Genomic DNA, 144,179 nt, shown 5'->3' on the forward strand with positions numbered 1-144,179 from the left:
GTTTGCTACCCGTGTTCTGCAAGAATTTCTAAATTCTAGTTAAAGTGTAATTTACCTGGAAGACTGGCTATGAATTATGACACAGAGGATGAATTATAGAATGGGTAGTGTTTTATTCAGACCTTTCTGGATTAGTAGAGAGCCTTTTGTCTGACGTTTGGCACCACATTTCCAACAGTCTCTGGTCTGACTTTATACCCTGGATGAGCATGTCCTACAGAGCACTGCCATGGGGTTGACAAGCCTGTTTGTGATTCTTCAGCTAGGTCTGGGCAATTTTTACCTGGTGGTGCTTCAACAAGGGTGTTCTAAGTGGCCAGGAACTTCCAGACTATCCAAAAAGAAATCCACTCTCTAGACTCAGCTCTGAGGCTGAAAAGGGGAGATGTGCATGGAATCTCAGGCTGCAGAGAGACGCAGGGTCTGAATTGGGCTCTTCCAGAAGCAATGACTCACTGTCTATAAAGGACACTTTGGGGCTCATTTGCAAACATAACATCAACCAATTTTTGCAGGGTCGCGTAGCTTACCTGCCAGTAATCATTTTCACAAATGATGTTATTTCATTGCCTGAAGATTAGTACTTAGCCTACTGGCTGTCGTGGCAACGGGAGCAACGGAATAGCCACCATTCTGATCCCCAGGTGGATGGCATCGGCTGCTGCATGAAAGCAATGTGGTGAGAGACTGCCTGGACCAATTTGAGGGACTTATGAATAAAATATAATAGCCTAGGAGACGGAAGCAAGGGTGGGGGAAGCACAGCGCTCCCTCAGACCCAGGCAACGCATGCCCTGGAAACTCAAGCATTCTCTTTCTATGCTTGCTCTGCTAATGACATGGTGACACCAAGCTGTCATGTCTGTTTACTCCCCTGTAAATGCAGATGGTGTGATGATCGTCAGCACGGCGGACTGAAGTAATGTATGGAAGAGTGCCTGAAATCTGGCAGGCGTTCTATAAACCATTAACGGGATCTGAGAAGAGCTCCGTGAGTCCAATTTGGCTCATGCCGAACACCAGTAGAGCGTTCTCTGTTTTACAAAATCATTTCTAAGTCCTGATTATGGCAACAGTTTTCAACGGAACAATTTCTGTACAACCCATCCTTGAGAGAGACCCATGAATGTCACTAGATGATGATATGTAGAGGACGGTCGGTTCAAATCCATGTGGTACTAGGGATACAGAGTAAACAACGCAGACACAATTCCTGTTCTCTAGAAGCTTCTAGTCTCATGGGAGGTCAGTGTTACCCCTACTATGTATGAGTTCTGGGCAAATATTTTTTTGCAAGTCCCCTGTCTATATAAACAATTTGATTGAAAGAATGTCTTTAAAAATTGAGGGACCCACCTCAGGTACAGTGATTTGTTAATAAAAAATTAGAATAATGGTTAGGGAGGAGATATGGAAGCATGTGTTCATCGTCCAATCAGTGCATGTAAAGATTCTTCTTGGTGTTCAAGCACCGTCTCTTTTTGTTCATGCCCACGAATCATCTCTTTGTGTTCTTTATCGTAGATGCCCCGTTCCTGACTACACTGACTTCTCCCATCATGAGAACAGGTAGCAGTGCTGCCTACACGTGCAAAGCCATGGCTCGTCAGACCTTGTGTGTGTATTGAAACAACGTAGATCTTGTCTCTGCAATTCCCCACGTCATTTATTTAATGCTGGTTGCATCGTTATTCACGACGCTGTATCATTCACCTGGCTGCCCACAAACACTGGCTTCCAGGGACTCAAAGGTTGGTACCATGCTTCCTTGACCATGGCTGCAACTGCAAGTCTTCCACAAAGTATGCAGGAAAAATGTGAACAATAATTTCTTTTCTGGTCAGGTAAGCTTTTCTATTTGGAATGTTATGACTTAAACACAGAACAACACATCCTCCAACTATGTCTTGTCTTCATTCTTTAGACCGCAATCCCTGCACCGTTAGAATGTGATCTCTTTGAATGTTGTCGCACCCTTATCTTCTAAGCAACAACCAGGGTGAGAGGTAGAGCCGAGGTACACTGGGCCAAGGATGCCTGCACCATCCCCAGTGGTCCTTGGGTGCTGCTGATGGGACGTGGCACCCCACTGGGACACGGGCAAGGGCAAGTGAAAGCCCGGGCCGGCTTCCCGAGCTTGTGACTTGGTTTCATAGGAGTGAAATCACATGACGAGTGGTCTTTCGTGACTGGTTTCTTTCATGTAGCATGGGTGGTTTCACGCTCTGCTGTCTCCATCTTGAAATTCTTCATCATTTTATTTGTGAATTTGTGTCTCGTAAGTGAAGTCCTATGGGACAACGGAGTATGCATGTGAGCAGCAGAAATATGCCAGGGCCCAGGTGCTGAGCTTTGATGTGATGGCCAGGTACACACACCTGTGTGCCTTGGGGACAGTCAGGGCGCTGTGGGGGGTGCTCCGGGGGGGGCCAGGCCCTGTGCCTTGATCGGTAGTGATAATACTAGTAGCAGCTGCAGTCACAGGAGAAGAGTGTCTCCGTGTGGGGGTCGGGCCAGGCCCCCTGTCTCAAGCCCATCCTTGCAGTGGGTGCACAAATATTAACTCTCCAGCCTGAGCACCAGGACAGGAACTGCGGGTGCTTGGGCAGTAAAGTATGCCGGTAAATTACTACCAAAGAAAAGCATAAACATGGGAATTGCAATAAAGCCTATCAGGAAGTTACTAGAATTCTCAAAGAGTTTCGGATCTCCCATTTATAAAACTGCTGGAACACGGCAAAGCAGAGCAAATATCTGCAGGCTTGGAAATTAAATTTAAAGGTCATTGCTTTCAACTGAAAAGAACACTACTTTCATAAGAAGCTTCAAAAGAACGAATTATTAATGAGGAAGAAAATTTTTAAATTAAATTTTCCTTGTAATTGGAGATACAATTATTGAGTGCATAAACAAGTGTTTTCGGTTGTATAAAAATCATGAAGTCAATTTCAAACACCTCCACAAGTTAGAGGAAATGCCAGAGAAAACCTTTAAATGCCAGTGTGTAAATTTAATATTTAAAACTGAATTCAGATTTATACAAAATAGATTTGTATGAAGAATTAAGTCTTTTTTAGAAAAAATATTCCATGAGAATCATCTCTAGATGTGCTAAACTTTGTATGTCAAAATAATTTATCGGAAAGTTATCCCAACATTGTTTACAGACTGTAAATGCTCTTAAGAGCTCTCAAAATTAAAAATTACCAAAAACTATGTGTGATCTTGCGTTTGCCAAGAGCGCCTGATGCTGCTTTTTCGATTAATACCGATTGAAAATAAAATTGCTACAAGTATAATTTCTGATGACCCAATCAGAGGATATACAGAAAAGCAAGTGAGAAAAATCTTACGTTATGTCAAGATTTGGCATATTACATAAAATTACGTCAGACAATGCAATGTTACTCAGCACTGAAAATAAATGAGCCATTAAGCCATGAAAAGACATTGAGGAAACTTGAATGCATATTTACTAAGTGAAAGAGGCCAATCTGAGAGGCTGCGTACATCCTGTGAAGCTGAAACTGCCTAAAAAATAAAGTATCTTTGTAAAAGAGGGGAAAATGGGCAGGGACACCTGGGTGGCTCAGTGGGTTAAGCGTCTGCCTTCAGCTCAGGTCATGATCCCAGGGTCCTGGGATGGAGCCCCGCATTGGGCCCCCTGATCTGCGGGGAGCCTGCTTCTCCCTCCCCCTCTCCCCACCCCCCTGCTTGTTCTCTCTCTCTCTCTCTCTCTAATAAATAAATAGACAATCTTTAAAAAAATATAAAAGAGGGGAAAATGGGCAAAAGATCTGAACACTTCACAGAAGACCTACAGATGGTGAATAAGGAAAAGGTACCCCTCATCAGGGCACCTGCCTCATCAGGGAGACACAAAATAAAACAGCGCTGAGATCCCGGCGCTGGCCCATCAGAACGGTGACAGCCCAGATCGCTGGCAAGACCAGAAGCCAGCAGGGACGTGGGGCACCAGGACTTCTCAGTCACTGCTGGTCCTGGGGCAAAATGGTGCAGCCACTCTGGAGACACTTTGGCAGCTTCTCACAAAGCCGAACATCCTTTTACCCCAGGATCCAGCAATCATGTTCCTTGGGATGTACTCCAAGGACCTGAAGACTTCCGTCCACCCACAGATCTGCACTCGGATGTGTATGCAGCTTTATTCGTAATTATTCAGAGTCACCCATGGTCCTCTAGGTTTTCTCTCATAAGATGTTCTAGAAGTTTATAGTTGTACGTTTTACATGTAGGTCTTGCTCCATTTTGAATTTTTTGCGAAGGGTGTAAGGTCTGTGTCTAGAATCGTTTTTTGGGATGTGGGTGTCTCCTTGAGACCTGAAATCATTTTCAGAGGTCCCACTTTGTTGTCTTTCTGAGGTCACCCACCCCCGTAAAGAAGCACTGCTTTAGACATCATCATATTCGCCCCTCGTTCATGTTCATGTCAATGGTTTTAACATTTTGCATTAAGACCGTTCTGCTTTCCGGAAGCTTCCGATGAGACCTCAAGCCCTGTGCCTCTGGCAACGCAGCTCAACACACTTGCCACACGCATCTGTGAGCAAGATCTTCGGGTGTCTTTTGGAATCGTAGTTCTCAGTGCCATAAAGCATCTTGGGGACAGCAGTCTGTCTTTAAGGGACCAAACCGAATCAATAAAAAAGCAAAATGATCTCTCAGCAGCTTTAATTAATTTTGTTTCATTAGTTCTGCACTGTTCATGCTCCTTCCTGTCATGTAATTATTTGTAAATTATAGTCATAACAGCTTCTTAATTTGTAGTAATTTTATCACTCAGAGGATAATTGTTAATTATTTTCCCTATGATTATCAAGGAAGAAAAACAAGACTTCTAAAAACTGTGAAATTAAATTGGTTGAGAATTTCAAACAGGCACATTCCCCTTTGCTCTGACATCCCAGATGGTGTCTGTGGTTTGTATTCATGGTTATGCAAAATGACAGATGTCGGGAGCAAATATTTTCAGCATATTAATAAGTGCAATGCACTGGCCCCTTCTGTATTAGCAGGTATGGCACTAATGAAGAATGCAGAGGGGCACCTGGGTGGCTCAATCGGTTAAGCATCTGACTCTTGATCTCAACTCAGGTCTTGATCTCAAGGTCGTGAGTTTAGGCCCCGCACTGGGCTTCACGCTGGGCTTGGAGCCTACTTAAAAAAAAAGAAAGAAAGAAAAAAGTGCGCGGAGAACTCTCAGATACAGCAGGGAAAAAAAGCCTCATGCACCGTCTTTAACTTAGTGCCTGGATCAGTAAATGGACAATCAAAAAATTGAGGCAATGACCTCTACTCCCCAAATATTTCCTGTGTGACTCTGGCTATGTTTCTTTTGGAATGAGAGAAGGTTTTGAATTAATAAGTGGACCAGTAAGTCTAATAATAAGCAGATAGTAACAACTTGTTGTTACATTCAGCATTATAATCAGGGAATGAGATAGTGCATGTACTTTCCCAAATAACTGAAGTTTATTTCTTTAAGTTCTGAAATGTTGATTGTATCAGTTTTTAAGGAAATTCCAGGAAGGCTTATGGTGCAGGTGAGGTCTGAAGGCAGTTTGCTGGATAATTCTCTTACTCGGGAGAAGGTTGATCTTTTTGTTCTATCCAGACCTTCAAGTGATTGGACAAGGCCCACCCACATTGTGGGGGCAATCTGCTTTATTCTATCAATTAATATGTTACTGTCATCCAGAAACACCCTTGCCGAAACACCCAGAATAATGTTTGACCCAATATCTGGGTACCCCATGGCCCAGCCAACTGACATAAAATGAACCATCGCAAAAATATATGAAACAGATGGGACAAATAGAAAGGTAGATTTAACCCCCAATATATCAGGAATTACATTACCCATAAATGGAGTCTATGTTGTAGTGAAAGGAGATCCAGGTGGTCTGGAACTCCCTTCCTCACCCGACCACTTCCGAGGTGGCCTGCAAATGTTGGAGGTGGTGTACATGCACAGAGCCCTCCAGCCCCTTTGTCTCCCCCAGGATGGGATTCAGTAGGAAGAGTCGGAGTGCTGTTCCCACAGTCTCTTCCAGAAGGCGCTGTTGCATGAGTTAGGCTCTCTCAACACACAAAAGCGATGCTTCAGCTCCAGCATCTTGTTTTAACTACTGCGACTCCCCTGCTCCTGTTTCTGGTAGAATGGAAAACTAACATGATTGGTTTTCATGTATTTTGTGCCTCGGAAGAATTGGACAATAGCATCAATCTCAAGTTTGTTCAGTTTAGCTCCCTCTGCTGTTTCAGCAACATAAATCATTAAAAAAAATAACATAAAAAAAATAACACACACACACACACACACACACACACACCCCATATACACACACACAAAACCTAAGAACTCTTATGGAGAGGAAAGGAACAGAAATGGATTTGGTCTGAATGTGCCCTCCCCTCACATCCATATGTTTGAATCCAAACCCCCAAGGTGTTGATACGCAGAGGTGGGCCTTTGAGAGTGGTCAGGTCATGCGGGCAGGTGACCTCTGTTCTCATGATGGGATTAGCGCCTTTATAAAAGAGGCCCGAGAGAGACCCCTCACCCCTTCCACCAGGTGAAGACACAGCAGATCCTCACCAGATACCCAGATTGGCTGGAACCATGATCTTGGACTTGCAGCCTCCAGAACTATGAGAAAGTAAATTTCTGTCGTCTATAAGCCCCTCAGCCTACAGGATTTTTTTTTTATAGCCATCCGGACAGACAAAGACAGGGATGGTAAGGAATATCCCTTAGATTTCGATTTTATTTTATTTTTTATTTTTATTTTTTTAAAGATTTTATTTATTTCTTTGACAGAGAGAGACACAGTGAGAGAGGGAACACAAGCAGGGGGAGTGGGAGAGGGAGAAGCAGGCTTCCCACCGAGCAGGGAGCCCGACGTGGGACTCGATCCCAGGACCCTGGGACCATGACCTGAGCCGAAAGCAGATGCTTAACGACTGAGCCACCCAGGAGGCCCCCTTAGAGTTAGATTTTTAAAAAGAAGCAATCTTCATGTGAAAAGGTTAACAAGAAGTTACAGAATGTACTTTTTTTTTCCTTTCCTAATAATTGTTTTTATTTGTCCCATATTTTCCTCAAAAGAAAATAAAGGCAAATGGGTTGTAAAAATAGATAGTTGGCTCTGTTAAGGTAGAAACTATTGTTTTTTTTAATTTAATTTAATTTTATTATGTTATGTTAGTCACCATACATTACATCATTAGTTTTTGATGTAGTGTTCCATGATTCATTGTTTGCGTAATGTACTTTTTAAAAATAGCTACTTTTTTCTCCCACTACTTCTTCCTTTTCAACATAACTAAAAATTTTGTTGGGAGCAATCAATATTGCCAATTTGATCATCTTAATTTGTGGCTTGGAGTTATTTATTCTTCAACAAATATCACTGGAATTCCCATTAGGCACGTGGTGCTGGCTGCCGAGGAAACAGTGGTGAGGAAGAGAGTTGTTTGTATCATGCTCTTTTATCTTCTAAATCTTCAAGGCTTTGTTCCTAATACCTCTCATGGTTATACCCATTCCCTGGATAATACAGAAAATCATTAATGAATATTAATGCCATTTACTGGACTTAGTTTTAAAGCTCAGGCCCTCTAAAAGTCTTGTCTCCATCTGATCTTCAAGCCCATCATTATGGGCAGTAGTGAGCAGCTTAAGAGCCCAGTTTTGGGCAAGGGACTTAAACTTTCTTTGCCTCAGTTTCCCCACAGCGTACTGAGATGATGATAAGCGTTAACACTACTTCAAATAGGATTGTTGGAAATAATAAATGAGTTCATATAAATAAAGTGCTTAGCATAGTGCCTGGTGTATAGAAAACACAAAATAAATGTGGGCTATTATTTTCATTTGTGTGCAAGTTACCTGAGCACCTACCATGTCTTTGTTTCCCTATGAGCAAACATACAAACAAAGGCCTTATACTTTGCTGATAACTTATTATTTCCAACCTGTAGGAGTGCTGACTCCATCTTTGGCCTGCCATCTTGATCCTGTCTGCGAGGTGACCCCCCTCAGGGCTACAATATGTTGCGCGCCCCTTGGGGGTTAATGCATGCCCTGACAGGAATGTGGGAAGGCCTGTTCTGATCTTTCCCAAAGTTGTTTACATAACGAATAGAGATAACATCTTCTCTACGCCCACCACTGCGGGGCACACACGGCGCCATGAGGTCTGTTAAATATTAGACCCTTTGTCCTCACCACAGTGACCTCTGCTCATCCCCTCACTCTGTAAAATCTGTGGACGAAGGTCCTGCTCTGTCTTTTGGTCTCAAAGTGCCTTCTCAGTTTGGAGGATACTTTACTGCGGTCCCTATTCTACCTTTTAACACTATACCCCTTTCTCATTCTTTTCCACAGCAAACCATCTGAAAGACAAGTCTTCCCATCATTGCCATCTCTATTCCGCCACGGCTGGTCACACCTGAATCCTCTGCACTGTGGATCTTGACTCTGGTTCTCCTCAGATTTGTACTTCTGAAAGTCACTAATATCCCTGAAGTCCAGTAAAAAGTTTCCATGGAGCTTCTTCTTCTTGAAGTCTCGGAGGCATCTGGCCCCTGCCGTGTGTTGTTCCTGTTGTTTCTCTGACCCTGTGGTGCAGAGTTCTCCAATCTCTTTGACCTTTTCTCTGTCTCCTTCGCCCTCTGTTTAGTCCCAACTATGAAGATTCTTCAGAGTTCTGTAGTTAACTAACTTCTCTTCTTCTTTATCTCTTCCTTGGGAGATGTCGGCCATTTTCCCAGGCTCAACCATGACCGCTGGGAGAGGGTAAGAGAAGCTGAGAGCACCAACAACCCATTCTCTAGACACCAACCGGGAATCCAAAAATTCAATTCAAGCTGGACACTAACTACCTGGAGTTAGTACCAGATTCACAGATTTAAGGATTCAGTCCCACAAGACTGCTCTCACCTTAGTTGCCAGTCATAGCTCCCGGCTACCCACACTTCTGACCAACCACTATAAACCAGGGGTTCCTGTGACTCCCTTTTTGGGTTCAACAATTTGTTATAACAGTTCACAGAACTCAGAAAAACACCTCACTTAGGTCTACTGCTTTATTATAAAGGATATAACTCAAAACAGCCGACGAAAGACATGCAGAAGGCAAGGTATGGGGGTTGGGGGCCCAGAGTTTCTGGGCCGCCTCTGGGCCACCACCCTCCAAGCACCAACCAGGAAGCATAACAAACCTTGTTATTTAAGAGTTTTTATAGAGCTTAGTCTCTAGCCACCCTTCCCTTCCTAGAGAGGTGGATGGATGGGACCCAAAGTTCCAACTTTCTATTTACTTGTTCTTTCTGGTGATCGGCCCCACCTGAGGCTCTGTAGGGGCTCTCTCCCAAGTCGCCTCATTAGCATAAACTCAGATGTGGTCAAAAGAGGTTCATGACAAGTAACAAAAGACATCCCTATCACTCCGGAAATTCCAAGGGTTTTAGGAGCTCTGTGCCAGGAACCAGGGACAAAGGCCAAATATATTTCTTATGACACCACATCTTTAGAGCCAGACTGCCTGGGTTGAACCCAGGCACCATGATTTGTGAGCTATGTGACTTGGATGCATTAAGTAATCTCTATGTACTCCACTTTGTTCATTTGTTTTGTGGGGATAATCATAATAGAACCTAGCTCATGGATTCGTTGTGAGGTTTAAATGAATTAACAAAAGCACTTAGAACAGTAGCTGATGCCCAGGAAGCAATCTGAAAGTGTTCAACCGCTATTCACTCCCAGGCTCACACTATGGTAAGATCAGATTCTAAGTCCTCTGTTACCTACAGGTTAAATTCCAAAGGGCATTCAAGGCTACCTATTTTGTAAAAGCATCAATGCTGTATTGTCCACAGCACGTAGTGTTAGTAAGTGTTAGACAGCGGTGAGTTTGGTTAGCAGTGTCCTTTATTCTAAATGGGGACCTTGGGGAGTGTTGCCTCTCCGCGCGCACGCATGTGTGTGTGTGTGTGTTTATGCAAGTGCACGAGTGACATTTAGAGAACGCCACCCTCTGGAATGCAAATATTTAGAAAAAGTACATCCAAGATTTCAGTTACAACTATCAGATAAGTTTCAAACCACTGCTCTTGATAAGAATGAAGCCAAAATATCTTTTGGTGAGGAGTGATTTTTGACTAAGATATTTTTAAAAAATTATGGCAGAATGTCAGTTATTTCTGTTATAAAATGTTGATTCAAATCCAGGTACTACAGGGTGGCGTTCACTGTATTGCATTAAGACCTTTGAATTCAAGGGTGCACGTGCCCAGATTCCTCCCAGGGATATTACACAATTTTCACTGAAACATGGATGAAAGGGGTTGATTCACTAAACCGATCATGAAATGACAGCATACAATAAATTCAATGACAAATCCATATGGCAAAGTCAGGTTGCAAAGCCAACTTACTCACCCATTTATCTTTCCTTTGCAGCTATTTCTGGGTGCACACTGCAGTTTAATCTATGAGGACTCATAGAATCTTTAAAAATCTGCTTGGAATTCACTCTTTTGTGCCAACAAAATTGTATGCCTGCTCCAAGACCAGTTCAAATCACACCTATGACAAATCTTCTCCAACAACTTTATTTAGCATGGCCCCACTATTCCTACTGGCTCATCACCATAATCACCTAATGACTTTTTTGGGGAAAAAAAGTCCCAGGCCATACTTGTTGAGATTCCCATTGTGTAAATTTGGGGTGGGACCCAGCAATCTACAATTTTATAAGTTTCCTAGGGGATTATGATGATCAGACGGAATTAGAAGCCACGAGTCTATCTCAATGACCTGCTACTTGACCGAAGCGCAGTAGATGAGATTTGGAATATCCAGGCTCCCTGAGACCGCCCTTTTGTGAGAACTTTCCCCTTTCCACAAGGGGTGGGTCCGCACAGTGCCTGGCTTTCTCCTAAACCATAGTGATTTGACCAAGGGAAGGCATCTGGCATCAACTGGCCAGATTGTTTTTCTCTCACTTTATTTCAACTGAGAGACACGGAGACTGCCAGAGATGAGGCTGCAGGACACAGAGGAGCATGACGTTGAAGGTCCACACACTTGCAGCCAGGTCCCTGGGGCTTCCTTAGTTCCCACCTTTCCTGAGGCCAACAGTGTTTGTTCAACTTCTTGAATTCTGCAGAACACTCTGTATTCGTTTCCTAGGACTGCCATCATAAACTACCACCAACGAGGGGGCTTTGAAGGAGAGAAATCTATTCTCTCACAGTTCTGAAGTCCAGAAGTCGAAAATCAGGTGTCAGCAGGGTTGGTGTCTTCTGGAGGCTCTGAGGGAGAAACCATCCCTGGCGTCTCCTCGCTTCTGGTGGTTGCTGGCGATCCTTGATGCTCCCTGGCACATAGATGTGTTGTTCCGGGGGGATTTCATCTCAAGATTTTTAACCAGTTGTACCTGCAAAGACCCTACTTCCAATTAAGGTTGCATTCTGACGTTCCAGGTGGACATGAATTTGGGGGTAGAGGGGACACTGTTCCACTCATGGCACAACTCATTTGCTAAGAAGCCAATGACAATATGCTCACAGTCCCAAAGAAGAGAGAGGACCTGTCTTCCTCAGCATTTATATCAACGCCGTAGAAGCGCTCAGGAGTCAGGTTAGGTCACATGACCTCCCCTGGACGAGTCACTGGGTCAAGGAAGGTGGGCGTTCTGATTGGCCAGCCTGGGCCACACACCCGCCTGCACAGGAGAAAGAGGGTCCACGTGATTGACAGCCTCACACTCGGGTGGAGTCCACACACTCGGAATGGAAGGAAAGTTCCCAACAGGGAGAGATGCTGGATAGATTATATATCTGCCATGTAACTCCAGTCCCTCAACATCACTACTGTTCTTTCTGGTTCCAAATTTGAAGGAAAAATAAAAATTTAAATCAACATTTCCATAGTTCATAAAATTTATAGCCGAATGGCTCCAAACGCTATCTCTTTCCAGAGGCTTAGCAAGTTTTACTTAGAGTTTCCACTACCTATTAATTAAAGATAAAAAATGATCAGGTAGGTGACATAAACCTTAGTTTCCCAATTGCAATGTTATTTTATTCATGGAACAACTGTCTCCATCCAAAGAAACGACAGTTATTTGCATTTACATGGCACTTTGCACATTTATATATATTATCAAAATTAATAAGCAGAATCATTCTGGGATGTAGGCGTGTATTATTAACTCCATCTCAAGGATTTGGAAAACTGAGGGGAAGAACTCTGAAGCAATTTGCCTGAGGTCACATGATCAGTCAGTGGCAGAACCAGAATTAGAATCCAGATGTACCTGATTAATGATCCGGTGGTTTCTTTACTTATTATAATGGCCCAATTCTGGTTTCTTTACTTATTATAATGGCCCAATTCCCCTTGAAAGCTAGGACAGTGCTCTGGCAAACATTACACCTTCCCTTCAACCAGCCTCTCCATGATATATAATTACTTTTCTGCTGGGACGCTCTCTATTACACACTTTTAAGCTCACAAATGCATTTTTTTTCTTCCCCAGAGGCACGTATTTTCATTCAGAAGAAATGTAAAGCTCAGAGGTTGGTGGAGAGATCAATCTTTGCTCTCTCCTCCGGAAAAGGAAAAATAGAAAGCTTTGATATTTTCTTTTCTTCTTTTTAAAAAAAGATTTATTTATTTGAGAGAGAGAGAGAGAGTGCAGGGGGAGGGGCAGAAGGAGAGGGTGAGAGAGAATCTCAAGCAGACTCCACACTGAGTGCGGAGCCCGATGTGAGGCTGGATCTCACGAGCCTGAGAACAAGACCTGAGCTGAAATCAAGAGTCAGATGCTTAACCAACTGAGCCAGCCAGGCGCCCCTCTTTTCTTCTTGTAATAAGAACAACCACAACAAAATAAAGAATGGCCCCTCTCTCTTTTGGAAGAGTGGGAACTGAGGCTTGAGGGTGACGGAGGGATTTGTCAGGAATCTGAACAACATCTGAGCGTAGACTACCCTACTGGGCATATGGAATGAGGTAATAATGTTAATTTTTTCACAACATGATGGGTTCCCAATGCTTATTCTAATGCAGGTTTTCCTCAGACCCAGGCAATGATGACCAAAACCAAATGGCATTTCTTCACTGCCTTTGGAACCACAGGAAATCCAGCCCTCCTCATCATCCCGGATCTCCTGACCAGCTGAGGAAGAACTCAGGAGAAAGCTGGATATGATGGTTGGTTTTATGTGTCAACTTCGCTGGGCCACGGTATTCGGATATTCAAACACTGGTCTAGATTTCACTGTGAAGGTATTTTTTAGATGACATTAACATTTAACTCAATAGGGGCTCCTGAGTGGTTCAGTTGGTTAAGTGTCTGACTCTTGATCTCAGCTCGGGTCTTGATTCTAGGGTCTTGGGAGCTCACATCAGGCTCCACGCTGGGTGTGGAGCCTACTTAAAAACAAAACAAAAGAAAAAACATTTAACTCAGCAGATTTTGAGTAAAGCACATTAATTATCTCCACAGTGTGGTGGGCCTCGTCCAATCAGTTGAAGGCTTTAAGAGTAAACAGACTGAGATCCCCTAAAGAAGAAAGAATTCTGCCAGCAGTCTGCCTACCTCTGGACTGGAGCTGCAACATCAACTCTACTCTGGGTCTCCAGACTGCTGGCCTATCCTTGATTCTCCACAATAGGGTGAATCAAGTCCTGAAGTAAATCTCTTTGTATCCACTTCTGCACATGCCGGTGGTTCGGTGTTCCGGAGAGCCTGAGGAATGCAGTGAGGGTGGGGTGGCCTCAGTTTCCTACTGCAGGCGCTTGCACACAGTCTTCTGGTAGCTCCCCCACCCTGCTCCTCACGACTGCTTCTGCTTCTGCTTCTCCTGCCCTCCAGCCAAGATGAGTGGGGCCTGCAATGCTTCTCGATCCCCATGTGGGCTGAGCCTGTGGGACATACAGGTTACTCTTGCATTTCTCTCTGTCCCCTGCTCTGATATGCTCTGCCCTTGGACCTGCATCCCTTGTCCTGACCACCACCCAGCAGTGCTGACTTACCTTAGTCTTTTAGGGACTTTGGCATCATAGCCCCATCGGGGTTCCCGTCTCCTCTTCCAGGGCTTTGGAACACATTTCTAGGGGAAGCTGCTGTTTCTAATTACTTTCAGAGGTATCAGAAAGATCTCCTTTTGGAAAAAAAAATAGTGCATTTATATATTCAAATAAATTCAGACGCAGATATGAAGATTCCATGGTGTAAATTCTCCTCAAGTCATTTCCTGAACACCTGGCTTTCAGTCATGTGCCTTAGTTTTAATTTTTGATATTCTAATCCCGATGTCAAATTCAACATCATTTGTAAATTTAAGTAGTGAATCCTCTATCAGCAGCCCAGGGATGTTTGCATTTAATTAAAAACGACTGGGGAAGACATTTCTTTAATAACTTATTAGTCTATTATTAGCCACTTAAACATACAGGAGCTCTAGCTTCAGGAATAAATGACTTTTATCTTCCCTCTTTTCTGAAAAATCCACAAATTTTCATTAGCTCTTCTTGGTATTTGAACTACTCTCCTTTGGTGGAGGGTGGAGGACATTCTATTCTTTTACTCCTCGACTTGAAAGCTTACTCTTGACAATGACCCCAGAGACCTGTGGGAAATGCAGAACGAGCTTCCTCTGCAGAGGACACAGTTACTACTTGTCTTTATCTCCCCTCCCTCTCTCCTAAAATCCAGTTGAAATGATACATAATATATTTCTTAAAAGAATAAATCTATAACTGGGCTGGAAAAGAATCAGAATGTTTGGGGGGGAGGGGTTCTGGAATATTGAAAGCAAAGGGCATCAGATTTAGGAAGAAGGCAGAGATACACCACTCAACCCAGGTGCACGAGAGGACTGTTGGCAAGGAAGCTGTTCTCCGAAGGGAGCCCCGGAGAAACTCTAAGCTTAGGATCCACGGTAACAAATGCAGACATCAGCTTAAAGACTGCAGGATAGAAAGGCTGTAGATTGTCCTGACTGTCTGCCCCTTAACATATAAAAACCTCCTGCACAGGGGTGCTTGGTGGCTCGGTTGGTTAAGCATCTGCCTTTGGCTCAGGTCAGGGTCGGGGGTCGGGGGGACGGGGGGGAGGGGGGAGGGTCCTTGGATCGAGCCCCGCATCTGGCTCCCTGCTCAGAGAGGAGCCTGCTTTTCCCTCTGCCCCTCCCCGCTGCTTGTGCTCTCTCTCAAATAAATAAATAAATAAAATCTTAAAAAAAAAAAAAACCCACCTCCTGCATATCAATAGGAAGAAGATACAAATTAAGTAAAAATATGTGCAAAAGGATACTAATAGTCAAAAGAAATACAAATGGCCTTGAACTACATGAAGAGGTGCTCAAATTCACTAGGAGTCTGGCAAATGCAGACACATTTAAAATTACTCATTTAAAAGCTGACACTATTCTGCTTATGTAAGTGCGTGGGTGAATGGGTTCTGAACTCTATTGGAAGGACTTTGAAGGTACAGTCTTGGGATAGCAATTTGTCAGCATCTAACAAAATGCACCCCCCCCCCCGCCCCGCACACAGTACAGCAATTCCTCTTCTAGGGCTCTCTTACAGAAATATTGACGCATGCGGGAAGATATACTATGAGATTATACCACGCAATATCACTTGCAAGGGCTAATAATTAGAAACGATCAATAGGGGAGTGGATCAGTTGTGATTTCTTCATACTCTGAAATACTGTGTTTACCAGAACTGACATGGAAAGATCCTTAAGACATATTATTAAATAAAAAATTTAAAAAAGCAATATGCAAAACAATATGCATACTATGATCCATTTATCTTTTTAAAACCCACATGTGTATAAATACATATATAAATGCATAGGAATGCCTCAGCTGCAAATAACTAGAAACTTGGCCACAGGGGCTGAAACAGAAAGGGGCTTACAGTTCTCACATGGCAAGCACACAGAGGCGGGTGGTCCAGAGCTGGTGGGGCCTTTCAGTGTGGCCATCGGGAGGGACCCACAGTTCTCCTCTGTCACCCTGGAGTGTTGGCTTTCATCCTTATTGCCTCATCATCACAAGATGAAGTCTACTCTACCAACCTCATTTCTACCTCTCAGGCTGGAAGAAAGGTAAGGGTAACAGTTGGAGGTGTCACTTGCTTGTATCAAGAAAGCAAAAGCTTTCCCACAAACCGTCAGCTTCCATCTCATTGCCCAGAACGGAGTGCCCCGCCGCAAAGGAGCCTGGGCTAGATAAACACAGCCAGGGTTCTATTGGGAAGAAAGAGTGGGAAACAAACACTTGGGGGGGGGGACACAAACACGTCTCCTGTAGGCGTGTCACCAGGGAGCGTGTTATCTCCGGAGAAGGGAGTCCATTGCCCTCTTATTTGACGTACTTCTTTTGTTGTTGATTTTGAAATAATTTCAAACATATGGAAACGTTTCAAGAATAGAAGAAACTGTCCTGAACCATTTGAGAGTAAATTGCTGATAGAATGCTCCATCATCCCTGAGCTCTTCAGTTTGTAATTCCTACAAATGAGGACGTTCTCCTACCTAAGCAAAACGAGCACCGTCAAAATCAGGAAATTAACAATGAAATCTTCTTACCATGTAATCCACAGTGATCTCAAAAGTGATTCTTTTCTTTATGATAAATACACTGAGTTCTCATGGATGATTTTCCTTGATGTCAGCTATCTGGGGGAAAATCTAGATTGTTTTTATTAAAACTGTGTCCTTCGAAGGGCTTGAGCAAACAATGGTGAGAGTCAGGGCAGGCTAGCACAGAAAAGCAGAGGTTGAAGAGATGCCCGGTGTCCGACCTCAGCACCGTGTGGGTGGACACGGGGCGAGGCCGCTGGGACTAATGTGGATCCAGACTCCAAAAGGACTCAGTCCCCCACCCCCACTCAGCTGCTTTCCCTTTTTAAAGAGTAAGCATGACAGTGGCCTTGCCAACTGGGACACGATGTCTGCTTGGGCATCAGGCAGTCTGAGGTTGGATGGAAGCTGTACAGGGTGTCAGTTGTCGCTAGCACCTGTTGGCCTTGCAGGAAGTTGCCTTTGGGCACAGCCCCTCCTGCTGGGAGAGGAGGCTCTGGGCTCATCAGATTGTTGCCAGGCAACTGAAGTCTTCAGGGTCAGGCAACCCTGTTTGTCTTTCCACCAAGTATATAACCAATTCATAAATAAAGCATACTTAAGGAAAATTAAGACTGTTGAGGAAACAGAAAATAAGACTTTTTTTTTTTACCTCCCTCCTTCCATCGCTACCCCCCGCCCCCCAGATACTACTGTTTTGAAATAACTTTTTGATGATGTGGATGCAGGGTCTCTATACGAAAGAACACGGGGACAAATATCCCATAGGCTGATGCTTTGATGATTTGTCACAAATCAGGAGTTGCCTCAGTAGAGCATTGTGATTTTGCAATCTACAATTTAAATAATGCAGAAATACAACTGTTCTCGAGTTCTGAGTTCAATACCTCCAGAAAATTCTTTAATTGTTTAATCATTTACTGCTGTGTTTTATCATTCTCCTCTAGTATATATATGTGTATATTTATGTGTATGCGTGTTATATATAGTTTAAAGATTTTATTTATTTATTTGAGAGAGAGACACAGAGAGAGCGCAAGCATGAGCAAAGGGTGGGGGGAGGAGAGGAGCAGAGGGAGAGGGCAAAGCAGACTCCCCGCTGAGCAGGGAGCACAACATGGGGCTGGATCCCAGGACTCCAGGATCCTGACCTGAGCCGAAGGCAGATGCTTAACCGACTGAGCCACCCAGGCGCCCCTCTCCTCTAGTATATTTAAATCCATCCTCTATCAATGCCATAGGAAACCTTCCCTCTAGACTTGTGTCCAGTATGGCAGCCACTAGCCACATGTGTTTATATAAATTAAAATTATAATGAACTGATTTATTTTTTTATTTTAAAAGATTTATTTTTTATTTTGCTTTTTATTTATTTTCTATACGTATTTTATTTTATTTTTTATTTAAATTCAATTAATTAACATACAGTGTATTATTAATTTCAGAGGTAGAGGTCAGTGATTCATCAGTCTTAAATAATACTCAGTGCTCATTCCGTCACGTGCCCTCCTTAATGTCCATCACCCAGTTACCCCATCCCCCCACCCCCTCCCCTCCAGCAACCCTGTTTTTTCCCTATGCTTAAGAGACTCTTATGGTTTGTCTCTCCTCTGATTTTGTCTTGTTTTATTTTTTCCTCTCTTCCCCTATGATCCTCTGTTTTGTTTCTTAAATTCCACATATGAGTGGAGATCATATGATAATTGTCTCTCTGACTTATTTTGCTTAGCATAATACCCTCTAGTTCCATTCACGTCGTTGCAAATGGCAAGATTTCATTTTTTTGATGGTTGAGTTGTATCCCATTGTGTATATATATATATATATATACACACGATATCTTCTTCATCCATTCATCTGTCGATGGACATCTGGGCTCTTCCCATAGTTTGGTTATTGTGGACATACACAATGAACAGATTTAAATGAAGAATTTAGTTTCTCGGTCACACTAGCCACATTTCAAGTGCTCAAAAGCCACACGTGGCTAGTGGCTACCTTCTTGGATAATGCAGTTATGGAACATTTCCATCATTGCAGAAAGTTATATTGGACAGTGCTGCTGACCTTTGCCAGAAAACAAAATCTTGGATTGTCTGATGTCCGAATCTTATCAAAAGTCAGTTTAGAAGAAGCAGTATTTATAGGAGATGGCTGGTGGAGTGCCTGTTCCTCTGGGTTCTTTGAGTTTTAGCCTGGAATCAAGCAAGACCATCAATAGCGTTTTTGGATCATAGCAGCTTGGCTCTCTACAGAACTGCTTTCACTGGGCCACATTTTGGGATTTTGTCCAAGAACTCATTAAGAAATAACCTCGTGAATATCGCTGTGCCAGAAAATGAAGAATTGCTGGAGAATAATGGGGACCTGTCAAAAGGAGATAGGTGCCAGTTTGGTGGGGTGTTCCCTGGGCAAATCTGAGAGTAATTGAGTAGTACAATAAATAACGATAAAATGGATTACAGAATAAATCCAGTATGGAAATGAGTTGGTGCTGATGTAAGTTAATGTGTGCAGGAGAATGCCGGGCCGTTAGAATGCCAACACAGAAATGCAGAAGGCGTGATAGAATTAGAACATCACCACTGGGACTTCTCCACAGTCAGTTATTTCAAGCAAGAATCAGCAATAGGATCTCCGGGTAAAACCTGGATATGGGACAAACCACTTGCACAATATCAAAGTATCTCCTTACAAAATATTTGTGAATTATAAAGGTAAAAAAAGTCATAACTTCACAGTGGAGAAACCTGGCAGACACTACCTTTGCCCAGTGTTCATAGTTGACGTCACAAGGCACAAGGAGAGTAGCTAACATGTGCCTCCTGACGGGACACACTGAGGCCACAATATTACTCCTGAGACATTCTTGCCAAAACACGTGACCCGAGGCTAATCATGAGGAAACTCTGGACAACCCCAGGTTGAGAGACATCATACAAATCTCTGGGCCATACTGTTATAAAAAATGTCAAGGTCTCGCAAGGAAAAAAAAAAAAAGACTACGGAAGTGTTCCAGATTAAAGAGCAAAGAGACAGGATAACAAAGTGCAAGTGTAATTCTAGACTGGATCCTGGAAGAGAAAAAAAGGTTTTTGTTTTGGTTTGTTTTTTTTGTTTTGGATTGGTTTGGTTTTGCTTTAAAGGACATTTGAGAAAAATGATAAAATCTGAAAGGACATTAATTAGCATGTAGAAATATATAAGAAGAAAGAGAGTATTTTAGCAAATTTTAGCAAAATAAAGGGTATTTCTCCTGAAATTTTTATAGAAATAGTTCAGACTGGAATGCCTGGGTGGCTCAGTTGGTTAAACTGCCTTTTGGGTCAGGTCATGATCCTGGGGTCCTGGGACTGAGTTCTGCATCAGGCTCCTTGCTCAGAAGGGAGTCGGCTCCTTCCTCTGCCTGCCGCTCCCCCTGCTTGGGGTCTCTCTCTCTCTGTGTCTCTGTCTCTGACAAATAAATAAAATCTTTAAAAAAAAAAAGAAAAATATTTCAGACCAATTAAATTCATTTTTTTAAAAAAAGGTTTTATTTACTTGAGAGAGAGAGAGCGCAGAGAGGGAGGAAGAAGCAAAGCCCCGCTGAGCAGGGAGTCTGAGGCAGGGCTTGATCCCAGGAGCCTAGGATCATGACCTGAGCTACACAGGGGCCCCGCCAATTACATTCATTGATGATACTTTCCTGTATGATGTTAGAGAAGAACTAGAAGGCTAGAAAAAAATTGCTACAGAGTCACCAATATGGCAATATATGTCACCGTGGGAGAATGGGTGGTCTGAAATTTTTAGCCCTTATGGTTGTTTGGGGCGAAAAACGACCGATGACTTAAAACTCTCTATCTGTAAGGCGAGAGGCTGAGGAGAGAAATGTGGTCTTTGGGCCAACCATTAGTACCTGCCAATGATAATTGAAAATGCAGATGCATTTACCAGCCCCAGGCTAACCTACCGAGGAAGCTGCCTTCCCAGAACAAGGGTGGGTTGGGTGATCCAAGGGCTGCCTAAATGTACCTGGTTCTCTCTTCCAGGAATGCAGTTTCCCCACTGGCTGTCACCAAACTAGAGTGGGTCCCCCAAGGTCAACCTATCTCATAAAACCCTGTTTTTTTTCCCCTTCATAAGATTTACTGTAAAAGTACTTCCATGTAACTTTCAACGTAAAAGTTGCACGGATGTAAACCAAGCTATGCTCAGAACCCCAGAAAATAACACCCCGAGCAGAGACTGGGTACCATCACATAGATGGTCACCAACGTGTGACTCTTGGGTTCTACTGCCGAAGGTCCCGCACAGGGAGGCCCTGCGGCAGCTTTACCATGATGCTGTTCATCTCGGTTGCATGTTCCCTACTGGGACAAAGGGGCACTTCATGCAAATTAGGAAAGGGCACTCTTCCTTTAGGCAGATCAAGCAGAGAAGGGTTTGCTTTCTTCCCAATGAGGCGGTCCCCTGCCTGGGCATGCAGCTTGGCGAGACATGTGTGACACGGATTTTAGTCTATACTCGAGGCCCCTGTGCAAGGCACAAACACACATGATGGCCATACTTTGCTGGGGGCACAAACTCATGACCCAGGGGCCTAGTCCACGGCTAGGTTTATTTGACCTATTGTGTTTTTTTTTTTTTAAGTTTTTATTCATTTATTAGATTGAGAGAGAGAGAGAGAGCACAAGCAGGGGGAGAAGCTGAGGGAGAGGGAGAAGCAGGCTCCCCACTGAGCAGAAAGCCAGACATGGGGCTCGATCCCAGGACCCTGGGATCGTGACCTGAGCTGAAGGCAGACGCTTAACCGACTGAGCCACCCAGGTGCCCCTGAAGAGAGGCATTTAATCAGAGGCCTGAACATGAATTTTCATGGGGGCAGGGGACATGGAACTTGGATATGATCGAGAGGGCCACTGGGGAAGAGGTTGGGGCCAGGAAGCGGCCACCTTGGGATTTCACGACAGCATGTGGACTCCGTGTCTGTGGAACAGAAGAGCGGAGAACAGGAGAGAGGAACACCAGCAGGGAGGTGGGAAATGCAGTTCTCACTCTGGTGGTCTCACTTAGGCTGTCTACGGCAGGGCTCCACGGTTTCAGCTAATGAAGGTTCACCAGGATCTTTCCCCTAAGTGCCAACAAATTGCCTCTTCCTGATAGAAATTAGAAATCCTTGCAGCTACCAAGTTCTGTCGAGTTAATGAAGGAAGATCCAAAAAGTGTAGTACTCCAAAGAGACACCCAGATGGCCAGCAGGTACATGAAAAGTGCTCAAGATCACTCCTTATCAGGGAAATGCAAGTTAAAACAACACGGAGCTATCACCTCTCCCCCATGAGCCTGGCTTTCATCCAGGAGACAAGAGATAAGAGTCATCAAGGGTGTGGGAAAGGGAAGCCTGTGCACTGTGGGTGAGAATGTCCATTGGCGGAGCCGCTGTAGGAAACAGTACAAAAGTTCCTCAGAAATTAAAAAATTAAACTACCATAAGATCCAGCAATCCCACTTCTGGGGGTGTATCCAAAGGAAATTCAAATAGGATGTCAAGGATCGGGTACCTGTCCTCCCATGTCTATTGGAGCATTATTCACAATAGCCAGGATATGGAAACAACATAAACGTCTGTCAATGGGTAAGTGGATAAAGAAGATGGTGTGTGGGGGGGTGCATATATATATATATATATATGAATATTATTCAGCCATGAGAAAGAGAGAGATCCTATCTTGCCGTTGTGACAACATGAACGGATATTGAAGACATTATGCTTAGTGAGATAAGCCAGACAGAGAAAAACAAATAGTGTATGATATTACTTACATATGGAGTCTAAAAAAAGCCAGGGGCACCTGGGTGGCTCAGTCGTTAAGCGCCTGCCTTCGGCTCAGGTCATGATCCCAGGGTCCTGGGACCAAGCCCCACATCGGGCTCCCTGCTCAGTGGGGAGTCTGCTTCTCTCTCTCTCACTCCCCCTGCTTGTGTTCCCTCTCTCACTATGTCTCTGTCAGATAAATAAATAAAAATAAAATTAAAAAAAATTAAAAAATGCCAAACTGGTAGAAACAGAGTAGAGCGGTGGTTACCAGGGGCTGGGGGAAATGGGGAGATGCTGTTAAAGGGTGCAAACTTGCAACCAAAAAATGAATGCGTTTTGGAAATCTAACACACGGCACAGTGATTATAGTCAACCACACTGCATTCTATACTTCAAAACTGCTAATAAGAGACTAGACCTTAATTGTTCTCACTACAAAAAAAGAAGTGATAGGGGCGCCTGGGTGGCTCAGTCGGTTAAGCGTCTGCCTTAGGCCCAGGTCATGATCCCGGGGTCCTGGGATTGAGACCTGCATCCGGCTCCCTGCTTAGTGGGGAGTCTGCTTCTCCCTCTGCCCTTCCCCCTGCTTGTGCTCTCTGGCTCTCTCTCTCTCTCTCTCAAGTAAATAAAATCTTAGAAAGAGAGAGAGAGAAACGGTAATTGTATGGCAATGATGGAAGTGTTGGCTGACACGACGGTGGTAATCATTCCCATATATAAATTTGTCAAATCGGCACTTTAAAACCTGTGCAATGTTATATGTCAATTATATCTCAATAAACATTTTTTTAAAGCTCTAATAATTTTTTAAAAAGAAGAAAAGTAGAGTACTCACCAGGGAGAGCGGTAAGGAAAGTGCTAGGGAAGGTGACTTGGCCCAGTGGCCTCAGGAAGGGGCGGGCGGAAGTCTGTGGGGCCAGATGCTGACACAGGTTCAAGTGCTTTGCAGCCAGACCCGGGCCCACCGTCTACGTGGAGACACCTGACAGGTCTTTCCTACTAAGACACTGTCACTCAAGGAAGAAAAGGGGAGTATGTCAGAGGGGGAGACGAACCATGAGAGATGATGGACTCTGAAAAACAAACTGAGGGTTCTAGAGGGGAGGGGGTGGGGGGATGAGTTAGCCTGGTGACGGGTATTAAAGAGGGCACGTTCTGCACGGAGCACTGGGTGTTATGAACAAACAATGAATCATGGAACACTGCATCAAAAACTAATGATGTAATATATGGTGATTAACATAACAATAAAAAATTAAAAAAGACACTGTCACTCAGCATTTCTTTCAAGAATAAATAGAGTCACTGAATATGGAAAAGGGAACTTAGGTAAGGACGAAGTGGAGAAAGATGGAGAAATAACTTTTAAGCTAATTATCAATCACTTCAGAGGGATATTCTCCTTGTGCTGAAAGAATCACAACGTGGGTGTCAAAATTCGAGTATTTTTCCATTTTAAATCACTGACTCAGCACAGTAGTAAAGTAGAAGTCTTGCCATAAAGCATAATGTGTTAGCATGACTCACAGGTACAACTCAGGTGGGAAATAAACTAGTTCTGCAGCTTATAAAAAAAAATGGGAGGTTTAAGGAAAATGCATGATTCTGTTCTAAATTAGAAGAAAACTAAAATTTTTAAAGCAAGAATTCATTTGCTGACGATAAATGTGTAGATTTTGTTTCTTGCAGTCTCTCCAAGTGAACTCCGGAGGGCTCTGTTAGATGGGCTGGTGTCAGGGACAATCCGTTCTGGACGCTCTCTGGTTGACTGGCTTGTAGAATTCACTCCTACCGACTTCCTGGCATCTTTGGTCCCATCGAAGGGCTTGTTCTGGTTACACACAAGATCATTTGATCCGATTCCACTGAAACCCTCACAAATGTTCAAGCCAAGCAGCAGTTTAGAATTTAGAAAAGGAGTTTTCAATTTTCTAAAAAAAAAAAATAAAAAAAGGAACACACAGTCCCTTTGATACCTCACCTGCGTATGTAAACACACTGGTTCTAACAAACAAGCTGAAAATGTTTCACAGGATGGTATCTACTCTGGAACTTATATTTTATTCTGATCTCTTATTCTACTCTGTTCATTTTTTCAAAAATGTCACTAAAAGCCCACTAAATTGAATTTATATCCACTAATAGGTTACGAACCAGTTTGAAAAACACAGGTTTAGAAAATGTATTTTTCTCTAGTTATTTACAGTGGAATGATAGATAGCCAGGATTATAAACTAAAAAGCAGTTGCTGTTTGATATTCAGGGACATCTGATTTGAGGAACAAAGGTGACAAAGAAATTTATTAAAAAAATAGTCACTACTGGGCGCCTGGGTGGCCCAGTTGGTTGAGCAACTGCCTTCGGCTCAGGTCATGATCCTGGAGTCCCAGGATCGAGTCCCACATTGGGCTCCCTGCTCAGCGGGGAGTCTGCTTCTCCCTCTGACCCTCCCCCCTCTCATGCTCTTTCTCTTTCATTCTCTTTCTCAAATAAATAAATAAAATCTTTTAAAAAATAGTCACTACCACTTACTTCCTGCTCTGTACCCATTATAGCATTTCCTAACGACCTGGTGATTCAAGGTACTACTATTCTTTTTAAAAAATATTTTTTTTATTTAGAGAGTGAGCGAGTGCAGTGGGGGGAGGGGCAGAGGGAGAGGGAGAGAGAATCTCGAGCAGACTCCGCACTGAGCAATGAGCCCTACATGGGGCTCGATCTCACGACCCTGAGATCATGACCTGAGCTGAAATCAACAGTCAGATGCTTCACTGACTGAGCCACCCAGGCACCCCTCAAGGTACTGTCATTCTTGCCAAGGGAAGAGCCCCAACCTCACAGAGGATGGCAAGAAGTAACAACACGCTGGAAGAGATGACCGTGCAAGAGAGTTAATCAACCTGCCATGTTCTGTTGTTGCAGGAAGTAACTAAGACTGAATGAAATGGGCCACAGTGACACCATTTGTTCCTCTCAGAGCCGCAAATGGAAGCAGCTCAGCTTTCCCTGAGCCCACGTCCCATGCGCTGGGCTGGATGGCCCCTGGGTCCATGCTGGGTTGTGCGGTAGCTGAGGAACCCAGGCCAAGGGCTCAGCGCCCTTCATTGCAGGAGTCTTCTGCTGGGGACACAGCAGTCCTTACGTGTTGAATTTCCTTAAATTCACACAAACAACGCTGAAGGGTGTACATTCTTTTCTTTTCTTTTCTTTTTTAAGATTTTATTTATTTATTTGACAGAGAGAGACACAGCGAGAGAGGGAACACAAGCAGGGGGAGTGGGAGAGGGAGAAGCAGGCTTCCCGCGGAGCAGGGAGCCCGATGCGGGGCTCGATCCCAGGACCCTGGGATCACGACCTGAGCCGAAGGCAGACGCTTAACGACTGAGCCACCCAGGCGCCCCCATTCTTTTATTTTTAACAATTTTTTATTCTTATGTTAATCACCATACATTATGTCATTAGTTTGTGATGTAGTGTTCCATGATTCACTGTTTGTGCATAACACCCAGTGCTCCACGCAGAACGTGCCCTCCTCAATACCCATCACCAGGCTAACCCATCCCCCCACCCCCTCCCCTCTAGAACCCTCAGTTTGTTTTTCAGAGTCCATCGTCTCTCATGGTTCGTCTCCCCCTCCGACTTACTCCCTGAAGGGTGTACATTCTAACACATCTGCCCGATTCCGACACAGAGGCTTTTTTCACTCTCCCACACAGCCTCTGACTGAGCCCAGACCCACCCCGCTGCCTCGCACTCAGGGAACATCTAAAGATACTGATACTGGCTGGGGCGAGTAATAATACAGGACATTATCCCTGCACATGGGTCCCTTCAAACATGGACAAGTCTAGGAGTGGGAACACGTTCTAGAAGTGGAATTTCTGCACCAAAGGCTTTTGTGATTTTGACAGATACTGCTGAATTGTCTTCCATAAAGGTTGTATCAGTTTACTCAGAAGAAGGTTGGAAGAGAGAACCTGTTTCCTCACACCTTCAGAAACGGTGTTACCAAACGTTTTGTTCTTTGCCAACCTCATAGAAGAATAGAATCTCACTGCAGTTTTAATGTCTCTTATTCTAGACTTCATATCTTTTTCACAGTCACTGATAGTTCCTTTTCTCAAACTGTCACATTCTTTGCTCGTTTTTCTGTTATTTTTCTTCTTGATAACTTCTAACAGCTTTTGATACATATGTATGTATATTGAAAGTAATATCTCTTTTGAAAATTAAACTTTCTTTCAAAAGAAAGATAAAGTTATCTTTTTTAAAAAAAAAGGCTTATGTATTTGTCAGAGAGAGAGACTGACCACAAGCAGGGGGAGCTGCAGAGGAAGAGAGGGAGAAACAGGCTCCCCACTGAGCAGGGAGCCCGATGCGGGACTCGATCCCAGGACCCTGGGATCATGACCTGAGCTGAGGGCAGATGCTTAACCGACTGAGCCACCCAGGTGCCCTAAAGTTAGTTATCTTCTTTATGGGATTTTTTTCCATGCAGAATATTTTCACTTTTATGTCATCACACTTAGCATTTTCTTATGACTTTGGAGTTTTGTGCCCTACTTAAGGAACATCATCTCATCCTGAAATGATGCATTCAAGAAGTTGCCATCTACCGAAGAAATTTTCTACAGACCTGTCATATATTGAATTCTTTTTCTTCTACACGTGTAGGTCTGTTTTATGTCACTGACAGGAGCAGGTGGTGCCAGTTCCTTACCATTTTAATTCCTGTTGCTTGAAAGATGTTTTACTAACCGGTAGAACTAATCTCACTTTATTACCCTTCTTTTTCAGTATTTCTTCTGACTATCCTGTATATTAGTTTTCTGTAAGGACTTCACAATAAGCTTGTTTCTTTCTTTTAAAAATCCAGTTGCAATATCACTGAGATTACCTTAAATTTACAGAATTTAAGGAGAGTTAACATCTGTATCAATGGATTTTTTTGCAACTGCTCAGGTCAAAAACTTAGAGAACTCATGTTTGGTGCACGTCTATCTCTCCCACATCCTTCATCGATCTATCAGCAAATCCTGGGCAGCAGTTCTTTCAGTATATATCCAGTAACTGACCACTTCTCACTCACACCCCCCCTAGTTCATGCCACCACCCTTTTCCACCCACAGTTCTGTGATAGTTTCCAAACTGGTCTCCCCGCCTTCCCTCTTGCTTCAGTCTATTCTCAACCCAGAAGCCAGAACAAACCATTCAACCCTAAGGCAGATCGCCCCAATCCTCTGCTCCAAACCCTCGCCCCAATGGAATACTATTCAGCCACGAAAAAAGAAATCCTGCTGCTTGGGACAACATGAATTGACCCGGAGGGCATTGTGCTAACTGACAAAAGTCAGACAAAGAGAAGCAAATACTGTGTGATCTCACTTGTATATAGACTCTGAGAGAGCTGACCTCACAGAAAGTAGCAGATGGGTGGTTGCCCGGGGCTGGGGGTGGGGGGTGGGGGGATGCGGAGTTGCTGGTCAAAGGGCACAAACTTCCAGCTATACGATGAGTAGGTTCTGGGGATCTGATGTACAGCCTGGTGACTATGGTTAACAATACTGTATTATATACTTGAACGTCGTTAAGTGAGTAGATCCTAAATATTCCCACCACACACACACAAATAATGATGTGAGTTGGTGGAGGTGTTAACTGATCATATTGTGGTAATCATTTTGCAGTAGATAAGTGTCTCAAATCATCACGTTGTGCACTAAAAACTTCCACAATGTTATATGTCAATTATATCTCAATAAGGCTGTGGCCGGTGTGGGCGGGGAACCCTCTAGGGGCTTTCTACTTCACTCAAAGCAAAAAAAAACCCAAAAACCAAAAAACAAAACTAGACTTGGAGCACAGATCCGAAGGTGAATGAGTTAACCATGTAACTATTTGAGGGAGAGAGTCCCAGGCAGAGGCAAGGGCCAGAGCAGGGGCTCCAAGGCAGGAATATGGCAGACAGTCTTGGGGCCCAGGTTACAGATAGCAGGAGACCACCGACCGGGGTCCTGTGGGCCAGTTTAAGCTAAAAATTGTTGAAAGCAGTTACTTATGGGGGGTGGGAATTGGGATAGCAGGGGTGTGGCAGGGAGAATTACCTTTTACATTAAAAGCCTCGTGGAACTAGTTGACTTCTCGAAGTATATGTATGGCTTTGACAAAAATAAAAAATTAATAAAGAATTTTAAAACACTGACATACAAAAGAAAAATATAGAAACTAAGGGAAAATCTTAACAGATGGGATTTGTCAGCATGTAGTGGGAGTTACACTTTTCTTTTAGCAGATGGACATTCTTATAACCAAACTCTGTGATTTCTCAGTTATCATGATTCTAAATAACACCCATCAATTTAAATTTTTATCTTTGAGCAGCCCTTGGAAGGTAAGGAATATTTTAGTCAGTGTATTCAGCATTCAGCAAGTGAAATGGCAACCTGACAAATTCTAGATTTTGTGATCTTCAGAGACATAGAAACGGAAAGGGGGAGAAAGGTTTCAACAGCATTTCATTTCTTGCACTTTCGTGTTTAAAAATATCATATTATTGGGTAGAAGTGGAAAAAGTGTAACTTTACTTTATTTATTTATTTGAGAGAGAGAGAATGAGGGCGGAGGGCCAGAGGGAGAAGCAAACTCCCCGCTGAGCAGGGAGCCCGATGTGGGACTCGATCCCAGGACCCTGGGATCATGACCTGAGCCGAAGGCAGATGTTTAACCGACTGAGCCACCCAGGCACCCAACTAGTAGGATTTTTAAGAATACAAAACAGACTGTGAAAAGAATGTAGGAATTGATGAAGTGTTTGCTTCCACTGAAACCTCAGAGGGATTCACATCTCCCAGGACCCGGAGTCCAAGCCTGAGAATTTTCCTTCACAAACGGGGTGGGTTGTCAAGTGACTCAGAACAGCACTGCCCTTGGGAGAAACACGGAGTCTCACCTTGCATGCAATTCCACGCATTAAAAGCAAACCTCTCTCCTCACCTTTCTGTACTTGAAAAACTATCATCATAGGACGATGTTCAAGGTTAATTTCTAGCCACTTAATTACGAAGCAAAAAATGTTTTCATGTGCATTTTTCCCCCTGTGTGAAGTTTCCTTTTCCAAATTCCGTTATCTGTTGTTAACGAAAGGACAGAACTGGACATGGAGATGGCTTGTTGCCTAAAATACCGAGAATAGTGTCCCCAAAGGCCAAAGCTTTGTGGGAGCCACGGGAAAGAAATGCTCCGGAAGGCCACAGAAGGACACGCGAGGTTACTTCCAACTTCCCAGGTGCCGGCAGCCGAAATAGGGGAGAACGGGCGAGGGTGCCGGTGTTTCCCGTCTGTTTTCTTACCACCATCAGCCCATGACAACAATTTATTTTAGTGACTAGATTTATACAGGAAGCCCAGGAAGAAAACGTTTCTTCCTCGAGAAATGGTGGGAGAATAGGACGCATTTTCTTACGTTGGGTTCTTATGAGTAAGAAGCTAAAACTGTTAAAGCTATTTACCATTGATTCAGGCATTAGCACTTGCAGTTCCTCATGCAAGGTGCTCAGTTCAAAAGCTGTCCTGCGGACGGCAGGTGTCATTGTGGTGAGCCCGCACGGCACGCAGGAGGATCACCACGCTGACTGCCTGAAAAGAATGTCACATTGTGTGTCACCTGGACGCAGAGTTTTAAAAAAATTATTAAAAATTTTCAAAAAAAATTTTTTTAAAGACTTTATTTATTTACTTATTTATTTGAGAGAGAGAGAGAGAGGGAGGGAGAACCCAGAGGGAGAGTGAGAAGGAGAAGCAGACTCCCCACGGAGCAGAGAGACCGATGTGGGACTCGATCCCAGGACCTTGAGATCATGACCCGAGCCAAAGGCAGACATTTAACCAACTGAGCCACCCAGGCGGGGAAGCTGTTACAACGCTCTCAGGGTTGGAGGGACCGGCACGCACCATAATAAATATATTTTTGAATCTGAAACTAATTTTAGACTTTAAAAAAAATGTGCTGATATTATAGGTAAGTCCTACATACCTCTCGCCCAGTTTCCCCTACTGGTAACATCTTAACTTTATTATAATACATTTGTCAAAACTAAGAAAGCAGCATTGATACATTACTATTATCTAAAAACAAAAAAACAACGCTGTCATGCAAGAATTTTCATTATTATAAATTTACAAAGTCATTCAAAGATCCTACCCTAAATTAACATTTTGCCCCTCTCCCATTATACTACGCAATGCAGCTTTACTTCATTGGTCTTTTTTTTTTTTTTTAAATAATGCAAAATCAATGTGTTTAGCACGTTGAGAGGCATATTTTTAAATTTTATTTATTTATTTATTAGACACAGAGAGAGAGTGCATAAGAGAGAGCACAAGCATGGGGAGGGGCAGAGGGAGAGAGAGAGGCAGACTCTCCTCAGAGCAGGGAGCCCGATGCGGGGCTCGATCCCAGGACCCCGGGACCATGATCTGAGCCGAAGGCAGACACTGAACAGACTGAGCCACCCAGGCGCCCCCATTTTGTGCTTTTAAAAATGAAATCTTTACATATAAAATTTGTCCCACATTTTGTATGCTCTGATCAGTGCCTTTAAAACTTTTTCACTGTGATGTACTTTAAGAAATAAATTTTATACAGTAGGTGCACATACACACCCCAAACCAAAACAACAGTCACACGCACTCAAAGACCCTTACAACATGTGATATACACTGGTATTTTCTGTTGAATTCTGTTCTCTTCCATTCCATTGGAAAATTGCTGGTGAAGACCTTCAATGAGTTTCTTCATTAATGGATCACACACAGAAAAACACTTCAGATCATTGATCAATTCCTGATTATTTTGTCACATAATGGAAACACTGAAATTTAGAATCATAGATTACTAGATAATTCCTACCAGATAATGCCTTTTGTTCTGTTTTCATTCTGTGGACTATCCAGTGACAAAACTCTTATTACAGAGCATGATTTCTAAATTTATTCTTTTTAAAGTTATCACAGACAACCTCTGGAAACATTGGCCAAATCCTTGTCCTTAACTGGTCTCTTCTGAAACAAGGTCCTGGAAGGTACACGTGCAATTATCAAGCAGAACTTTTGGAAAGCTCAAATCACCCAGCTGACCTAAAATGGTGGGGCCTGTGAAGAAATAATGCAGAAAGATTCCAAGATTGGGGTGCCTGGGTGTCTTGGTGGGTTGAGCATCTGCCTTTAGCTCAGGTCATGATCCCAGGGTCCTGGGATCGAGCCCCGCATTGGGCTCCCTGCTCAGCGGGGAGTTGGCCTCTCTCTCTCCCTCGGCCCCTCACGTGCGCGCTCTCTCTAATAAAATAAAAAATCTAAAAAAAAAGAAAGAAAGATTCTAAGGTTACAATTGAAAAGAGAAAATCCCAAAGTGCAAATTTAGTTCCGCCTTCATTCCACAGGATATTTATACTTCAGATTTGCCAAAGCACACATGTCTTCATCTGTAACTTTAATTCCAGTTATTTTACTTTTCGAGAAGTTCTATTTGGTTCTTTTCCAAATCTGCTTGATGCGTCTTAATAGTTTCTTGTTCCTTACTCAATTCCTCTTAACATCTAAGAGTCTGTGTTGTAAGAATACATCCTCGAAGTGCTCCTTCCCCTCAGCTTCCCTGTAGGAGACTGTCACAATGTCCCGCTTCCATGGACCGTGGCTTTGACCGTGAGAGCGCATTCCGAGCACTCTACTGTGGGGCTTTCTTTGGAGGTCTGGCTTGAAGGTGGGTTCTTCCAGGGTCAATATGTGGTCATTTCTACTAGTTGCCCAGAGGCTCTACCCAGTTGGCACCACTTTTTAATTCTTATTTTATTTTTAAAATACTCTGTACACCCAACCTGGGAGTTTAATTCACAATCCCTGAGATCAGGAGTCACCTGCTCTACCGACTGAGCCAGCCAGGTGCCCAGATGGTACCACTTTAAACTAAAATCCTGGCTTGAGGAGTTGTTTTTTAAGATCACTCATATGGGGAAAAATTTGGGCTGAAATCCAAGTGTGAGGAACCCTGTTGTAAGTCATCAGGAGAGTCCATGTCCATCTGTTTACATTTTACCCTTCCATGGAGAACCAAAGTTCAAGACAGGAATTTTCCCTCAGGGTCCCCCCGGGGGGATAGGTCTCAGCCTCACGCATGCTGTGTGTACCTGTGTGTGACTCCTTAACCTGGGCTGATCCCAGACCTCATCTGTCTTCTGGGCCCCTGACGCTGTAAAAACTGAAGCTGTCCTTAACCTCAAGCTTCCAACTTTTGTTTAAATGTTTTAGGCTCTGGGGGACGCCTGGGTGGCCCAGTCTGTTCAGCGTCTGCCTTCGGCTCAGGTCAGGATCCCAGGGTCCTGGGATGGAGCCCTCCATCGGGCTCCCTGCTCAGCGGGGAGTCTGCTTCTCCCTCTGCCTCCCCCAGCTTGTGCTGGTGCTCTCTCTCTTTCACTCTCTCTCTCAAATAATAAATAAATAAAATATTAAAATTGTTTTTTTAGACTCTGGGTATCCTTTACCTTCTTGTCAGCTCATTAAACAATTTTTTCTCAATTCAACATTTTAAACAGTTTCTCGTAGGAGGGTACATCTTACACGGTAAGTCTGTGCAAATTTGTGAAATCAACAATTCTCTCTCCATCGACTTGAAATAAAACACAGAGAAAAGCACTGCGTGTAATTCTGGTTTTATTGCTTATTAATGATGTCATTCCATACAATTTCAGGTAGACGGACTTTGAGAAAATACACTCAGAGTGCTGAACAGATGATGGCAATACAGATGAGAATGTTTCATCAGTGTTTCCCAGAAGGTGGTCAGAGGCACCACCTGCCACCGTCACCCCCTAAATTTGTACATTTCATATAAAAAGAGTAAAAATAGCTCATTGGCATTTAACTAGCATTATTCTTTGTCATCTCTGAACCACAAGAAGCCTGAACAATTTCAGAATCTTCAGAGCAAAACACGGTTTGTTCCACGAGCAGATGTCGTAGTTTCAGTTTCTTTAAAAACAAGCAAACAAATCAACACAACAAAAACCATGTACACACAACCCCCAGAACAAAAGTTGGCCATATTCCGGTGGTCTTGAATTTTAATGCTTTTGTTCTATTAGTTCAAGATACCAAATGTGATTCAGCTTCTGAAAATCAGATTACACTTCTTCACCATAATTGTATTTACTGTGTAACTCACACGATTTAACCGAGCCTAACGTTAGCCCAGTAAAAGCCACGGACGTAATTTAAACTGCTCGTATGCTAAGGACGTGTCTCTACAAGTTCATTATTCTTTAAAAACTCAGACCCGAGCTGCACAGGTGTAATTGGAGGAACACAGCCTCCCCTTCTAGAAATATTTATTTCTAGAAGGTTTTTCTAGGGTTTTCCAGCCGGGAAGCAAATGCAGTCACTGGGAATCACACAGACACATCAGTAACTTCCTGGTTACACGACAGTAATAGGGTACCCTACTCGTGATTAAAAAAAATAATCAAGCCTGTACTATGATTCAGCATTTGAAACACTTCTATGTCTATAACTAGGAAGATGCTCAAGCTGAGAAACCCACGTGGATACTTGAAAAGAAACAAGACTTGAGAGGTGGTTTTATGTTAAACCATTTAGGAGACCTGTTACCAGACAACCAAAACCACACAGTAGCAGATAAACAGGAATTTATTAAAACCGCTGTCTCCAACAATACAAAAATTAAATATTAAGGCATCTTTTACTCCCATCTTGGTATATGCAGCAAAGAGAAATGTTTTCAGTGGGAATCAGCACTTCTATTCAAATGCTTTTGGATGCATTTGGCAGATTTATTTTTATATTCTCCTATTCCACATACGGCTGAAAACTCTCACGGGCAAATATCATGACCCAAAGGAACAGGATGAACAGATAGTTATTTACTAAAAAGAAGCAGTTCACCCTCGAAAAATAAAAAGGAACTACAAAGAATATTATGTAAAAGTTCAAATATTAGTATTTAAATTTCTCTGGAGCAATTTATGCTTCACTAATTAAGAGAAAGAAGAGATGAAGACTTTATTAAGACGAGAAGTCTATTAATATGGATCATGCCGCAGAGTAACTGTGTACTCAGTATTCTGATCCACTGGGATGAGAGTTTCAAAAGGGCTTCCTACTCCTTTAAAAAATATCACATCCACTAGAATAAGAGCATATAAATTCACATTGATTATTTATTATTTCCCATTTTGTCCATTTACAAAGCTCAACCATCTTCATAAAGTATACTAAACAGTAACATTTCACCTTTTATTAAGGCAAGTTTGTGAAAATAATTTAATACAACCAGATCTCTTCATGAACTTTCAGCTTAAAACGTTTTTTACATAAGAAACATACAAAAAAATTGTGTTTTATAAAAAGCCACCTCAATACCAGAAAAGAGTAATGAAGGATTTTGAACCCAGTTTACTTCTTAAAGGATGTTCTTCCCTTGTCTTCAATTCCAAGTACTATTCATCATCTTTAGAGCCAGTTTTGCTTAACTATAAAAGACAAAAAAGGACATCATCAACAAGATTAAGCTATCATATTACTTGAGTTCACTGTTTTCACTTACTATGAGAAATAAATATTTATAGTTGATAGAACAACAGACAACAAGGTTCATGTAACTTAATACCAGCTACAGCGTTCAACGTATTTAACTACTTTTCAACTTCAGGCTCAGCTACTTTAAACACAATTCTTTAAAAATACAACCTCAATAGAGCAAGGGGGGAAAAAAATCCCTTGAAGCTTTCCAAGAAATAAACTGGAACCAAGAACATACAAAAGGTGCCACTTATAAAATGAATGACGTTCTTCTATCATTTTCACAATAAAGACTTCAAAAATTTTAAATACTGTGGTAAAAAAAACACCACATAAATTAAGTACAGTTTTAAAAATACAATAAAGGGGCGCCTGGGTGGGTCAGTCTTTAAGCGTCTGCCTTCAGCTCAGGTCATGATCCCAGGGTCCTGGGATCGAGCCCCGCATCGGGCTCCCTGCTCCGCGGGAAGCCTGCTTCTCCCTCCCCCACTCCCCCTGCTTGTGTTCCCTCTCTCTGTCAAATAAATAAATAAAATCTTTAAAAAAATAAAATAAAAATACGATAAAAATCTTAAATTGCAAGTCTTTTCTGATAAAAATCTATAGAATTTAGCAAATGCGGGGGAGGGGGAGGAGTTCCCAAAGAATACACAGACAATTCTGACCAGAATAAAGACCCAGCCATCAAGAAATCCCCAATGAACCCAAACCCTGAGAACCCCAGAGAATGTAGGAAGCTGTGAAAAGCAGAAACTGTTAAGGGTAGCAGTTCTCAAACATTCTGGCCCCAGCTCCTCTTCCCACTTTGAGGATCTTAAAGGAGCTTTCTTTTAAATGTATATTAAACCTACAGTGTTTGAAATTAAAACTGAGGAATTGAGTTCATGTAAAAATAACAACAGACTCATTCCATGATCACCGAATAACATTTCTTAAATGAAAAGCTGTGTCTTCTAAAACAAATAAAACTTAATGCGAAGAATAGTGTTGTTTTACATTTTTGTGAATTTCTTTATTCCTGAGCTCAACAGAAGACAGCTGGGTTTTCACAAATCTGCTTCCACAGTAAGGCAGGTAAAACAGAAAACCATGAACAGAAACACAGTACGAGTACTAAGAACAAACTGAGTTTTTGTTTGTTTTTTTGAAGATTTTGTTTATTTATTTGAGAGAGAGAAGGAGAGACAGTGAGAGAGCACAAGCAGGGAGGAGAGGGAGAAGCAGGCTCCCTGCAGAGCAAGGAGCCCGATGCGGGGCTCGATCCCGGGACCCCGGGATCATGATCTGAGCCGAAGGCAGATGCTCAGCCGACTGAGCCACCCAGGCGCCCCAACAAACTGAGTTAATATAAAAATGCACATACTTAGATTCTAAACCTACTCACCACCTTAGAAAATTCTGGAAAACACAAGAATACAAAAGCACACATTCTATTAGTGCTCTAAGAGAAGAGTATTAGTGATGGCATCATTATACTTCATGGAGCCCCTGGTAAACACCACTGTCCACTTGTGAGAGAATGAGGAAAAAAGGCAAACAACACCTTAATATTAGGATGTAAACAGTTTTGACCTTGCAGAGGCCCAGAGGCCTCCAGGACCTCCCAGGGATCCCAAGATCATATTTGGAAACTACTAGCTTCGGATAACAGATTCTGAGTCCAGACCCGCCTACGTGCTAACCTCCCTCCTAAAAATACCTTCGCCTATCTCCCAAGATTACTGGATTATTTCAATCTTCATTTCCTTTATATGTGTTGCAATTCTAATTTATATTAACAAGGACTCTGAAAAACAAGCAGAAAACTAAATTTCTGGAGCTAGGCAAGGAGGAGCTAACTACCACCTTTGGATTAATCGGATTACTTTCTGAGCCCAATTTCTGCTGACGGCTACTGTCTGGGAAGGATGCACTCTCATTCTGAAGCCTGAAGCATTCTAAGGAGGGAAACGACTTGGCTGGTGAGGTACATACAAGCACACCTAGGACAACACGGAGTATCCATCAGGCATCAGTGGAGGGGGGCGTGGCTAAATGAGAGAACATGGGAGAAGCCGCACCCACACAGACATCTTATGTGCGCTCAGCCCCTTGCCCAGGAAGCGGACAAGAAATACTGCTGCTTTCTTCCGATCGCAGCTCACCTACTCCCAGGTAATATTTCTGTACTAGGCACAAAGATTATTTTAAACAGTCTCTATAGCAAAGGTACCCCATGGCCCAAACTGCTGACTCGAACTCTAAGAATATACTGTTTATAAATTACCTGTATTTGTAGGTCCCCACTAAAATTCTAATCTTTAACTACCCTTGGATCATACTCATTACTTCTCACAGCAGTAGTGGCACTAATTGGCATGCAAAACTCATCTCACGAAGTCCTACAAAGAGGATTAACTAGGGGCGCCTGGGTGGCTCAGTCATTAAGCGTCTGCCTTTGGCTCAGGTCATGATCCCAGGGTCCTGGATCGAGCCCCGCATCGGGCTCCCTGCTCAGCGGGAAGCCTGCTTCTCCCTCTCCCACTCCCCCTGCTTGTGCTCCCTATCTCGCTGTGTCTCTCCCTGTCAAATAAATAAAATCTTAAAAAAAAAAAAAAAGAAAAAGGATTAAGTAAGCATCACTTTAATATACTGGAAGCTACCAATAAGAAAAATATTGAGAGAAGGTGGCAAAAAACTTCAAGGTGAAAAGTAAACAATTTTAAATAAGAAAAACAGAAAATCCTTCTTGACAATGATGGGAAACTCCATCTAGGGTTTGCCCTTAAAACATATATATGAATTTCTACTAAGAAATCAAAGCATTCCTTTCCATGCCTTGTTTCTTGTTTCCACACTACCGCTAATCCAGAGTCATAGCTAGGCATGTTCCTTCTTCAGATGTACTTACGTAAGCAGTCATACTTCATGATACTTATAGCTTAGTTCTACAGATTTTCCATTATTTAAATAAAGGAAATCTAAAACTGAAGGTGTAGGAAAGAAAAGAATGTGAAAGATATTTCAAAAATACTTACATGCTGAAGCAAAAAGGGAAACAGCCATTCCAGTAAAATTCAAAGGTTGAGGGGGGGAAAAATGAAGATATAAATTTCATTATTTGATGGCAGATTGATAACAATGTTTTGAAACCCAGAATATAAGTATTATATTACCTTCACCACATCAACCCAGTTCCATCCTCGAGGCAGTTCTCCTTTGTGATCTAGAGGATAAAAACAGTAACTTTGTAAGACCAAGCAGTAATTTTTAAAGCAATTAATACTCTAACAATAAGCTTTTGCATACCATTCTACACAACAATAGATTAAATACAGAATAATAGATAGATCTACACAATAATAGATTAAAATTTTAAATCGGGCGCCTGGGTGGCTCAGTTGGTTAAGCGACTGCCTTCGGCTCAGGTCATGATCCTGGAGTCCCAGGATCGAGTCCCGCATCGGACTCCCTGCTCGGCAGGGAGTCTGCTTCTCCCTCTGACCCTCTTCCCTCTTGTGCTCTCTATCTCTCATTCTCTCTCTCTCAAATAAATAAATAAAATCTTTAAAAAAAAAAAAAAAAATTTTAAATCATGTATTATTAAGCTGGAAAACCAGTTTATCATCATTGTGAATTGAAAGCACTGTTCTCCTTGGGATACTTGCAAAGTAACTCAGACACGCTCCCTTTCACATTTACCCTATTTCCATTCAAGACAAAACCATGATATTAAGACAAAAACATGGAGGTGAGTTGGAAACGCCAGGAAGAGGAACTAATCAATTTCTTAGTTTCATGCACTTGTACAATTCTACCCCTTTTTATAAGGTCACGGCTTTTTTAAGTGAGACGCTGTGCTACTTTACTGCTTCATGAGGGTTTTTAAACTACGAAGCTAGGCTCAAGACAAGAGTCCTTATAAATCAATGTCTGGTCTCGAAACTCAGAGGAGGCCTGGTCAACTTATTTATTAACTTTTGTGGTCTGATAAAATATTCATTATTTAGCCTAACATTGTTTAATCTGACAGGTCTTTAATCTGTTGGGAGTGCTTGAAAACAAGCCGAAACTTTATATAAAAAATTATAGTTTACAAAGCAACTTCATTCTTTTAATAGAATATTCAAACTTGAAGAACAGTTTACTAAATGTAAGTGTTTTAGTATAAAAAGGTGTGATTTCCTTTATGCTTGATATAGCTCTATACATCTCGTTTTATGAAATCATCAAAATCTGCATTTAAAACCAATACATTAATTTTACACAAGGGAAACAGAAACCAACCTCATGGTACTTACAGGACAGAGGCAGCATTACTGGACCTCAATCTTAGATGCTAATGGTTCTTTTCTCCTTTAGGCCAATAAGAATCTTATCCCACTGTTTATTGGTTGTCAGGGGTGTGGGGGCAGATCACCAATTTTGTTAACTAAAACTTACTCACGGTCCTTTTAAAGTTTTATTTAGAATGCAAGCTCCAAGTCACAAATTCCTATACCGTAAGTACAGAAAGATAGTGCCTCTTAGGTGGGCATCATCAAAAAGATGGAGGTGGGGAAACAATAATGAAAGGGAATGATCATAGGTCATTATGTATGAAAGCAACAGGTAATGAACTGACAGAGATGCTACAGCATTAAAAAAGACATTAACCAAAATTCTAGAAAACAGATTGTAATGACTAATAATTCACTGCTTCGGTTGTTCATGCTTTAATATTAGGTATAATGGATTCCCAGATTTGTTATTTCACAAACTATTGTGACTTCAAAATGTATTTTGAGGGCCAACAAAGGGTTGCAATCTTTTCATTCTGCCACACAGGACGTTAAACATAAGCAAAAAAACCTGCCATCCCTTTATAAAAGGGCATTATTTTAAACTTCCTCACCAAAGTAAAAGGGTCAGTTCTTTTCGAGAAAGGGCAGCTTGTAACCTTACACCAACACACACACGTACAGACGTAGTATACGTGGACACACTTGTGTATATGTATATAAATATATACATTTCCTTAACTGGAAAAAAAGTTTACAGACTGATACCAATTTGCAAATTTTCAGGTTAAATAAAGAGATCAGATATTACTGGTGATATGAGAATTATAAATTCTCTTCTAAAGGTCCATAAGATGACTCTGGTTTAGGAGACACAGAAATTCTATTCTTAAATCTTATTCCAATTGTATAAATAAATCAACTACAGGTAAAAACATTACATTATTTATTGTGCTAAGATCTAATGGCATACCAGACTTCATCTCAAATGAAAGCTATAGTTCAAAAAATATTTAGTAATACACATATCTGCCAGAGAGGTAAACAAAGAGGAAAATCCCAAACAGGTCAGAAAGGGTACAGGTAGGATACACTTTTGTATGCTACCCTGTTTCTCAACCTCGAGACTCATTTACAGCCATTTTGCCACTTACTTACCTTCCCCTCAAACAGCGATCGCTTGTGGTCAAGTAGTAAATATTTTCAATATAGATCTGTGACCCAAGACAGTGTCCGATCCAAATGTTCCAAGGATGAAGAAGAGAGAACTACTCTTCTAAATCGAAATAGCCTTATTAAGCACTCATATCACACTAAAAAGCAACCCATTTGTCTGCGTTATAAAAAAAAAAACAACAAAACACAAACCTGTTTTATCTGCCAGCTTACGTTTCTGTGCTTTTGAAAGCTGTTCTTTTTTTTCTTTTTTCTTACTCGATGGGGCTGTATTAGGAGTTTCAACGGAGATGATACTGCTTATGGGTATCTAGAAAAAAACAAATAATTCCTACACTAATGCCTGAAAACTTATTGAGTTACACTAAATATGGCCACATCCTCAAACGAGTTGACGATTTTTAGATCTGTGAAGTAAAAGAATCCTATATTATACTATCCATTTATTAGATCAGGTGCCATTAGCACATTGCTTTCATTCTTCTAAAAGTTCCCATAGAGGGACTTACATAATGTTAGTTCCATTGTTATAACCAGGTCTCTGAAAAAGAAGACCTGATACCAACATTATGATGAAGCTCTGAACTTCTAAGGTAGTTTTATAATTCAGGTAATCTGCTTGATTTGGAAATTTAAATATGTCTTTAGAAAAATCACACATGCCTACCTGGAAAACCCTGATTCCCTGAAGAAATGAAGAAAATCTTCATGAATGAAGAAAAATATTTTAAGGGTGCTGGGGTGGCTCAGTCAGTTAAGTGTCTAACTGCTGATTTCGGCTCAGGTCATGATCCCAGGGTTGTAAGACTGAGCCCTGCATTGGGCTCCGTGCTCAGCACAGAGTCTGCTTGAGATTTTCTCTCCCTCTCCCTCTGCTCCTCCCCCCTGCTCTCTCTCTCAATAAATAAATAAAATCTTCAAAAAAAATATTTTAATTTGGATTCATGTAATCAGAGTGTGATAGGCAAAATTTAAAATGCTTACTAGATGCCAAGCATTGCTATAAATGTTGTCCATATATTACTCATTTGATCCTTACTACAATCTTATGAGGTAGATACTATTATAATCCCTGTTTTACAAAAGAAGAAACTGAGCACAGTGAGATTAAGACATTGGTCCCCTTTCCCCCATCAAAAAAAGTCACATGGTGAGAGGTGCAGTGAGGATTTCAGGGCCACCTGGTGTGGCCCATAGCCCACCAGCTCTGCTACCACCTTCTATCGCTAGAGAGCCACCCTCAGTGTTCTTCTGTGTTCTGTTGGGAACGTAGAAGGCAGACATGCTCAAGTAGAAGACAACAGAGCAGCTGCTCTCAGAAAGCCACCAGCCTGGTTCACAGAACTCAACAGACTGTGACCACGGAAAGTCTTTTAGCACATGACTGGGTGCAGCTCTAAAAAGAGATGCCTGCGGTCATAAAAGGTGATGATTTCCTAAAATACTTTTAGAAATAAATTTTTTTTTTCCTATTAATAAAGTCTCTTCAAGCTTGCATCACGTTCAAAGTGAACTGGGGCAAGACTATTGACAACTAAAGAAGGCTCATGAAGAAAGTAATTTCAAATGTATTTTAGCACCACATCAGAAATCCTCAATCTGAGCTTCATATGAAGACATTAAATACATTTAAACAAATATTTGGTTCAACACCACCTCAGTTTTTGGTGGGCACATGAGTATTCTAGTCTTATATGAAGGATAAGATCTAAAGGATATGATTTCATTTTTAAAATTAAATAGACACTAAAAAACCTAAAATTTACTATTCTTAATTTAACTCAGATACAACTTATTTTATTTATTTTTTTAAAGATTTTATTTATTTGAGAGAGCAAGAGAGAGCAAGAGCTGGGGGAGAGGCAGAGGGAGAGGCAGAGTCCCCACTGAGCAGGGAGCCCGATGGGGGTGCTCCGTCCAAGGACCCTGGGATCATGACCTGAGTTGAAGGCAGGCAGTTAGCTAAGCCACGCGCGGCGCCCCTAACTCATTTTCAATCTAACACAATATCTCCTTCCAATTAAAGAAAAAAAAAAAATTAGCAAAGCTGAAGTAGTAGCAAAGTGAAACCAAAACGAAGCATGAGCTTACCGTAGAATTCACGGGCTGGTGATTCTCCATGAACTGCTCCTTATTGTCCTTGGCATATTCAAACAATGTGTAGGTCATGGCGGTCCCAAGATTGACCTCCACTGCTTCCTGTAACTTGGCTAATATGCTCTGCTTTACAGCCGATGATCTAAAACGCACAAGAAACATATTGCTGAGAGAAAAGGAAGAGACAGCATTACAAAAAAACAATGAAAACGGAACACTACTCACATGGTGTTGTTAAAAAAAGCGTTCATAGATATAATTGGAGGTGTTTGGGGATATGTTTCTGTCCAGGAAATCTCTATTAAGAAGGCTTTGGGATCACCATTTTCACCTATCTGAAGAAAAGGGAAATCTTAGGCTTGTAAAAAGTGATACAAAGATAGAATATTTCATTATGACTTTTAAAATGATGAATTATTGCCGATGCTCATGATCAGACCAGAAACATAGTATTCTGAAAAGTTCAGGGGTACAGGCTGAGACTTGGCAGGGGGTGACAGCCGTATTAATAGAACCTGACTTGATGTCCATGGCCTGTCTCTCCAACCAGCCCTCCAGCTTTTTCCAGTATCAGGACTGTCTTATATGAATTTTTGTTTTCATCAGAGCTTTCTGGGGATAAAGATAAGACATCAACTGTGGGGGACAGGAAGAGAATGGACAAAAATAATAATCCACCAACTTGAAAGACCTAATCTTTGCCCTAAGTTTTCTAATTGCCAAATCAGAAGAGGTGTTCAAAACAAGTGACTGATATACATTAGCACAATCCCAAGACCAGAAAAGGAAATGTAAAATTTAGAGAAAAAAGAAAAGGTAAAGAGACAAGGTTTAGGAATGCCTTAGGCTGGCTGAGAACTTTGAAGATCTACTCTCTTAGCAACCTTCAAATATGCGATACGATGTTACTAACTACAGTCACCATGCTGTACATTATATCCCTAATTTTTTTTTATAACCGGAAGTTTGAAACTTTCCACCCCCTTCACTTGGATAATTTAAACATGTCTTTTCTATTTCTTTTGCTCTCCCCAAATTTGTATTTGAAACATTTTAATCTCATAGAGAAACTGGAATAGGACAATGACCACTCATTGACATGTATCTATCTTATTCACCAAATACCTTTGCCTCCATCCACTTCTCTTTCTGTTACAGAATTGCCCCCTCCCCCAATGGGGGTGACTTTTTTTTTTCCTTTGGTTTTTGTTGAACTATTTGAAAGTAAGTTTCAGACATGATGAAACATCCTTAAATATTTACAGGGTAAAGTATCCTAAGAATAAGGACATTCTCCTCTAGAACTACACTACCATTGTCACACCCAAGAAATTCAACATTGATACAGAGATATTATCTAATTCGTAATCCATCTAAAAAGTTCCCCATTCATATCCAAAGTGTCCTTTAATAAACCACCTTCTCAACCCACAAATCCATAATCCACTGAGGATCATGGATTACATTTGGTTGTCAAATTTCTTTATTCTGCTTTAATTTAGAACAGTCCCCAGCCACCCTGCCTGCCTTTTAAATATCTTTCATGACAAAAAGAATCTAAGGCCAGTTTTCTTGTATAATGTCCCCAGATCAGGACTGTTTCCTGCATCCAATTCACATTAAATATTTTGGTAGGGATACTACACAGGTGATGGGGCATATTCCCACAGCATCATATAAGGAGGCACATAAGATCGTCTGGAATCATCACTGGTGATACTAAGCTTGATCAGTTAAGGTGATGTTCTTCAAATCTCTTCAATGTAAAGGTACCTTTCCCATTTTGTAATTAACAAGTAATCTGTGGAGTGACACTACAAAACCATGTGAATATACTGCTTCTCAACAACTTTTCACTCAAAGGTTTTAGCATCCATTAATGAGCCTTGCCTGAAATGATCATCATGTTGGTGGTTGCAAAATGGTGATTTTTCTAATAAAACTATGGAATGATTCATGAGTCAGCATCCCATCCTTGCATAGGGCTACGCTGATCTCCTCTGTAATATTTTTAGTGTATGTGCTGCTTTTTAAAAATATTTATTTTTAGACAACAGCAATAGATTGAAAAAATTTTCACCCCGAATTGTCACTTGATTCACCTTTACTCTCTGACCACTAATTTTTTATTCCCTTCCCCTCGCCCTCAATCACAAGACACACCAATATCAGGTGAGGCTTAGAAATTATGTCAGATAGGGGCACCTGGGTGGCTCAGTCGGTTAAGTGGCTGCCTTTGGCTCAGGTCATGATCCTGGGGTCCTGGGATCGAGCCCCACGTCCAGCTCCCTGCTCAGCGGGAGAGCCTGCTTCTCCCTCTCCCTCTGCCTGCCACTCTGCCTACTTGTGCTCTCTATCTATTTGTCGAATAAATAAATAAAATCTTAAAAAAAAAAAGAAATTATGTCAGATAAACTTAGGGACCTGCTGATATACACCTATGTAAGTTGATGACATCATCAGTTTATGCTTGTGTTTCAAATACAGAGATAATGAAAAAGTGGTAAAAGTTACTTGCTCTATGCAATTACTAAGTCCTTACTCCAGGTATGTGTAGAAACAAGGTGCCATGTGTCTCCTACAGTCCTAGGTACAGAAAATACAAAAATAGAGATAAGACCATTCCCGTCTTCAAGGGGAGCAGACATTTAGGTAACTCGCGAAACTGCAGCACGATTAAAAGTTTAAAAGAAACAGAACAAAGTATGAAGAAATAGGGAATGGTCAATTCTGCTTTGAAGTCAAGGGAAAGCTAGGAGACAAGGCCCAAATACAGAGGAGCTTGAGTCAGGCATTAAAGGAGAAGTAGGCTGGATGAGGGACGTGAGGTGAGGGAAAGAGCAAATGGCATGTCCACAGGCACAGTATTAAAAAAATGCATGGGGGGGGGCGCCTGGGTGGCTCAGTCGTTAAGCGTCTGCCTTCAGCTCGGGTCATGATCCCAGGGTCCTGGGATCGAGCCCCGCATCGGGCTCCCTGTTAGGCAGGAAGCCTGCTTCTGCCTCTTCCACTCCCTGCTTATGTTCCCTCTCTTGCTGTCGCTCTCTCTGTGTCAAATAAATAAAATCTTAAAAAAAAAAAAAATGCAGGGAAATGTTCCACAGGCTACTGTGTCTAATGAATGGTAGTGGATGGGAAAGTCTGGAGAGGCAATTTGAATCAAAGAGAAGAGCCTTGAGTGTCAAGCTAAGGAATTTAATCCCTATTCTATAGGCAGGAGAAACCCATGGGGAAGCCCTTCTAAACGAAAGAATGGGGTAACTAATTATGTGTTTCAGAGAGCTACCTAGTCGTCTGCAGGAGGACTACTGGTGAGGTGTGGGGGCAAGCCTCCGACCGAACTGAAAGGGGAGAATCATTCAGGAGGTTACCAAACCAGTCTGCTAAAGAGGAACTGAGGGGTCTGACCAGGACCTAGCCAGACCTGCACCCTAGGTCCTCTGGCTCTCAACACAAACAAGCTTTCCAAACCTCACATTTTATACCCTTGAAATCCATCCTGCAGTCACAGCAGAGTATCCATCCTGTAGGACTTACACATGTCCTACTACATTGTGTATACTGTGGTCAACAAGTAACCGCTGTTAATACAGATATTTGGGAAAGTATGGGGCAGTTCTCAATCTCCTACTTGCTAAGGGGTAAGTAGCAGTGTTTGGGGAAGTCTGAGGAGGCAGCTGGATTCAAATCAAAGGGCCTAGGACTTAACCCCAGTGTTAACCTTGGCCATTAAGTTTTTTTATTGTTCTATCCATGGAGCAGTGTAAAGACTGTTGAGCTTGAAAGGGAACTGAGAGGAGCTAAACAGAGAAGAGAGTCTCTAAAGAAAGTAATGATAAAGAATTCATCTTCTGTAATAGTCTATAATAATGACACCTAAGGATCACTTATCACATAATTTATTTTAAACGATGATGTAAATAACTAAGTCTTATACAAAAAAACTTTCTCACACCACTACTACTTATAATCATCTGGAAAAATGCTTTATGTTACTTATTTACAAAACAAGATACTGGTGCTGTTTCATGTTGAGAACAGTTATGAGCAAATTCCCTTTTAAAGAATATGTAAAAAATATTCACATATATTAATTATATGGAATTAGGAAAATATCAAGTTTTCTTGACTGTATCATGGTGGGGGGGGGAATAATACTAGACTTGGAATAGAGACCTGGATTTTAATTCTAGTATTTATCAGCATCAGCTGGGAAAGCTTGGGAAGTTATGACTGAGAGATGCTATCTTTAAGGTTAGAAGGCAAGACCATATAATTTCTAAGGTTTCTTCCACTTCTAACATTTGATAATTCTGACACAACAAAAACAAGTTTATCTTAGTTTTTCAAAGTTTCTGAATTGTTTTCAAAAGCTAAAAATAACTGATGTCACGGTGATGAGCTTTCGTCCAAAGGCTTCAGAAAATCCAAAGATGTAAGAAATTTAAACCGTTAAATTTAACAAACAAAATCATTTAAAAAAATGAAAGCATCTTTAGCAACCTTCAATCTTTTCTAGCAAAGTGGCAAGGGCTCCTAGTCATGTCACATCTTACCCTGTATTGAAATGACACTGGACTTAATTCCCGGAAGCTTTCATCTCCTTCATAAATAGAACGTAGAGCTTCCAGTTCCATCTGAAAAAATGAATCAAATGAGTTTTGTTTAGTGGTATAAGTGGATTAGAAACAGAGGGTCTTTAGTTTCTGATTCAAGCCCACTCAACTATGTAAAACTTAGCTACTTCTAGATGGCCTTTGATGTTTGTAATATGTGTATATAACGTATATATGTGAGTGTAGCGACACAATATTAATACTAATACTTACTTTAAAATTATGTGCCAGGCCTCCTAAGCATTTTACAGTGCACTATCTCACTAATTCTCACATTAATCCTGGGAAGAATATCTTATTTTCGGGCGCCTGGGTGGCTCAGTTGGTTAAGCAACTGCCTTCGGCTCAGGTCATGATCCTGGAGTTCCGGGATCGAGTCCCACATCGGGCTCCCTGCTCAGCAGGGAGTCTGCTTCTCCCTCTGACCCTCTTCCCATTCGTGCTCTCTATCTCTCATTCTCTCTCTCTCTCTCAAATAAATAAATAAAATCTTAAAAAAAAAAAAAAGAGTATCTTATTTTCTCCTTTCCAGCAAGGAGGAAAATAAGTCAGTTTAAAGCAACTCCAAAGCATGTGTCCTAGGCTGGGGTAGAAAGAGCATTACACTTGGAGATGAGAAATACAAAGCACAGTAATTCCCCACTGTTTACATGTATTATTTTTATTTGTAATCCTTCCCACAGAATGATATGAAGCTTGAAAAACCACTTACAGATCATAAAAAGAACTTAAAAAAAAAAAATGATGGTTAGAAAAAGGTTTGACAAGGATCTACCCAAGATGGAAAAAAGGACTGCAAGAGAAAATGTAACTAATAATCCTTGCCTGGAAATATTTCTTAGAACACTGTGGGCTGACAAATGAGAAGACTCAGTCACTGTTGTGACTGCTGATGAATGGGTGAAGAAGAGAAGCAAAGAAAGACGGTACTTTGGTACATCTTTTAGTTTTCAAAAAGATGCATGTCATGAATGCTACAAACTAAAGACAGACAAAATTTTAGAATAGATTATTAAAGAAATAGTTTGTGGGGGCCTAGGGGAATAAAGAGTAGCAGTCTGTAAGCCTTGGCAAGCATACGAAAAACAAGATAAATGTAAGCAACCCTTATGAGAGAGGATAACTTGATTTGGTACATCAAGGAAAGGCACAGAACAGTCTACCTGGGTTTCTCTTGCTACCTTCACGTGAAAAAAATACAGGAATTCAACTGGATTCAAGAAAAACCAAGATTAGATTAGAAAGAACCACCTTACTCAAAATATAGGGCTACTCCTCCTGCCCTTAATCCTTTCCTGTATTTTAACTAATGAGTAGGTCAGTAACAAAAATTGAAGGCAGCCTCATGAAACTGATGAATGACAATTTGATGGAGCAGTGAATCAGGCTGGTGGCTGACTAAGAATTCAAAATGTCCTCGAAAAACCATCTAATGAGATGAAATTTTATAGGGTAAGTGGAAGAACTTGTCTTTAGATCACTAAACATACAAGTAGAGGATGAAAGACAAATTGCTTTGTACAGAAACTTAAAGGGTTGTAATCGACAGTAACTAACTGTAGAAAACTGTGATGCCACAATTTTAAAACAGGACATAAGTAAACTTAATCTGTCCACAGACACACAATTTCAAGACAATGAAGGAACAAAAAGAACGGACATATGGAAAAAAGCTAAAAGGAATCATTTACTGTGAGAAGAGGACATCTGAAAAACGGGGCAGAAAACTGATTTCAAAGATCTGAAAATCAGTCATGTGGAAGAAGAATGGAATTCTATTGTTAAAATGGAGATCCTTGGGCCCCCCAGGAATTCCAATTCAGTAAACCTGAGGTACAGTGCAGGCACCTGTTTTTCTAACAATCACCCAGATGATTCTAAGGCAGTGCTCCATGGGCCAAACTTGGAGAAATATGACATGATAGGCTCCATGCTTCACAGTAAGAATTTGTTGGTGCCTTGACTTAGAAACTCACTTGGCAAGAACAGTTTAGAAGGGATTTCACCAGCTTGTTGGACTTTGGGTCCTTTTAAGGTTAACTTCCATTCCAGGGATTCTATCACATTTATCTTGTAAAAGTGCTAACTTTCGACAAATATATTTTAAATGAAGAGTGAATTACTTATCTAAGAGACTCGGATTTTAGTTCTGATTCTACCCACATGTTCACTGTGCAGCCCTGGGGCATCCACTTTACCTTTGCAAACTCTTCTCCTCATCTGGACACATTACACAATTAGAGGGCTCCCCTAGAGATGACCTGTATCATTCCCCGATCATATGATTCAATGTCAAAGTGGCATTTCATGAGAAAATAGCTGAGCATAAACTCTACGATTCAGGTGGTACGTGCATGCTCAAAATAGCCTTAATTTCCATTGGACAACTACCAGATGGATAAATGATTCCACCAAACAGAAAGGCCAGAAATCGGAGGCAGTGTCATTATTTTCCTCCACCGGAAATTTAACTATCTCAATTAAGTCTCTCCCTACCAGCCAAGAAATTTTAAAATTTTAAGGTAATCAGATTCCAAACAGCTTAACTCCGTACACAAGCGCTAAACAAGAACACTGGGGATTTAAGGCGAGGCAAGAGCACTGGGTCGCCTACCAAGGACACGCATCCTTATTATTAGGGAGGCATGGGGTCACTCCCGGGCTTGCAAAACTGAAAGCTACAGCGGGAGCGGAGGCAGAGGTGGACCCTTCCCGTTCCCGTGTGCTTGGCATCTCCTCGCAGGACACCCGTAAACTTGGGGCACCCCAGCCAGGCTCCGTCCGCTGCAGGGGCGAAGGAACGTGCGGGGCCGCTCGTCCCGGCGCCGGGACCCGGCAGGGCCCCGGGGGGCTCAGCCGCCGTCTCTCGGAGCCGAGGCACCGCGCCGGCGCGGGGAAGGGGCGTCCAGCCAGGGGGACTCACCTCTTGGTCCTCGTTGGCACTCATCGCGCCGGTTGCGGGACGCCCCCCGGCAGGGCGTCTGCGACAAGGAGAAAGGGAGAGCAGTGGCCCCGAGCCCGGGGCGTCCCCCTTCCGAGCCCTGGGCTGCGGGAGGCACACCCCTCGCACGGCGGACGAGAGTCACGCGCGCCACCGGCCTCCGGGCAGCGCGAAGCTGCCTGCGGGCGGTCTGTGGGCGGGGAGCCCGAGGCCGCCGAGGGTGGGGCGTCGGGGCGACTGGGGAGACGCCGCAGGGCGGTAGCGGCAGAGGCTCCGCCTCCTCCTCCTTCTCGCTTCTCCTATTGGCTCCTTTTCTCCCCACCCCTGTTTCCTACTCTCGTAGGAAATGGAGCGTCTTCCTACGTTTTGTGGAGCCGCGTTAAGTTTCGGGACAGCGGTTGGCGTAGAGCGCTGTCACTCAGGTGCCCAAAGTGCTTCCTGTGCCTGCGCAGGCGGGGACCGGGAAGTCTTGCGTTTGCGGGGACCGGCTCTGGGGCGGTGGCGGTAGGGCCGGGCCCCGGCGTTCTGTGACACCCTGCCTGCTTCCCCGCGCCCTCCCCCGGCTTGCGGCGACCGGCCACAGCTGCAGCGGGCCCGGGGCGTGCGGCCTGGGTGAGTCCGGCCCCGGAGACCCGCGGGGCCAGGCGAGGCCGCCGAGGGAGAGAGCTAGCTCTGAACAATGCTGGTTTTCGGGGGGAGGGGGGCTGCGTTTTCCTTCGGCGTCTGCGGGTGCAGTCCTGGCATTTCTTTTCCAGCCCCTAGGGCCTTTAGGTTTAAAGGGGAGGGAGAGGAGAGGGGGACTATAGCGTCTGCCTTGAGGGCTGCGGCGTTATTTCTCCCTTTCCCCATTGGATATCCCTGGGCAGAATGCTGAGACCCTGGGGATGGTATCTTTCTAAATCAAGTGGGTGCTTCGCGTTCTCAACATCTGTTCCCCACCCCCACCCCCGGTCCATCCCGGCCCCAGATTTGTCACTCCTCTTAGAATCGTCTTGTGGTCCTTACCAGCCTTGTGTACTACACCCTGAACCTCCATGAATTAAAAAATAGTGACCACATTGCGTTTTTTAACCTGCCACTTTGATTAGGTCGCCTTTCTTTGCAGGATGTCATCCTTTTCAAGAACCTTCCTTAGTATTTTACACGCTAGCTTTCGGATTACTTCCCCTTGCGTTACATGATCCCCCTTCCAGCGTGTTCACTTAGGACTTTTGCACCTCCTTGCATGTCATACTTTGTTATTGCTTCGTTGGCTTCTTCTGGGAGATCTGGAAATTTCTACAGACTGTCATTAAGATCCACACAACCTCTGCACCTGTCCTTTGCCAGTGTTTTTCCCATTCCCATCCCTTTGCTGTAGAATAAGCAGTACCGTCTCAAGTGCCAAAAGCTTTTGATAGTATGTGGCAAGAATTTCTGATACAGTTTTCATATGTTAATTTTTGGGGACAGATTGACAATAATTTAAGCTGGGCTGTCCATTATGATAGCCAGTAGGCATGTGTGGCTATTGAGCATGTGAAATGGGCTAGCCTGAATTGAGATGTGCTGTGAGTGTATAATGCACGTCAGATAATGAAGACTTGGTACAGAAAAGTGAAATACCTCAGTAACATATTTATGTCTAAGTAGTAACATTTTGGACATATTGGTTGAATAGAATATTAAAATTCCACCTGTTTTTTTTATTTTTTAATATGACTAGAAAATTTTAAATTATTTATGTGGCTCATATTATATTTCTTTTGGACAGCACTGTGATTTAAAGCTTTGTAAGTCATTTCTAGACCCCTTATTTCCACTCCATATTCAAAGACCACAGCTAATTCTCTTGAGCCTCTGGGGTTTTTAAATGAAGAAATGGACCTTTAGGGCTCTAATCTAGATTCTTTGGTATAAAGCAAAGGCCCCTGTATAATGTGTTTTGACCATCTCTTCTTAATTTTCAACCCCAAATTCCCTAGAACCAGAGTTTTCCTTTCTCTGAACTGGTGATCCTTTGCCCTCATTAGCTTAATCCTGTCTGGAAAATATCTGCTTAAATAATTCTAAAACTTCTATATCTTGTAGAAATGTATCATTTCTGGTAAGCTTTCCAAATCATTTATTCAATACCCATTATTCCTTCAGTACTTAAGTGTGAGAAGTCTAATGATCTTTTTTTAAATTGACTTTTCAGCTAAAAATATCTGGTTATCAAGTAGTGGTACAGTGCTTTTCACTTTTCACAAAAATTGCATTTGAGGTCTGTAAGATATACTGGTGAAGATCACCTTTGAAAAGGAACTCTTGATACATGATTTTGGAAATGAGAAACGGTCTTTAAAATATAATGGCAGTTTTCTTTGGAATAAACAGTTTTATATAATTGCTTTTCTATAATTAGTGTGTGGAAGGATTTATTATAGACTGATTCTCAGCTGAAGGACACAGTGGAAACTTGTCTCTCCTAGACATTTTCATTCATTGTTAGTTTTTCTCTTCTAGAGTTTCCTTTAAATAGTACGCTTTACATTAATTATGGAGAAGTGAGAAATCATAGCTGTTTAGATAACTAGCATATTATCTTAATAATTTCCCAGGAATTCAGAAATTAGATGTTAGCAATTATAAAGAAATTAGGTAGTTGTATTTATTATATGTAAGTCAGCAGTTATTTTTCTTTATATCAGAAATGGGTCATGAGACCTATTTTAATTTGATCACCTTCCTGCAGACACTCGAAAAGGCTCAGTCTCTTGCCTTTTTGTAATGTTTTATAAGTGGTGGAGGCTCATAGATGAGATATGGATATGGGCTTTTAAAACATTTTGAATGTATTTAATTTGTATTTCAGATTTTTCCTGACACCTTGAACATGAGCCCCACACAGTGGGACTTCCCTGTGGAATTATGTTGTCGGCCTATGGCTTTTGTTACCCTTACGGGCCTGGATGTGGTTTATAATGCTGTCCATCGAGCTGTCTGGGACGCTTTCTGTGCCAATCGGAGGGCTGATCGGGTACCAATATCTTTCAAGGTGCTCCCAGGTGACCATGAGTATCCCAAGTGTAGGCCGAAGGTAACGATATGATTGCATGGGGTCTTTTCCTTCTCTACCTCTCTTCCTCTGTACGCGTGTATACCTTTTTTGTTCCTAATGTTTGTGCTGGAAAACCCCTGAGTTTCTCAAAGCCATGGTTATAGTGATGCATTAAGAAAACCCGAGGCTTTTTCATGTATGTAATACATGATAGGTATGTTTAATGATAGCTATTTTTTTTTTAACTCTAGAGGAATAATTTATAATTATTAAGCTTTCTATCCTGGGTTTGCTTTTTTTGCATTTCCTTAAAGCCCTTCCTGGTCTCCACAAAGCCCTCTCTAAAAGGAAGGTCTCAGGGCGCCTGGGTGGCTCAGTTGTTAAGCGTCTGCCTTCGGCTCAGGTCATGGTCCCAGCGTCCTGGGGTCGAGCCCTGCATCGGGCTCCCTGGTTGGCGGGAAGCCTGCTTCTCCCTCTTCTACTCCCCCCACTTGTGTTCCCTCTCTTGCTGTGTCTCTCTCTGTTAAGTAAATAAATAAAAGAAAAAAAGAAAAAAGAAGTAAAAGGACGGTCTCACATTTCCCATTTAGCATTACCCAGTATCATCATAGAATCCACGGTCTTTGCAGTTTGGTTCAATTTCACACATATCTTTTGAGCACTTGCTTTGGGTTAGGTACTAGGAGCTATGCAATAGGCTGGTGATAGAAATTTAAATAAGACAAGCTCTCTGTCCCTGGGGAGTCGTACATAAACTAAAACAGTTTATTTAGTGTGGAGTGAGGAAAGGTATTAAGTTCAAAACTGACTTTTAGGTTGAACATCATAGAAGAGACTCAGATTTACCTACAAAATCAGAGAATGATGTTAATAATAGCAGCTAGTAAATAAAAAGTACTTACTTTGCTTTTTAAAGAAAATCATGTATATTGATTTGTTTATCATAATCTTATGAGGTGGTCTGAAAGTCGGTTAATAAGACACACTGATCAAAATAAGCCACCTGCTCTTTTTTTTTTGTTTTGTTTATATTTTGCCCTGGAGCAATGTTTCTGACAGACCGGTCTTTGGACCAAGGATATCATCATCACTGGTAATGTTTATGAAAAACGTAAATGCAAGGCCTTCTCAGTGAAACTCTGGAAGGGTAGGACCTGTGGATTTGGTGGCTGGCTGATCCTTCTGCATATGTGTGGCAGACCAGTAGAGATGCGGTTTCATATCCCTGGCTGTCGAAGCTGTGTGCTCTCTCTGGAACTGTGCAAGGGAGAGTACCCTGGCCATTACGTGTTTGTTCTTAGTGTGGAGGCTGTGTCTAGGAGGTCCAGTGCCCAGCACAGCCCTCTGCATTTTGTGCTGGATCCATTCTCCAGCACGGGAGCTTTTCATGTGCCGATTCCGTATTCTTTCCTGAGTCCCTAAGTTTTTTGTGTCTGGTTGCCTTATCGTCCTTATTGTCTTTCCTCACTTGAAGAGACTGTTGGGAGTAGTCTGAGTTGGGGCTGGCGCTTTGGAAGCAATTTGAGGTTTCAGTGAATTTCTTCAGGGCTAACATTCACACCAAGCCCTCTCCCTCCCATGGTGTGGCACTTAGCCACTTAGTGCTGACCCCCGAGCGACTGCTACCACAGTTCTGTATTTAAGAGTTGTCCTTCATTTTTTTTCCTCCATCCACAGGTAAGGTAAAATGCCATCCTGGCAACATGTCTTTGAAACAAATGAAGCCATATTGGGTTTTAGATCATATTTTATTTGAGCTGCATTGACAGGAACGGAACCTGGAATGGTGAGGAATGGAATTTACCCGGAAAGGGGCTAATGATTTCCAGGATATTTGAGAGCCTGGACATTATTAGAAGTGCTTTGGCTTTGATTATTCTTTCTTTTTTAAAAGATTTTATTTATTCATTTGAGAGAGAGACAGAGCGAGCACAAGCAGGGGGAGAGGCAGAGGCAGAGGGAGAAGCAGGCTCCCTGCTGAGCTGGGAGCCCGATGCGGGGCTCGATCCCAGGACCCCGGGATCATGACCTGAGCCGAAGGCAGACGCTTAACGACTGAACCGACACAGCCCCCCAGGCGCCCCCGGTTATTCTTTCAATGGCATCTGTAGCAGACTCACTGTTGTGATTCTGTCTCCAGTACTTGTTAGCTCTTGTGTGATCTCTGTAGGCCTGAATTTCCTCATCTTAAAAATGTGTCCCGTGTATGTGGAATGGGATGAATGCATAGGAAGTGCGTCCCACTCAGTAACAGGTGGCTTCTGCTGTTAACAAATCAGTGTCTTCTGCTTTTGCCAATGTCCGCAGAGAACTTCCTATGAATGGTACATTCCTAAGGGGATCTTGAAGACCGGCTGGATGAATAAACATCTGAATCTGGTGCCGGCCCTGGTGGTTGTGTTCTATGAACTGGACTGGGATGAGCCCCAGTGGAAAGAAAAGCAGTCCGAGTGCGCTACCAGAGTGGAAATCGTCAGGTAAAGTCTTCTCCGTGTATTGGATGGACCTTGGGAGGTTGTACAATTTCCCAGTGTTTATTCAGGGCAGCCGAGTGCTGTTGAGACTGCAGCGCTCATTCGGGGATTGCCGACCTCCAGTGACGCTTGTCTGGTTCCTGACAGGTAGCTTAACGTGAATGCTTAACTTCTACAATGCTAAGGTGTGTGAAGAAATGTAGAAGACACATTAGTGTGAATTTCCAAATGTTTTTTTTTTCTTGCCTTTATAAATTGGGGGAGAAGTATAGTAATTTGCTATTTAGTCTCATAAGACACTTGTGTTATCACCATTCCGGTTTCAAAATAATTCTTTCGGATGACCAGTGTGTAACGTATCACCATCAAGAAATAAGCTGCCTTATAACTTTTACATGAAATTATATATTTAAAGCAGATTTTTGTCAGGATTAGGAGCTTGATATGAGAGTATCCTTTTAAAACAAATCACTGTAGCATACAAGTTTCTTTGTATGCAGGAAAAGATTTCCTCTAATCTTGGGGGTTTTTAGTTGAAATTTTTCTTTCTTCAATTGAGTCATCAAGCTTGTACTTTATGTAAAGTCTTTTCTTTTAAAGATTTTATTCATCTATTAGAGAGCACGAGCGGAGGTGGGGGGACAGAGGCAGAGGGAGAAGCTGACTCCCCACAGAGCAGGGAGCCCGATGTGGGGCTTGATCACAAGACCCCGATATCATGACCTGAGCCGAAGGCAGGTGCTTAACTCACTCGGCCACCCAGGTGCCCCTATGTAAAGTCTTGAAGACATTTTTTAAAAGTCAAAACAGGTTAGGTATATTTAATTAATTTTATTATTTTTCCATTGCAGGCAAAGTTTACAAGGGAGAAACACAAAAGTTGCAGTGGTTCTGATTCAGAAGAAAACTCCTTTGCCACCAGGTATCACAAAGTTAATTGATAATGAATTAATTGCTTTATACTTCTCATTCTTATTATCAGGAGGTATAGTTTTTGATGTTAAAATCTTTTATGCATTCAATTATAGGAAAGATGGTGTGTTCACCTTAAAAAGTACTAATGCGTGAATAAATGCGCATCGTAAAAAATAAAATGCTAAAATTAAAATATTAATAAAAATTAATATTAAAATATTCTTCCCCCCCCAGTTCCACTTACCTCACTATATAGGCATACATCAATTGACAAAACATTTCATCACTTGATTTTTTTAAAAAAGAATGTTATTTACTTATCTGAAGTCAGTTTGAAATTATATTCTTCCTGTGATTTTTTTTTTTCCTGAATGTGCTGTAGAACAAAGAGAAGTGCTATAGGATTTCTAGTTTCTTATAAGAAAATGTCTTAGCTTCAAATGCTTATTTCTCCTACATTCTAAGACTTTGAGAGGCCAAAATGTTTTTTGTTTCTCTTTTGAAACTTGTGGGATCCGAGTTTTAGAAACCACTTTCATGGATTATTGCTTCTGTTTTTAGTTACAGTTTTGAAACAGTTATGTGGCATATCTGTTGGCATTACTTGGCCTGTCTATCTTGGCTCAGTAGAAAATTCCACAGGGTTTTCCTAACAGATAGGTACTGTGGGACTTCTGAGAACCGCCCGCTCCCCCCTCCCACACCTCTCAAGGATCCCAGGAGGCCTTCTGACATGGTGAAAGGGGGTTTGGTTTTTCTTCCTAATTATGTTGTTTAGATTTGGGGAACCATTCGTTTAGAAAAATACACAGATCATTTTATTTCTCTCTTCACCTTTATGGGATTTGTCAACAGGAGAAGATGTTACTGCATCAGAAAGAGCCGCAGCTTTATGTAATGCCTGTGAACTCTCAGGAAAATCTTTGTTTGTATTGCCCCACACTGACCACCTGGTGGGTTATATTATAAGGTAAATAAAGATCTTAAACATTTTTTTCTTTAGATTATTCAGAGGCATTGGAAAATTGGTTGATTAGACTCGTTTAATTAAAAAAAATACATGTTCATGGGAAAAAATTCAAAGGGTATAGAGGCTAGGAGGTGAAAACACAAGGCCCCTTTGTCAGCTCCTTAACCTTCTCCAGTCCCTTGTTGGAACCACTATCAATAATTTCTCAAGTCTCTGTCCAGATATGTCTTCTAGTGTAAAAATAGATGTAATCATACAACACATGCTGAACTGCCACGTAGCATTACCTCATTGACACCAAATGTATATCTAAGTCAACTTCCATTTTTTTAAAAAAATATATACATGTTTTTTCCATTGTATTTTTCAGTAAGCACCATATGTCCTTTCATGACCTGTTTGTCCTTTCATATGATAGTGTCTTCATTTCTGGCCTTCATTGCTTCATTTTCGATATGGTGATGTATTATTTAAATAATTTTTAAGAAGGGTCTGAGGCCGACCATATCTTAAATATCTTTATAAAGCCCTTCTATATGAAAGGCATCTGACTTGGGACACGACCATATCTCACAAAATATGTGACCATGGTCCCTTGTTTTCTAGCATTTAGTGCTGCAGAGAAGAAGTTTATTTTTTTTAAGATTTTATTTATTTATTTATTTATTCATTCATTCGAGAGAAAGAGAGTGAGAGCCGCGGGAGGAGCCGAGGGAGAGGAACAAGCAGACTCCACGCTGACTGTGGAGCCGGCCTTTGACCACCTCTCGAGGCCTTTGATTTTGCGCTGCACCATTTCCCCGTTCACGGTGTGGCTTCCTGTCAGTGTGCTCTCCTTCCAGCTCCCCTTTCTGGGCTCTCTGGCTCAACTTTTAAGGCTGAGTTCACATGCAGCCTTCTTTAAAAAGCCATCGTCCTCCATCCTTTCCCTGAATCCAGTGATTCTTAACTCTGGTGATTTGGGCCTGCAGGGAGCATTGGGTAATGCCGGAGACATTTATCATGGCCGCCATGGAGCCTTCCTTCCCACTACTGGCATCTGGTGGGGAGAGTTCAGGGATGCTGCTCTCGGTCCTTCCGGGCACAGGAAAGCCCCACACAACAAAGAAACGCCCGTGGGGTTGAGGGTGAGAAACCCCGCCTTAATGTCCTCTTCAGCTAAGAGAAGCAGGAATTGTGGCTTTTGCCCTTCCTGGGAATAATGCCACATTTAAATAAGGAGTACAGTGTCAAAAAGACTGATGTAAAAAGCAAGTGCTCTGGACCTAGGACCTCCAAACTCTGAATTGTGAGCACCAGGGGTGAGACAGTCCACAGGAGATGGGGGAAGACAGTATTAGACCCTTTCTTCATATTTGCGTTTTATCTTAAGAGAGAGGGTAAGGCTGAATATCAGTAAATCATCACATTCAGTGTCTGATCTAGGGGGGAATTAGCAGAGTTACTGGTGGCACCCTCACTCATTCGTGTGCTTTCAGAACATTTTGATGTATTTAGTTTACAGGCTACAAGATGTCAGTGATTTAGTTAATTTTTTTCTTAAGTGTCAAAGCAATAGAATGTGTGTAAAACTTCTGTGTGATGTGTTGAGTGATTGTGAGAATCTTTTGTGCTTTAGAGATTCATTGATCATTTTGAGTCAAAATACTTTTAAAAGAATTGTCAAATTTGTGATGAGTTAAGCATTTTTCTTTTTTAAAAATCTGAGTTCCAAATCCCCAGACCTTTCTTCTTAGGGCAATAGACTATCAGTGTCATGCTAACCAGTGGATTTTTTTTTTTTTTTTTAGTATCATATTTTGCCTTTCAAAAATAAATCTTAAAAAAAATAAAAATAGGAAATCTTACCTTAGGAAGTATATCAAATATTTAAAGTTTTTGGCTTATCCATTTTTGAAAAAGATTTTATTTATTTATTTGACAGAGAGAAACACAGCGAGAGAGAGAACGCAAGCAGGGGGAGTGGGAGAGGGAGAAGCAGGCTTCCCCGCAGAGCAGGGAGCCCGATGCGGGGCTCGATCCCAGGAACCTGGGATCATGACCTGAGCCAAAGGCAGACGCTTAACGACTGAGCCACCCAGGCGCCCCTCCATTTTTTTTCTTAGCATTTCCTTAGATATGTCTAAACTCTTTGAGTATAGTTTCAAAATTCTGTTTTATTCTGAGGAGGAAAAACCTTGAAGTCCAGCCTTATCTAACTATGAATTTAGCTTTCTTTCATGCCCCAGGCAGATATTTGTAATACATACTTATTTTCACAAAAGGAACTTTGATTTGTCTATCTATCTGTGGTTAATTTTCTTTGTTCCTATGTTATCTCAAAGTTAGGGAGTGAAGCGGGATTTGAATCCTGTAATTGCTACTTTCCTCTCACTTGCCAGTATTTTTTTTTTTAAAAAGATTTTATTTATTTCCTTGATAGAGAGCACAAGCTGGCGGCGGGGGTCGGGGGGCACGGGTGGGAGAGGGAGAAGCAGACTCCCTGCTCAGCAGGGAGCCAGACACGGGGCTCAATCCCAGGATCCTGGGATCATGACCTGAGCTGAAGGGAGCTCATTTGCCAGTTCTTATTTTTGGTGCTTTTTCCATTAGCTTTCTTATCCTCTCACCTTAAATATTAATAGCACAAAAAATAGTCAAATTAAGTGAATATTGGAAATCTTTTTCTTTTACACTTCTTATAAAATGAAAGGGGTGGAAGTAATCTTAGAGAACACCTAATGTCTACAAATTACAAAAAAGTTATTTTTATTAGTTATTTCTTAGACTGTAAATAAGTCGAAATGGCTTTTGGGGTCTTATCTAGTACATTTTTTATTTAGAAATTTAGTATATTTTGCTTTACTTTTTGTCTTTACCATGAAGTAAGCTAGATATCATCTCTGTCAGGATTTCACTTTCAGGTCTTATAAAGGTGATTCTTGAGAACAGTTTGGTTTAAAATAACTCTAGTGTTTGAATGTTGATTTTTTTTTTTTAAACAGATTAGAAAATGCCTTTTATGAACATGCACAGACTTATTACTACACTGAGATTAGAAGAGTGAAATCTCATAAAGAATTTTTGAATAAAACAACACACCAGGTAAATTATTTTTCCTAAAGAAGGAAATAATAGAAGCATTCTAAGAGCAGATTATTATCATTGATTATTTTGAAAGAGATTATTAAATATCTGTAATGCTTTGATGTTTTTAAAGTTTTTTTTTAAGCTTTTTAAAAACTAGTTTGTCTTTCTACTTTTTGCCCTTAAAGTTCTTACAGATTTTTTAGCTTCCTTAACAATGCTTGTTGGAATAATTCTTGGTCTTTAATTTTGAGCACTTTCCTTCGTACTTTGATGTCTCCTCTTAATGTTACCGTAATTTTTACATTTTAAGAGAATGTGTGTAATAATAACTTTTTTCTATTCTTTTTTTCAGCTTTTATTTGTTAGACATCAGTTCAAAATAGCTTTCTTCAGTGAATTGAAACAAGATACACAAAATGCTCTGAAGTAAGTTTTTAACAGTTGTCAGACTAAATTTTTCTTACCTTTATGTTAATAGTAACGTATTAATGGCAACTTCTGGGACTCTCAACCAAACTTCAATTTTAAAATGCTTATGTTGGTTAGATTCAGGTATATAATATTTAATTTGTTTAGGGATGAGTGGAATATAATATTTTTGAGATTTAGAAAAATTTTTCATTTTATTATCAGAAGTAAATTTCATAGTAGCATAAAGTTTTCTGGTCTAATTTAATTAAATTTCATGATCTCAGGAAACATATTAAAATTCTTCTCATCCTGTTGACTATTTGTATATTCAGTGAAATTTTTGTGTTGACTGATTTCCACGGTTAAGTATATATTAAACATTATCTTGTCTAATGGTATGAATTTCTTAATCTGCATAAAGCATTTATTTAATTCAATTATGATTTTATTTTTAATTAAAAAAATTTAAGTTTATAATACCGCTCAGCCTCATTTTTAATACGAAGGCTCTGCTTAGAAGCTTTGAAGAGTTAGTTGTATATGTGTTGGCAGTGATGATGCATTTTATTCCTTTCCTTTTACTTAAGAGCACAATTTAATTAAACATTTTTTTCTAGCTGTCACTCAATTTTTTGAAGATTGACAGTGCAGTATAAGATAGAGATAAAAAAACAGCTTTCTTTCCTAAAACTGAAGAGAGGCTAAGTGTACAGGGCAGAAAAATAAGAAAAAATAAATAAATCTATTGTTCAGAGGAATATTGCAGAAACATCTTCCTTTTTTGCTATTGTGGAGGTGGTGAACACCAGATTATGTTCTCTAAATCTCAGCGACTCCATGTGATTATAACTGGCTTTAACGTAGTTCATTCCTTACCCATGGTATTAGTTAAAAACCTTCACTTCTAGTTCTGCTCAAAAATAATTCTGGAAAGAAAAATTTTACCTGAGGAAGTTGGGAGCAAGGAGTTATCTTTGGAGGAGACTGAGATTTCCTCATTGCCTTCCCTCCTCAGGGTAGGCCTCCTCCTAGCAGGCTCTCCTTTCCCACCCCACTCCCCCGTCTCCAGCCCATGCTGGAGATCAGCAGTGTCCTCTGAACTTGCAGGGATACTTGGGCTTAAAAGCCATTGACCGGTGCTCAGTCTTGATAGCACCTTCTTCGCTAATACAATTTCTGTTTGTTGGAGAAGCTCGTAATGGTGCTTTTAAAAAAGTTGTTTTTTTTTTTTTGACAGAATGCTAACTTTTTAACGTAATTCTGGACAATTGTCCACTTCCATTTTCAACTTATTTTCTGTCTGTTATCGACAGATGTTAGCCACAGAACAATGTACGTGTGATGGTTCTGTTCTCAGTGAAACATCATTGATTCCTCCCACATATTATTAATCAATAGATCATTTCTCAGGAAATCAGAGATCGAAATGTGTAAGTTATTCCTGAGCTGTTGAGTGCTAAGAAATGTTGAGTAAATATTGTCTCTTATTTCTAGTAATTTGTTCTGGGGAATATTTTCTTGAAATTAATAATTAACCACGTTCCACATGTTTATATTAGGAATTACAGGACCGCCTATAATCTTGTACATGAGTTGCGAGCCCATGAAACTAATATTCTGGAAATAAAGACTATGGCAGGATTTATAAACTACAAGGTAATGGTTCTACTTCAAATAAAGGAAACTCGTTTTTGAATATTAGATTATCTTTTTGAAATTGAAAACCAAAGTTAGTTACTTGCTCTGAAAAATATTTGATTAATCATGTTCTCCTCTTTTATATCCCTTATTTCAAATAGCACCCTGGTTCTTAGCAGCCTAATTGTAATGCTTGGTTTTGAGTTCACGGGTCTCAGAGTTCTCTCTTAGAGCAGTTTTACTTTTGTAAAACTCCTTTAGGAGGGCCTTCTGTTTTTAAGTGGGAGCAGGAGAGAGTGAGAAGAAAGCTACTTGTATTACTGAATTTTATAAGATGCAACAAATCGGAACCATGTAGGCCTTCCTTGGTTTAATGGCACCGTCATGCAAAATGTGTAGCTGATCACCTGAGAGAAAACTTTCATCCCTGTTAGTTAAGCATTTGAAGATTGTACATGGTAGAAATAGATGCCCCCAGAAGGCAGGTGGGTCTTTTTGTTTTGCTTTTAATCTTTCCACACTCATCTTTTAAAGATGGCTGGCACGGGGATGGCGGCCTGAGGGCACGTAGACGCTGGGATTCACTGTGTCAACGTTAATAGGTACAACGTCTGTAGAGGATATTTCTGTGATGACTGTATACATTTAGAGTGGGTGTTCCCTTTGATCTAGCAATTCCATTTCAGGAAATTTACCTCATATATGTGCCAAGACTTGCAAATCACATATGTATGGATATTTGTTGCATCTTGTAATAGGAGAGAATTGGAAACAACCCAGCCATAAGTGACGGGTTAATGTAAAGTATAACTCCAGACAATGGAATATTCTACAACCATTAAGAATGAGACAGCTCTACTTATTGATATGGAATATTAGGTGAAAAAGTAAGGTACAAAACAGCGTATTTAGTGTGATGCTCTCTGTTTAAAAACTATAGTGGATCTATAAATGCTCATATACTTGTCCGTGCATAGACTGTATCATGGAACATGCTGGGAGCTGGTTGCCTCTGGAACAGGCAATTGGATGGCTGAGGGACAGAGATGAATGAGAGACTTAACTTTTCGTGTATTCCTTGTACCTAAAATATAAAACTGATGATAAGCATGTGGATACAAATTTAGGCTTCGTTTCTTCTGTTTTTCCTTTTACTTACATAGATATAGATGATTACTGTTTTGAGATAGCATTCCAGATAAAAAGTTTTCAAGAATGATATGGAGGCCACTATGCTGTAATGGTGGTACAGAAAATCTTTAGCTTTCTGCCAATTCTGAAACAATGTTGATCTGTCCTAGAGGAAGTAGTATTTTATTTTCGTCCATCCTTATGTTCTTCATTGGGTATAATTTTTTTATTCTATTCTATACTTTGAATAAGCTTTTCTAAGGTATACAGTAGACTCAGTACAGATGTGGATAAATTTATTTCCTTTATCCAGGGGATATAACCGCTGATTTTAGCATAGCCATTATAATAGAGAAAATCCGTTCCCTTACCAAGAATTTAAGAGAGGAAATGTCATAGTCTTTTTAAAGTTAGTCTCACATTTTACATATTTTTAAATGAATATGCCTCTTGACTCTATTTTCTTCTTTATTTTGGGGTTGATTTTACATTTTGCAGATCTGTAGGCTGTGTTTTCAGCACAACACCCCATTGGATGCAATTGCTCAGTTCCGAAAACACATTGACTTGTGTAAGAAAAAAATCGGAAGTGCAGAGTTGTCTTTTGAGCATGCTGCATGGATGTCTAAACAGTATGTTTTAAATTATACTTTTAGAATTTTTGTTCTTTAAGTACTTGGGGTTTGGAGGAGTGGAATTAGCATGGACTTTGGTTCTCAATTGAGCTAAGCTTTTTGTCAGTAAGTAGGCATTTTAGAGATCTAGCTAGCATAGGGTGTGTTTCCAGCAATGTTAGATATTGATTCATAGAGTTCCTTAATGGAAATCACTTAATTCATGGTAGCATCTCTTTTATTCAGCATGTATTTATGGAGTTTCCTCCATGTGCCTAGGTTCTGAGAATTAGCCGGGAACAAAAAATCCCTGCTGGCATGGTACTGGCTATTCAAGACTGATGTTTAAAAATTCTAAAATGAAATTGTTTCCAGAAACATGGTTGTATTTGAGTGGTGGGAACTGTGTTGACATACTTTGATGGTATATTTGTAACGCTTTGTCAGTACAGAAGAGTCGACTTCAATGTAGAAGTTATCTGTAACCCGTAATTAGTGTGTGTAGTATTTACCAAGAAACCCAACAATTTACAGTTCATCAGTAGCATTATTTTAACACAGTCTGCTGAGGTTATGTTTCCAGGATGAATAGTTATTAGACGTAAGCTTCTTTTTCTTTCCTTTTTCTTTTTCATCCTTTTTTTATTTCTTGATTTTTTTTTTCTTTAAGATTCCAGGCCTTTGGAGATTTATTTGATGAAGCTATTAAGTTAGGGTTGACAGCTATTCAAACTCAGAATCCTGGTTTCTATTACCAGCAGGCAGCATACTATGCCCAGGAGCGGAAGCAGCTTGCAAAAACCCTCTGTAACCATGAAGTAAGTTACCGACTCCAGTATTATCTGGTGCTTAGGAAGTGTATTAATCTTCTCCCAAAAGAAGATAAGACTAATTGATGCTCATAATTTTTTTCCAAGCCTTTGAGTAGAATCAGTTTTTATCTTCTATATTTTCAGGAGTTACGGTTATTTTCGGTTTTAGTCTGAGTACTCCATTTCCACCTGTGGATTAAGCAGAAGTTTTTCTGTGAAGAACTGACTTATGATTGGCAATAAGACAAGGGCAAATTACTTTAAAATAAAAGTCACAGTTTAGTCTGAGCCATGCTGTAACTCCTGTTGATCACTGCCATAGGAGTTTGAAGGACTTTGGAAGAATATGCTTTCTTTTGACCCACAAGAGAGGATAACTTCGGACTTCTTTTTCTTCCTGGGGTTTTCCTCTGTGGAAAATTCTTAAGAATCTGTTCGAAGCATAATGTTAATTGCAGTTTCTTAACTTGACATTTCATTTTGCCTTCCTTGTGGGTGATTATAGTTAGATACCAGTTTCTCCATAAGCACCTTTAAAATTTAAAGAACGTGGTAGGTAGATGTATAAATACATTTACATTTGTACAGTTCTATCAGTTTATTTTCCTTTAAAATCTGCAGTTTTCTTCTCTGAAGACAGGTGAACATTATCAACAGTGCTACTTGAAAAACGGTTCCAAAAACAGTTTGCATGTTAGTACTTAAAATGTTGGATTTTTTTTTTCCTTAAATCATGATATAACTACACTGTTTTCTACCACGTTAACTTGTGTATGATTTATAACTTCATTGCATGTTTTATATTTAAAAATTAAGCATATTAAAATTTGAGCACAGTATTTTTTTTAATTTTTTATTGTTATGTTAATCACCATATATTACATCATTAGTTTTTGACGTAGTGTTCCATGATTCATTGTTTGTTCATAACACCCAGTTGAGCACAGTATTTTAAAAGGTGATTAAAACTATGTTTCGGGCGCCTGGGTGGCTCAGTTGGTTAGGCGACTGCCTTTGGCTCGGGTCATGATCCTGGAGTCCCGGGATTGAGTCCCACATCGGGCTCCCTGCTCAGTGGGGAGTCTGCTTCTCCCTCTGACCCTCTTCCCTCTCGTGCTCTTTATCTCTCATTCTCTCTCTCTCTCAAATAAATAAATAAAATCTTTTTAAAAAATAAATAAATAAAATAAAACTATGTTTCATAAGAATCTAAGGAAATGGGATTAACAAATACCCTTAGTTGGAGTGTAGAATAATATTTCTGTCAAATAATAATTTGAGAAGCCTCAAAATCATGCATCTCTTTGGACCCTATCTTCAGGAAGTCTCAGGCAGATAAGAGACCCTAAGAGAGAAGTACTAAGATTTACTTATAAAGTTCTTTGGGCAGACTTATTAATCGTAAAGTAAAAAATAAATAACACGATGAACAACATGGGGAATTTGTTAAAATGTGGGACAGCCGGCAGCCATGACAAATAATGTTTTAGAAGAATATTTAATGATGTGAAATTTACAGAATATATTTAAATGAAAAAAGCAGTTTGAAAAATTATTCCGATTGGTAACAAATATTTGCGTACAAAATCGGGAAGCCTAATGTATACACTGTTTTATTTATTTATTTATTTGAGAGAGAGAGAATGAGAGATGGAGAGCATGAGAGGGAAGAGGGTCAGAGGGAGAAGCAGACTCCCTGCTGAGCAGGGAGCCTGATGTGGGACTCGATCCCAGGACTCCAGGATCATGGCCTGAGCCCAAGGCAGTCGCTTAACCAACTGAGCCACCCAGGCGCCCTAATGTATACACTGTTAATAGTGGTAATAGATTTATAGGTGATTTAGATTTTTGTCCTTTTCCTTTTGGATGTTTTCTGTATTTCTCAGCAATGTACTTGCATTATATTTTGGTTTCAGAGGGAAAAATTACAAGGAAGAAAAATAAAGCAGTGTGAATTTATAAATTCTGGTGCCAAAAATATCCCTCCCAAACCAATACCAGGACTTAATACACAAGTGATAAAGAAGGAAAATAGTGTCTTCTTTTTAAAACTCCTTATCACATTATTTTCATTTGCACAAAAAGCACTTATACATTTGGAATAAACATCAAACATAATTGTCAAAATTTTTACTGGTTTGTTATAGCAAAAGATGAAAAGAAAATTAAGGAGTTAGTTAATATGAAATCATTTGTCAGAATCGGGTTGATTTATTTAATTCTTATGAAACTGCCTAGGTATTAAATGGAACATTTTTTTTCATGTTTGTGAAAATTTAATGTACGTTAAAATATTCACAACTGATATCTGGACATATGTTTAGTATTTGTATTTAGGAAAATATTTTTATTCTGTCAAAGTTTGAAGGTGAATTGGTTTGTGATAGGTTCATAAACTCTTATTTAGGGCTGTGTTTTATTTTACAGGCTTCTGTAACATACCCCAATCCTGATCCGTTAGAAACACAAACAGGCGTTCTTGACTTTTATGGACAAAGATCATGGCGACAAGGAATACTAAGTAAATAATTTTTCCCTCCTCCCTTTTCTCTCAACCTCAGAAGGCACAGATTGCTATCACAGTCTTTCCATTGGCTACATAGGCTGTAACAAATTATGTTGAGGTAAAAATGTGTGTTTTTTAAACATCTTTTTATTTTTTAATTCATTAATTTTAAATTTTTTAAAAATGATTTTATTTATTTGACAGAGAGAGACAGCCAGAGAGGGAACTCAAGCAGGGGGAGTGGGAGAGGGAGAAGCAGGCTTCTCGCGGAGCAGGGAGCCTGATGTGGGGCTCGATCCTAGGACCCCGGGACCATGACGTGAGCCGAAGGCAGACACTTAACGACTGAACCACCCAGGCACCACTAGACATCTTTTTAAAGATTCCTCAGTTCTTTAGTTTTTAGGATGTTTTGTTTGTATCACTACATCTTAGAGTAACTTATAATTAAATGTGAGTGTGATTAAAACATTTGTACACCTCTTGTCTTAAACGACACAATTAACAAACCACTTTGGTCTATTTAAATATTTTATATTTAAATAGACATATATTAAATAGATAAATATTTTATATTTAAATAGATATATATATATTTAAATATATAAAATATTTAAATATTTTAATTCTGGTTAACTTTGACAATTTACTATGTTAGATCTTTTAAAGCAGTATTAACTTGTATCACCTTAGAAATTTCTCTACATCGTTTTTGGGTTTGATAAACACTTAATTTCAGCAATTTCTGTGGCAATCAAACCTTAATTGTTAAGAAATTATTTACTTTAATCTCCAGAAAGTATATTCTATGTTGAGAATGATGTTGGTATTATTCTTCAGGTGGTTGATTCCACTGGGCAAGAGAATGCTGAGTTCAATAATGTTCTCTTCAGAACAGAGATCACAGAGAAGTTGCCATGCCAATGAAGCAGTCTCCTAGAATCTTTAAAATTCTAGAATGTTTAAGAATCTTAAATACATTTTATTTAAGTAAAGGATTCAACGAGTGTACACTTCCAATGTTCATGTGAAGGATTTATGTTAAATGAGCCATCTAAAATGGGTTGCATCTTATCTTACACAGGTTTTGATCTTTCTGATCCTGAAAAAGAGAAGGTGGGAATTCTTGCCATTCAGCTGAAGGAGAGAAGTGTTGTTCACTCTGTAAGTTTGTTGTTGTTTTTTTCCCCCAATAGAAACTATTTTTTGCAGTATTCAAGGAATACCTGAGATTATTTTTATTGGAATCTTTCACACTTTCTCTCTTCTAACAGGAAATAATAATAACTCTTCTGAGCAATGCTGTTGCACAATTTAAGAAGTATAAATGTCCAAGAATGAAAAGTCATCTAAGTATGTATTCATAACATGCCACAGTTTCATGCCACTTTGAATAATTTAGAATTATGTACATAAGATCTTTTTCCCTTTACAGTGGTTCAAATGGGAGAGGAGTATTATTATGCAAAGGATTATACCAAAGCTTTGAAGTGAGTCCTGTTCCCCATTTATTTTTATAAGTAATCTGATTACCTTACAGCAAAATGAGAACAGAAATGTGTTTTGAAGGATTTATTATTTCCATACTTATTTCTATTTCTATGAAACTCCATTTCTGTGGTATTTTTTTCAAGTACTCTCTGCTGGTACAATCATTCTCAAAGTCTTAGGAAACCACATTTAGCTAAACGTGAAATTACCTGTTAAACTATTTTAGTAAGAGTTTCTGACGTGTATATAAAATGAGTCAAGCATGTTATCTCCTCCAAGAAGTCTTCAAGGCCTTTCTTGTGAAGCTGTTTGAGCATGTCTGATGACATCTTGCCTTCTGTCAGGTTGCTGGATTATGTGATGTGTGATTATCGGAGTGAAGGATGGTGGACCCTGCTCACGTCCATATTGACTACAGCTCTGAAGTGCTCCTACCTCATGGCTCAATTAAAAGATTACATTACTTATTCCCTAGAACTCCTTGGAAGAGGTAACTTGGTGTTCTTCCAGTAAAATCCTGAATCTTTAAAATTATGTAGCGTCTTTAAGCTTCTTAAAACTGAAAGAATAATTCTCGAATCTTTGACCATACTTTTCACCCTGTTTAGATCGGTTTGCCAAGTGAAGGGACTCATACTTTCATGGAACTTACTATAGTTGAGGTGTCATGATAGTTGAGAAGAACAAAATTCTTCTTCCTTCCTTTCTTTTTTTTTTTTAAATATGTCCTGAAATGATTTTTCCCATCAAGTTCAAATGCGAGTATCTAGAGCATTGGGGCTCACGTAGGAAGCTGTGTTGTTGTACGTTGTCTGGAATTGTGCTTAGCCATCTTAGAAGAGGTATTTATTCTGTAGTATTTTAATACCTTCTTTGGGGGTGGTGGCCTTACGGGCCTGTCTTACAGTGACAGTTATTTTCCTACTTCCTTCATGTTAGCTTCAACTCTGAAAGATGACCAGAAATCTCGGATCGAAAAGAACCTCATAAATGTTCTGATGGTAAGTCGGAGTTCTTTCTATAAAAGGCACCCCGGGGATATCTAGACCTGTATCTGTGTATTTTTATCGCTAGCTGAACGAATTGTACTCTGTGTTGGTGTAGAATGAGAGTCCTGATCCGGAACCCGACTGTGATGTCTTAGCCGTGAAAACGGCTCAGAAGCTGTGGTCAGACCGAGTCTCCCTGGCCGGCAGTGGTGTCTTCACAATAGGGGTGCAGGACTTCGTGCCATTCGGTGGGTAGCCAGCGCCTGTAGTGTCATTTCAGAGGAATCATCCTTTTTGCTACAAAATGAACACGTGGAACCATAAATATAAAAGTCAAAGAATGTTCAAAATATGTCATCCTGTAGATGAAAGTGATTTTTTTTCTTTCTCCCCGTTGACTTATATTTTCAAAATTTTAAATCCTTAACTTATGTATTCAAATTTACTTTGTTCGTTTGTAGTTTAAGTGTGATTTGAAATACACTTGAAAAGACTGTCCTTTAAAAAGCTTATTCTGTAATGCCTAGGCAGGTGTTTTGAAATAAGTTAAAAAAAATAAAATGATTTTTTTCCCTTTAAACTCCTATGTTAGTTACGTTTCAGGAGCAACTGTGTTTTTAGAATGAAAGGTGATTTTGAAGTTATACTTTCTTTAAATTTGTTTGTTTTTGTTTTTTTTTTGAAAATGAGCTGCATTTATGTGTGTTGAAATGCTTTAAGGGCAGAATTCAGTAAGACTATCCAGGGTAGATGTTTCCTTCCTGAAGAGTGAGTGTGGATCAGAGAATCATGGGTGTGTGTCTTGAGGGTCCTGTAGTGTGTGACTCTGTTTTATTTCTAGTACAATGCAAAGCCAAGTTTCACGCCCCAAGTTTTCATGTTGATGTTCCTGTGCGATTTGATATCTATCTGAAGGCTGACTGTCCACATCCCATTCGGTTTTCCAAGCTCTGTGTCAGCTTTAATAATCAGGTAACAGTACCTCTTATTGTGTTTTTACCATGTGTATATCTTACTGTAGCTTGCATTAAATTAGATGAAATGAACTTAGCGAATTCTAGGTCTTAATGGTTGCATAGTAACAAATGATGGACTTTGGTAAAGTCTATTTGAAAATAAGTGGATTAACTTCTGTACTAGCCATTCAAGTTTTACACTTTTCCCTCTCTGTTTTGTTTTTATTCCATCCTATGAAATGTAGGAACTTTTATTTTTTGTAATATATAACTTGAATTTCAAATGAGGTCTATCAAATATAATTAATTTTCAGAATCGTTTGTTTTACATTCTAACATTGGTATTAGCTTTTTTATTGTAAAACTGTTAAATATTTGATGTTAAAGAAATTGAAGTGGTATAGATGGATATAAAATGAAAAGTAAGCGTGTGCCCTCCGATTTCATTCCCCGGAAGTCTTCACTATTAACTTCCTGAACAATTGAGACGTTTTTTGTGTATGCGCATAGAAGCGGCTTTTTCTTTCTGCAGAACTGGGATTGTATACATCTGTACATTTCTTTAACGTATTAGAATGTTGGCAAGTACTTGATTACATTCCAGATATTTCAGTTACAAGCTTATTTCAGAGATAATTATCTTCTGGTCACCCGGAAAGTATATTGAGCTATTAAGCAGCAAGCATTTCACCAGCAAATATTCTTAGCATCGTGGTGAACCTCAAAGCACTTAGCATATGTCAGCCCCATTGAAATGGAAGCATTTTGGGGGCAGGGACCAGGACTGACCCGCAAATTGCCCTAGTAGGTAGTGAGGACTATAAGTTATATGATAGGCTAGAAATATAGTTATAGTAGGCATGCCAAAGAAAAGGGAGGAGGTTTCAAGGATAAAGAGGAAATGAAGATACCGTAAAGTGATGAGAGAGGAGGAACATGTTTGGCAAGAGGAAGCGCCCAACGGAAGCAGGAGTGTACATTCTGGGTTTGTGGGCGGCAGGGACCCCCAGCCTCCCAAGAGCGGAGGGGCTGTGAGCCAGGCCAGTGCGACATGAGCCCGCGTGGCTTGAAGGAGCTTGAAGAGTTCAGCAGGGATCGGCTAGTAAGAGAAGTATTTGAAGATTTATTTATCCATTCATTTATTCATGTTCTATTTATTGGATGGTGGTAAAGAAAGAGCTTTACTTATCTTAGTTGTTTTGTTTTGTTGTTTTTGTTTTTTTTTTTTTTTTTTTGACTCTTCACAACTGAGAAATAACCCTGGAATAGGATTGGTTCAATGAACCAGATCATTGTGTTTTATTCAGCTTTGAACCATTACCCGATGATTCCTTCTGATTAGTTTGAGAGTTTTAAAGCAAGAGCATGATATTTAGAATTTAAGAAACTTTATTCCAGTGATGAAATAGGATGAAAGAAATGCTCTTATGGAAACCAACCGGAGCCTCTTTATGTGAACCCAAGTACTAAAGTGTGAGGATTTGCATTAGGATGGTAGTGGTGGCAATGGAAAGAAAGGGCTACAAGAGGTATTTACAAATAGAGAAGTCTGGATTGCTGAGTGTTTGTCGTAGAAGATAAAGAAGGGGGGGGATAGGATGAATGAAGGACCGTCCTCCCGCCCCCCACCAATAACTATTTATTTTATAGTTTAAGTGTACCTACAACATGATGATTTGAAACATACATAATTTGCAAAATGGTGATCACAGTAAGGTTCCTTAATATCCATCACCTCACATAATTACCTTTTTTTTTTTTGTGGTGGGAACAAGTCTCTTAGCAGCTTTTGAGTATATAATACAGTTTGATTAATTATAGTTGCATGCTGCACATTAGATCCCCAGAGCCTGTTTGTCTCATAACTGCAGGTTTGTGCCCTTGGCTCAGCGTCTCCCATTTTCCCCACCCCTTGGCATCCACCATTTTACTCTGTTTCTGTGGGTTATAGATTCCATATGTAAGTGAGATCACTCAGTAGTATGACGGGATTTTGTACGTGATGTTACTTCTTGGATTGGTCGTCCCTCTTCTTACAGTTGCTTCTCGTGTGTGATGCCCTTAAAAGCCTCACTTCCACAGGGACACCATCCCTGCCTACCCTGTGGGTATTCCTAGCCATAACCCTCCATAGTACTTATCACAGCTGTGCTTTCACTTTTGTCTGTATGGATTTTTGGTAAATTATTTTCTTTATAAGCTCTCCTAGGACAGATAATTTTTTTTTGCTCAACTATGAAATTTTTTTTGGAAATATTTTAAATCTGGAATTCGAGGATAAATAGATTCTTTTTTTACTTTTCTTATTATATCCTACTGTCCCATTTCTTTCTCCCCTCTTTTCTTAACAACTTCTATAATTAAAAACTAATTTAAAATGTTAATATAAAATGTAAAGCAATTAGTTTTTAAAGTTAGATTATATTCTGCATATGTGTTATTTGAAATCCAAGATACAAATCATAAGAAAAAAAGTAGTACTTAGGTTTCAGAAGCATGGAATAGAAATGAAAATTAGAGGGAAAGTATTAAACTTAGAAGAATTTTCTGTGAAGATAATTCATTTGCTAGGATAGAAGGCGACTCTTGGAAAGTTCTTGGGTGGGTGAGAATGGTGATGGTCTAGATGTACACAGGAAGGATGTCTCCCTTTACTCATCTGTAAGTAATGTGCCCTTCTGGGCCGGTAGATGTACATCCAGTTTGGGACATGCTAAATTTGAGTGGTAGTGGAATTCTCCCCTCTAGACAATTTTGGATATAAACTTTCAGCCAAGGAAATAGGACAGAATTAGTTTTTAATGTGGGAAATATTAGCATAGTGGTGTGGAATGTATAGAAATGAATAAACTTTGCAATGAAATGAACATAAAGGGAAAAGAACTGAAGCCAAGTAAAAAGAAAGCTCTTTAAGAAAAGGGGATGATAGACAGAAGCATCCAATGAAACAAAGAATAAATCTTTATTCCTCCCAAATGAAAGGGATGTGTAAATGTTTACAGAAATCAGCTTGTACGCGGTGAACTGTCTCTTTACCTTGTGGTAGCTCGGAGAGGATTAGCTTCCATTGGGCATAAGCTACTTCTCATTAATCACCCTTCGTGAGGCTTTAGTTTTCGAGCAGTCAAACTTACCTCACTCCAAATCATTTGGTGTTCAGTGTCAGCAAAGCATATGACATTTGATGTTTATAAACTGTGACCCTTGCTCTGACCTCTTTTACAGGAATATAACCAGTTCTGTGTAATCGAAGAAGCAACCAAAGCAAGTGAAGTTTTAGAAAATTTGACTCAGGGAAAGATGTGCTTAGTTCCTGGTAAAACAAGGAAGTTTTTATTTAAATTTGTTGCAAAAACTGAAGACGTGGGAAAGAAAATTGAGGTTAGTTACGAAATTTGTTAAAACATACTTTAAGTGACAAAAGTATGTGTATGTCAGAAAAAATTTCAAATAGTACACAAGTTTATTGAGTAAAAAATGAACATCGTCCACTTGGACTTCCCAAGGGCAATCATTCATGGTTTGGTGGGTTTTCCTTTTTTGAGACTATACTATACATAATATTCTATCATTGATTTTTTTCACTTACCAGTGGATATTAGGCATCATTTCCTGGTAGTACGTAAGGCCAACCTCATTTTTGATGACTACATAATCAGTTAAAGACTTTTAAACAAAATATATATATATTAAGTACTGTAGCAATTATATTTTGTATAATATGACATAATTCAGGCTAGAGAGCTATATCATTTTGAGGTTTAAACATTTCTGATCGCATTTTTTTAAAGAAAAATGAAGACCATATATATTTTAAAGGATTCTTTTAATATTCATAATTAAAGTGCCTTTTAGAAATATATGATGAAAATATTATTTTTATTGAGCATAAACTGAACCAAACTACATGGGTCTAAATCCACCTCTCCAGCTTACTAGCGTGTGGCCCTGGCCAGTTACTTGACCTCTTTGTACCTCAGTTTACTCATCTGTAAAGTGGGGATAATAATGGTACCTACCTCTTAGTGTTTCATGAGGATTAAATCAGTTAGTTAATGTAAATTGCTTGGAATAGTGATTAATACATAGTAAGCGTTCATTAAGTGCATGTTTTCTATGGCTTGAAAACCATGATGATATTTGGCTGATCTAAACTTAGGACCATTTCTAAGAAACATAATACTACCAGTATTCCCATAACACTTTCTGTGAACCTGTCCATTTTATTATTAACTAAAATCCAGAGTTTTTTGCTTATTCACTAAAAAAAAAATTCTTTGATTTTGACTAAATCTCTGATTACATATTTTATTTTTGCAAGGTACCTAAGAAAGCTTACCAGATGGAAATCATAATTAATAACACTATTTTGAGTACATTTGTTAATGGATTTAGTTGAAAGGGACATTTATTCAGTTAATAATATTATAGATGTCTTCAGGAAAAATACGTTTGGAATTAGGAATTAGGTTATGAGTATGCTAATGGTCATCAAACCATTGATGTATTTCACTCAGCAGCCACTAACTGAGCATCTGTTACATCAGGTTCTTATCTCTGTTTAAAGGTGAACCTAGTCAGTGTCACAGCTAATAGATGACCAGGACAGCTGCCCCAGCAGGTGTTCTGACCTCATCACCCTGTGGGTCTCTAGAGGGACTCGGCAGGCCAGTAGTCACTATGTCATTTGTCGCAAGGGGATGGTGACAAGTATGAGGTGGCATTTCTGACAGCCCTCCATCTTTCAGATTACTTCGGTAGATCTGGTTCTGGGCCACGAGACGGGAAGATGTGTGGTTTTAAATTGGCAAGGAGGAGGAGGGGACGCTGCTTCCTCCCAAGAAGCCTTGCAGGCCTCGCGTTCTTTCAAAAGACGGCCTAAGCTCCCTGACAATGAACTTCACTGGGACAGCATAGTCATTCAGGCAAGCACAATGTACGTCCACCTCGCTAGGCAGATTGTGGAAGGCCATCTTGTTTCTTCTAAATACTTTGTTTGAATAACTTGTTTTCTTAAGAATCCGGTTTACTCAGCTAAGGTGTTTTTTTTTTTTTCTCTCAAAGGATCATCTCCAGAGTTCCAAACATTTCTGTGCATCTGCGACATGACCCTCCTGCCCTGACCAATGAAATGTATTGTTTGGTTGTGACCGTTGAGTCCCACGAGAAGACCCGAATCAGAGACGTGAAGCTCACCGCTGGTTTAAAACCTGGTAAACGTTCCTTTTTAAAAATTCGTCAGTGTTCATTCAACATAAAACAAATATCAGTGGTGTCAACTACAGGAAGTGTATTTAAAATATGGTTATGAAGTAGTTATGAAATGGGCTGTGCGGTATGAATTGTTAGGATAAAGTTTGAATTCTCTGTATTTAAAACACCGATATTAACACTTTTAGGACAGGATGCCAATTTAACTCAGAAAACGCACGTGTCTCTTCATGGAACAGAACTGTGTGATGAGTCCTACCCGGCTTTACTCACTGACATTCCCGTGGGAGACTTACATCCGGGGGAACAGGTGAACCTTGGTCAACTACGATGGGAGAGGAAAGCAACTAGATTGCAGTTTTAAATATGTAGTGGGTCTTAGATAGTTCTAGAGCATTTTAACAGCATATCCTGGGGCTAAAAATGGGATTTAACTAATGCACATTTTATACACATTTTACATATTTAAATGTGTAAAATGTTGTAAGCAGTTTTTATACGAGTGATTTTAGAGCAAATGACCCTAATATGGAGAACTAGTTGCTTTGATAAAATACCTAAATAACATTAAGTGTGTAACTTAATGGAATAACCCCTCAGGCAGCTTTTATTTCTGAACTAAATACAGTCTTGGGAAGTTGCCAGTGATAGTAAGAACAGGTGGAATAGTAATGATCCCGCTCTTATATTGAGGCAGGAGCAGCCGGTAAAAAGTGTTCAAGAATTTAGCCTGTTGGTACAATAAACTTTTAAAAGGTGGGCAACATTATCCTAGAGTATGTGTCAGGAGGAAATCTCTGAATTATTAAAGTACTTTTATTTTGTTACAGCTGGAAAAAATGTTATACGTTCGCTGTGGAACAGTGGGTTCAAGAATGTTTCTCGTGTATGTTTCTTACCTGATCAATACAACTATTGAAGACAAAGAAATTGTTTGCAAGTGTCACAAGGTAGAATTTTTTTTTCTTTTTCTTTTTCTTTTTTTTTTTAAGATTTTATTGATTCATTGGAGACACAGAGATACAGAGAGAGAGAGAAAGCATGAGCAGGGAGAGAGGCAGAGGCAGAGGGAGAAGTAGGCTCCTTGCTGAGCCAGGAGCCCGATGCGGGGCTCGATCCCAGGACCCTGGGATCATGACCTGAGCCGAAGGCAGACGCTTAACCATCTGAGCCACCCAGGCGCCCCAAGGTAGAATTTTTCATAGCTACTTCAGGAAGGTTCCTGTGTGGAGTATTCCCTATTTTGTGTTTCTTAGTTTACCTGTAACAAGATGAACAGCTTAGGTGCTTGTAATCTATTAACAATTTTTTTTTAATTTACCAATTTTAATTAAACATTTCTTGTTTTTTTTTTAATCATTTATAACTATTATAAATGATATACTATGGCTGTCATTGCTCACACTTCAGAAAATTGGCCTCCATGGCTTTTTGTATGGTCAAGGAATTTGGGATCTTTTGCAAAAAGTTTGAGACTCTAAACCTATGTGTTTCCGTATAAAATCACACATTAGACAAAATCTGTAAGTTGGTTATACACTGACGATTTTGGAGGATGGAAGGTCTCCCTTTATGAAATCTTTGTTCTGTTAGAAAGGACCATGGAAATTGTTGCTGCTAAGTACAGGTAGAGGGTAGAAATAAGGCCAGCATGGTCATAGTCGGCCACTTGGAGGCCACTGCTGTCACCTCGTTGGTGTATTTTCTGTTGTATTTACAGTGGTTTGGGGGAGCCATGTTTTTATTTAGATTTAACCATATTGTCTGGAATTGCTTGTATCTTCTTTTAGTAATGGACAGTCTCGGTATCTACTGTCTGCTTAGTCTTCCTGTGTTGTTTCGGCCTGTTCTCTGGAAGTGGGCCCTCAGCCAGCAGAGGAGAAGGCCAGTCAGTCTGGCCATTTGTAGGAAGGTTATAGCGCAGAGTCTGGGCCATCGGCTGTTTCGTGAGTCAGTGGGAGGCAACCCCATCCTAAGAGAGTTAGGAGTATTTCCCAAGTGGAAGGAGGGAAGGCATTGAATATATCAAAGACTTCACCTAGCCCGATGCGCTGGAATGAATCCTGGTGGGCGGAGGAGGAGGTGAGAGTGCCAATCTCAGCGTGGCCTCCTAACCTGGCGCTCAGTCTAGCCACGGAAACCTCTGGCCTCCATTTCCTCATCTCTAAAACAAGAACAGTACTGTTCTGTGCAGCTTTAGAGTCCTCAGCCTTGGATGTCGTTTCTACTTCGGATAATGAAGCTTCTAGTAGACTTGGAACATACCTTTTTAAAATAATTTTCTGCTCTGTAGTAACGATCCCGGAATCACACTACAGCGGTGTGCAGTGCTCTCTTCTCCTCAGGACGTGGTATTACTGAGATGCATGCTGCTTGTTCTTAATCCCCTTCCCCTATTTCTGTCATGCCCCCACCGCCCTCCCTTCTGCTAACCATCAGTATGTTCTCTATAGTTAAGAGTCTTTTGGTTTGTTTCTTCCTTTCTTCATTTGTTTGGTTTCTTAAATTCCACACACGAGTGAAATCATATGGTATTTGTCTTTCTCTGACTGACTTATTTCACTTAGCATCACACTCTCTCACTCCATCCGTGTATTGCAAATGGCAAGATTTCATGCTTTTTGATGGCTGAATAGTATTCCACCGTGTGGGTGTAGGTGTGCCTCTCACCTTTTTTATCCATTCATCTATTGATGGACATTTGGTTTGCTTCCACAATTTGGCTATTGTAAATAATGCTGCAATAAACATAGGGATGCATATATCCTTTTGAATCTGTGTTGTCATATTCTTGGGGTACATACTCAGTAGTGGAATTACTGGATCGCACGGTAATTCAATTTTTAATTTTTTGAGGAACCTCCATACTGTTGTCCACACAAAATGTCATCTGCCCATTTTTTTAATTGGATTATTTGATTTTTTTTTTTTGGTTGTATAAATACTTTATATATTTTGCATACTAAGCCTTTATTGGATATGTCATTTGCAGACATTTTTTCCTAATCAGGAGGTTGTCTTTTAGTTTTTTAGAGAAGCTATTTATTTTTCTATCAGCCAGTCCATTCCCAAGATAAGCTTTTAAGGGACACTCATTCTGAGGGACAGAAATAGATGTTCCACAAAAGAATGAATTGGTCAGATATGTTCGGTTAAAAGGTGTTAAACAGATACCTTGACTTCAGGGCTTAGCACTGCATTGAATTTGCTAATGTGTGTTGAGAATTTCACAAAAGGCTGTGGTGATTAGCTTTCAAAATTATTTTACTAAGAGGCGCTTTTCTCATGGAATGTCTGTCTTACAGGTCCTAGTGTTACTTGTAAGACATTTTGGAAATTCAAATGTAAATTCTTTTCCCTTCACTGGATTAAATCTCATTTTTACCTGCATGTGTGTCTGCTTCGTAGGCCATGTGGAAATTTAAAGTAGGCCACATCGAAGCTACTCATTGAGTTGCTTCTTCATTTCCATATATCTTTTCTGTGGGGGAATATTGAGGCCCTGGGCTTTAGATCATGGAACCCCTGCATCCGTTTTCAACCATCAATATCCTACTTACTACACTTTCTTAAAAAGTTAGCTTGATGGTATTGAGAGGAAATGTTTGAAGCATATAATAATAATAAACATGGTTTAGGCATTCCACTGGTGCTGCATATGCATTGTGTCACTTCATTGTCAGCAGCCCTGTGAGGATCGTGAAACAGACTCAGAGACCGTGTCCCCTCCCCAGGGTCACCTCACTGTGCCCAAAGTCCTCAGGGTTATAAGTATGTGTCCTCAAGGATTAAAACCCACATCCACCTGGCATTTTTACAGCCTGAGTTTTTAATCAACATGACTTTTTTTTTTAAAGGGTTCTCACCAATGGGATGGGTGGTTTGGTTCCAAAGCCATAGTAACCACATTGTTTAGTGAATAGACTCAGGGAGGCGATGTAGCACGTTGGTTAAAAGTACAGGCTTAAGGGTGAAATCTGCCTTTGTCACTTACTAGCTATGTGTGACCACTTCATCTTAAAATGATGAGTATGGGGACGCCTGGGTGGCTCAGTCAGTTAAGTAGCTGCCTTTGGCTTAGGTCATGATCTCAGGGGCCTGGGATCGAGCCCCATGTCGGGCTCCCTGCTCAGCAGGGAGTCTGCTTCTCCTTCTCCCTCTGCCCAGTCCGCCCCAACCACTGCGCGTGTGCGCGTGCCTGTGTGCACGCCCTCGCACATGTGTGCGAACTCTCTTTTCCTCTCTCTCAAATAAATAAATAAAATCTTAAATCCTTAAAAAAAAAATGGCAAGTATAATGGCATCTGTTTCCTTGAGTTATTACGAACATTACGTAATGCTTGTACAGTGATTATAGCACTGTCATATTTTATTATTGTTACTATCATTATTATTAGTCATTTTGTGTTGAGTCCAGGTAAAGAACTTAGACAGAAAGAAGACTCAGATTCTAGACTTGGCGCCACTAGCTTTGTGGGCTGAGGCCAATCATTTAACCTTCCTTAACCTCTGGTTCCTCTTCTGTAAAATGGTGACAGTGCCTGCCTTGCTCACTTTTACTAGATCCTGAGATAATGTGCTAGAAAGCGCTTTGCCGTGTGAACTGTTATAAAACCATAAGATAATTTATTAGAAATAGTGGTCTGGTCTCTCTACATAGGTTTTTACAAATATTACCTGAGGGGAAGATCCTACCTTCTTAATATATAAATTGGGATTATTTATTATCAGTTACAGATTGTGTTTTATACACCTTCTATTTTTAAAACTATGTTTAAGTTTAGAAAAGCCATTGAACGTGCCCTTTAAATTTTCTTGCAGGATGAAACTGTAACTATAGAAACTGTCTTTCCATTTGATGTCGCGGTTAAATTTGTCTCTACAAAGGTATGTTCTTGTGAAGCATTTTGGAAATCATTTCAGTTGTAGAAATTACCAGAAAAAGGAAAATGGATTACTGTAGTTCTAAACAGACCTTTTGTCTTCATTTGTGACAGTTTGAACACCTGGAAAGGGTCTATGCGGACATCCCCTTTCTATTGATGACGGACCTTCTAAGTGCCTCACCTTGGGCCCTCACTATTGTATCCAGTGAGCTCCAACTTGCTCCTTCTATGACTCCTGTGGATCAGCTGGAGTCCCAAGTGGACAAAGGTGAGAATGTGGATCATCCTACTTAATTAGAAGACAGGTGTGTGTGTGTGTGTGTGTGTGTGTGTGTGTGTGTGTGTGTGTGTGTGTGTGTGTGTGTAGGTTACAGTTTGAACACCTGGAAAGGGTCTATGCGGACATCCCCTTTCTATTGATGACGGACCTTCTAAGTGCCTCACCTTGGGCCCTCACTATTGTATCCAGTGAGCTCCAACTTGCTCCTTCTATGACTCCTGTGGATCAGCTAGAGTCCCAAGTGGACAAAGGTGAGAATGTGGATCATCCTACTTAATTAGAAGACAGGTGTGTGTGTGTGTGTGTGTGTGTGTGTGTGTGTGTGTGTGTGTAGGTTACCAGTGTAAGAGTTAGCTTTTTGCTAAGGGAGGGTAACTGAGACTGATACTCACTAAAGTGAATAAATTTAGAATTAAGGTAGAATTAGTATCATTTACAATTTGCTTGAGTATACCTTATTTTAAAAGATAAGATTTTTGCTACTGTAAGGGAGTTACTCTTTGAAAAATGTACTTGAAAATAAAATATTTTTTCATATTTGGATTTTTTTATAGATTACTTTTTTCTTATTAATTTTTAATTGTTTACTATTATGTATAACTTGTAAAAGATGGTTATTAAAGAAACTTGGGGGAAATATAAAAGAGTAGACAATAAGTTTGCTAAATCAACTAAAACAGTAGAGAGAAGAGATTTAAACCCAGGATATTACTTTTCTGGTGCATCATACTTTGGGCTTGTATACTTCTTGAGCTGTTAGAAAAAAATGAGTTTGAATGTTAACCCAAGCAAAATTGTGCTCAGCTATGTTATAAGGGTAAATATATGCAAAAAAATCATGATATATTCTTAAAACCAAATATAAATGAGTCATTTGCTCTATTTGTTTATCTACTACTGGACTTCAGTGTTACAAATCATATAGTTGATTTGCAGTACAGGTTGAAATTAGCTGAGTAGTTTTAGAATTCCAGTGTATTTTTTGTATCTGGCCTATAAATAAGTTTTAACATCTATCAATAAATAATCCACCGATATTTATCGATTTCACCGTATGGCGCCTTGCTAGGTTCTCAAGACAGCAAAAGGGCAAGCAGCCTTCATAGTCACTTCTGTGCATTTTAGGAAAGTCATCATAAAGGAGGGTGGGTGAAACAGGTGGGCGGACGGACACACAGGTAAAATCAAACGTGGCCCTAAACCTCTCTGTTTAAATGCTACAGACAGGTCCCACAGTCTGTGAAGTAATAATAATAGTAACCCATTTTTGCTTTCAGAATGCCTTCGTCAGTTTTGTTTTTCTGGCTTTGGGAACTTGGTTTTCTCCCGGTTCTGGAAGTCGTTGCCGCTGGTTCTCCTTGGTTTCCGTGTCCCCTTCTTTCCGTTCTCCCTGTGCCGACTTGGGAGCGATCGCAAGATTTAGAGTCACGCTGACCTGGAGTCCGTTCTCAGCCCTCCTGCTTGCTCTTTTGTTGTGTTGGACTGTTCAGTGGGTTTTATCATTTCTCAGAGTCAAAGGAGGTCATAGTCTGGATGAGATAATCTACATGAAAATCTCAGTCCAGTGCTCGTCTCCTAACAGCTCAACACAAGCTAGTTATTTGTCCATTCTTTGCTGACTCCTTTCCTGGCCCCTTCAGTGCTGGTCATTTCCAGGATCCTGACTTTGGCTCCCTTTACCTTTTCTACCAAGTCTCCACCTGCCACACAGCCTTTAGGCCGCCTGCATCCCGCAGTCCAGCCAGAGGAATCCGTGCGCGCTTGGTTCCAGCCAGGGCCCACGGAGACAAACTAGACGTCCTCTGTGCGTGTTCCTCCAGCCCGGCACCACGTTCTGCCTTCTTCGTGTGTCTGCCATCCAGAGACTGGCCCCGTCTCTCCTCTGGCCTTCAGGAATACCTCCGTAGCTGGTTTCTTCTTTGCCATTCTCTCCCTGCTCTGCCTTTCCTATTGCTGCCAGAGTTTGATTTCTCAAGAAACTATTCTGAGCGTGTCATTCCCACTTAAAAAGCTTCATGACATTCCAGATCTTTGCCAGCGCAGCTTCCCTTTCTAGCTTCTTCTGCACGAGCCTCTCTTCTGCCCCTTCCTCTTTCCCAGACTTCGAGCAAGCCAAACTTTACAGTCAGCAAACATCGCCTCCCTCTGGTTTTGAACATGTTAGTACCTTGGCCCACAACCCTTTCCTTTTTCTTTCAACCTGTCGAACTCTTGTGTGCTCTTCAGGACTCCTGTAAGCTTTGACTTTTTGATCTTCCCAAACAGGGCTGGGTCATCTTCCTTCTTTACTCCCCGAGTATCTTGTACGTGTGATAACACGTAACCATTCTATCGTAATTATTTATTTACACTTATGGCGCCTGCACTACGCTGTGTGCTCTTGAAGAGCTGCAGCCATGACATCATCCTCTCTGTATTGCCAGCCTCGTAGTACTTGGCATTTAATAAGTGATAATTAATGAATAATTAATGAATTGTAATTAGTGATAATTATGATAATAAGTGATAATTAATGAATAACGTCCACCTTGAATTTCCCATTACTAGTTTTCTGTTGCTGCTGTAACAAATTACCAAGTTGGTTGCTTAAAACAACACAGATTTATCTGAAGGTTCTAGAGGTCAAAGGTCCTAAAGTCACGGTGTTGGCAGGGCTGCATTCCTTCTGGGCTCTAGGGAAAATCCTCGCCTTTGCCCTTTTCAGCTTGCAGAGGCCAGTTGGATTCCTTGGCTCCCGGCTCCCTCCTCCAGCTTCAAAACCAGCAGCGTAGCATCTTCCCGTGTTTCTTTTCTCGCCTCTGCTTCCATTCTCCCCTTTCTCTCAGGCTCCCTCTTGCCTCCCTCTTTCCCTCATAACCCTCATGGTTACATTGGACCCAACTGGATCATCCAGTATAATCTTCCCATTTTAAGATCCTTATCTTAATCACATCCGTAAAGTCCTTTCTGCCAGGTTAGGTAACATTCTGGGAACTATGATGTGGTTATCTTTGGGGAAGGGGGTGGCATGGCATTATTCTCTCTCCCACCTCTAAGAACACCAGAACGCATGCATTAGAAAATTTATGTTTGACATACTAAAAATAACAACTTTACTAGGTCATAAGGTTGACCCTAATGTTAATTGTTAATAAAGGTTATATCATTTTGGTTAACTTCCTAGAATTAAGGAGGACTTGCTGGAGCAAGGTGGGGCAGGGGGGAGGCAATATGAATGTCCCAGGTTCTGAGAAAAAAGGTATCTTAAGAGGTTTGAATTAATGTGTGTTCTGTTTAGTGGGCTACAGTATCATTTCCTAGGCCTTAATGTAGAAATTGGCCCAGCTTTTTTCCCTTTGACTTCCAGTTTCTCCCCACAACCTAACTATTAATTTCTCACAGCCTTCTTCATTGGAGAACCATAAAAACAATTAGTTAATATTTAAAGACTTTGTTATTATCGTTTGAAAGTTTCACTCACAGATGTGCTAACATCGGTCCTCCATGGGCCCTGTTGCTGGCTTGCATTAAAGGAGGGGCCCCCCAGGCTGCGAAGGGCTGACAGGGAGACCTCGGGTCAGTTGAGCTTTTGTCTTGTCATCAGGAATTTAGACTAAATTTGGCAAGAGGACAGCATCCTTGTGTAAGAGGTAAATAACCAAATTAGACAGTAACGAGGCACCGTATAAGGTGTTTCCATTTGATGGTGTCAGTTATGTGCGTTTGTCAGAAAAGCCCGAGTTGGCTGGAATGACATTTTGAGTACCTTAAGGGTTAACTAAAAATTTCTTTTTCCCTACTGTGAAATGTTTTCTTTGGAGACATGAAGTAATATGGAGAAAGAAAAATAATCACCAAATGGTATTATCCTGACTCCAGACTTTTCCTTTTCATTAGTTCCCATAGGAACTTGTCACAGACCTACAGCTGCTTCGCCTCTTTTTATTATAACGGAATATTGATATATTAGAAAGAAAACCTGGACAGGGACTTTGTGACCTTGGAAAAGTCATTTAACATCTCTGAGCCTTAGTTTTTAAGTCTCTATAAATAATGTATAACTGATAAAGTATTCTGTTTTTGTTCCATTACCGGAGGTGAAACTCTCCTTTCATAGGGAAAATCCTTGCATAAGGATTATAAAAACTATTTCTTGTAGTTGTTTTACAGACTGGAGAGAGTGCTAGTGAATGCTTTTGTCTTCGGTGCCCATCCGTTGGAAATGTTGAAGGTGGAGTAGCAACTGGGCATTATATTATCTCCTGGAAGAGGTAAGTTATATCAGCCCTGTCTTTTTTTCCTTGTCTGTGCTATTCTCATGCCTTTATTATTTGTGATTGTCATTTCATATTTGAAAGCTTCTTTCAGTCCTAGGGTGAAGACTAGAAGTCACGTGCAATCACTAACCATTTGTCAAAAACACAAAGATTAAAAAGGATCATTAAACTTTCATTTGTATTTGTCACAATTTGTGACCTTAATATCCTGATGAAATTTTAGCCAAATGAATTCTTACAACAGGACCATTAAAAACATTAGGAGAAACTTCTCTTACTTGCAGTCAATAGGATTGTTTACATAGAAAACCCAAGTGAATCAACAGATTATTTGCATTATAAGAGTTCCAGCAAGGTTGCTGGATATAACATTCAATATACAAAATCCAGTTGGCTTTCTATATCAGTAATAAACCTCCAGCAATGTACTTTTAAAATAGGTATCATTTAGATGACAACAATAATTATAAGGTAAGTGAGAGTATATCAGATAGAAAACATGTGTTACCATTATGGAGAAAATTATAGAACTTTAAAACATTAAAGGAAATTCTTAAATCAATGGGGAAATATACAGAATGGTCTCGGGTAGGATTTGGATAGGTCTAATATTGTCTGTTCTATAGAATCAGTGCCGTTTCCTTCAAAATCCCAATAGCTTACTTTGGTTTGTTTTTGTAGAACCTGTAGAACCTGACACTCTTGATCATGAAGTTTCTCTGGAAAGGCAAAACCTCAGAAATAGTCAAGATAGGCCAGAAGAAAAACTAGGCAAGGGTACTTGCTCTTCTAAATTCGCAGACTTACTGTGAAGCTACAGTAGTCACTGCTATGATATTGGCTTGGGGGTTTGTAAATAAGCCAGTGGAAGAGAAGAGAGAGTCTAGAAATAGATCCACAGATCCACACATATGGAAATTATATTTTAGAGAGGGAACATTACAGATCAGTGGGGAAAGGATGAACTGTTCCACAATTGGTGGTGAACAGTTGGGTGTCCATTTGGGAAAAAATTGGATCTCTACAATGTTTATAAAAATCAATTCCAGGTATCCTCAAGTTCTAATTGTGAAAAGCAAAACTTTATTACTTTTAGTAAAAAATAAGAGAATTGTTTAAGACTTTGGAATAGGGAGAGTTCCTTTAAACAAGCCACTAAAATTGGTGAATTTGATTTATTACAATTAAGTTTCTTAGTTCATTTAAAAATGCCATGTAGAAAGTGAAAAGACAAAATACAAATTGGGAAAAGCTATTTACAACATGTAAAACTGACAAAGTATTAGAGTTCATATCAAGACCTTCTACAAATCATAAGAAAAACAAGTCTCCTAACAGAAAGTTGAGCAAAATCTCGAGTATGCGGTGTAAGGGAAAGAGAAGAAGCCAATGGCTAGTAAACATAGGGAGAGAAGCTTGACGCACTAGGAATCTGAGATTCCGATGTGCTCCCACTAATTTGGAAAAATAAAAAGGTTTAACAATGCATGGTTTGTCAAAAGTTCCTTTGGAAGTCTGGCAGGACCAGGTAAAATTGAAGATGTCTATACCCCATAGTCATAGAAAAGTCTTAAACGTGCACACCAAGGGTATGTGTAAGAATGTTCGTAGCACCTCTGATTATCGTAGCCAGCAGTTAGAAACTAAATATCCATCAACAGGAAAATGGATAAATTGTGGCATAGTCATACAATGGGATGTTGTGTTATCAGTGAAAATGAATTAACCAGAGCTACACCTGGTAACTTAATAGTAAGTGAACAAAGCAACTGCAGATATTCAGAATGTGAACAAATTGCATGTATATAATATTGGAAAACATGTGAAACACTGTGTACTTCTTAGGGCCACATACATAATTTGGAAAAGTGTAAAGAAACACATAGCAATGATAGATACCAAATTCAGGATAGTAGTTGCTTCTGCGGAGTGCAAGCAGGAAGGGGTACATGGGAAGATTCAGCTATATTGTTATGTTTTCTGAGGCTGGGAGGTAGATATGTGATATTTTATGTGTTACTTTCTTAGCATGACTCAGTTTTTTTTCATAAATTTTAAAACAGTGGATAAGATATATTAAAAATGAGAATGGAAAAATAATGTAATTTTGTTTTTAAAAAACTAACTTTCTTTTCCCCACTTCTGAATTTACTAAACATTGAAGTTTAGTTTAATTTATGTTTCTAGGAATTAAAATGGTATTGTGAAGACACTGTTTAATTATCCCATCATGCTACTGTAGTACCATAAAGACGTATTTCTTAATGATGAAGGGTTAGATGGTTTTTCCTGTCGCTTCTGCTGTGTAATAATTGGCACAGAGTGTTGGCTATTCTGCCTCTAGATATATAACTCTCCCCAAGGGCTCTCCTTGGTCAGATAGCACCCAGCTGGCCCTGTAGTTCCCATTCTAACTGTAACAGAGGGAAAGATACTTGACAGTTTCCTAATGGTACTCACTTTTTCTCGGTAGTGCTGGAATGGCACCCTGTTTATTGATTATAACATATTTTTAGTTCCTCGGTTTCTACTCTGTACTTCTAGAATTGTTGTAGTAGTCCGCTTGCAAGTCGTCCCTGCTCAGCTGTGAGCCGGCTGCAGGGTGAGAAGGAGGTCTCTGTCACAATGTCGGTCACTGGGCGGCCACCCACACTGAGAGCGTTTTGCTACCAAACACTGTGTTCAGTGGTGTGCCCCCTGGCGTGCTCGATTTACCCTACGGCACTGGGGCCAAGCAGCAGCCATGGGTTGGGGCATTTGTGGATTGGAAACGTTCCAGCCACAAACAGGATTCCGAAAGCTTTTCACGAAACAACTTCCATTAGTAAAGTTCTAGAAAATGTAGAAGTAATTTCTGTTTCCTTTGGAACACGTTGGTGCGTATACACGTTTCCTGTTTTTAACTTTTCGCGGGAAGCCTGGGTTTGAAAACTGCCCTTTTCTGCCGCAGGACCTCAGCCATGGGGAATGTTCCTGTCATCAGTACTGCCGTCACTCTGCCACACGTGATCGTAGAAAACATTCCTCTCCATGTGAACGCAGGTAACGGCATCAGATTGTACTTGAGGAAAAGAATCCAGGAAGAATACCTGTTTTAGCTTCTAAGGTTTAAAAAATTCTATTATAAAAAAGTGCCCGGCATTTACAGAAGTAGATTCTGATCAGTCCTGTTTCATCCATACCTCTACATACGCCTCCTGCTCCCCTTATTTTAAAGCAGATCCCAGCTATTATTTCATCTACAAATATTTTTGTCTGCATCTTTAATATTAGTGGTTATTTTTTGAAACATAATCACAATTCTGTTATCATCACTGACCCTCTCCGCTCTCAGACTGTTTCTCTCTCTCTCTCAAATAACTAAATACATAAATAAATAAAATCTTTGAAAATTAGGAATAATTTCTTACTATTATCAAATTCCAGTGTCGCAATTTCCCTGGTCGACTCTGTGAAGGTTCTTTAGATTGTTTTAAGGTCTCGCATTGCAGCTGATGGATGTCTCGTACTTTTGAAATCTATGCTCAAGAAGACCCCCCCGCCCTCTGCTCCATCATGTCCTTCACCACCACTGCCTGCCCCTCTTCCTTGCTGTTCATTTGTTAAAGAAATGGAGTCCGGTGTCCTGTAGAGCTTCCCATAGTCTGGATTTTGCCGACTGCATTGTAATCAGTTTTGAGGGTCCCTGGGAGTTGGTGGTGAGATCTATAGTCTTGATCAGATTCAGGTTCAAGTTTTTGGCAAGAATACTTCATGGCTAATGGTGTGTGCTCCCATCAGGAGGCACGTGATGCCTATCATTCCTTCTTGAACCGTGATGGATATTTAGAGAAATGTTTTATAGACTTGAAAAATTATTCCTAAAATATAATTCACCTCCTGATAGCCACGACTCTTTCTAGGTCAATCAGCTTTACGAGGAGACTCGATTCTTTTGGGCCTGTTTTATCATAGTCCCATGGGCTGTTGTCCAATCAAAGAATTTTCTTACTTAGCGAGAGCGCGGTATTATCACTAATTTAAATAATCCTATGTCTACGGAATGAATTTCATTTACAAAAAGAACTCATAAATGGTGAACTATTTTTTTTTAACCAAAAGAAATGTGTCCTCTTTCTCTGCAGATCTGCCATCATTTGGGCGTGTCAGAGAATCCTTACCTGTCAGATATCACCTACAGAACAAGACCAGCTTAGTTCAAGATGTAGAGATTTCTGTGGAGCCCAGTGATGCCTTCATGTTCTCGGGTCTCAAACAGGTATAGGTCGTATCTCACTGGGTTGCTTACGTAGATAGAGAAGTGTGGCCCGGAAATGGAGAGCTATATATTTCGCTTTTACAAACGAACGGATAAGGCTGATTGTGGTCCCTGTTATTTTGATAGGAAATTTTTAGCCACTTTTAGTATATGTGCTGCCGAAGCGAGCACTTTTAGCCACTTTTAAAGATTAACTATAATTCATAAAGAGGTGGATTAAGTGGGTAACCCTTTTCACATTGAGATCATACATGTAAGTTCTTTCTTTTTATAAAACAAGAATTCACAAATCCTTGGACTGTAATAGGATTCCTGAAAATTTTATTATTTATTTATTTATTTTTATTAAAAAAATTTTTTTTTAAAGATTTTATTTATTTATTTGACAGAGAGATACAGAGAGAGAGCAAGTAGGCAGAGAGGCAGGCAGAGGGAGAGGGAGAAGCAGGTTCCCCATGGAACAGGGAGCCCGATGCGGGGCTCGATCCCAGGACCCTGGGATTATGACCTGAGCCGAAGGCAGCCGCTTAACCGACTGAGCCACCCAGGTGCCCTGGATTCCTGAAAATTCTAGATTTCCCTTTTATTACTACTGAGTGTGTGTGTGTGTGTGTGTGTGTGTGTGTGTGTGTGTGAGAGTGAGTGTACTTGTGTCTTTTAATTGGAGGCCTAGAGGCCTTATTACCCATATTAAAAGCTTGATTCTCTGGGGCGCATGGCTGGCTCAGTCAGAAGAGCATGCAACTCTTGATCTTGGGGTCATGAGTTCAAGCCCCATGTTGGGTGTGGAGCCTACTTAGAAAAAAAAAAAAAAAAAGCCTGATTTCTCTTCTGAACTATCAGTGAAACTTTTTAGAGATTTTTGATCTTGCACAGAACTTACTCATCTTTGGCACATTTAGACACGATTTTATATTTAAAATAAAAAATTGTTCAGGTGTTTTGATTCACTCATTCAAATCAGAGGTGGAAAAGTTCATCACGTTTTTGAATGGAACATACACTTCCAGGCAAAACCGTATTTCAGTGAGAATTCTGTCTTCTGCTGTCAAAGTGGATAACAGACACCCCTCAATAGTCAGTAAATACTTTGCATCAACGAGGACATAACTAGAAGAAGAAATGTGTCCTAATACTCAGAAGTGTCTACCCTGACTAGCCATCTGTGCTGTACATAATGTGAATGCTATGTTTGTTGTTAAACGTAAAATAGAATTATATATGAAACATACTGTAAGTGCATTCATATTTAAGTTGATAACATAGAATACATCATATTAGCTATTATGTATTGGTACATGACATGTACATACTATATGTACTCATTTGCAAATGAGGAAGCTTTTCTAGAGTGTCCTCATCTTTTTCACATATTGATTTATAAAAATATATGATACCAAACATCTTTTTTTCCCCTGACATCATTTACCTCGCCACAAAGATCCCCTAAAAGAAAACACCGGAAACAACTAGTTTGTCTTACGTTGACGTAATGTATACAAAGATACCTTTCTACCAGTTATCTCATAACATACTGTGACTGTAAAAAATCTACCTGGTCTCAGACACAGAAAATCTTGATCCATGTCGTCTTCCCCTTTTTAAGCTGGTGCAAGTTGCCGTTTGGATCTTGGTAGAAATCACGCACATTTTTTTAATGCATTTATTATCTGTGTAGTCCTCATGTCACACTAATTCAGCCCTGTATTTTAGAATCTGGAAGGTGGAATTAGGAGAGAGAGAACATTTCACCAGAAAGATTTGGGTATCCGGTCACTTGTGAATAATTAAGGGGTGACACCGTGAAGATGCTGTAAGCATGTACCTTTGATTGTCTTTCTCTACAACTTGTTATGCTATAGATTCGATTACGGATCCTCCCTGGCACCGAACAGGAAATGTTATATAATTTCTACCCTCTGATGGCCGGCTACCAGCAACTGCCGTCTCTCAACGTCAACCTGCTTAGATTTCCTCACTTCACAAATCAACTGCTCAGGCGTTTTATACCTACCAGTATTTTTGTAAAGGTAAGGCTTAGAAATTGTCTGCTTTTTGAGTCTCCTGTCTTGAAAACAAACCAGAGGTATTTCTTTCATGTAAGCTTCACTGAACAATATTTTGAGACTGATAGCTTTGATTGTTACAATATGAGTTTGGCAGTATTGCTGTTCATTTGTGTAAAGTTGCTATTATTTCACAGAATCTAATTTCAAAGGTTTTCATTCCCTTAGGTAGATAATGATTTACCCTTGCAGGATCCTTTGACGTGTTTATTCTTTGGCTTAGTAAAGTATGTTTTTACATTGTAGTTAGTTTGTAACTAGTTTTTAGTCAAAATGGATCAGCTTTCTAAACATGAACCTTGAATGGTCCTAATTCCCTGTGTAATACTGGACTGGGGCCTTTTCTGAAAATGATCCCGTGTCAGAAACTGTATTCGGGTTGAATGTTTTGATGTTGTACACGGGGACCGTGTCCAGGTTCCTGGGGTAAAGGAATGTGTCAGATGGTCATGGTCGGTGTGGGAGAGAGCGAACCGGGCTGTGCGGGAGGTTCATTCAGCACAGCGCTCCCCTCCGCTGAAGCTGTTCTCGCTGCCTAACATTAAGGCTTCCCTCCAGCTGGTTGTGGGTTCCTCTAACTCGGGTATATGTGGATATATATGCGTCCTGTGCACCGTCTTCTGTTTTAACTTTATACTCCCTTTTGGAAGGACATGTCACATTGCTTCCCCTTGCCTGTTTTGTGTGTCTCTTATTCAAGTTTGGAGGAACTGTCCCTTCTTTACACAATCTGGGATGGGGTAAATGATAAATGAGCCTGTGTTGATGTATCCTTTATAATCTTCCTAGCTTTTATCTTTCCATCTGCAAAACAATAATTTATTAACGTTTCCAAGCACCATACTTGTAAATTGTAAAAGAAAAATCTCATACTTACAGATCTCCTGTGTTTAAACAGTGGCTTTTTGAAAAGACTGAATTTTTTTTTTTTTAAAGATTTTTTATTTATTTATTTGAGAGAAAGAGAATGAGAGATAGAGAGCACGAGAGGGAAGAGGGTCAGAGGGAGAAGCAGACTCCCCGCCGAGCAGGGAGCCTGATGCGGGACTCGATCCCGGGACTCCAGGATCACGACCTGGGCCGAAAGCAGTCGCTTAACCAGCTGAGCCACCCAGGCTCCCAAGACTGAATTTTTTTTTAGAACAGTTTTAAGTTCATAGTAAAATTGAGAGGACAGTACAGAGATGTCCCACATAACCTCTACCCCGCGCCAAAAGCAGTTTATTTTTATTTTTTAATATTTTTAATTTTTAGTTTAATTTTTTAAAAGATTTTATTTATTTATTAGAGAGAGACTGCGTGCACACAAGCAGGGGGTGGGAGAAGGGGCAGAGGGAGAAGCAGACTCCCCACTGAGCAGGGAGCCCCACTTGGGGCTCGATCCTGGGGTCATGACCTGAGCCGAAGGCAGACGCTTAACCCACTGAGCCACCCAGGCACCCCGGCAGTGGCTTTTTAAACATTTCCACCTGTTCACATTCACAAGCCACGTCTGTTGCTGTTCCTCCTGTCGTGTCTCAGGTCACCCTGCAGGGGAAAAGTCTTGAGACCCAGGTGGGGAGCAGTGGCGGCATGGGTGACCTTTGAAGCGTGCTGTTCCCAAATCCAGAAGTACAGCTTTAGTTAGCGTGGGAGTAGGTATCCGCATAGACAGAGCTCTACAAACACCGCCTGTTTGAGACGTGACAGTTGATCATTTTGGGGAATCAGGATTTCGGATCCGCTGATGAATCTCTTTCATTCCTTTCCCTGTAGGGCTCGGTACACCCAACCTAATCCCAGCTCGTGCTAGTTCAGTCTTCTGCTGTTCTTCCACAGTAAGCCTTTGCCGGGTAGTGCTTAAATCCATAAGGAAAGGTTCCAGGAAAATAAACATTTGTAAGTTTTAGCATAGCTAGCATACCCTTTCCTAACTGCCATGCTCTTTTTTCTAAATACAGGTACTACCTTCTAGTAACCTGACTGCTGCCAAAAAAGTTGGCTGGGATCCTCAGAGCCGGCTCCTTTATCAGCTGGGAAGTCTTAGAGTGACAGTTGTTTGACCTGTGACTGAGGATTACCCTTTCCCCACTTCGTGAAGTCTTACTGACTCAAGTTGTATATCCCTTCACACCTTTAGTAAACTCCAGAGCTGTGCTATTCCAGTATGATAGCCACTACTCATGTGAGCCCTACCGAGATGTAAATTACAGTTAATTAGAATTTAATTTAACTTAAGAATTGGTTAGTTGCACTAGCCGCACTTGAAGTGCCCAGTAAATCAGTGTGACAGGTGGCTCCCATGTTGGACAGTACTGACTAGAGCTTTTCCATCATCACAGAAAGTTTCTCTTGGACAGCGCTGCTCTACTTCAAGGCTGGATTAATATTTTTCTTCCTTTGAAAAGTAGATTCCAGTTTTCTAATTGCATGATGTTCTTGTCTTCTGTCCCTGTTTGTAAAGCTGTGTTTGGTAAGGATATAACCAGGTTGAGCCATTACTCCGTTTCTTTCTTTCATTTTTTTTTTTTTTAAGATTTTATTTTATTTATTAGAGCGCACAAGCAAGGAGAGGGGCAGAGGAAGAGGGAAAAGCAGACTCCCCGCTGAGCAGGGAGCTAGACGTGGGGCTCAGTCTCAGGACCCTGGGATCATGACCTGAGCTGAAGGCAGACGCCTAACTGAGCCACACAGGTGCCCCCATTATTCCGTTTCTGAAACTGAACACCCTCTATCAGTACTAAAGATTATGTGAAGTACAAAAGACCAAGCACCTGTTCTTTAATTCATTCCGTTCCTGCTTGAATGTCAGAGGCCTAACTTACACACGTATGCATGCATACATACACGTATATGTATGTGCACACACGTACACACGTGTGTACACGCAGACACACTCGTGCGCATGCATGCACACACGTATGCGCACACACTCGCGTGCACACGCACACACTCGCGCGCATGCATGCATAAAGCGTACAGCAATAAAACTGAAAGCGGGAGTGCTCCCTCCCTGTCTCAGGGAGTCTCACCGGAACCATTCTGCTTCAAGCCCAGCCAGTGGCTTTTGGTGATGATGTTGTAACACTGTTCTGTTTCATGTCCTGAATACCATCTCATGCTTTTCCCACAAAGGTCTGCTAATGTACATCCGCTTAGTAAGATTATTTGCAAGAGTTTAATCTTTTCAGTTCCTTGATGACTCCCTGGGGTATTGCTAACCTGTCAGAAGTTTTACCTCTAAGTACAGTCACGATACCTTTTATTCTTTCGTAGCCTTTACTCTTGTGATATGATGTTTTAACTTTTTTTCAGTGACCTTAGGGAAAGGGAAATTTTTGTTTTTATCTGCCGCTTCCATCCTTGTAGTGTTCATTGTTAGATATTCTAGTTCATTGTGAATTGCTTTTTCTTACAAACAGGAGATTGGGAGACCTTGAATCCCCAAGGAACTTATCTTTCAGCTCAGGTTTGTGGCGTTCTTCAAGCGTGGGATGCAGGAGGGCCCTGAGCAAGAGAGAAAATAAAACTATCCCTGAAGCAGGAATGGCAAATGGGTTCCCTTTCACATGCTCCCGGCGCGCGATCAGTAGCTGCTAGGACCCAGGGTGGAGAGAATTAGTGACTGAGGCAGATTCAGCCAGTGGAGGTATGCGGTCGACTGGCAGTGTCAGTGTCTGCGGGCAGAGGGGACAGGGGCAGCGCCTTGGCCCTGAAGCTTGCCCCCCGCCCCAGGTTCAAGTGAAGCAAGAAGGTGGGGTGAAAGAAGGAGAGAAACAAATGTGATTTTGATACTTGAACACGTTTATTCCATTTTTGTGAAACAGTTCCAAGAATTTTGAGATCTTTTCAATTAATAGAGCTCTTGTTACTGTCTTATAAACCCGTCTTATTTCCCCTCTTTCAAGCCACAGGGCCGGCTCGTGGATGATACCTCTATTGCTGCCGCATGAAGTTCAAGACTGGCCCTCGGCTGTTCTTCCAGAGAAGGTGGACGGAGCTATAGAAGTTTTTCATTGTGAACTGTAGCTTTGATCATGGTAAAAGTTAATCTTTTCTATTTTTTAATGGTTGTTACACCAACTCTTCAGAGGAACTCATGCTTAAAATATTAGGAAAATCTATCCTCTCTTATAGTTTCACTAATAAATATTTGAAATCTCTCAGTGTGACATGGAAAGATGTCTGACCATTGTTATTGTTGGAAGTAGTTTTATGAACAGTAGGTTCTTAAAGTAAGTGATTCGCATGTGCAGTATCAGAGGAAAAGGGAGCCTCCCAAACAGGACTGGCTGTGGGGAGGAAAGTGCACCTAAGCTGCCCCAGGGAAGTTCTGAATCCCGGTGCGTCGCTTTCAGAGTTGGCTGAACCGGAGATCAGCCCGTCCTCATACATTGAATTGAGTGCTCAGAATCCATACATCCCAACTCGTAAGCAGTTGTATGACTGATCCAGAAAACTTCCAGAAAGTTTTAATCAAAGCAATTTAAGGTGTCTAAAAAAATCTCTGCTTGGTGTCAAAACATGGGAAAGAGGTTCAGCTTGCAGCCAAAACGTGGATCATTTATGAAGCAGGTTTGTATTTGTGTGTTTAACAGATTTTCATCTCTAAGAATCCAAGCTACAAGGAGGTGATTATAAGCTTAATTTCTTAAACTAAAAGTTTTGGAAAAGGATGCAAGTTCTAAATGAGAGCTTTCAGTTATATCGTGCCGTTTCAAAAGGAACTATTTAAAGCTCTTGGAAATTCATGTAAATAAAAATCATATTGTAATAATTTTCTTCTGTTAAAATATCTTAATTTAAAGCTTATCGGATTTCATGGAAAATTTTATTATTTAAAAGCGTAGGAGTTGTAAAAAGGAAATAATGATGTAAATAAATACATTCTCTTTCAAGGACACTTATATGTATCTTTCATTTATTTTAAGCTTGTTTGATTTCAGCTTCACAAAGTCGCTTTTACTAAGAATACTGTTGTATGAGGTCTAGGGAGAGCATAGGATTGGAAATTGGGAGATCTGCGTTCTAGAACTTGCTCTGCTAGCCTTCGGGGAGACTTGGACAGTGAAACGGGCTCTCTGTCTCAGGAGGACACGGGTTCCCTTCATTCTCGGCTTTTCAGGTAGAGACCACAGGAGCTTGTCTCCACAGATTGTCCAGGATCAGATCCCAGTTCTGCTGCTTGCTGGGGACGTGCCGTTCAAGTTACCTACCCTCTGCATATCTCTGTCTTCTTGTCTGTGAGGTGTAGATGATGATAATCCCTATCTCCTAGCCTTATTAGGAGAATAATAACAATTAATACATGAGAAGAGCTTGGGAACAGTGGCTGACCCACAGTAGTGCTCAACCAGTGACATCTGTATTGTTATTATTATTATTATTATTATTTTTAACGGAAAGGCTGAAAAGAATATGCCTGCATCTACTGGAGGGTCTGTGTTATCAGAATGTGTCAGTGTTTATATAGTTGAGTACATACATGTATATATGTGTAAATGTCTAAAACTGAAAAGATCATGAAATACTTATATTCTATATGCTCATATATTTTATATCCTCTTCTGTTTTGTTAAAAGACATCCCTAGTGTAACCTACCAAACTGACTTCATGACCCACTAACGGGATATAATCTGCAGCTTGAAAAATTCACAGGTTCCTTTGAATATGAAGATGGTCTGGTGCAGGGCTTATGTAATAAAGATCTCAGATGTTCACACTGCCATCGTCAAACACGAAGTAGGTGTTAGAATGAATCAGTCACTGGCATGCACCTTAAAATTATTAGCATTGACGTCCCTGTGGTCTGTGTAACTCTGCTACTCTACACCAAATAAACAGCTCTGTGCTTTTCCCTCGATCATCCTCAGAGCTGGCAATAGAATAACCCTTTCCCAACCGGGACTTCTCCCATATCATGAATTCTACTGTGAATATATTCTGTTTTCTTACTTTTAAATTGGAAAATTTTAATTCAAAAATACATGAAATCATCATCTTCCCTGGGTCCAAAAAATCAAAACTGTCACCGTGTTGCAGGAGCTGTTGACGAAGTCAGGTTACAGGTGTTGGGGGGAACCTCACAGCCTTTCCCTTCCTGCCTCCGGGCCATCAGCCACCATCATTGTCCGCATGGAAGTCTCTTACCTTCTGTTTTTTACTGCATGCCGTCTGGTGCTCTCTGTTGCTCTGCCAGTCTCACACACCACTCAGGGATACATTTTTAATAAAGCATTATAAATTTGGGGGAGGGATACACTGAAGTTTGACCTCCTGTATCATGAAGGTAAGCACTCGATAATCAGAGATGAGATTATTGAGTGTCAAGTGTGAGGAGGAGGTGGGTGATAATGTCTAGGGGAGAAAAAATTCTTAATTTGCCTAATTTTGTATTTTACGGCCCTAAAAGTTAAATTTGCGATTTCAACTCAGTTTTCCTCATAAAGTCGTAGGCTCCTTATCCTTGAATTCTTTAAAAGGTTTTATGGAGCATGACTCCTAGAGTGGATTTTTTATTTTATTTTTTTATTTTTTTAAGATTTTATTTATTTATTTGACAGAGAGAGACACAGCGAGAGAGGGAGCACAAGCAGGGGGAGTGGGAGAGGGAGAAGCAGGCTTCCCGCCGAGCAGGGAGCCCGACGCGGGGCTCGATCCCAGGACCCTGGGACCATGACCCGAGCCGAAGGCGGACGCCTAACGCCTGAGCCACCCAGGCGTCCCCTAGAGTGGATTTTTTAAAAAATGTTTTCCATGTTACTTGAAGGATTCTTTTGTTTTAATTCAGTCCTTTCTTTCATGGCCCATATTGTATCTCCACCCAGAATATAAAACGTCTTCCAGTTGATACTGTCCCTGATAATAGCTGTTAAGAATTCTGAGTTGGGATTCCCACGTTGGCACTGTAATGAGTGACAGGCCGCTTTTCAGTGGAAAAGTCAGACTTACCCTTCTAATGGGGAGGGCTCTTGTCCCAGCAAATACCTTCCTGAAGCTCCCCCTCTTGACCTAAAACCCCTGAAAAGGCACCTTAAGTGTCCCAACTCCTAGTGTAGAAAATACTTAGGGATGAATTGTATTACTTAATGGTACAGTAAATAAATAGCTGTGACTGTAATTTTCGAGAAGCAGTGATGTGCAGCATTGGTGATGAGAGATTATTAAATGAGTACGTGACACCAGATAGGGATGTGCACTTTCTCCTGCCCCCTCTTCCCCCTCCCCTTTTTCTCACGCTGTAAATCCTCTCTAACTGAAGTGTTAAGAATGGATGCTAAGTTAAAAATCATGGATCCTGTGCATTAAGATATATAAGAAGACAAATTCACATTTTATTTTATTATCCTGGCATTTCAGATGCCTTTTTTTATGCATATGGATTTGTTTTGAAACATTTTTCACAAATGATACTCATGCCATCCTTTGGTGAGCTCCAAAAATGTCTTCCTTTTATTTTAGCACACAGTGTCATTCTCAGACACATCTGAGCCCCGTAAGACTCCCTAAATGAGTATAAAATCCCATGTTTTCGTGAAAAATATATTCATTGTTTAATTATACTCAGGTTTTCTTCAAAGATCCGATTTGTGAGAAACCTTCTCTTCCACTCAATTTCCTCATGCTTGTGTCTGCTTTCTGAAGCATGTTTTACCAGACAGGGAAGTAGAAGCGAAGTCAAAGCATTTTTAAAAAATTCTGTTTTCTCTCTAATTATTGAAAGAACTCCTAGCAACTTTGAAGTTGATTTTTTATTTATGTAATCACAACCCTTATTCAAGGTATCAGCATGCGTGGCAAATGAGATCTTGCAAATATTATCTTTATTAGGTTGGGCAAGATTTCTAAACTATGTGTGTTTCCCAAGTGATGATTGCCAGCATTTATTCAGTGCTGTCATGTGCCAGTGATGTTCTTACCTCTTTAATACCCCCAATAGCCTAATGTGTAGGAAACATTTTAAAGATGTGTAAACTGAGGCACAGAGAGCCAGTAGTTTGGTTTTCTCTTGCTGCAGAACAGATCACCCCAATAGTTGACGGTTTAAAACAACAATCATCATCTTTCACGGTCATAGTGGGTCAGGGATTCGGGAGGGGCGTGGCTGTGCAATTCTGGCTTGGGGTCACTCGGGCAGTTATGGTCCGACCATAACTGCAGTTAGAATAGGCGGGAATGGAACCAGGAGCTGAAGTGGGCGGGGGCTGGCTGGGAGTCTGTGCTCATCGAGTCTCAGGACCTTACCAGGGGCCTGGGGGCTCCAGCATGAGGGCCCCAGGCAGCAAGGTGGAAACCACCCTGCCTTTTGTGACCTCGCCCGGGCTACCACGTAACAGCACTTCCACTGTGGCCACAAGCCCACCCGGCTTCAAGAGGAGGGAATATAAACTCCACCTCCAGATGGGGAAACGGGAAGAACACTGTGGGACAGGAGAAACTGCCACTGGCTCTGGAACATACAGTCCGTCATACCAGCGACACCGCAAGTGGAGGCAGAGCTGGGATTCAAGTCCAGGCACTGCACGTGGCCACCGTCCTAACGCTGCAGGTGCTTGGTCCTAAATAATGAGTCTTGGGCTGAGCATGTTTTTGATGACTGAGGCATTGTGCATTCTGTGAGTTAAGACCTATGTTCTTTTTTTTTCTTTTTAAGATTTTATTCATTTATTTGACAGCACAAGCAGGGGGAGCAGGAGAGGGAGAAGCAGGCTCCCTGCTGAGCAGGGAGCCCAATATGGGGCTCGATCCCAGGACCCCAGGAGCATGACCTGAGCCAAAGGCAGATGCTTAACCCATTGAGCCACCCAGGTGCCCCAAGACCTATGTTCTTAAGTCTATGGCAATAAAGCAGCTGCCTTTACTCACACATTTGAATTCCAAGTGTTTCCTGACCACCTACCATGGATCAGTTTGCGTGCTGGTTGCTAAAGCCATAAAGGACACCCCATTCTTGCAGACCAATGGGAAAATGCCATTGCAAACAAATTCCACTACAGGGTGATAAATGCAGAAGTGGGTGTAAGACTGGTGAACTGACGGGTGTCTGGGATTTGTTTTAAAATGTTCCGGGGGCGGGGGTGGGGGGGAGAAACAAACTAGGTCAGAGAGAAATGGATGAAATGAGATTTGAAAAGTGTTCGTAATTGCTAAAGGTGGGTAAAGGGGTGCCTGGGGGGCCCCACTTCTTTCTATTTTTGGATATGTCTGAAAATGCACGCGATTAAAGAAATACTAAAAATACAAGGGAGAAAGGAACCACAGTGGAGGTGAGCATAAGGCGGAGGTGAGGAAGCTGCAGGGAGGCCAGGGCTCCTCCAGGAGCAACATCGGAGTTGCTTTCATATTTGTAATAAAATGATTGTGCTTCTCTTGTATGGAAATGCATTTCCATTATCCTTGAACAGATACTCTTAGGTGAGTGAGTTTGGGAGGACATATAAAAGTTGGTAAAATAAAGCAGGGAAGAGTTTTGCAGGTGATGAAGGGTATGCTGGCTGGCATCCACTCCTTCCAGCATCATGGCATGCCAAGTGCTTTGAGCGTAGACTTGTCAGCTATTGAGTCAGCTAGCGATGTTTTCTTACCTGGGAGGTTCACATTCAGTGCTAAGAGAATTGGAGGGGAGAGAATGAAACTCACCACTGCTCCTGGAGAGCAGGGCTTTTTCCGTTGGCATTCAAGGACTTTAGGGATGAAGCTTGTCTTCTTTTTAGCTTTAAAATGCTCATCAGATTGAAGAACTGTATCGTTTGAAAACTGATCTTGGGTGATCATCAACGACCATTGCCTCATCAAAGGACTGAAACTCAAATGCCAAATTTAACTGGAAGGAATAAGCAGCTCTATCTTCAAGATGAAATATGGAATTATTTAAATACAAGATGGGAGGAGCTCTGTGATAGCCCATGTTTATCAGAGGTGATCAGGACCCTCAGGTACTCAGACGACATTTACAATATTTTCTTCACTTCTGATTACCCTCCCTTTATTTCATCTTCTTTATCATGAAAATAACCAAACATCCACAAAAATAGAGACTATAACACACTTCCATGCTTGTACTCAGCTTCAATCCCTATCAATACTTGGCTATGTACTTTTAATTCTCTTAGATAATTTCACCCAGAAATAAAAGGACTTTTTTAAAAAACCGCAATGCGTTTTTACATCTAAAAAATTACCAAAAATTCCCTATGATTGTCTAATACACAATACATATTCAATCTTCCCTGATTGACCAAGAAGTCTTTTTATAGTTTAATCAGCATCCTAACGAGATCCTCCATTATATTACATCTCTTCAATAACCTGTTATTCAAGAACTTTGGTTTTTGTTTTGGTTTGTCCTCTCCTTCCCCCTCTATTCTATGTAAGAATCTTCTGAATGAAAAGCTAGAAGACAGGAATGTCAGGTTGGTGTGATGGCTTTATGACATTTTTGGTAGCAGCTTTCATCTTCTCTAAAGGAGATCCAGCACCCTCCATCTGAACAGAGGGATATTTGTGCCTATGTTCACCCGTTTAAAGCTTCTGCTTTGAAGAATAAAGTTTACGAGGAATCTTCGGCTGTATGGATAAAATCAGTGAGATAACTTCAAACTGATACTGATATCAGACATTCATTCCTGAGAACCTTTTTCAACCATACACTTAAAATCAGCATTATAGATGTTCTAAATGATTACCTTGGGAAATTAGCGCATGAGCCTGACACGGAAGAAAGATGAAATTGCTTAATGAATATTACATACTGATTGTTTAAAAACACGTAATCATTACATGATGGCTCTTTCACCACATACACCCACACATGCACACACATACCATCAGAAACTGCTAAAAAATTATTCAGAACACTTGTTAAATAAAGACAGTAAGGCAGTCTTTATTCAAGAGGGGCTACTGCAGTGGGGCTTTGTAGGGGAGAGAGGTCGGACTCAAGGAAGTTGGACTCTAATAAGGACAAATGGGGATGTACCGGCAAGGCACAGGGTGGGGGTCAGTGGATGGAAAATCGCCAAGAAGTAAGGGTGAGGGCATTCTTGCTAGACCAACTCCACAGAATTCTGCAGGCAGCCCAGGAGGATCCAGGGTGGAGGATTTCCCCCAAACTGATTTAGCAGCATTCTTGCTCAAACAGGCTTCTCCAAGGTCAGAGAGAAGCCCAGGGGCAGACCTCGGGTGCTTACAAGAGCCAGAAGAAAAGTTTGGCCAGAGCACAGTCTTTGTCGATGCACACTTGCTTACAACTACTTCCCACCAAATTTTAATTTCAGGTTAATAATCCCCCCTCCCCCGTCCAATAGTGAAGTGTTTACTTTTCTTAAAGTTTGAGCGCACTGGGTAAGCAGAACCCTTCTTTTCAAGCGTTGCTTCCCCCGCCTCACGGAAAATTAAACCAGGGTTGCAAAAAAAACAAAACAAAAACAAAAGCAAAACAAAAAAACCCCCCAAAAAACAGGGTTGCCCCTTCCCAGAGAGGTTCGCCTGGTAAAGCTCTTGCATTAATAATCCTGTGACCCCTGGGACGACTGACTACGAGTTCCGCGGAGCATAAAGAAACTTCCAAAGTGGTCAGACAGGCTGGGTGACTTCAGGACAATGAGCCTTTCTGCTCTAAAATCGGAACTCAGCTGCGACGAACGCAGGTTTCCGGGGACTTAGCGGACCCGAGTTGCGGACTCCGTGCAGGAGGACCGCATGCCACGGCCGCGGGTGCAGCCGTTCCCGCCTGCCCCCCCGCCGCGCACGCGCACGCACCGCCCCCCGCCGCGCACGCGCACGCCCCCCCCCCCCCCCCCCCGCCGCGCACGCACGCGCGGTCCAGGTGTAGTCTTTACGTTCCCGCCGCCGGTGCCCCCTTCCGTCCGAAAGACGGTGCGCAACTGGCAGCGAGCGGCAGCAAGCCCGCCGCCCCCTGCTGCGATTCCGAAGCATAACGCAAAATGCCTTCTAAGGATTTTGCAAATCCCACCTAGGAGGTGAAGCGGTGTTAAGTCGACCTTTTCTTTCCAGGGGGCGGCAGGGTCCGGAAAGAGAAAGGACGCGTCGGCTTAGACAGCCCCCCCCCCCAACTTCCGTACACACACACCGCCTAGCCCGCCCCGGGTGCTTACCCCCACCTCAGAAGTCCAGTGGAAGAGAAGTGGAGAAACTCCGCTTTCCAGAGCCCAGCGACTAGTGTCTGAAAGGGAGGCCTGGGGATGAGTGCAGCAAGGCGGCCGCAAGGCTTCCGGGCTGACTCAGGTGGGTGCTTTGGGGATTTCTGCTCCTCGCTGCCCAGGCCAAGCGCTGCCCCCAGGCCTTCATCCTTCCCGTCTGTTTGGTTTGGCAGATGTGCGGAGCCCCCCCCCCCCCCCCCCGTGACCCCGGGCGCCCGGAGCCTCGACAGACAAATCCTTCTTTGTGAGAAAGGCCCGCCTCCCTGGTGAAACCACCTGTACTCCGGATATATGGGTCCGGTCCTAGAGAAATATTTAATCGGGAAATGGGCACTCGATATTGTCGAGGAAGAAAGCCAGTTACGAAACAGCACGGGCGATAGGCTCTTGTTTGAGAGGACAAAACCAACACTAGGCGCACATACCCTGAGGTTTCGAAATGACCGGAAGTATACACCCCAGACTATATTTTTGGATTACTGGATTATAGGTGATTTTCATTTTCTTTATTTTATTAATCTGTTTTAAGTGGTTTCAACGGTAAATGGCTTTTTCTCCTAACGAGAATAAACGATAAATGTTATTTTTAGAAGGAAAGTATCACAGCCACCGGTGGGAAGAGAGTCAGTGGATGGATCCTGGGCATGACCTTGCTCCTTAGTGACCCGTGACAGTCACCCTGGAGGTAAGGTGTGTGAAGGCTGCGTAATATTCTAGGATGAGGCTATGATTCAGCAGTTTATATCCCCACCCAGAACTCTCGCTTCCTATTTGAGAAGTTCTGCTCACAGGAGTAGTAGGTGGATCTTTGGCAGTATGACTTGGGAGAAGGTAAAAGGTTCTACATGTCTCAGTGTAACCCCAAAATTCCCTTTGGGTGAAAGAACTGTTAGGTGTCTGAGACCAGGAACCTTCTCCTCAACTCTGAGGCACAGATATGTCTGCTTGTGAACGGTGACTGCAGCCAGCCACCTGAGAAGCATGCTGCCCAGAGGCACAGGCCTGGCTATAGGAGCTCCGAGGGGGCGGAGCATGAAGGGAGGGAGACCAACAAGGGAAAGACACAAAGATACATTTTTGAGGGGTCATTATTTTCCCTTTCAAAGGCCAGACCTGGAATGTTCCCACAGACATTCCAGTGGCCAGAGGAAGTAAGGAAATGCCATCTCCCTGGGTGCCCAGGAAGTGGAAATGGTAGAGCATCATCTCTGCCGCAGGAACCCTTCAGCTGTATCACTACCTCCTCCATAGCAATCAGGGTCCTTCCATAGCCCTCCAGAATCCTCTAGCATTTCCTGTGCATACTGTCCATCTTGTGACTTTTTAGAGGATGCATTCTGTCCCCAGACTGGACAGGAGCTCCTTATTTTTCACCTCTTTGCTCTCCAGTGCCTGGTACAGGGCTCCGGAGAGAGTTGGACACCGCCATCAATGGCCAGGAAGTGACTGAGATGGTCAGAAGTGTGTCACCTGTGCTGTCCTCGCGCATTACTAAGAACAGTTATGTGGATGGAATACCAAAGTTAACAACCAGGTGCTCTTTACTCGGTTACTGAACTGGACGGAGAAGAGAGGGAATCCAAAACTGAGGTCAGCTGCCTTATTGATTTAGTCAGGAGGGAGAAAGTTGTCCCAGCCAGAGCACCCAGGATGTCCAGCTGGCTGCCTTCAGGATCTTACGTCTTGGGAAGCAGTGGGTCAACACCTAGCATTACTTGTTGAAGTCGAACAAGGATTTATTTACTGATCAGACAGAATTTTTTTAAATGTATATTTCCTGCTAAGAATGGAATTAAAAGGCAGCTAATCCTGGCAGAAATTGCTGATTCCGTGTCTGAAGACAAGAAATGTAAAGATGAGTTCAGAACACTTTGTCATACCAGAAAGCAGGGAATAACCAAATATTGCTAGCGTCATGCCGGGATGACCTTGGAGTGAAGCCGAAGAGGCTCCCAGCGGATCTATAAATTCACAGTGTCACTCAAAAGAAACAAACTTCGTAGGCCATGTTGGAAGATGTTAAAAGAACCGTCTTATTTTGAGAACTGACAGAAAAGAAATCGTGTATTTTGGTGTTCCTAAATGAATTGTACTTTCGAGTAACCAAATAGCTGATGGAATAATTTTTCCTTATGGGAGTATTCCAGCTAATAATAACTCTTGGTAATGATTATCGACAGCTTGTGATATCACAAAAAGAGACAAGCTGACACTATATGCCTCCTGATGGAAATACACAGTCCTATGAAATCATGTTGCCCAAAATTTGAACCTGATTCTGATCGTGCTTCTAGATGTAACTAGCAATTTTCAGAAAGTACAGTGAAGTATTAAGTGGCCCTGTAAGGACCTAAGCAGCAAAATGCAGGCTATAGGGGACAAAAGCTTCTCTGACAAATAAAAAAATTTTTTTAAAGATTTTATTTATTTGACAGAGAGACAGCGAGAGAGGGAACACAAGCAGGGGGAGTGGGAGAGGGAGAAGCAGATTCCCTGCTGAGCAGGAAGCCCGATGCGGGGCTCCATCCCAGGACCCTGGGATCATGATCTGAGCCAAAGGCAGACGCTTAACGACTGAGCCACCCAGGTGCCCCTGACAAATTTTAAAGAACAAAGCGAGTGGTAGGAGAAGAGGGAACCTATACAGTGTAAGGTACTTGAGATATGTATTATTTAATTCCAGGGGATCTAGTTGGTTCTTTTTTAAAATCTCCTTGCAGCCACTAGACTATAACCTCCATAAAGGCAGGGCATTTTGTCCATTTTGTACACTGCTTTATCCCTCTTCCCTAGAACTGGAATAATATTTGTTCATGGACAAATACATGAATTCATCTCCCTGCTGTAGCTAATGAGATAAGGAATAAATGGCTGACTTAGTTAAGACTCTCTGGGAGCAAATGAGAGCTGACGGTTCTTCTGTCCCCTCCAATGTTTGATGATCTCAAAGTCTGCTGATTCTTCCCCTGAAAATCTATCTTTAGGACAGTTACCGACTGCTTTAGTTTGGGTTCCAAAGAGGCAGACCCTGAGAACCCTGAGAAAAGTATTCAAGTGCAAGGAGTTTATTTTGGAAAGGATCCCAAGAAACATCTATGGGTAAGTTGGGAACTGAGAGAGGAACAGAATGGCAGCCAATACAGGGCGTATTATAAAGCACATCTCTTTGTGGACATCTGGAGCTTAATGCCAGTGGGGAGTTCTGGGAGTCAGTGTAGGGTTATCCCACCTTAGGGGCGAGGGAGCTTCGGTCTTTGTATGGCACTTGCATCAGTCATTGAATGAGGACTGCTGGGGTTGGGGTGAGGGGTTTATTCAGTCAGAGCCACGGGGGTGGGGCACCTTCATCAGGTACTACCCTGATAAACTTACTGACTCTGACAATATATATCTAATAAGACAAATATTTAATACAGTGCTAGGCTCACATAGATATTAGCCGGGGGTAGTAGATAAATCAGATTCTGGAGTCAACCCACCTTGGGTTCAGCAATCATTTCTTCTGTTTACCTGCTTTGTGACCCTGAAAAAAATCACTCAGCATCTGTGCTTCAGTTCCCTCGTATATAAAAAGGGTCTGAGGCATAAGATTGATATGGAGAATAAATAAGATCGTACCTGGCAAACAGTCAGCGCTAGAAAAGAAATTTACATCTTTTCCCTTCTCTTGGATTTAAGCCAAAACAAATTATGAAATTTCAGGCATCCGTGAACCAGAGGACGAGGAAAAGGGAAGACAACTTTCTGGTATTCCTGAGTTACAATATGGAGGAAACACTGCCACCCTGCTTTCTACGTTGGAGCGCGAGTGTCCACAAGAGTGCAGTACCACTGACAGAAATGGAGAAGCTGGAGACAGAGGTTGTTTCAGTGTGAGGATGACTAATGAAGCCATTCAGGCAAATATTTGGACCTTTAGTCCCTGAGAGGTCGGAGATCTGAATGCCATCCTAGACTTTGACAGCCTACTAGCTCAACTTAAGCATATTTAGCAAATGTATATACACTTTGATAGAGATCACTTGATTTGAGTTAGAAAACACCGTCTAGAGTTTTCACTGGGGCAAGGGACATAGAAACACAACTTGGTGAGAGACGGATTGGGGCAAAGGGAAAGAAGGTCAGTCGGCCTGTGGTGCCTACGGTGTCTGAGAAGACTTTTTCATTCTCATGTGTGGAAAAAAAAACATTGCTATCACTAATGCACATGACCGTATGTTCGTCTAAAATTTATATGGAGCTGGAAATGAAAAGGGCACAGTTGGAATTGTTTGGGTTTTGGTGTTTCCTCCTAAATGCTTTAAGACTTCGTTGTGAGGCTTCCAGGGATCATACCTGGTTGTGGCTTGTGGTTCCAGTTGTCATTCAGATGGGCCAATTTTTTTAATGAATGACTAGAATGGTAGTAGGCAAATGACAAATGGGCAGGGGTGGGGTGAGGGAGGAGTTCTCAAATATAGATGTAAAAATGAGAAAGAATGAGGAGGAGGGGAGGGAGAAAGGACAAGAAATAAGAAAGAACAGAAAAAAGAACTCCAAAGGACTGGGATATAAAAATTTCCATAGAGTAATTCTGTAGTTTACCCATATATATGCAATAAATGTTTGCCAGTCCCTTCTAATGTGTCAGGGATGGTTCTAGGAGCTGGAGACACATCAGTGAATCAAACATGCCTTTCTGGCACTTGCATTGTAGTGGTTCTGCTGGAGGGCCCATTTGGGAAGTTGTGGCAAGACTGAAGTCCGGTTTAGTTAAGACTTTGTAGCTCTTTGGGTCCCTTGGCGTCATCCCTTAGGTCAGAGATCTAAATCGAGATCTGCCTTTTACAATCTAAAAGCCGAGGAACGGCAGAGTGTCTGCTATGAGAATTCTCCCTGGCCGGATAGGATTGGAAATTGGAAGAGAACCGACTCAGTGAGAATGTTGCCAAGCAACAGATCAGAGTCACCAAATCCTCGGAAACCTTCTGGGTAAGAGAAAAGCAGCATGGTTGTAATTACAGTGGCGGCTCATCTGCCTCCTCCTTGAGTAGCCGTGGGGCAGGAGCACATGTTTATCTTCAGCAGGGCAGAATCTCTCCACATGGAATCCCCATGGGGTGCTTCCGGTTGGCATATTGGTATCCTGGTTACTCGTCCTTCCTTTGCAGAGCAGAATATGCCCCAGAAGTTTTTGTAACAATCATCTAGAAATCACAAGATGAGTAGACGAGTAGCTTGCAAAGAGCAGATAGCTGACATACTACCTTCTTGCCCCCAAACATTTCCGAGCAGGCAGCAAGATATATACTAAAATGCACTGATAGTTCCAAGACAACCAACAACCCCACACAGAAAGCTGCATTCATAGATGGCAGTAGGACGCCCAGAGACCCGCGGGGAGGAGTCGTGCCGTAAGCAGGAGATCGGTGGTAAGGTGTGGCTCACCTTACTCTCACCTGGCTCTGCCACTGACTAGCTGTGTGATCTCGGACAGGTCACTTCAGTTCCACCCAGAATCTGATTCCTTCTCACCGTCCCGCAGCTACTACTCTCCAGCCACTGGGATCATTGCAACATCTGCTGCATATCTTCACACCCCAATGGTCTAGAATCGACACAGCAGCCAGAACAAGCCTGGAAAAGCTCTCAGATCTTGTCACTCTTTTGCTCCATCTCCCCTGTGGTTCCTCTTTCCTTCAGAGGAAAAGCCAAGTCCATGCAATGACCTGGAAGGTTCTACAAGATCAGACCTCACCTACTACTGATCTCCTCTCCTGCTACTCGAGCCCCTCTTCACCCTGCTCCCCACGCTGTCCTGACAGTCCTTGAACCCGCCGTGTACTGCTAGGGCAGAATATTGGAGCTAGCTCTTCTCTTCTCTTCTCTTCTCTTCTCTGTGCCTGGAACCCTGTCTCTCCAACTAGTTCAAATCCAACCTCCTCCTCTATCCCAACTCTGCTTCCTCAGTGAGCCCCATTCTGACTTCCTATTTAAAACTGCAGCCCCTCAATCACTTAACCTGCTCTATTTCTTTTTCTAGAGTATTTATTACCTTCTAAAATACTTCATGAGTTACTTCTTGATTATCTTTACAGTTGATTATCTGCATTCCTCGAAGACCCATGAGGATAAGCATCTTGCTATATTTTTTCACCGATGTACCTGAACTGGCTTAAAAGAACACCTGACACATAGTTAGTGTTCAACAAATATCTGTTAAATGAACAACTCAGAGTACAATGAAAATCTCCATTCACAGGCAGATGGGACTCGAGGCTGAGATGACTGGAAATATCCAGCAGGTTTCTTGCTTTGTTGTCTTCCCAAGGGGTGGGAAGGGGTACTTGGGTAGAAACACTACCCTGTCGACTTCCAGGGAAGTAAAGAGTGGTTGTTTCTTGGGCTTCTCCTACCAGCTTGCTCCACCAAGTTCCTACCTGTCCCCATGGGATTTGTGCTTGACTCAGAGATGAAGGACCAGACTGCTGTCTATCACAGAATGTCTAAACTGGAAGGGATCCCCTCCCTCTGACACACAGTTCGGAGGCATTCATTTCTGCCATGCCCCTTGTATTGAAAGGAATCCAGTGCAGGGTTGTGTAGAAGACAGGATCCACTACTAAGTGGCTAGATGGTTTTCTTAGCATTGGCTGAATCAAGTGCCCTTAAACATTAAGCTGTGTTGAGGTCCAGGACCTCTGCCAAATCATGTTACAAATAGAAAAAGGCAAGTCAAGTCCTGTCTCCTGGTAGGAGGTTAAGTGCCTTCTAGGTAGCACACTCTACAGAATTGTCACCAATATTACCCCAGCATATTCATCCTGGGCGGAGTAGAATGAGGGGTAATAAAATAATCTCTTTCAAGGAGGCCCTACCCCACCCTCCCCAGGGACAACAGGTAGCAAAAGGCAAAAATAGAAGAGAAATTTTGATTATTTTACTGTTTATAGAAATCACTAAGAGTTTAGCTGTCCTTTTTACACTAAAAATACTTTACCAAAAAATCAAAATAACACTGCAGTGCCTCTGTGCCCATCGTGCAACTTCAGTGACAAGTTCAAAGCCAACCGTATTTCGTTTACCACTCACCAAATATCAAATACGCTATTTCAAAATAAGGCCATATTTCCAGATTCTGGGTGGACAAGAATTTTGGGGGAGACACTATCCAACCCAGTATAGACCTCAACCGTCCACATCTCTTGACAACTTGGTGGAGATAGTCAAGTTTCTATTTTTCTTGAACCCTTTTGGACAAAATATTTTAAAACTCCCTTTGCTTACTTTTCGACATTTTAAGTCAAAGGTACAGATTCCAATTGTGCTTTTTTTTGGTAGACTTCAGCTATCAAATGTGTGTCACGGGTCTGTGATGAGGTTTGAAGTCTGCTGCGCTCTCTGGTACTTGGGTTGGCACTAGAGAGTTTGTCTTTTTTTCTTTCCTTCTATAGTTATTACCTGCCACTTCTTCCTGATGTTAGCATTTGTGTTTGGGTAAATAGATCCTCTGTCATTTCTAATTTATGTCAGTTAGAAAGCCACAACTCTAAGTTTGCTGTAACTGTCCAATTTAGCCTTAAATAGTCTTAATAACAGGCCAAGGAGCTTCCCTCGACTAGAATAGTGTATTGAATGCAAATGTCACATGCAGCACACACAGAAATAAGCCAGAATTCTAGAGGTTTCCTCACTTGGAACTTGTCGAGAAAGCTTGACCTCAATGAGATAATATTATAGCTCATTTAGGCAGGAATATAAACAGTTCTAGGTGTTGATATTGATTTCCTCTTCCTTGTAATTAGAGGTCAGCTGATAACATTTTGGCCTCACAGCTAAGGGCAAGGGACCCTGTCCCAGCCATCCAGAGCACCTGTCCTCTTTGCAATGTCCCTGTGTCTGGCTCTTCTTTTCTGTGTTGAATCCCTCCTTTTTTTCACCCCTGCAGGCTTGCATCACTAATCATGGATCAGTGCACTTGTTCAAAGCAAAGTCTTGAAGTATGCAAGTTCATTAATTGATTTCTTTAGAAGACTTTGCTTCCCTCCAATATACTCTACAAAATGTGGGTTAATAGGAACGGCTGCAGAGTGCTCTGTCAGTCCATCTGTTTGTCTCTCTCTCTCTCTCCCCCAGGCATTGTTTTCTGATGCCTGTAATTTCCACCCCATCACAAGGCCTTCTTCTGCTTTCCTGGCTCCCACTGTTGCATTTGCTATCTAGTTGGATTGCCGATGAGTGGGGTGTGACTGTATTTACTCAGTATGATAACGTGTAGAAGCTCAAGTAATAATGGAATGTACAGTTCTTGTATCACTGAGCCTTGGATTCCCAAGCGCATTAACCTCTGGCCCCTTTTCTGCCAGGATTTGACAAAGAAGTCAAAAGTTTAACTCCAGGGTAGGAGAAAATTGACTGTGTAAATGCAGATTTTTCTGGGCATTAAAATGAAAGTTCAAATACTGACCCCATGGTCTCCTGCAATCGTTTCTTCTGAGAAAAGGGTCAGTAGACTGTTTTCAATGAGCATATTTTTAGATGATTTGCCATTAAATCCAGTTTTGTAGGTATAGGCCTGACTCTGGGTAAAAAAATGGCCAACTGACTTTGCTCCCTCTGCAGCTCCTGTCTGAGTCCTCCTCCTGTCTGATAGTCCCTTCTCTGTCCCAGGTCCCCCATTGCATCTCCCTCCCTTAGGCAGCACCGTATGCTCCAGAACATCCCATTTCTTTCTTTTTTAAAATTTTTTTATTGTTATGTTAATCACCATACATTACATCCTTAGTTTTTCATGTAGTGTTCCATGATTCATTGTTTGTGCATAACACCCAGTGCTCCACGCAGAATGTGCCCTCTTTAATACCCATCACCAGGCTAACCCATCCCCCCACCCCCCTCCCCTCTAGAACCCTCAGTTTGTTTTTCAGAGTCCATCGTCTCTCATGGTTCGTCTCCCCCTCTGACTTACTCCCCTTCATCTTCCCCTCCTGCTATCTTCTTCTTTTTTCTTTTTCTTTTTTAACATATGATGCATTATTTGTTTCACAAGTACAGATCTGTGATTCAACAGTCTTGCACAATTCACAGCGCTCACCATAGCACATACCCTCCCCAATGTCTATCACCCAGCCACCCCATCCCTCCCACCCCCCTCCACTCCAGCAACACTCAGTTTGTTTCCTGAGATTAAGAATTCCTCATATCAGTGAGGTCATATGATACATGTCTTTCTCTGATTGACTTATTTCACTCAGCATAACACCCTCCAGGTCCATCTACGTCGTTGCAAATGACAAGATCTCATTCCTTTTGATGGCTGCATAATATTCCATTGTGTATATATACCACTTCTTCTTTATCCATTCATCTGTCGATGGACATCTTGGCTCTTTCCACAGTTTGGCTATTGTGGACATTGCTGCTATAAACATTGGGGTGCAGGTACCCCCTCGGATCCCTACATTTGCATCTTTGGGGTAAATACCCAGTAGTGCAATTGCTGGATCGTATGGTAGCTCTATTTTCAACTGTTTGAGGAACCTCCATACTATTTTCCAGAGTGGTTGCCCCAGCTTGCATTCCCACCAACAGTGTAGGAGGGTTCCCCTTTCTCCACATCCCCGCCAACATCTGTCATTTCCTGACTTGTTAATTCTAGCCATTCTGACTGGTGTGAGGGGGTATCTCATTGAGGTTTCGATTTGGATTTCCCTGATGCCGAGCGATGTGGAGCACTTTTTCATGTGTCTGTTGGCCATTTGGATGTCTTCTTTGGAAAAATGTCTGTTCATGTCTTCTGCCCATTTCTTGATTGGATTATTTGTTCTTTGGGTGTTGAGTTTGATAAGTTCTTTATAGATTTTGGATACTAGCCCTTTATCTGTTGTGTCATTTGCAAATATTTTCTCCCACTCTGTCCGTTGTCTTTTGGTTTTGTGGACTGTTTCTTTTGCTGTGCAAAAGCTTTTTATCTTGATGAAATCCCAGGAGTTCATTTTTGCCCTTGCTTCCCTTGCCTTTGGCGATGTTTCTAGGAAGAAGTTGCTACGGCTGAGGTCGAAGAGGTTGCTACCTGTGTTCTCCTTTAGGATTCTGATGGACTCCTGTCTCACGTTTAGGTCTTTCAACCATCTGGAGTCTATTTTTGTGTGTGGTGTAAGAAAATGGTCCAGTTTCATTCTTCTGCATGTGGCTGTCCAATTTTCCCAACACCATTTGTTGAAGAGACTGTCTTTTTTCCATTGGACATTCTTTCCTGCTTTGTTGAGGATGAGTTGACCATAGAGTTGAGGGTCCATTTCTGGGCTCTCGATTCTGTTCCATTGATCTATGTATCTGTTTTTGTGCCAGTACCATACTGTCTTGATGATGACAGCTTTGTAATAGAGCTGGAAGTCCGGAATTATGATGCCGCCAGCTTTGCTTTTCTTTTTCAATATTCCTCTGGCAATTCGGGGTCTCTTCTGGTTCCATACAAATTTTAGGATTATTTGTTCCATTTCTTTGAAAAAAGTGGATGATATTTTGATGGGGATTGCATTGAATGTGTAGGTTGCTCTAGGTAGCATTGACATCTTCACAATGTTTGTTCTTCCAATCCATGAACATGGAACGTTTTTCCATTTCTTTGTGTCTTCTTCAATTTCTTTCATGAGTATCTTATAGTTTTCTGAGTACAGATCCTTTGCCTCTTTGGTTAAATTTATTCCTAGGTATCTTATGGTTTTGGGTGCAATTGTAAATGGGATCGACTCCTTGATTTGTCTCTCTTCTGTCTTGTTGTTGGTGTATAGGAATGCCACTGATTTCTGTGCGTTGATTTTATATCCTGCCACTTTACTGAATTCCTGTATGAGTTCTAGCAGTTTTGGGGTGGAGTCTTTTGGGTTTTCCACATACAGTATCATATCATCTGCAAAGAGTGAGAGTTTGACTTCCTCTTTGCCGATTTGGATGCCTTTGATTTCTTTTTGTTGTCTGATTGCTGTGGCTAGGACTTCTAATACTATGTTGAATAGCAGTGGTGATAGTGGACATCCCTGCCGCGTTCCTGACCTTAGGGGAAAAGCTCCTCAGCTTTTCCCCATTGAGAATGATATTCGCTGTAGGTTTTTCATAGATGGCTTTTATGATATTGAGGTATGTACCTTCTATCCCTATACTCTGAAGAGTTTTGATCAAAAAAGGATGCTGTACTTTGTCAAATGCTTTTTCTGCATCTATTGAGAGGATCATATGATTCTTGTTCTTTCTTTTTTTAATGTATTGTATCACGTTGATTGATTTGCGGATGTTGAACCAACCTTGCAGCCCGGGGGGTAAATCCCACTTGGTCATGGTGAATAATCCTTTTCATGTACTGTTGGATCCTATTGGCTAGTATTTTGGTGAGAATTTTTGCATCCATGTTCATCAAGGATATTGGTCTGTAATTCTCCTTTTTGTTGGGGTCTTTGTCTGGTTTTGGGATCAAGGTAATGGTGGCCTCATAAAATGAGTTTGGAAGTTTTCCTCCCATTTCTATTTTTTGGAACAGTTTCAGGAGAATAGGTATTAATTCTTCTTTAAATGTCTGATAGAATTCCCCTGGGAAGCCATCTGGCCCTGGGCTTTTGTTTCTTGGGAGATTTTTGATGACTGCTTCAATTTCCTCAGGGGTTATAGGTCTGTTCAGGTATTCTATTTCTTCCTGGTTCAATTTTGGTAGTTGATACATCTCTAGGAATGCACCCATTTCTTCCAGGTTATGTAATTTGCTGGCATAGAGTTGCTCATAATATGTTCTTATAATTGTTTGTATGTCTTTGGTGTTGGTTGTGATCTCTCCTCTTTCATTCACGATTTTGTTGATTTGGGTCATTTCTCTTTTCTTTTTGGTAAGTCTGGCCAGGGGTTTATCAATCTTGTTAATTCTTTCAAAGAACTGGCTCCTAGTTTCGTTGATCTGTTCTACTGTTCTTTTGGTTTCTATTTCATTGATTTCTGCTCTGATCTTTATTATCTCTCTTCTCCTGCTGGGTTTAGGCTTTATTTGCTGTTCTTTCTCCAGCTCCTTTAGGTGTAGGGTTAGGTTGTGTATTTGAGACCTTTCTTGTTTCTTGAGAAAGGCTTGGATTGCTATATACTTTCCTCTTAGGACTGCCTTTGCTGTTTCCCAAAGATTTTGAACAGTTGTGTTTTCATTTTCATTGGTTTCCATGAATTTTTTAAATTCTTCTTTAATTTCCTGGTTGGCCCATTCATTCTTTAGTAGGATGCTCTTTAGCCTCCATGTATTTGAGTTCTTTCTGACTTTCCTCTTGTGATTGAGTTCTAGTTTCAAAGCATTGTGGTCTGAAAATATGCAGGGAATAATCCCAATCTTTTGGTACCGGTTGAGACCTGATTTGTGACCTAGGATGTGATCATTTCTGGAGAAGGTTCCATGGGCACTAGAGAAGAATGTGTATTCCGTTGCTTTGGGATGGAATGTTCTGAATATGTCTGTGAAGTCCATTTGGTCCAGTGAGTCATTTAAAGTCTTTATTTCCTTGTTGATCTTTTGCTTAGATGATCTGTCCATTTCAGTCAGGGGGGGTGTTAATGTCCCCCAGTATTATTGTATTGTTGTCAATGTGTTTCTTTGCTTTTGTTATTAATTGCCTTATATAATTGGCTGCTCCCATGTTAGGGGCATAGATATTTACAATTGTTAGATCTTCTTGTTGGATAGACCCTTTAAGTAGGATATAGTGTCCTTCTTCATCTCTTATTACAGACTTTGTTTTAAAATCTAATTTGTCTGATATAAGGATTGCCACCCCAGCTTTCTTTTGGTGTCCATTAGCATGGTAAATGGTTTTCCACCCCCTTACTTTCAATCTGGGGGTGTCTTTGGGTCTAAAATGAGTCTCTTGCAGACAGCATATGGATGGGTCTTGTTTTTTAATCCAATCTGATAGCCTGTGTCTTTTGATTGGGACATTGAGCCCATTTACATTCAGGGTAACTATTGAAAGGTATGAATTTAGTGCCATGGTATTGCCTGTAGGGTGACTGTTACTGTGTATTGTCTGTGTTCCTTTCTGATCTATGCTGCTTTTAGGCTTTCTCTTTGCTTAGAGGACCCCTTTCAATATTTCTTGGAGGGCTGGTTTCATGTTTGTAAATTCCTTTAGTTTTTATTTGTCCTGGAAGCTTTTTATCTCTCCTTCTATATTCAATGACAGCCTAGCTGGATATAGTATTCTTGGCTGCATGTTTTTCTCATTTAGTGCTCTGAAGATATCATGCCAATCCTTTCTGGCCTGCCAGGTCTCTGTGGATAGGTCTGTTGCCAATCTAATGTTTCTACCATTGTAGGTTACATATCTCTTCTCCTGAGCTTATTTCAGGATTTTCTCTTTGTCTCTGAGACTCATAAGTTTTACTATTAGATGTCGGGGTGTTGACCTATTTTTATTGATTTTGAGAAGGGTTCTCTGTGCCTCCTGGATTTTGATGCCTGTTTCCTTCCTCACATTAGGGAAGTTCTCTGCTATTTTTTGCTCCAATATACCTTTTGCCCCTCTCTCTCTTTCTTCTTCCTCTGGGATCCCAATTATTCTAATGTTGTTTCATCTTATCGTATTGCTTATCTCTCGAATTCTGCCCTCGTGATCCTGTAGTTGTTTCTCTCTCTTCTTCTCAGCCTCTTTATTTTCCATCATTTGGTCTTCTATATCGCTGATTCTCTCTTCTGCCTCATTTATCCTAGCAGTTAGTGCCCCCATTTTTGATTGCACTTCATTAATAGCCTTTTTGATTTCGACTTGGTTAGATTTTAGTTCTTTTATTTCTCCAGAAAGGGTTTCTCTAATAACTTCCACGCTTTTTTCAAGCCCAGCTAGTATCTTTAAAGTCATGATTCTGAACTCTAGGTCCGACACCGTACTAATGTCCGTATTGAGTAGGTCCCTGGCTGACGGTACTACCTCTTGTTCTTTTTGCTGAGGTGATTTTTTTCATCTTGTCATTTTGTCCAGAGGAGAATAGATGAATGAGAGAACAAAATGCTAACAGGTTAACAGCATCCTCAGCAAAGATACTCTATACAAGTCAGAAAAGACCTGAAACCAGGGGAAAAGAAAGGGAAAGAAAGAAAAAAGAAAGAGGAAAAAAAAAAAAGAAAAAGATAAAAACAAAAACAGAACAATACAAAAAAACCAGAATATGATCAAATATGATCAGGCTAGTGCGTAGATCAGTGCCACACACTAGATTTTGGGCGTATTTTGGTGTTAGAAAAAAGTGCCTCCTAAAATTTTAAAGGAAGAAAGACTTATATATGTATAAAATAAGGATACAATGAAGGGATGGAAGATGACTGTAAAGATGAAAATTATAAAAGATTTTATAAAAGGAATTGATAAGTTAAGAAGTTTGAAAAAAGAAGAAGATTTAAAAAAAGAAAAAAAAAGGGAGAGAATGTGATCAGGCAGGAGACTAGAACAAAGCCATACACTAGTGATTTAGGGTATATTTTGATCTGTTAGAAGAAACTGTATCTCAAAATTTTTAAGAGAGAACAGCTTATATATATATGCCAAAAATAAGGGTAACTACTATGAAGGGATAAAATGACTCTAAAAATGAAAAATAAAAAATGTTTTTTTAAAAAAGGGATTGATAAGATGTTGGTTGAAAAAAGGAAAAAGAAAAATTAAAAAAAACAAAAAAATTAACTTTGAAAAACTAATGAATCATGGTAAGAAAAAAAAGCCATGAATTCTATGTGCAGTATTCCTCTAGCGCTGGAGTTCTCCCGTTCTCCTTGATCGGTAAACTTGGTCTTGGCTTGGTGGCTGTTCGTGGTGATCTTCTGGGGGAGGGGCCTGTTGCCGTGGCTCCCAAATGTCTTTGCCGGAGGCGGAATTGCCCCGCCCTTTTCGGTCCGGGCTAAGCAGGCTGCTCGGGTTTGCTCTCTGGTGCTTTTGTTCCCTGCAAGCTCTCGGTACAGCTTTGGAGGACCAGGGTCAAAATAGTGGCCTCCCAATCTCCCCCTGGAGGAGCCGAGAACTCGGGGCTCCGCTCCTCAGTGCGCCCCCAGAGAAAAGCAGCCAGTCACTCCCGTGTCCCTGGTCTCCGGCCGCACTCCGTGCTCACCCGGCCTGTGACCGAGCGTTTCTATCTCTGGCACCCGACCCCGTGTGGAGTCTCCAAACCCAGCAGATCCCTGCGGTGCGCTCCCGCGCCGCTCCTCCCGGGGAAGGAAGGGGAGTCTCCCCGGCTCTGCCGCTTGCTGGGTCCCTGCTGGAGGAGCAGTGGCCCGACTGGGCCGCGGATCACAGTTTATGGCAACCCCGAGCTGAGAGCCCGCGCCTCGGCTCCGTCTCTGCAGCCGGCTTCCCTGCTCCGATCCCTGGGAGCTCTGCCGCACTCAGGCACCCCCGGTCTCTCTGTGACCCCGAGGGTCCTGAGACCACACTGTCCCGCGAGGGTTCCACCCCCCGCTTAGCCACTGCAGCGACGTCCCTCAGCGGAGCCGACTCCTAAAAGGTCCGATTTTGTGCTCCGCGGCTCTAGCACTTGCCAGAAGTGGCCGACGGAGGCCCCCTCCCCCGCCGTCTATCCTTCCGAATATCGCCTCGGGTTCACTTCTCCGCACGTCCTACCTTCCAGAAAGTGGTCGCTTCTCTGTTCAGAGAGTTGTTGCTACTCTCCTCTTCGATCTCCTGTTGAGTTCGTAGGTGTTCAGAATGGTTTGATCCCATCCAGCTGAATTCCTGAGACCAGAGGAAATCCAGGTCTCCTACTCCTCTCCCATCTTGCTCCGCCAGAACATCCCATTTCTAAAAGCATAGTCCTGTCCTGGGGTCTGTTTCCTCAGGGTTCAGCTAGATGCTGACTAACACAACGCAGAATCGTGGAATTTCAAGCTAAAAGAACTCTAAAGATAAATTAGATGGATTAATTTTGGTAAAGAGCAGGACAAAGGGTATAGGTATATGCATATATATGTGGGGGTGTGTGTGTGGGTGGGTGGGGGGTGTAGGTAGGTGTATATGTCTACATGTATACATATATACCCACACAGATACAAAAGAAGTATAATGTACTGGGTGCTGTGGGGGGAGTCCTCCCAATTACTCCACGTCAAAGATTTATTCCCCCCAAAGACCTGCCCAGTAAATGACACACAGCTGAAATGATCTTCTCGCTTTTGTTCATTGAGCCACGTAAGACATAGTGTTACACCAAGTAGGAGACATTGGTGAGCCATTATCTTCCTGGGGAATTGCTGCTATTAGAGTTCACTCTTTATTTACGAGGACACAAGTCTCTTTAAAAATCTTGGAATTCAGTAATTTTTTTTAATTAGAATTTTTATTTTGAGATAATGAGCGAATCGTGCAGTTGCAAGAAATGCATTTGGTACTTTCAGTTTAGGGAGCAATTTCATAATGCCTCACATGCTGTAGGCATGTTCAGTATGTAATACTTGATGGATAGATGGATAAACTAACTATAACTCGTGCCTCACAAGAGGTGTCTTGAGGGAGATATGTTCAGAAGTTACTGGGCCCACGGCTAGAAAGTGAATCTCTTAGATCATTTGGTGGCTCTATGTTTTGTTTTCTTACACATTTCTCATTTGTAAGGTAGTTTTATTTAGTTTTTACACACGCAGTATGCATTTAGTCTCATCATGTTTTGCTGTTGTTAATTGGCGAACATGATGAAATCTAACTTGTGAAATGCTAGTCTTTTCTCCACCGAGCTGGTCAGGGGTGAGAAGTAAGCTGAGGAGAACAGCGGCTGGGGAGAGCCGAGAACTGGATGGCATCTTTCTGAAGGCTCCGGGCTTCTCTGGTTATGTGCCTCCGAGGAGCAGCATGGCTCACGGATCGCTTTCCCACAGCACAAAAGGAACATCATTTCCTTTAGACCAAACTCAGGCACAGTGGCTTCTACTTATCATTCTTCCATCTCCCTCTAGAATCCTGACAGACAAGAATGCTGCCTCAGGGCTGCCTGCCGTGCTGCAAAGTATGACAGCCTGCGCTCAGGGAACCATAAATATTTGGAATTTGAAGTGGATTGGGGACTTAAAAAAAAAAAAACCCAAAATAACAAAACACCTTAAGAAACTAAAGTTTGAGAACAAGTTAGCCAAACGCTGGATTCCTTGAAATGCATTTGATAAGCATGGCATTAAAGCTGACCTTTTTGCAAGGGTTTCTGGAGAATGATGTTCAGTGGGTTTTTTTTTTTTCTTTTAATGTAATAAAAATTCGCTCTGCCAGCTGAGTATGTGCTATGGGGTGAGAGCAGGTTGCTTTCTCTGTGGGGGAGAGAAGTGTTTGAGTGAGGCCCTCTGGGCGAGTTCTTGATGCTGGCTACAGCTTTGATGAAGGTTTAAGCTGAAAGATACATCAAGTTTGAAATACATATTTTACAAGGGGAAGGCGTGGGACGGTGTCCTGGATTCCATCAGGCATGCACAGAGCCTCCTGTCACGCAAGGCAGAGAAGGGGGTTGAGCTTGCTCCTCAAATCCCTGAGGAGACGAGGTCCTCTTACTCATCCTCAGGAACAGTCATATAACTTCTCCGGAGACCTGTCTAAACTAAGAAAATACAGTTCTCTAATTCTGAGGAAGGCCAAGAGTAACGTTGCACAGAGAAAGAACAAAACAGAGTAATCATGGGTAAGTTGTTTGGTGAAATTTTAATGCTTCCTCCTCCATAGTCCTAGTAGGAAAATCTTGGAGAAGTGGTTTACCGCTCACAGACCAGAGTTCTCGAGGCCATGAATGCCACGGACTATCAGGGTCAAAAGCAGGGCCCTGCGTCTTAAATCACCACGTACTTGCTGGTAGCTATCATAGGCGGTGGTAGGAATCAGGGCTGGGGGCTTGGGACTGGAATCTGGGAGGTGCGGGGAGAGCAGTGTCGGCAGATGCGAAATCAGGCCCTTCAGACTTGCACAGTAGGACTGTTTTCAAATCATATGATTTCCTCCTCCTACCCCAAGACCACTCACTATCCCTGGCAGGGCTAGCCCGACCTTCAGCTTGTGGGTTAACCCCCTTGTGTTATTTATCCTTCCTCTCAAATCTCACAAAGGGAAAATCTGGTGATAACCATCATCAAGGGGAGAGCTAAACAGAAAGAAGGGCAGAAGGCCTCATCAAAGGCCCAGAGGTGTGGAAGGCAGACACCCAGCTCTGACCCCCCCAACCTTGTATTTGTGTGAGGACCAGCTCAGGCCCTTTTGACCACCAACAGAGCACTAGCTCCTTCTCCATCCTATACCTCGGACCCCTGGCAACTTCTCCACTAACTGCCCCAATCCTGTTACCTTGAGCCTAGTTCTTTCTGACCCCAGGTCTCCAAATCCAGAATGGCAAATTCTGAGAGTTCAAAGGAGACGTGAGAATTTGATAGAGGAGCTCCAGGGATCAGTTTGGATCGGAGTCTGGTAGTAAAGAACAGTTTTTCACCTTATCCTAGGCAAAATGGTTCTATTCCATATTGCCTTAGGATTAATGTTGCCAGATTAAGAAATAAAAATACAGATGCATTGATAATATGCCACAACATGGATGGACCTTGAAATCAGGCTAAGTGAAAGAAGCTAGGCACAGAAGACCACATATTGTGCGAGTCCATATAGGTCAAATGTTCAAAATGGGCAAATATATAAGGATAGGAAGTAAATTCGTGGTTGCCTAGGGCTGCAGAATAAGGGGGCCCCTGGGATGGGGAGTGACTGATAATGGCTACAGGGTTTCTTTTTGGGGTGATAGCATGTTTTAAAATCAGATTGTGATAATGGCTGTACAACTCTGTGAATATACTAAAACCCATTGCCTTATATACTTAAAGTGGTGGAATTTTATGATACATGAATATCTTAATAAAGCTTAATAAAGTTTTTGGTAATATAGGATGGCAAGTTAAATATGGATTTCAGATTAACTATGGAAATAAATTTAGGGTAAATATATGCTATGCTATATTTGGGACATATTTCTACTGAAAACATTTTCATTATTCATTTGAAATTCACATTTAGCTGGACGTCCTGTATTTTATCGGGCAACCCTACTTAGGATTCGATGAAATGTCTCAGAAAGCACCAATCAACGGCAAGAGTAAGAAGAACTAGTTCATGAGATGTCATTTAAAAGAGATTTATGGGGACCCCCTACATCTTTTGGGCATCAAAATTCTTAACAATTAATCAAGACCAAGAACTTATTAATTTAATGATCATCATTTTTTAAAAATCGAATTGTAGCTGCCACAGCAGAAAAATCCAAGAAGAAAAGAAATAGCATTGAAATTCTTCATTAAAAATGTCCAAAAATTATAGAAAATGTCTAGGAATGAGAAGAACTGGATATTTTATAAGAACCTACTAATCTTGGGGCTCCTGGGTGGCTCAGTTGGCTAAGCGTCTGCCTTCGGCTCAGGTCATGATCCCAGGGTCCTGGGATCGAGTCCCACATCGGGCTCCTTGCTCAGTGGGGAGTCTGCTTCTCCTTCTCCCTCTCTCCTTCCCCTGACTCTTGCTCTCTCTTTATCTCTCTCTCTCTTAAATAAATAAAATCTTAAAAAAAAAAGAACTTACTAATCTTTACATTTCATGAATCTTACCATTGAATTAGACACATTTTAGGGGAAGTTCAGGAGTGTGGATCTAAAGATTTTTGACTTGTTCACTTAGATGAAAAATTATTTTAATGTTTTTACTAGTATAGTGAGATTTGCTATAAAGTAAATATTGTCATGCTTATGGAAGAACATGAAGGCGGCACCTGTGAGAAAAGGTGATACATGTGTATGTGTCACACACACACACACACACACACACACACACACCCTCGCTCAACATATATACATTCTTTGGATGTTTTGTATTTCTTTAAGGGGATGTCTCAGGTTGCAAATTCTAGTAAGCAGAATTGTTTAAGTTTGCACTTGCATAATGGTCATCTTTAAAAAATGATTATACCCCTGCGTTGATCCTGGAAAATCTAGCATAAAATTGCTACAGTGGTATAAATCAAAATAGCAATTATTAGCTAGTTGTGCCTGCAAAACTCTGTTCAGGTTCTTAAGCAGTGGTAACAATAGACAATATTATTTTTCTTATCTTACAATTGGGAAAACATAAAACTGTAATACGTTTCTGTGGATTTAATAATTTTATAAATTGAAATTCAAATATGTTGGGGTTACATGGTACAGCATTTAACCAAATCTTAGATTTTTGATTACATATTTTGAATGAATAATAGGTGTTGAGCTAACCATTACGCTGCAATAGCTCAACTTTCCTGCTGGTATTGGTACAATAAAGAATAAAATTTTCTTTTATTTTAGCTTTAATTTTTTTGTTATGTTAATCACCATACATCATTAGTGTTTGATGTAGTATTCCATGATTCATTGTTTGTGCATAACACCCAGTGCTCCACGCAGAACGTGCCCTCTTTAATACCCATCACCAGGCTAACCCATCCCCCCACCCCCCTCCCCTCTAGAACCCTCAGTTTGTTTTTCAGAGTCCATTGTCTCTCATGGTTCATCTCCCCCTCCAATTTTCCCCCCTTCAAGGAATAAAATATTCTAAACAAAAATTTAAATTATAGATTAAGATATATTAAAATTAAATTGGTAGGTTCCACGTAAGTTCAGAGAAAGAAACCAGTCTTGCCCCTTGAATAATTTCAAGAAGCATAAGTGATACCAACATACCTGGATGTTATACATGATCTCAACAGTGGGCAATGATTTTCAGAACAATTTTCCTCTTCCTACTTACACCAGAGTTTTAAAAAATCATTCATTTAGGTCACACATTGGGATTTAGATTCCTAAGAGGCCATTGCATAATTGTTTTCTTTTTTAAAATTTTCCTTTTAAGGGCTAAGGTCTTTATATAAGAAAGAGTTTTTTTGTTTTTTGTTTTTTAAAAAGAGAGTGTTGGTTTTTTTTTTTTTTTTCAAAATAAGAAGCAGAATTTAAGAGTACAAAGAGTATTTGGGGATTGAATCTGCTTAAAAGAAGAAAACTCCAGGCAGCTAACTTTATTCCTTAGATTCAGGAGGGTTCTTTCTGCTGAAACTCTTCAGGACTGGAGTATTTCTGGGGACAGGAGCAGGGCGAGTGCAGAAATAGGTTAAGTATTTTGCCCTAGGTCCTACAGCTCATAAGTACCGGATCCAAGTTCTGGACCAGGGCAGTTGGCCATCAAAGCCCACAGCAGTAACTACTATTCTATTTTATTTATTCTGCGTAAAGCCTTCCCCAGATACTCAAACTGTACACGTCTTTCAGGTCATATCACAGATTTTAGCAGTTTATTGCATTCATACTGTTTTGTCCTGTAACTCCTTGATAATGATCTGCAGCTGGACTTCAAACTGTGAGATGACATGAATTTTATTTTTGCATGCTGGCTCAGCTGCTCATGGTGTGCACTCAGCCGGCACCTGTAACTTCTTCTTGGCGTTGACATAACGCCTCTGATGGTAAGAGCAAGGTGTGTGCACCTGTGGCCCGAGCCACACCAAATCGGAAAGAAATCTTTTCTCAATTGCTTTTGTCAATTCTTTGAAATGTGCTGAAGAAAAGAGAAAACGGTCAGGGCTCCTTCAAGGATTCCCCCGTGTGCTGGTCTTATGATAATCACATAATCCGGACAAGTCGGGGCAAGAGAACAGTCGGGGAAGAATGAGAGGTCACTGCTGAAGCTGGTCAGGTGCTTCTCTGGGCTTCCATCTTCTCTGAACAAGGATCATTCCACAGGATTATGAAACGAATTCCTGTAGCTCACTCAGCCGACGGAAGGTCTCAGAGACTTGAAACTTCAGGACTAGGCCCTGCATTTGTGTATGTCCCAGAATGAAAAGGACCTTTGTTGACTTTCATTTGATTTATTTAACAGTCGGCCCACAGAGAACGGAAGGCCGCATGTGACATTGAGGGGAAAGAGGCCCCCACCCACCTCCCATCATTTGGGCATCGGCTGTTATTGGCTGTTATCCGTGAAAACATTGGAAGGGAATTTGTTTTGTGGTTGGGTTTCCTTTTTAACATCATTACAGTTATATCTGCAGTATTTCCTCAAATATGTAAGGGGAAGGGAGCGGTGACTTCCTAAAGGAAAGTATTTATATTTTTAGGCTGAAATATGCTTTTACAAAGCTTCTCCCAAAAAACACATCAAAAAAAAAGAGAGCTTTGAAGAACCAGAAAAACACCACTTCAACTGCAGCGAAGGCAGTGGGGCTTATGAAATACAGTCTAATGTAATGAGAAAGAGATGAGCAGTTTTGTTTTATTTTAAAGGGTGACCAAAAAAGAAAATACTTCTGGACTGTGGAGTATCTGCCTCGACTCCACCTTCTTCGGAGTTCTCTTGCTTGAGGCTCATAGGTCAGCAGAGTTGGGAGAGCCATTCCCTATGGGCTGATAGGATCCAGCTCCATGGTGTGAGTGGGTGGGGGGGGGGCAGAGAGGAGGCGTGGGAGAGACGCTCTCTCGTGAGGACACAGCCCACCCTGTTTCGTCATAAACGTCAGTGTGTTGTAGCTCAAGAGAGTTGTGCAGGGCACCGAGGGCAGTGTTTCGTACGGGGCCCCGGCATCCACATGCTTTAACGAGCAGCCCAGGGGAGCTAGTCCTGTACCCAGCTGGTGCAATGGCCTTATTTTTCAAATGAGCAGTCGGTGGTCTAGAGGGCTAAGGGAACTCAGCACAGCATCCAATTTAAAGCCAATTTAAAGCAGAACCCACTTGAGACATGTAGCTTCAAGAGCGATACTGTGGGGGCGCCTGGGTGCCTCAGTCGTTAAGCATCTGCCTTCAGCTCAAGTCATGATCCCAGGGTCTTGGGATCGAGCTCCGCATCGGACTCCCTGCTCCGCGGGAAGCCTGCTTCTCCCTCTCCCACTCCCCCTGCTTGTGTTCCCTCTCTCGCTGTGTCTCTCTCTGCCAAATAAATAAAATCCTAAAAAAAAAAAAAAAAAAAAAAGAGCGATACTGTGCCGTGCAGGCGTGGGCGTAGACGTAGACATAGTCTCCACGGCATGCGTTAAGGGGCTCTGGGAAGACAGCCTCCCTGGCCCTCCAATCCTCGCTCACGCGCTCATCCTGAAATCCTTTAAAGAACACACAAAACTTTTATGTCACAGTTAGAGATAACATGGGAATGCTCTTAAAAAAAATAAGAACTTAGCATAAATATGCACGAAGGAAGGAGAGGTGATAATGAGTAATTATCCATTTCTGAGCAGATTTTGATATAGGAAGAAGGGGTGGTACGAAATTGCCTGGGAGCCGGAAGGGTGCCCTGAACTGAGGGAAAGTCACAGGTCACAGACGGAAGGCAACTGGAAGGTAGGAATTTTGTTTGCTAAATTTTTGTTACGAAAGTTTCAAACATTCAGAAAAATTAAAAGAATAGCATAGTGATCGCCCAGAAAGCTACAATTTGTATTAAAAAATGTAAACATATCCCCACATTTGTATCACCTATCCATGCATGTGTGTGTGTGTGTGTGTGCGTGCACGTGTGCTTGGGGATGAGCATGTGTCTAAGAATATGGAGTGCAAGACACAGGAAAGTGCCAACATGCACTGCAGAGACATTCAGAATTTACTCTGGGGCACAGAGTCAGAGGAAGGAACTAGACCCAAGGTTCCTGGGATCTCAGCCTCTGCTCTTTCCTCTGTACAAAACATCCTATTATTAACCATGATGATTCATACCCACCATTTTGATCGCACTTTAGAGCCTTCAAGTTGCTTTCTTGTAACTCATATTCTGCTCAGTGCCCCTGAACCTAGTGCTAAGGAAGGAGGAAAATAGGAGGGGAAGGAGGATAACACCGGGTGTGGAACGTCCTGAAAGCCTGGTCTCTCCAAGCAGTGACAGCTCAAAAGATGAGGCGCTGTTTTTCTCGTATTGGTTCTTTGGAAGTTTTGAACAGGAGAAGTAGGAAAAACTAACTGAGGGCTATCAACCCGTAAGAAACAGGGCTGGCTTTGTAGGAAACAGATGAGGCGGTGACTGTGGGATTTGGGGGACACGCACCTGCCTACTTCGGGTGTCAGCACCTGTCTCTGCTGTAAGCTTCTCTCCTGAGGCTTCCTCCTTCTGGGATGCCCTCCTTCCCATCTCTTCAACTGGGTTGGGTGAGGGGCCCCAGCCCGCCCTCCCACCGGGTGCTTACTCCCACGTTGCATTTTCACCCTGGGCTGTCATTTCCTGTTTGTTTATTTGTTTCCCCCGCTGAGCCACAGGTCACAATGACTGAAATTGTCCTCCTTGCTTTTGTCAAGCTCCATCCCTGCCACTCGCGGCCATACAGTTAACATTCGTTGGACGAAGGACTGGAGACCATCAGCTTGCAAAGATCTGAACTTAACTCTGTGGAGTAAGATTTAACTGCACGTGGGATAAAGTGGAGCGGGGTTTGTTTTTACTTCATTTTACGATTTGTTTTTCAAGAGGGAGAGCGTTTGGCAAGCATCGGAGGAAGAGAGGAAACAGACTTCAATGCAGTTAGGATAGAGGCTTAAGCAGCTTGGAACATAGCCCAAGGGAATATTTGAGGAGCTAATGACCCGTTCTCGGGGACAGAAAATATGGATTTTTTTTTTTCCAGACAAAGGGTTTACCGAGCCCTGTGCTGGGGTCAGCAGGGATGGAGGCTGCAAGCCGGCAGGTGGAGGAAAACACGGGCCAAGAGAAGAACATGGGCATGGCAGGCAGCTGGCCCCGGCGAGCAGCCCCTGCGTGGCTGGGTTTTAACAAAGGGCAAAGGGTGATCAGCTCAATGTGAGCTCAGACTCTGTGGACAGCCTGAGCAGGTCTTTTCTAGTCTCCAAAGGAAGAGGTTTAAGTTTCCAGAAAAACTTTAAAATGTATATTTCCATTTAAAACATACATAATAGGGACACCTGGCTGTGGAGTTTGGGAAGATGACGAAAGTTCCGGAGCTAAATGGCAGTGTTGGCTGCCCGACACTGTGAATGAACTTAATGCCATCAAACTGTGTGCTTTCAGGTGATGAAAATGGTAAATTTATGTTATTTGCATTTTACCACCATTTTTAAAACATGTTTTACAGTGTTAAAATAATACATTTTATATTATGTATATTTTATTTTATTTTTTAAAAAAGATCTTATTTATTTATTTGCGAGAGAGAGAGAGAGCACGAGGGGGGCTCAGGGGCAGAGGCAGAGGGAGAAGCAGACTCTGCGAGCAAGGAGCCTGATATGGGACTCGATCCCAGGACCCTGAGATCAGGGCCTGCGCTGAAATCACGAGTTGGATGCTTAACCAACTGAGCCACCCAGGCGCCCCTAAATCTATTCATTTTCAAATCAGGTTTTGTTGTTATTGTTTAATTGTAGGAGTTCTTTATATTCTCTATGTTAAGTTTACAAAAGTTTTAACCAGTGTCCTCTTAGAATTGGCCAAGGGTTGATCTTGATCAGATGTACTCATTTCTGCTTTTTGCCTAAGGACAAGTCTAGGCTCATCAGAGGGAGAGATTAGGCCCTCCATGCACACTCCAGTTACACCAGCTCCCCATAGATTTCCAAATATGCCTGCATTTTCATTTCTCCAAGATTCTGGAGGGCAGTCCTCTACCCTGACCTCCCTTCCCCAACACGTCCACCCTGCAATGTTCAACTTGCTTTTCAAGGTCCATTTCAAATGCAAGTCTTCTAGTTTCTGGAGTAGTTGGCCTTCAAACTTTTTGGTCAACACCCCCTAAAAAGATTTTGGAAGATCACTTAACCCTTGTAGATGATCAGTTTGGTGATACTCCCAATTTTTAAAATCATAAGTTGAAATACATTTAAATGAGATTTAATTTCCAGAGTCTTATAAAACTAATAGTTTAAAATACAATTGTTGTATTTCTCTTTTCAACGGATCCAGGGGTGGTGCAGTATTTCCTCCAGAGGCTCTTTCTGTGCTGACCAGGTCCTGGGGCATCCCGCATGTGTGCAAACCACCTGTTCCTCTCAGCATTGCCATTTGAGCTCCACAAGTTTTTTCTTGGTAAGAGAAGAGTGAAAGTGATAGAAGGCAGTAAGAGTGGCAATGTTGGTGGGTTCCAGGAGGACGAGCCCAGCATCTGCTTCTCCGATCATGGTTTGGGGCAGCCGCAAAACCACGGACAGGTTTGTGTGCCCGAGAGCGGACAAAGTGTGTGTTCTCCACCCTCCTTGGGCCCCGGGAGGCCACCGGATCCTGGAAAAGAGGTGGCTATGGGATGGGTTAGACACCCTGCCCCTCCTCACGTCCCAGAAACAGCAGGACCCCAGGATTCAGGGAGAGGACCCTAAAACTTGAAGGAGCAAGTGGCTTGAAAGGCATCTATCTCTGTGATCACATCTGTAGACCAAATACCAAGGACCAGGCACATAATGCATGTCCAAGTGGATGCCAATGTGGACTGAGGACAGTGAGGGCCTGGCTGACTCTTCTCCCCTTCTGGACACCTTGGCATGACATACGACCCCTGCTACCACCACCCAAAACCTAGATACAACCTCAGTAAAGGGTTGGATGAGATTTAGTTTCTACCACTCTGATGAAATGGTAACGGTGTACTGGTGGCTTGAAAGATAAAATGGTATGAGTTAAAGAAAAGTGGAGCTATAATTCTTACACATCTGGGGTGCAAGAAAAAATATACTGAGACATAGATGAGCCACAAACATATAGAACATATTATTCTTGCTCCTCTAAATATAAGGTCTGAAAATGGGGATTGTGTCTGCTTTACATTTAGTGTTGGCATACTTGTGTTTCTGGAACAAGTGTGTGTGTCTGTGTTGTGTGTCCGTGTGTGTGTGGTTATGGCAACTGTGGTCTATGAGGAAGAACCATCTTGATTCCAAACAACTCAACCAATATTTCCACCATTCGATTTGATTGATTTGTGCCTTTTTTTTTTTTAATCTCATTTTGGAAGCACAAAATCTCTCATGAGTGTTGGGAAGTAAGCATTTTCACTAAGGAAAAAAGAACTTAGAAAGCAAAAGCAAATTAAAACTGGAAATTGGAGAAGGTAGAAAAGTCCTAACGAGAATGAAGGTAATTGTGAGAATTTCTCCCTGTAGGGGAACCAGAAAGAAGCAATAGGTCAGCTCAAGTTCATTGGACCATCACATAGCAGCCCAGAGGGGCCTCCAACTAAGCACAGGATGGGAGTCTAAGGTTCTCAGATTTAAATCCATTTCATCAGTGGGCCTTCAAATTGAGTTAAATGGGGCCAGAGTCATAATAGCTTCAAGTTAAGTTGTTAGCTGAAATCTGAGGCTGGGAAGTTGACTTATTCCTGTACTTCTGATCAAAGCACAAATAGTTGGCTAGACAAAGCAAAAGCAATAATAAAGCAATTTTATGTCTTTAGAATTGGTGAGCAGACGAGCTTGCTGTTTACAACACACCAACCTTGGTGTGAAATAAGGTCTTGGATTAATAAGGTGCCTTGTGTTGGAAAGGTGCGTGGGCATTGTAAGCACCGTAAGAAAGCACATCTCGGGCTTGATGTTAGCATGTCAATGGGGAAGAGATGCTGATTTAGAGTTTCCTCCACTGGGGCAGGCAGGCGAGGTACTTAAAAGATATAAATGGTGCCTCTGCAAATGTTTGAATGGAAAGCATGTTACAAAAAAGAGGTACCCTTCTGTGCATGCACCCACTTATATTTAATTACCAAAGTAACACCTACTCATTTTTAAATATATAAAATATTACAGAGCAGGATAAAATAAAATGTTAAATGGTTTATCAGTTCCTCCTAATTCTACTTACCAATGGTAACTCTTATTAACTGCTTGGATTGTGGCAGGAAACAGACAACACTCTCAAAAGCGGGAATTGAAGAAAGTTTTATGAAGGGAATATTAACAAAGGAGTGGGTAGGGTTATGGGAATCTAACAAAGAGTAGTGAAGCATCCTTGGGCTAGCTGCAGCAGGGACTCTTTGCTACTCTCCTAGGCCTGAGGAGCAAGCTAAGGACGTGGTTGCCAGCCCAGCAAGACCCGCCATTATAGAACAGGGCCCTGGAGAGGAGCTATTAGTCTTGGGTAAAGGACCACCTATGGCCAACCCGGGTGTCTGACCAGGGACAGCTGGGAAATAAATACCCCCTTGTCTCTCTCCCCCTGGTCCCCCACGTCTTGCCAATTTCTGTTCATTGGCCAGATCTAACTGGAAGTAAGAGGGCAAGCGAGCCCCGTTGGTGCAATCCATGGCAGCCCATGTCTCCTGGTGGAAAGCAGGAGAGAGGAAGACGGAGAAGGAGTCTGAAGGGGAAATGGAAAAAATCCAGCAGGTAGCTTGCCCACAGCCTCAGTGACTCCCAGTCCCTAAAAGTCTCTCCACAGCCCGTGAATGCAGATTTCCCTGGGTTTCCCCTTGGGGCCGAGGCAACCTCTGTGGAGGATGATCTCTTAAGAGAGGAGGGCTGTTGGGATGGGTAAGAGCCTGGGGACCAGAGCCTCCCAAACGGTGATGTTTTAATATTTAGAGTCTGACTCATCAAATCCAGGTGGTAATCACTTAGATCCTTGGGCCACCGAGCAAAGATTTATGAAAGAGCACTTAGCTCTTAATTAATGCATGACAAAGCGTAGAAGCATTTTCCCTTTCTGGGAATACAACGCTGGGGCTGGTCTGACCACAGCATCATTGCTTTTATTTAGCGGCAGTATGTTCCCTGGCTTGCACTCTGGTATGATAGTAGATGGCAGGCAATTCTGTATAGATGCCGAATTATATCAAAATTATGACTGAGTAAGTTTATTTTTATTTTCAATATATTGTTCTTTAATTTACCCATGGAATTGATTAGAAGAGACTTAAAGGGGTTAAGGATATATAAAATAGACCATAAGTTGAGTTGTAGGAGTTAGGAGCTGTGACTAGAGGAACATGTGTCCGTGAGCTTCACTGAACAACATGCGTCGAAGTCTGGGCTAGGAGAGGGTCAGAGATGGGAGCCTTCTGGAGGAAACTGGGGAGCAAATTGTAATTTGTTCTTAGCTCAGAGTCTGTACTTTCCCATGCACAATGACTAGCAGAACCGCAGAGTGAAAGAGAACCTTAAGCACTTTGAAGGAGTAAGGTATAAGGCAGCTTCCGTCAGCACGATTAGAACTTTCTAAATCCCCATGGATTTTCCCCACTCTCTTTGGCATGGTCCTCAAGCTAGTCATCCACTTCTTGGGGCTTGGTTCCTAATGTGAACACAGCACTGGGTGCCTCGTCTCACTAGTGTGACTAACACAAATTGAGACCCACTTACCACATGTTTAAATATTCCATTTCCATATTTTTGTTATTTCAAGAGTGTTACATAATGGAATCACGGAGTGTGTGACCTTTGGAAATTGGCCTTTTTTCACTTAATGTAATTCTCTGGAAAATCATCCAAGCTGCTGCATGGATCAATGGTTCACGTGTTTTTATTCCTGATTAGTAGTCCGTGGTACAGATGTACTATAGTCAGTTTAGCCATTCTCCTGGTGAAGGGCATTGAGCTGTTTTGTCTTTGACTGTTGTGAAGAAAGCCTCTATGAACACTGAAGTACAGATATTTGTGTGACTTGAGTTTTCATTGCTCCAACATAAATACCCAAGAGTGCAGTTGCTGGGCCATTGGTAACTGCATATTTACTTTTATAAGAAACTGCTAAACTCTTTCCCAGGGTGGCTGTACCATTTTATTCCCACCAGCAATGTAGGAGTGCTACGATTTCTCTGCATCTTCACCAGCATTTGGTGTTGTCACTATTTTTAATTTTAGCCATTCTGATAGGTTTAAAATGATAGCTCATTGCGGTTTTAATTTGCATTTTCCTGATAGTTAATGATGTTGAACATCTTTTCTTGAAACCTGTATATCCTGTATATCCTCTTCAATGAAATATCACTTTCAGGGGCGCCTGTGTGGCTCAGTCGTTAAGCGCCCTTCAGCTCAGACCAAGATCCCAGGGTCCTGGGATCGAGCTGTGCATCGGGCTCCCTGTTCTGTGGGAAGCCTGCTTCTCCCTCTCGCACTCCCCCTGCTTGTGTTCTCTCTCTCGCTGTGACTCTCTCTGTCAAATAAATAAATAAAATCTTAAAAAAAAATTCACTTCATGTCTTTTGCTGATTTTCTAATTGGGCTACTTATCTTTTTGCCATTAAGTTTTGAAGATTATTTATATACTCTGGATACAAGTTCCTTATCAGTTACATGATTTGCAAATATTTTCTCCCAGTATATGGGGTGTCTTTTCATTTTCTCGATAGTATCTTTTGATGTACAAAAGGTTTTAATTTTGATCAAGTCAGATTTATCAATTTTTTTAAATTGCATGTGTTTCTGGTGTCATATGTAAGAAATCATTGCTTAACCCAAGATCATGAAGATTTATTCCCATTCCTTCTAGGATTTTTATTTATTTATTTTTAAGATTTTATTTATTTATTTGACAGAGAGAGAGCAAGAGAGGGAACACAAGCAGGGGGAGTGGGAGAGGGAGAAGCAGGCTTCCCGCCGAGCAGGGAGCCCGATGCGGGGCAACCTGAGCTGAAGGCAGATGCTTAATGACTGAGCCTCATAGGCACCGCTTTCTAAAAGGATTTTTATAGTTTTAGCTCTTACATGTTGTTCTATGATAATTTTGAGTAAATGTTTTTTGTAGGGTGTGAGGTGTTTTTTATTTGTGAATATCCAATTGTCCCAGCACTATTTGGAAAGTTGGGAAGGTTATTTCTTTCTTACAGCATTTTGTTGGCATGCTTATTGAAAACCAGTTGACCATAAATGTAAGCATTTATTTCTGGGCTCTCAATTCTTTTTCATTGATCCACATGTCTGTCCATATGCTAGTACCATACCATCTTGTTTACCTTAGTATATCTTTTTATTTTGGTAACTACACAGTTACAATCTCCTATAAATTCAGGTTCTCATTTAGAACTTTTTGATTCCAGGGCATTGATTCCAGGGCATTCTTGCTCCCAGCCTGTCCCTTCCCCCCTCTCTTTGCACTCCCAGCTCTGTTTCTTAGTGCTAGAAGTCTCCTGTACATATGTTCAGATGCCCCAATCCTCAGACATGGTACTGGGGTTCTGTTTCTGTGCTGCCTGTCAGCTGGGGAACACCCTCAGCTCCTACAGGGCGCTCTCTAGTTCTCCCACATGGGCTTGCACATCTTAGAGCCCACTGTGATGCACTGAAATCTCTCTGACCTTCCTTTCTGCCCTTTCTTTTGGCTTTCTCTTCACCTTCAGCTGGAAGAAAGCTCTGCTTGGAAGGGCTCATATGATCACACATGGTTCACCCAAATAATCTAGGATAATCCTCCCATTTTGAGGTCAACTGACTAGTAACCTTAATTACATCCTCAAAGTCCCTTTTTCTATGTAATGTAACATATTCACAGCTTCTGGTGATTAGGAGGTGGACATCTTTGGAAGGCCATTATTCAGTCTACCACATTGGGATTAGAATTATTAAGTTAATGCTGTGGTTTTTGATTGTCTGAAAATATGTTTAGTTCACCTTCACTTTTGAAGATTATTGTCACTGGCTATAGAACTCTAGGTCAACAGTTATTTTCGTTTTGTATTCAGAGAGGTTTCATTCCATTGTCAGCTAGCTTCCATCATTTCTGCTGAGAAGTCAGCTGTTAATCTCATTGTTACACTTTTGAAGACAAGGTGCTTTCTTTTCCATTGGCTTCTTTTTTAGTATTCTTTTTGTCTTTAGTTTCCAGCAGTTTTATTTTGATATGCCTGTGTGTGATTTTCTTTGTGTTTATTCTGCTTTGGCTTCTGAAATCTGTGAGATGATGTTACATATTAGTTTTGGAAAATTCTCTTTTGTTAACTCCTCAAATATTTCTTCCTTACCATTCTCACTTTCCTCTTATGGAATTTGAATTACACACATATTAAACTTTTCCAATATATCTTACCTATTTCTGTGTCCTCCCCATTCTTGTTTTCCCTTGTGCTTTAAAATTTGCATATTTCTGGGCGCCTGGGTGGCTCAGTTGGTTAAGCGACTGCCTTCGGCTCAGGTCATAATCCTGGAGTCCCGGGATCGAGTCCCACATCGGGCTCCCTGCTCAGCAGGGAGTCTGCTTCTCCCTCTGACCCTCTTCCCTCTCGTGCTCTCTATCTCTCATTCTCTCTCTCAAATAAATGAATAAGATCTTTAAAAAAAATAAAATAAAATTTGCATATTTCCTGTTGACCTATTTTTCAGTTCACCAATTCTTTCTTATACTATATATTGTTCATAAACCCATGGACTGAGTTTTAATTTTGGAGATTGTAATTCCCATTTTAGAGTTTCATTTGAATTTTTTTATTTTTAAGATTTCTCTTCTGTGGTAAAATCCTCTATTAGTTTCTTTTCCTCCATCTTTTCCTCTATTTTCTTGAACATATTATAGTTATTTTAAAATTCTTGTCTGCTATAGGTCTGTTGCTAGTACATATATTTCTTCCTTAAGGATTCCATAGAGTTCTTTTCCTTGGCATGCCTTGTAATTTTTAAATGAATGGAGTGTGTATGTGTTTAAAACATTATCTTCTTCCAGAGAGAATTCACCCTTTTCCTTGCTAAGTAGGTACAGATGGGGGGGGGGGGGGCTGGTCACGTTAGTTCACTAAGGGGCTGAAGCAGACTGTAGTCTGGATTGAAGTTTTGGCATAGCTCAGTTTACATTTGGTTCACCCTCTTCACATGCTGATGTCCCCTAGGGCTCTCAGCTGAGAGCTTGATGTGTGTGCTGGGGCTCCTCCCCCTGGGCAAATCACGAACTCCAATCCTTGTCTAATCGTTATACTGAGGTTGCCAAAGTCTTTACTTTACTTTTCTGAGGGTTTCAGCCCATCCTTTCTTCCTCCCATCCTTTGCAGCTGTCTCGAAGAGAAAATTTCCCCATTTGAGGCCTTCCAAGTATGTCACTCGAGCTGAAAAAAGTCTGTTGGTTTCTCCATCAACCAGGAACAGTTCTCTCATCAGGCAAAGACTGGATTTTCAGCTTCTGCTCATACCCAGGAATTGGGTTAACCAATCTCCTTTGGGGAAAGTTAGGCTGCAGAAGGTCAGCTCACTGCTTCATGGGTCTTCCCTCTGAAATTTTATTACTTTCATTCCTTCTTGCTTCAGCAACTACATGATGCCTTTAAGCGGACAATATTTATATTTTACATAGCTTTTCTAGGTTCCTGGCAAAATCACTGGTCTGACGTTAACAACTCCATCCTACTTAGAAGCATAATGTCAGTGCTGGAGGAGATATTTTTGATATACATCATTTTAAATGCTTGTACTGAGAAATTTTTAGGGTATGTAGTGTGCTCTGTTGCCAGAAATGGAAGGCCTAAATGTACTTTTTTCTTGATAATTGATATGTTTTCTATTAAAACATGTTGTCTTTGTTGTATGTATATATTTAATTCTGATATGAAATACAACATTTAGACATGGAGCACTTATCTAATTACTTTTCCAAATTATATTTATACCTTTTTAAAATATTCAAGTACGATAAATAGAACAAATTGAAAGTGATGAGCTGAAAAGACACCAGGATTTGCAATAACTGTCACAGATGGTAGACAATTCTTGTCAATGTGCCACTTATTTTGCCCTTCTAAGTTATCAAAACAATCCCCATTGAGAGTATAAAAGAAATGTGAACAAATTGCAAATAAAACTACAATTTTTTTGCAAGAGAAGCTATCTATATTTTTTCATCTACAATAAATGGGTAAATGTTAAGAAGTTAATAACTTTATCTTGAATCATTAAGAGTAGCCAACTACATTTAACATTTTTCTAAATGCTTTTGTTAGTCACATTCCTAACATAATTAAGTGTAAAATGGCATTTTACACTTAATTATATATAAATAATTACACTAATTCCATTTATAATTGAATGCCCAAAACAGATGATTTTGGAGTTCCACTTTTGGACAAATACAACATGAATTAGATCATTAAGCTTTCTCTTGTGAATGACTGTGTTTCTGCCTTTTAAAATGTTTTGATATCTGCATGTTTCAGATAGCAGTTATCTGATTAACCGTAGCATTTTCCTAAAACTGTCTATTTTTAGCTGGCCATTCTCTTGCCTTTGGAGATCTGCCATATGCAGTGATATCGGTGGGGGGGGAGGGGGCTGTTTACTGGAGAACACGCACTTTGGGCAAGATGGCAGGGTCCTGACAGGTTGTAATTTCCACTGTTGGAGATCTCAGACACTGAGCACTCACTTCCTTATTTGGAGGACACATAATCAAGGCTAGAACTTGGCAATTATATTAAAAAAAAAACAAACCCAACAGATAAGGAACTAGTTCCATTCCAGTGAGTAGGAGAAAATATACAAAAATTGTGTTTGCCTTATCATGTTACCTTGTTATTAATATCGGCCATTTTTATTTCAATGCAATAGCGACAAGGTGTTATATATGTTCAACTATATACTTATAAAATTAATAACGTATAGTATGTATTAGAGCAGCACTTTGCCATTTTTTTTTTTGTTTGTTTCCTCCCACACCAGAGCTTTTATGGGGAATACCATTTACATGAGGGATACGGCCCCTTGGGAATGCTAGTGAAATGCATAAATCCCAGCAAAGTAGTTTTAACTCCACCCTTTTCTTTCCTTATCTAAAAAGCCTTGTAGTTTGCAGAGGAATGAGAGTAAACTTATTGTTGGAGGAACTTTGAATCTACCCTAATTTAAAAATAAATAGAATGGAATCAATCCCAAACTGATACTCTATTGTTAATAATCAGTTTCTTTGACACACTTCCCAGTGATGGATACTTGCTCGTGGATCATATCCTTTAGTTTGGAAAGAGCTGTATGGAATACATGAATATCATACAATAAATATGTGCCTTTCAAGTGTTAGTTCAATATTACCTACTGACGGTCTGAAGTCTTATCTCATTCTCCATGTCACCCAATTAATGAACTACTCCTTCATTTTATCCCCCGCCCTCTTTTCTGCTCCCGTGTGATACATACATGCTTCAACCATTGCACCAAAAGGCATAATTTCATTTCAGGGAGATTATTTGTCTATCTCCTCTTACAAACTGTGAGTTCCCCCAAATAAAGACTAGGTCATATTTATTTTTCTGTGTCTAGAATTCAGCACACTGCCTAGAATACAATAAGTGTCTGCCATATGATTATTAATGAATGGGAACAAGATTTAGTAACTCTCGATCACTCCGAGTTAAAGCCTGAGGCCTGCATGCTAATGTTGTGGACATCCAGTATTATAAAACATTTCATGAAAAAAAAAAACCCCACACTCATTTGGTGTGGCTGATGGAATTTTTGTTCAAATAAAAATGATTTTAGCATGAAATTTAGGGTGTATAAAGGGTTACAATAATAGGCAGGAAAGTTGTTAAATATTTTAATGGGGGAGAAAGTATTACTCTAGACTGGTTTCTACCCTTAACTGCTGCTAGGCACAACTATAGGAATTGAACATGAATGAACCACGAATAGAAATATAAGGCAAAGAAGAATATATTTTGTACCCTGCTCTTTGAAAACTGGTTTTGACTGGGCTGGGCTTCAGCCACTGTAATTGAGATGCCAAGACTGGTATCATATGCCAGCCGGAGTAAAGGGGAGGGGTCATGCCTGGGTGATTGTCAGCAAAGACATTATTCAGAAGCATCTCAAGAAACATCTAGATGAACCATCTTAATATTTAGGTTCTACGAATCTCTCAGTTATGGTGGCCATCTTAAATTTTGTCCTAGAAAAGATTAATTCTTTGGGGGAAAACTGAGTGAGGAATCAGAGTAGCATCTAGGAGAACTCTGAGCCACTTTGAAAAGTGTTTCAGGTAATAAAAAAGTCTTCCATGTAAGGAAGATCAATATAGGTCTTGACTAAGGTAAGACTCTTTGGTAGGTTGTTGGGAGAGGTGAAGCATGTGATACACTTTTGCAGTCTTTTCAGTATCAATATCAGTATCAATATCAAATTAATTCTAAACCACAAAATATAGCTAATATCCTCAAAGCAAATGATTCACACATGTTGGCTATGATAATAAGATGATCACTGACTCTTTGAAGAAGAGCAGAGGGGTCTTATAGTATAGTTGTCAACAGCACAGACTGTGTGGATTTGAATCCTGCCTTGGTGACTTAACAGCTGAGCCCCTGAGCATGTTGCTTAACATCTCTGTGGATCAGTTTCTCATCCGTAAATATAGAATAATAACAGTATCTACCCCATAGGGTTGTCATGTGGAATAAATGAATGACTATACATAAGGTACTTAGCATGGGATGAAATACATAGGAAGCACCATATAAATGTTAGTTATTTTTATTATTAATCTAGGATAAGCAGTTACAGACAAGTAATTCAGGTCATCAGTAATCAATTCTTTTCAGATACTAGGTAAGCATGTAGTTGTAAGGGTCAAACAAAATCATTAATACTGCATAAGTGGTGTGACCCAATTAAGGGTGTGGATTATCCTTGAAATAACTTTTTAAGAGGCTTTTTAAAAAATGTTTATTTATTTATTTATTTTTAGTAATCTCTACACCTAACATGAGGCTTGAACTCATGACCCCAAGATCAAGAGTCACATGCTCTACCGATTGAACCAACCAGGTGCCCCCCCTTTTTAAAGTTTGTTTGTTTGTTTATTTCATTATGAGGCTTTTAATTAGACCCAGTGGTCACTCCATGGTTATAGACGTTCGGTGGAAATTCTGGACTCCTACTGCAGCAAGATTTTATTAAGTGGTTTGTGCAGATGCCATTGTTCCTGATACATTAATTGGTGCCTTCAATTTATTAGTCTAAATCCAACTACAACACTGGTGATATAAAAATAACACAGCAGCACTTCCTTTTTCTCTATATGAGTTGACTTTCCATTGGTACCACACTCAGGATGTCACTGAAATACAGTTTCCTGCCTGGATTCTTATACGTTGGAATTCATAAGAAGCATGCAGATACTGCGAGAGCCAACAGTGGTCCACTTATCTATTGCTTTGTAACCAATCACCCCAAAACTCTGTGATGAAAAATGGCTGCCACTTCATTTTATTTTTTTAATTTTTGTAAATTTTTTTTAAGATTTTATTTATTTGTGAGAGAGAGAGAGAGCACAAGCAGGGGGAGCAGGCTCCCCACTGAGCAGGGAGTCCGATGCGGGGCTCAATCCCAGGACCCTGAGATCATGACCTGAGCCCAAGGCAGACGCTTAGCTGACTGAGCCACCCAGGCGTCCCTGGCTGCCACTTTATTATGCTCACCATTCTGTGGGTCAGGCATTCAGGTAGGGCTCAGCAGGGATGGCTCACCTCTGCTACACTAAGTTGGAAGCTTCGGCTGAAGTGACTTAAGGACCCAGAGACATCCTGATTGGAGTTCAGTCTGGGGACCCGGTTCTTCTATATTTGGTGTCAGCTGGGGCTAGAATGTCTCCTTTACTCACACGAGTAAAGTGTCTGGTTCCTGGGGCTGGGATGGCAAGCATGACTGGGAGTTGGCTGGCACTGCCCCCTCTCCCTCTGTACCCTCTTCATGTGGCTAGCTCAAGCATCCTCACAGCATGATGATCTCAGAGAAGTTGCACTTGTTACATGGTGTCTGGCTGGCTTCCAAGAGGTGGAAGTGAGACCTATGAAGCCATATGAAGCCAATAAGGTCTATGCCCAGAGCGGGTACAGCATCGATTCAGCTCTGTTCTCTTGGGCCAAGCAATAACAGGGCCTGGCCAGAGTCGAGGAGGTGGAGAGAGAGAGAGAGAGAGAGAGAGAGAGAGAGAGAGAGAGAGAGAGAGACTACCTCTTGATGAGGGAGTGGCAAAGCAGTGTTTAGAAAACACTGTTGGCCACCAACAGAAATTCCAAAGTGAAGGCCCTTAGGCTGGAACGCACGGCCCTGAGTGATGATTGTCTGAGCTTCTGTTATATCCCAGTGGACAATCAGCAATTGATAAGCCTGGGCAAGAGAAAGTTTAGCAACACCCTCTTTCCCACAAGAATGGCAGGCAGTTGACTGCAGGCAATGGGGAGAAATGCTGACAAAGAGGTTCATTACAGTACTTTTTCATCCTGCACCAAATCCCACTCGATCTTGAACTTCAGGATTGAGACAACTGAGGCAAGTGTTCTCCCCAGGGTGTTAGAGTTGGGTTTGGGGGTTCCTTATTTGATTAACACTCAAATAGTTCTTCATTGTTTTTTCTGAGTGTTTTCAAGGAAATTGGTGCAAGCATTTCTTCTGAATGAAGTAACATTAAGTCTATCTTGTGGGTTCTTAGTTCCCTTGGAGGCTGCAGTGAATGCTGAACAAGCATAAGCATGGGTTTTGGAGTCATAGGTCCGGTTGAAATTTTGGGTTGATTGGCTATTAGTTGTTTGACCTTGGGCAAATTACTTAACTTCTGTGAACTTCAGTTTTCTCAATGGGAAAATTGAAATAATAATTGTTCCTCCTTATTGAATTTTGCAAGAACGAGCATTTGATAAATGTTGAACACCCTTCCTTGGAAAATAACCAGGAAATCTTCATGCTATTTGGGTCAACATAAAGGTCTGGGAATACTGAATCTGGGGAAGGCAATAGTTCCTTGCCGAGTAATGTTTGCACCTTCAATCAGGGCTGGGGAAGGGGGCAAAGAGAGAGGAAGACAGAGGAAGAAAAGAAAGCTATATTCGTGGACAGATTTTGGCAAACTGACATGAAGCAGAAACAACTGAGTTCATGGATAACTGGGAACTGAGGATTATTGAAAATGAAAATGTGTTGGGCTACTTATCTCAAAGGTATTATTGCCATTATGTTTATCCTCTGGAAAAAAAATCACAATAATATCACCATATATAAAAAGTTCTTAGCACATTGCCTGGCATTTCATGAGTAATCATAAACAGCCCTAATGATGCTAATGAGGTTGATCATGCAGGTGATGACAATGGTAAGAATCGATTAAGTAGCTCCTCATATTAATTGCACTGAGTTCTGATGGTATAGACTCTCACATGGCCCTACCTGTTCAGAGGATCAGTAGCGTTTTGTGTGTGTGTGTGTGAGTGTGTGAAGAGCTTGCTATCTGTATGTGAGAGGGAGCATTTATATTAGAAGGTGCCCTTTTAATTTGTCACATTATCGCAAACATCGTAAAAATGGAAACTTTTCATTGGTTCATTTTATTTTTTTAAAAGATTTATTTATTTTGAGAGAGTGAGAATGAGAGAGAGAGAGAGAGAGAGTACATGAGAGGGGAGAGGGTTAGAGGGAGAAGCAGGCTCCTTGCTGAGCAGGGAGCCCGACACGGGACTTGATCCCGGGACTCCAGGATCATGACCTGAGCCGAAGGCAGTCGCTTAACCGACTGAGCCACCCAGGCGCCCTTCATTGGTTCATTTTAAATGTTGTGGTAGATAGCTTCTAGGATGACCTCACATGATCCCTACCTCCTGGTCCTCATAGCTTTGTGTAATTCTCTCCCTTTGAGTTTGGGTTTGGCTTTAGTGAATCACTTCTAGCAAACAGTGCAGCAGAGGTGATAGGATGGCACCTCCAAGATTAGATTGTGATTTCCGAACTGGGTGATCTGAGGGAAGCCATCTAGCACGTTGTGAGCTACCTTACGTAGATGTTCATATTGTCAGGAACAGACTGGGTCTTCGGAGAGGGAGGAACTAAGGCCCAATCCAACCACGCTCAAGGAACTGAATCCTGCCAACAACGACGTGAGGGAGCTTGGCAGAGGATCCACACCGAGCTGAGCCTTCAGATGAGACCATAGCCCTGGCTTGACTGCAACTTTACGAGAGACTTTGAGCTAGAGGCATCCGGTTGGACTGTGCCTGGATTCCTGACTCACAGAAAGTGTGAGATGATCAGTGTTTGTTGTTAAAAGGTGCTAAGTTTGGGGGTGATTTGTTACGCCACAATAG

General features: G+C 41.3%; 2 protein-coding genes and 1 long non-coding RNA gene across 3 annotated transcripts; 2 read left to right on the forward strand and 1 right to left on the reverse strand.

Moving 5' to 3' along the window:
- Nucleotides 1–33,121: 33,121 nt before the first annotated feature.
- On the reverse strand, nucleotides 33,122–50,313 carry RWDD4 (RWD domain containing 4). The gene is given in 9 exon segments (XM_088020907.1): nucleotides 33,122–34,973; nucleotides 38,040–38,056; nucleotides 38,059–38,173; nucleotides 38,175–38,227; nucleotides 40,650–40,767; nucleotides 42,549–42,696; nucleotides 42,780–42,889; nucleotides 47,111–47,191; nucleotides 50,094–50,313. Coding segments are annotated over 9 exon segments (699 nt in total). The 5' UTR covers nucleotides 50,118–50,313; the 3' UTR covers nucleotides 33,122–34,940.
- Nucleotides 50,314–50,570: 257 nt separating this feature from the next.
- TRAPPC11 (trafficking protein particle complex subunit 11) lies at nucleotides 50,571–96,225 on the forward strand. Its single transcript, XM_028099717.2, has 30 exons — nucleotides 50,571–50,723; nucleotides 52,948–53,172; nucleotides 55,441–55,610; nucleotides 56,459–56,529; nucleotides 57,378–57,492; nucleotides 60,477–60,576; nucleotides 60,914–60,987; nucleotides 62,532–62,628; nucleotides 64,240–64,373; nucleotides 65,026–65,173; nucleotides 67,595–67,688; nucleotides 68,758–68,837; nucleotides 68,948–69,026; nucleotides 69,109–69,163; nucleotides 69,509–69,654; nucleotides 70,104–70,165; nucleotides 70,269–70,401; nucleotides 70,995–71,125; nucleotides 74,335–74,490; nucleotides 75,858–76,045; nucleotides 76,174–76,322; nucleotides 76,509–76,630; nucleotides 77,151–77,270; nucleotides 81,142–81,207; nucleotides 81,318–81,474; nucleotides 85,625–85,736; nucleotides 88,693–88,784; nucleotides 89,867–90,000; nucleotides 91,863–92,030; nucleotides 95,954–96,225. The coding sequence occupies exons 2-30, from the start codon at nucleotides 52,969–52,971 to the stop codon at nucleotides 95,996–95,998; spliced, it is 3,402 nt and encodes a 1,133-aa protein (XP_027955518.1). The 5' UTR covers nucleotides 50,571–50,723; nucleotides 52,948–52,968; the 3' UTR covers nucleotides 95,999–96,225.
- An 8,259-nt stretch (nucleotides 96,226–104,484) lies between these two features.
- Nucleotides 104,485–107,471, forward strand: LOC114206214 (uncharacterized). Its single transcript, XR_003608575.2, has 3 exons — nucleotides 104,485–104,697; nucleotides 104,798–104,892; nucleotides 105,597–107,471. It is a non-coding gene; the product is annotated as an uncharacterized LOC114206214 (long non-coding RNA).
- Nucleotides 107,472–144,179: the final 36,708 nt, after the last annotated feature.

This window comes from Eumetopias jubatus, unplaced genomic scaffold (genome assembly GCF_037043125.1).
Source record: "Eumetopias jubatus isolate StellerSeaLion01/CBP00866 unplaced genomic scaffold, mEumJub1_p1.0 scaffold_2, whole genome shotgun sequence".
Classification (NCBI taxonomy): domain Eukaryota; kingdom Metazoa; phylum Chordata; class Mammalia; order Carnivora; family Otariidae; genus Eumetopias; species Eumetopias jubatus.

Bases quoted from the DNA above. Each gene is read 5' to 3' on its own strand.
- TRAPPC11 (XM_028099717.2), top strand. From the start codon at position 52,969: ATGAGCCCCACACAGTGGGACTTCCCTGTGGAATTATGTTGTCGGCCT. The intron at 69,027-69,108 runs GTATGTATTCAT...TTCCCTTTACAG, and splicing joins AAGAATGAAAAGTCATCTAA to TGGTTCAAATGGGAGAGGAG. The intron at 74,491-75,857 runs GTTAGTTACGAA...TCCATCTTTCAG, and splicing joins ACGTGGGAAAGAAAATTGAG to ATTACTTCGGTAGATCTGGT.